This window comes from Molothrus aeneus, chromosome 3, assembly GCF_037042795.1.
Source record: "Molothrus aeneus isolate 106 chromosome 3, BPBGC_Maene_1.0, whole genome shotgun sequence".
Taxonomy (NCBI): domain Eukaryota; kingdom Metazoa; phylum Chordata; class Aves; order Passeriformes; family Icteridae; genus Molothrus; species Molothrus aeneus.
In genome coordinates this window covers 74,891,009-75,035,187 of record NC_089648.1, presented here as the reverse complement: position 1 = coordinate 75,035,187, position 144,179 = coordinate 74,891,009, and the positions used below count along the sequence as shown (strand labels likewise).

The 144,179-nt window shown below is 39.0% G+C and overlaps 1 protein-coding gene and 1 long non-coding RNA gene across 10 annotated transcripts; one reads left to right on the top strand and one right to left on the bottom strand.

Annotated features, from left to right (window-relative positions):
• Positions 1–51,888: 51,888 nt before the first annotated feature.
• On the bottom strand, positions 51,889–108,669 carry CYRIA (CYFIP related Rac1 interactor A). 9 transcript variants are annotated; one of them, XM_066547187.1, is made up of 13 exons: positions 108,545–108,669; positions 92,453–92,503; positions 90,581–90,649; positions 71,499–71,578; positions 63,517–63,638; positions 62,507–62,612; positions 61,352–61,488; positions 61,190–61,267; positions 60,798–60,914; positions 60,625–60,704; positions 58,994–59,120; positions 55,270–55,391; positions 51,889–54,137 (listed from the first exon to the last, which is right to left on the bottom strand). In XM_066547187.1, the coding sequence occupies exons 4-13, from the start codon at positions 71,566–71,568 to the stop codon at positions 54,074–54,076; spliced, it is 1,023 nt and encodes a 340-aa protein (XP_066403284.1). In that variant the 5' UTR covers positions 71,569–71,578; positions 90,581–90,649; positions 92,453–92,503; positions 108,545–108,669; the 3' UTR covers positions 51,889–54,073. The 9 variants fall into 9 exon arrangements, with proteins under 9 accessions (XP_066403284.1, XP_066403280.1, XP_066403286.1 ...); XM_066547183.1 differs by lacking the exon at positions 71,499–71,578 and adding an exon at positions 71,233–71,312; XM_066547189.1 differs by lacking the exon at positions 71,499–71,578 and adding an exon at positions 71,233–71,312 and having other exon boundaries at positions 55,270–55,340; positions 108,545–108,668.
• On the top strand, positions 108,465–112,590 carry LOC136554865 (uncharacterized). Its single transcript, XR_010783388.1, has 3 exons — positions 108,465–108,575; positions 109,153–109,252; positions 112,406–112,590. It is a non-coding gene; the product is annotated as an uncharacterized lncRNA (long non-coding RNA).
• Positions 112,591–144,179: the final 31,589 nt, after the last annotated feature.

The window sequence follows — 144,179 nt, the reverse complement described above, 5'->3', positions numbered from 1 at the left end:
GCAAGAGAATATTTCAGAGAGGAACAGCCCGATTCTATTAATAAAATTGCTGGCAAGATATGAAAAAGCCCAAAGATTACGTGACTGCTCTGGTTAGGTGAGCTAAACAAACACTAGTTTAAGTAATTGCTTTGTATATAGAAAAATTCTCCTGAAAGAACAAGGATTAGCCCATTAAAAAATTAAATAAGCTACACCTAAATGAATGCTCATAAGGTCTACAGCATTGGAAATAAAGACACACTGTATGGGTCCATAGCTCCTACAGAGATGCATGTTAAATACACATTACCCTAAAACTCACAGATCATTCAAACACAGTTAAACTCAGGAAACTGAGGCTGTAGATTTTGAAGTTAATCTTTTGGTGAACACGTCCAATAGGTGCACAGTTCCCCATATGACTGAAATTCTTACGAGCTCTCTGCTGGCACTGCTGGTGGTGTTAAAATTCCTGCGTGGTTTCCATTATAGACTCCTTTTCATCCAAGCACTATTTTCAATTTGACCATCACAATTCACTCCAGAGCTGCAATCAGACAGGAACTACTTACTCATTCTGTATGTCTGTGTTCCTGAAACCATCTTTTATTTTTAGAAAGAAATAGAGTAGTTTTCTGAACTGGGTGTTTTTCCCCCAACAGTAATAGTGAAATCTACCCCCAAGCTAAAGGTATGTACCTCAGTCTCACTTTAGCCCCACTTGGAACAAATCCTACAAACTATTATTCAAGACAGAGATTTCCAAATGTAAGTACTGTCAATGAGATGGATAAGTTTACTGATGCAGAAAAATTTATATTTTCAGGGTCAGACCATAGGCTCAAGACATTTGGATTGTCCTGCCTTTTAACAAAAAAATAAAAAACAGATCTCCACTTATCCAAGGACAAAAATTCCTGAAAATCGAACAGTAAAAAAATTCCAGTTTTAATTTTTTTAACTTTTCCATTGCCATCTAAATAACCTGTCACATTTTGTTTGGTTGGTTGGTTTTGTTTTTTTGGGGGGGGGTTGGTTGGTTGGTTTGGAGGGGGCAGGGATTGGGGGGATTGGTTTGGGGGTGTGGTTTGGTTTGGGTGGGGGGGAGGGGATTGGGTTTTTTTGTTTCTTGGTTGTTTTTTTGTTCTTTTTCTACCCAAGGGAAACATTTTCTCAGATATTGTGTCTTGAGAAGAGGAGGGTATGTACTGGTGGGAGACTAGAGGCCTGAAACAATTTTAGAGGAGATTTTTTTTTCTGTTTTATGAAGAAAATGTAATTAAACAAAGCCACTGCTCATTCAGATCCTGCCTTTGACAGAAAAATACATGCAGTCAGTGAATGATCATGTGTTTTCATCACCACACTCACACAAGGTTCAAGCAATGTCTGGACCGCTGAAAAGCACCAACAGGAGCAAGACAGAGCTCTCTGCATTTCAGGGCTTTCCCCTCCTGTCCAGTGTATGAAGGACACAATTGAATTTTGGAATGAAAATTTTCTTTAGGTGTTATGCAAATGAAATCGTATTTATTGATGGCTTGGGTGTTGTCACATGTTTGATTCAGATTATTTTCTCACATCTCATCACAATAACTAATATTTCTAACCTCATTTAATTGGCTACCTTTCTTGCCAGCCTGAGCTGTTCTGTTGGGGGCATGTACAGAGGCACTCAGTTATGGCTTTAGGCTCCTTATGCTTCCTCTACAGTCACAAGAGAGCAATAAACACCTCAGCAAGGCAATTCAAAGCATCAAAGCAGACCCTTTAGTCAGCTGGGTCTCTCTGTAGACCTACAGGCTTCCTGGGATGAGTCTTTGCTGACTACAGGAAGAGTTTAAACACTTAACTCATGTACAGGCACACAGACTTACATCCATAAGCACAAGTGTCTTCGTGAATCTCCTGCTGAATGAGTGAGGTGAAGCAGCATAGCTGTCTTAGACCCCCTTAAATTTGCAGTGTATTGACATAAGGAAAGATTTTTCTCAGTTTAAGGAAAAAACAAAACCCTACAATGTGTCAATTCTGTAATCTGCTGTTTTATTGTAATCCTTTGCTACATATAGGTTATGGATTTAAAGCTCAAAGAAATCTTGCAAAGCAAAAAAAAATTAAGTAGTGGGGAGAGATCAGTGCACAAGTTCATTTTCTCTTTATTACAAACCTGATTCAGGGCAAAGACACCCTTGTTCGTCAATGCAGAGTGTAAAGGAGTGAAAAGTTTCGTGTGACACATGAAAGAAGAGCTTTTTTCTGGGGAGATGAATGTTTCTTCTCCTTTATTTCTCATTTAATATATCCCTGGACACTTTCTTCAGAAAGCAACTTTTCTAGGTATTACTCAAAATCTGCCTGTTAACATTTTTTAGGCATAATTCCTTCAGCTTCTCTGTTGAAGGCAGTGATCCAAGTCATCATCAGACCCTTGGTGTTCAAACAACAGGGCTGGGAACTCAGGCTGGCAAGTTCCTCAGGGCTTGTGTAGAGATCCATGGAGTGAAGCCTTTCTGCCATGTATTTAAGCATAGATAGCCTCCATCCCAGATGCCACAAAACCAATATTGGGACAGCCTGGGGTTTGAAATACTGAGGCTTGCTGAGAGCTACAGTATGTTAGAATGAGCACAGCATGGTGCAGACATGGCTATATGATTTCTACAGGGGATATTAACTCAAAAGGAGCATTCCATTAATGCAGCTACTTGGCTTCCCAACAGGAGCTTGCCCTCAGATTAATAAATAGGTATAATCTGTATGTGTCACTGGTTTCACAGGACAGTCTGCCTGTGCAAACTACTAGATAAACTCTGCCATGGATGAAGAAAATTTAACAAGTGTTATTAAATGTGCTCAAAAGATTTTTTTTTCTACCCATAATTATTTGAAATGTAAAATTACTGCATGCTTCATGTACAAAGAACATTAAAGAGAATTTTTAATATTCTTCAGGAGCTTTCCAAACTTGTCCACAATCCTTCAGATCTGAGATAAAAGACAGTCTGTACCTGCTGGCTTCACTAATAAATGATCTTCCATCCCATAAACTCAAAATGTTTTGAGGCATTTTACCTTTACACAGAAAATATTAAACCTCATATTTAATGATATTGGCCTCGTTTTCAGTGTCAGATCCTCAGCTAGTATCAGCTGATGCTGGATTCATTAGCTTCTTTGAATGGCTTAAATTTACACCAGCTGAGGATCTGGCTCCTATTCTTGAAAATCCAAGCCAACACAAAAGGACTTTCCTTCCTGCTTCTTATAGGTCTTTCCAGCATTACAGCTACTAATCCCAGATGTAGCTTGTGCTGCTGACAGATGTCCTCAATAATTATATTGTTGGGTCTTCTGCTGACTATGTTTAGCATGATACTGACATATGGCAGGGCTGCGACGATAGTGGGGCACGGAGCCAATGTTGTCATTTCCTATTTACAAAGTAATATGTTTGGGAACCAACACGAATTCAAATAGGAAGGAGCTTTCTGATGAGGACCCCACAGTCAGTGCTGGTTAGTGGGAGGCATAATATGTAAATGGAGAGATTAAGTGCTTTATTTTAATTAATCAATTACTTAATTAAAGGGGCAGGGCTGACAGCTGCATAATCACAGTTGGATCTTTGGAGGTTGAAACATTTTCTTTCTCTTTTCAGGCTTTCAACCTTCATGTCACCTTTCATTTCTTTCACCCCTTTTCCCACCCTAACGTCCTGCTGCTCCTTTTTCCACAGTACCAACAAAATCAGTCTCGCCCTCAACACCCCTGCTGCCCAGACATATTGCCCATTTGGCATAATTTCTCTTCTAGACTATATGACCTCCCTTCTTCCCTTATTTTCTACATAATTTCATATACAGCTGTGGTTGTTTCCTGCTTGTCTTGCCACTGTTGTGGTGGCTTTCCTGCTCTTTCATTTCTCTATTCTGCAGTGCCATGATTTTCCACAGGGAAAATTTAGCTATACCCTTTTCTGTTTGATGCTCAAGGATTTTGTGTCTCTTCTGAATTCCATTCCATAAAGGACTCTCTACAGTTCCTCTTGATATTCCTGGTTAGAAAACAGTTGAGCCTTGAAGCTAGTTTCACTTTACAGGAGGTGTGAGTGCTCCGCTCAGGTGTCTTGCCAGTCTCTTTTATTGACAGATTACACAAATTTCTGTTCAACTGAATTTAGGATGAAGCAAACAAGAGGAGATTTTTTCCTGTTAGAAGAGTTTCATGCCTTTTTCATCTAGCACTTTATCCCCCAGAAAAATCATCTTTGATAAGCTCTCTTTTATTTGTTTTGAGAACCAGGCTCCCAACACTTGTTTAGAGAGTGACTAGTGTTTCTCTCCTAAATCTTGTTTTTTGCACCTCAGTGTCCTGGACATAAATACATCTCTCCTAAGCCAGTATTCCCCCAAATCCTTTGTCAGCCTGAACATCACAAGGGCACTGTTTTTGATGCATGTACTTTACAGGAGGTTTTCTACAGATTTGGCCACCTGTTTGCAAGGTGTTTAACTTCATATTGTCTAAAAAGATCTTATAGGCTTCTGGTTGTGAGGCTCAGCTCAGACAATAGTTCTGAAACAAAATGTCCAAAGGCAAAGATTCTAGTTGGACAGGTCTAAGAGAAGGATCCCTTGCAATCAGATATTGTTCCCCATTGTTTGTGACTCACAACTACTGACAGCGTAGACACTTTTGTGGAACACAATATTCTTACCTGGTATCACCTAGGTTGTTTTATCTCCAGCTCAGGTTTAAAGGCAAACACAACACAGAAGGCTTTCTGGGCCTCAGTTCTTTTCTTGAGGGAACAACACAGAACTTCCCACCAGCCCTTTGTAAGGATGGTGATGCTCAAGTGGAGACAAGGGCATGGTTTGAGTCAGAGATTCTGCAGCCCCCAAACCACTTGCAACCTGTGTTTTATATGCAAAGAGACAGATTAATTCAACGACTTTTGACAGAATAAACCAACCATAAAATCTGTACCAATGCTTTTTCAGTTGTGCTGGTCCCAGCGTGAATAACTGGGCTCTCAGGGCCTGAAGTTGGCAGCCAATTAGAAGATGGAGCAGCCTGTCTTGCTGAGTTATTAACTAAGCTCCCTGGATTTAGTCCAGAAAATCCTACATACCAGACTCCAGCTGGTTCTCTTGAATCCTGTCTCATTCCAACAGCAAATCTGCTGCAAGAGCACCATACCTAGATCAAAGAGTCTGAGTTTCATCCATTTATTTTTCAGGTCAATCAACCACAGCAGTCAAAACTAGAGCATTAAAAGTCTGATAGATCACCCTGGAGAGCACAGGTACCACAGATCCTTCAGTGACAACCTGAAGGAACAGGAGATTATTGCCCTTGTGCTGTCCAGATTTGTGTGCAGACAGATTTGACAAGCCTAGGTATATTACTGGGGCTGTGGTTAGTTGGTGCTTTTGTGGTTAGCAAGGGAGAGAACACCTAAATCAACAGACAAACTTATAGACCTGAAAATGTGAAAAGAGATGCTTTCTGTCACATCCACAGAGTCAAAAAGGCAGTAAAGGACTTGGGACAAGGAGAGGTGGAGGGGCAATGAAAAAGACCACATGGGTTGGGCTGCCACAAACAGCTGTATCAGACTGAACTGGCAAATGTGAGGGCCAAGTGCTGCTCACAGACCTGGGGGTGTGTAGAGTGCAAATCAACGGGTGCAAATCACTGCCGTAATGAAATATGGCTCATATCAGCAGAGATTCACCACTTTCAGTCTGCTGAATTGCCAGTCCTCCCAGTTATTAACGGTTCTCTCCTGGAGTTCATACACTTTGGAGGAATCATACCCCTTGAGTACCCTGTGCCTCTGTGTGTATGTGTGTTCAGGCTGAGAACACAGCTGAAAAAATGGCTCTCTGAGTCCATTGTTCACAATGAATCAACTTTGGAATCAAAACAGTCTCCAAAGTTTGGTAGTGGCAGTCAAGTGTATCCTTCCCGCTCAAACATGAATTTAGCAATGATGGTGATCTTTATCTTACTTGAAATTTTTTACTATGTCAGGTATTTCCAGCTCCGTCTGTTGAACACTCAATAGTGATTTCAATGTACAGTTGAACCTCTATTGCCACAGACACGACTCTTTTATCCCAAAATCCTACCAGCCATGGTCTGTGGACTAAAGGTTGATTGAGGATTTGCATGAATAAAAAACTATAATTGAATGAAACATTGATGTTTTAGGCAGAAAATCAAGAATATCTCAATGACTACTTTGATGTCAGCTCACTTGTTAAGTTCATGATTATGGAGAACCCACACACTATGAATAAGAGGTTTTTTTTAGCTTGCTGTTCTGAAGATGTATTACAAACTGAACTGTGAAGAAATTTTTTGTTTAGGACCTTCTTTTCTCTTGCTTAAGAGAGCAATATATAAGCTGAGGGAGAGTTGACTGAGAGGAGACAATTGGTGCTCAGGGATGGGCTGGGCATTGGTCAGTGGATGGTGTCATGCATCACTTGCTTTTCTTGGATTTTTTCTCTCCATCTCCTTTTTATTAGTAGTAATAGTGTATTTTACTTTGTATCAATTATTACACTGTTCTTATCTCAACCCATGAGTTTTACTTTTTTGTTCCTGATTCTCCTCCTCATCCCGCTGGGGAAGTGGGGAGGACTGAGTGAGTGCCTGCACAGTGCCTAGCTTGCTGGCTGGGGTGAACCCATTATACCCTATCTTGTGATCCCTAGCAAGGCACTTCCTCCAGTTTAATGGCTCCTTCGAGCTTCTTGAAACATATCTCCAGTGGTTCCATATCACTAGGGGAGCCAAAGTAACTACAGCCTTTGAAACAATCAGGTTAACATGAAATGTGCAGAGAAAAGTCATGCAAATGTGTCTGTCTTTTTATCTCTGTAATATGAGAGGGATGCCAAAAATTGAGGGGCCTTTTCTTCATCCTCCCATGCCCTTTATTCTTATGCCCTCTTACTCTGTGGGTCTAAAGTTCACAATGTCTTTACAGCAAAGTTCCTTTCTGACAGAACAGGCAGGGGGCTTGGTGAGACCTGCCCTCTGTGATGGAGGCAAACTTCCCTCTGCAGGCTGCACCAGGACAAACTGCTTGGGAAGAACTGGAATCCCCTTTGCCAATGATGTAACCCCCTTGACTTCAGTGACAGTAAAGATTTTGGCTACAGCATCATTTTTATGATGTAGTGGTTAAAAACCCTGTTATTATCATATAAAGAAATCAATTTAAATCACTCTGTTTCTTTGGCAAAGTCCTGAGCCCTCTGGATCTGATATTTCTAGGGCTTAGTATGTAGGCTGGTTACCATGCAACTGGAGCTTTTGTTTGTTTTGGAAATACAAGATTTCTTTTTTTCAGTGCACAGATTGGATGAAATTGCCAAGTGCAATAAAGGAAATCTGACACAATAAACAAAAAAATTATCCCATCACATATTTTCCTTTTATGAACCTGAAATAAAGGTATAAAGTGGGAAATGTCTGTGGACACTACTGCCCTAGGATAATCTCCCTACTTTCTTATCCTTTTCAGAGATCACAAATTAATAGATTAAATGTGCTATTATTGTAACCTCTAAAGTATTTTTTCTTTCAAAACTGTAATTTTCAGAAAAATTCTGTTTTTCCTGTCTAGAAACAGATTGATAGTGGACTGTTGCTTCTTCCTCTAGTATGCAGAGGAAGGCATTAGGCAATCATTGAAATTTTAACATAGCATATGCGTGAAATACATTGGTAGATAGCACATCCTGCTGACCCCATTGCCAGAAAGTCCTATGATGCAACAGTCTAAAATCTAGACAATCTGGAGAAGGGGTGGAAAACACACATGGGAGAGGAAAGTGCTGACAGCAGCTGGCTGATTCTTCCAGATGGAAATAGAAATGTATCTGAAAAATGTTCATCTCTCTTTGTCTCAAATTTTGCCATCCAATGTTTTCATCTAATTGATGTTTGCTTCTCAGTTAAGCCAGAAGGCAGATCTTTGCTATCCTGTTTGTGAGCAGCTACAAAATCAGGTGTTTTGCTACCAATAACCAGAACAGAAGAAAGCCCTTCTTAGCTTAAGGGAACAGAATTCATATCTCTACTCTAAGAGGATAAACACAAGCTTATAGGTAAATTCACCACTCTTCAAGCAGTTCACATGGTAACCACAGTGTGGGACCAAAAATACAGCAACTGAGACAAGGTGTAATATCATTTTATATTCTGCTGCTGAGGATTGCTTCTGCATTTCCGTTGAAACAGACAAACACACATAAAATAAAAATATGTACAGAGCAGAACCAGCTCTGTTCTCTTCCAACAATGCTTAAATCACTGGGCTATAAAATTATGCTTTCTCTTGCCTGTTCTTTCTTTGATCTCACACCTTTTACATCCTTTGCTGCAGAGTTGCCCATTTCCAACAGCAAAGAAAAAAAAAAAGATGCAGTTTGAAGTATGATATTTTAAATTAAATATACAAGTCAATTAATGCTCTGGAACCGCTTTTTGTTGTGTTTCACTGTGAAACTCATTGTTACTTTTATTTTATTTTGCACTTGGTGCTCTCAGCATGTGTTAAATCTGACTTAAGGGGTAGAACATACCCCTTAAGAAACATATACATAAGAAACTGAATACATTAAGAAACTACCAATGTCTAAACAGATTCAGGGCTTTAGATTAGACTGATGTCTTGAATTTAGAGGTCTATACTCTGTTTCAGAAACGTAAGTGGTATTTTGGGATTTTCACAATAAACTCATTTTCAAACTGTGGCAAGTATGAAATGTTATTTCATACATATTGCATGTTATTTATGGTCTTAAATATGATATCTTGGTTTTAGCAGAGCTCAGGATCTTCTCCTGGGTGTCATTAGAATTTTCTGTCACATTGCATGTCAGAAGAATAATTTTTTTTAATTTAGTTCTTAAATGAACTTTCAGGATTTTTAATGCTCAGAATAAAAATGGACATTTTGTCCTCAAAGCCCCTAGCTCCCAAATGCTGAGGAAGTGTCAGTGATGTTTTACACCCACTGACACTCTGACTCCAGATAGCCAGCTCACTCCTTTCAGAGCTTAAAATGACCATTTAGGCATTTAACCTTAGACATGCAACTTCAGGTCTTAACTGCTCAGTACTCATCTCCATAAGAGAAACACCTCCCTCAGGAAGATTTCACATGTTATCAGGTCTGGTTTTCATTTAATCAACAAGTAGCATAGCAACTGCCTTGTCTCTTATTAGCTGTGAGAGCCTAAGTAGATACTTCAAAGCCCCTCTTGAAATTATAATGAAAAACAATTTCTGGCTGAGAACAGTAGAATCATTTGCTTTATGTTCCCACGGCACCAGCAAAGACAGAAGAGCACAATGAAGCTGAAGAGTAATGTGTTGACAGAGAGAGAGGCTGAAGGCTATAAAGACATGTAAAACAATAAACAGTATATGTCATGCCAACAAAATATTTTACAGAGAAAAGCAGCTCAGGAAAACAATCTGCTTTGCAGCCTTACAGTTTGCTTTTTTCAAATTCTATTTATTGCAGTAAAACTATACTGGATGTCCCTTAAATTTCCATTGTAGGAAATGGCCAGCAATCAAATTATGTTGTTACTGAAAAGGCTACCAGAAATAGTTATTTAAATTTTGAAACATATTTTGCAGAACAGCCTTTATTACTGCAGGTGTTTAAGTCCTTTTTTTTTTTTTTGCTTACACATTCATATTTTATGCATTCTGCAAGAATTGGTTTGGTTTTGTGCTGAGAATTTTCATATTTTCTTCTCATTAGTCCTGTTTATGTTTATTGTGATATTGCAGAAACCCAGAGGGAAAAGATAGCCTAAAACCAAGCTAGAGAGTCCATCTCTCTAAAGCTGAGAATGCAGCTCAGTTCTCCTCTCCTCCCTGCATCTCTCTCCTGAGAATGCAGGGAGGAGAGGAGAATAAGGTCCCAAACATGAAATCCAACTTCTTACTTTGCTGTGCCAGACATATGGCTGGGTCTGTGATGCCATTGCTCACAGATAAATCAGGTTTATGCTCCATCCTCTAACCTGGATTCACCAGGTGCCAAAACAGGCCTTTGCAGAACTGACCGCAGCACTTGAGGAAGCAAATGCTGCGAAAACTTCAGGAGAATTGGGGTGACACAAAAGAAGACCTGGAGACACCAACACTGTCTGAAAAGGCTGAGGAAACCTCATCCAGGAGCCATTTACTGAGTACATCAATCCTGCATCTTACTACTGAATGGAACACTGAGGTTGTAGCAATAGCCAACCCACATCCATGAGACCTCCACTCACTAACAAACTGGTGTTTAGTCCTCCCTGTGCCCACAGAATTGGAATATTTTGCCTTTTTTATATTCCTGTCATATTCAGACTTTCAGCATTATTCATTACTGAGTCTACACTTCACTTTTCTCCCGTATTCTTCACTTATCCAAACAGCTGAGAAACATTCTGCATTATTGTATTTCTCAACAGTTAATTTTTCAGCAACTCAAGCAATGGAGGAAAAAGGAGCTTCTATAGATTTTTACACAGCTAATAAAGATGTACATACTGTGTGTAGAAATAAGCACACCTATGCCTTTTCTCTCAGTCTTTGAGCACACGGTGCACAAACTGATGCTCCACCTTTATTCAATGGCTAATTACTCCTCACATAATGAACTCATTTACTTATGTCATGAACAGATGTATTTGCGCAGTTGCAGACTTAGGCTACTCCTCTGCATGGGCTGCATGTTCCCCTGGTGGCTATGCCACTTTATTCAAATTTAGAATGAGATTCTGCATTTCCACAATAAACAGATCTAAACAGGCCACTAGGTAGTTAGGAAGTATGTTTAATAATTACTAACACTCTTTTTAGTACCCTTGGTAATATAAGTCGACAAAGTTTATTCATTTATGTGGGCCTCATTATTTATTTATCCAATATCTGCTACTTTTTAAGTTCTTAAATTTATCCCTTTACAAACCCAGAAAAAAATTCTTCTTTTTTCCCCCTCCCAAGCACTATCCATTTTGATGTGATATTTCATTATTTCTATATTTCACTCACAAAATTCTATATAAAATCTCATTAGCATTTTCTTTTCTTTCTCACATTTGTATTTGACATGCTCAGTTGCTGAAGCATTTGTTTCTGGGCTGATAACTGGTCAAGCTGTTCCCAGGTCTGGAGCCAATCTGTAGGTCAGCCAGCTGGAGCAATGACAGAAACACTAAACTGTGTTTCATCCTTCAGAGGCCAGCCGCTGTCCTCTCAAAACGTGTTAATTCTTTTCTCATGTTCTGCTGGACAGTGGCCCTTTACTTGACATCCACTCCTTCACCTTCTGAGCTGGCAGTTCTTTTTTGGTTCTGCAGTAGCTACATCTGAGTAGCAAAGCCCATAATAGGAATGTTCTATGACAAAGTATTATTACAGTGTTTAAATAAATATTAAATGAATCCAACGTGTCGTGTTGGGTAAAGTTTATGCATTCAGGACAGCTGAAGTCTGCACATGTATGAAAAATCACAGCTGAAGCCTCTAGTCTTTGTACTTGTGCATTGCACCAAAGAGAACTCGTAAGTTCAAAGAGTTCTGCAAAGCTGAGTGCAATGAGGCAGTTGGGGGTACAGAGGAAAAGCTGCCATTCTGCAGCTATACCACCTTTGGCATTTAATGGTTCAAGTTAAAAATGCAGGGTTAATTCCTGCCCCAGGCGAGAAAGACAACAGTACAGTACAGCACACAGTGCTTTATTGAGCACAGAAATCTACAGTTTCAGGCAATGAAGAAGTGCTGTATGGAGGTGTTCAGATGAAGGTAGCCAGCAAAGACAGAATATGCTGCTATTGTTCACTCCTGTAAATGAATCTGCATGTGAGTTTTTGCCAGAGTAACTCTTTAGAAAGTTACAGCAATATAAGCCTGTGCTTATAGTAAAACATGAGTAGTGTTACAACAGTAGTGTTCCAATTATTAAGGACTCCATTTTAGAAAACCTCTGAGACAAGAAGCAGAGCAGTTAATCCAATCCACACTGCAGAAACTAAGAAACACATTTGCTGAACAGAACTTGAGGCAGCTTAAAGGTTTTTCTTTAAGGTCTGTCATAATGAGCCAACACATTCTCTTCCTTAAAGCAAAGAGAAATTCAGTGTCCACATCAGTAACACAGTGTAACAAGGAACCTTACACACAGTGTAACTTAGAACCTAAGTCTATCGGAATGCTTCAATCTTCTTCATGAAATCTTTTGTATATTCCTCTCCTCTGATGCATGAGGTTCTAGAGTTTAGCTTACTTGAGCAAATCAAAGGAGGATCTGACCTCCTTTAGAGAGACTATATAAATACCTCTAATTTGTCTTTATCAATTTCATTTCATAAATTCAGACTCATAGAATCATAGACTCATAGAATTATAGAATGGTTGGGTCTGGAAGGGACTTTAAAGATCATCCAGTTCCAACCTCCCCATCATGGGCAGGGACAATTTCCACTAGATGAGATTGATCAGGACCCCTTCCAGCCTGGCCTTAAACACTTCCAGGGATGGAGTATTGCAGGTGTCTCTTCCACCTGTGTTTACTAACCTGAGGAAGACAGACTGGTAAACCCACAAAGAAGCAGAAGTAATCCCCCACTGTCATGGGAGAGGCTATTTTGGCTGCTCTCCATCCTCCTGATCAGCAAGCCTTGGAATTTGGATAGTAAACATATAATCCCCTTGGTATTTCTCATCAAGCAGTGCCTCCAGCCTATGACCACAGAATTGAGCGTATTGGCTGAGATTGGCACTGCAAAGCCAACATTATCCCAAAGGAGATTACTTGTGATGACCCTTAGAGGAAGAAGCACTAGGAGACACAAGCTGCTGCTGTACTGACTTTGGTGTTGGGAGAAACTGGCAATGTCATCTCTGTGATCTGAGTTTGAGCAGAGGTCTACATGCCACGTGTTGACTGTTAAAGCTACATTCCCACCTTGTATATAAATATCTGCTAATGGAAGGACAACTGATCTGGTGTTCCACTGGTAATTCCCACACATATCCCTCTGCTGCATCTGTTGGTTTCTGCCAACTTTCACTTTGGGCTCAACTTTTTAGATATTTTAAAACTGAGTCAGGCACATCTTTTCATTGTGTGTGCATCACACACAGCATAAGAGAGTCTGTGAAGCACTGTGATGATGTCTGTAACGCTTGCTTGAGCAGTGTCACATCAAGCCAGGGCCTGAGCCAACCCTGCTGCACAGATGCATGGCCAGAGCTCCTATGTGAAACAGGATCCCCTGCCTGCAGACCTCTCCACCTGCCCTGGATAAGAGCTGGTCCATCAGGGACTTGGGGATTCAAGCTAACTTGACAAAAGAGACTTCAAGTGTGGTTTCACAGCTGCCTTGAGCTCACCTACCCTTCTGCTGACAGGCTAATCCTGCTCTCTCCTTACCCCAATGTCTTCCCAATTAATACAGGTTCTCATACAGGTGCAAGTGCTTTAAGATGGAATCTACACTCCTTTTCTCAAAATTTGTTCTCCCTTAAAACAAATAAAGAATGTAAAAATTAATTTCAATTTCTTAGTCCTTGTAAACTCAAAACCATAAGTTTCTGTGCTGACTGGTGAAAGGATCCAAGGGAATGGCCTGAAGTTGTGTCAAGAGAGGTTTAGGCTGGATATTATAAAAAGGTTCTTTATTCAGAGGGTGGTTGGGCACTGGAACAGGCTTCCCAGGGAAGTGGTCACAGCACCAGCCTGACAGAGCTCAAGGAGCATTTGGACAGTGCTCTCAGGCATGTGGTGTCCTGAGCAGGGCTAGGAGTTGGAGTCAATGATCCTTGTGGGTTCCTTCCAAGTCAGCACATTCTGTGATTCTGTAAAATATATTATGCTTGACAGACACCACTGTGATAGTGAGTGGGAGCAGAAAGAGCCCATGGAATTCATAGGATCATAGAATGGTTTTGGCTGGAAGGGACTTAAAAGATCATTCAGTTCCAGCCCCACTGCCATGATTAGGGACACCTTACAGTGACCATGTTGCTCAAAGCCTCCTCCAAACTGTTCTCAAAACTTCCCGGGATAGGGCATTCACAACTACTCTGGGCAACCTGTTCCAGTGTCACACAGCTCTCACAGGAAAGAAATTTTCCTTAATACCTCATCTAAATGTGTCCCCTTTCAGTTTGAAGCCATTCCCCCTATTGCAATGCACACTTGTCAAAAGTCCCTCTCCAGCTCTCTTGCAGCCCCTTTGGGTGCTGGAAGGTGCAATTGGACCTCCCCACAACCTTCTCTTCTCCAGGCCAAACAGCCCCAGCCCTCTCCATCTGTCTTCACAGGAGAGGTACTACAGTCTTCTGAGCCTCTTTGTGGTCTCCTCTGGACTATCTTTAGGTCAATCCTTGCTTATTAAAATTGATGCAGGGCTATCAATTCTACATTTCTTTATCTCTTTGTCCGGGATTTGTAAGATATAATTTGAGTAGATTGTGTCAATCACACACAAGTGACAGTTCAGATGTTCCCAAAGCAGCTGTATCAGTGCTTTTTTATTTCTTACATTATTTTGTCTAGAAGGAAGGAGGATACCTCTTTCAATATTGTGGTCAATTGTTGTTGTTCTATTTCTAGAGTCCCATACTGTTGTTATCAGATGTCTAAAGGCCCATACCTCCCCAGTGCGCTCTCGTGGCTGCAGATCTTCACAGCACAGACTCCTTCTTCTGCATGTTGTTCTTTCTCAGCTCAGGGCTCCTTCAAGTCTCTCCCTAACTGGCTAACCCACTCCCTTTTATCCCAGTTATCCTCATTGGTCACAGCTGCAGCCCAATTAAGGACATCACAGCTGCAGCCCATCAAGGACAACTAGGACCTCCTGGGGCAAAGCCTATATACAGGTATTCAAGTACAATACATTTCCTCTACTATATTTCCCCCTTTTCTTTTACTTACAGAACCAGATTTTACATATAATACTTCAAGTACAACACACATATTTCTCCATGACTCAAAGGCCATGTACAACACACATAGCTCCTTGCTCAGAGGCCATACTCTTTCACAGCTCCTTGACCCAAAGGCTATGTTCTCTTGCAGCTCTTGGCTGTCTTATCTTCTACCAACTATCACATCAGGATCACCAATGGTCACTGTTCTATTTCTAGAGTCCCATACTGTTGTTATCAGATTTCTAAAGTCCATACTCTCCTCGGTGCGTTCTCATGGCTGCAGATCTTCACAGCACAGACTCCTTCTTCTACATATTGCTCTTTCTCAGCTCAGGGCTCCTTCAAGGCTCTCCCTGACTGGTTAACCTGCCCCCTTTTATCCCAGTTAGCTTCATTGGTCACAGCTGCAGCCCATCAAGGACAACCAGGACCTCCTGGGGCAAAGCCTCTATACAGATATTCAAATACAATACTTCTATTTTGCTAGGACTCAAAGGCCACCTCTACTATAGTCAATATTTAAATATTTGTATTCAAATCTTTAATGGGAGAGGATCTACATCCCCAAATAATTCACGGTGGAAAACGAACACTACCAGCAGCATGCTCCCCCAGTCAGCCCATCTTACAGCAACATTCCCTAAATGAAATTGTACTGAAGATGTACAACTATACACCATCTAAAAAATACGGAATAAGCTGTGATTTTTAAGGTCATTTTACCAAGAAAATATTTCAATATCACTCTTTCACTGCAAAGTACTGTCATTTTCCAAATCAATAATGTTTAATTTAAAGATCCCTGACAATTTTTTTGTCAGTCAGGATAAGTGATTCTACAGGAACTGAACTCCAGAAGGATTAGTTTCAGCCATGGGCAGAAGAAGAGTTACAAGCAAGTTAGGGTATTGACTACAGAATCTTTCTATGAAATTGAATTTAAAACAGGGAGTCTTTTCTATTTTGAGAAGTTTCGTCACTTGGAACAGTAGTTGATCTCACTGTTCCTATTTTGCTGTTGAAATACAACTTTTCACACTACCTGGACTTACTCAGGGTCAGGGCACTCTTTAATCTTTGACTCAAACTATTTACAATACACAGATTTGAAGCCTGGAGTCTCTGAGAGAACAACACTTTTGGGGAATTTTATTTGGGGAATTTTAAGGATTCTTCTGGAAGAGTCCAAACATTCACAGGTTTTATGAGAAGCTGCTGTTATTTCCTTGCAATGCCTGGGATAGGGGGACCTCAGTTGGATTGGAAGTCATTTATGTTGTTGCTGGAAGGGCATTTTTTTATACCTGTAAGTTTAACATTACTGGCATTTCATTTTTCTCTTAATCAGCTTTCAGTGGAGTTGATCTTGACTTAAGATAGGGGATGACCTCTGAAGGTCATACCCTTTCTGTCATCTGAAAAGCATTAAGCATGAGCAATCCAAGACTTTTTTCAATTGGCAGGCTTGTTGCCTGAGAGCAGAGCTTCAGATTTAACTTTTAGTGTATTATATGATTAACTTCCTTTTTCTTTACAGATTCTTCTGTACATATTATGTACTTTGCCTGTAAATATAAGATTTCAGCCCTTTCCCCTCCAAAATCAGTGTCAGCAAGCTACCTGTTCTGAGCAAGAAACAGAACTTGCCACCAGGTCTCTGTTTTTAAAAAACAATAATGAGAAAGTTACACAGTCCTTTTTTCACCTAGGTTTCATGGATTGCCACCCCCTTTCACAAAATTACATGCTTCCAAAGGCACAGGCTTGACTAAAGCTGGACATTCCCCTGATAATTTCTTCCAGTGATGTGTATATAGGAACAATAATACATTTTAACTCAAATGAGCATGTCTTCAACTCCCAGACATTGGTTCTTGTTACTTCCTTCCTCTTAGATTGAAGGGTTATTTAATACCCATTACATTCTTCCTATGAAAGTAGTGTGATTGTGATCAAGGGCAAAATTACATCATGCTGGCAGAGGCATCCAAGGCATCTGAGCTGCTCAGTTCATAGAAACCAGCACAAGAGGAAGGGCAGAGAAGCGCAGCACAGACACCCCAGTGCTGATTGCACACTCAAGAGCCAGGAGCCAGAGAACAGCAGAGCTGCATTTGCAGGTAGACTGCAATTACAGATAATTACCAGCACTTTTGCCATGCTGGGACCTTCATTTTGATCCCTAGGTCTTTTTCAGGCTCCTGTTTATGAAAAGATCATCTTCTCTCATTGCCTTATCCTTGTGTACTATTTTACCAACTTGCTTTTCTTTTCTCAGTTTTAATTACAAATGTTATCATAAGTGATTAATTATTTACTTTCAAAAATAATTAGTGAAGTCGTTGAATGGTATCAGATCTGCTACTGATCCCCATGAAACTCCATTATAAGTATGTTCAGCTGTTGATAATTTCCTGGAGACAATCTCTTTCTAAGATCTATCACTTAACCAGTTCTTAATTCATAAAACATTTGCTTTATTAATAGTATATGATGCCAATGTTTAAATCAGAACATGCTGTGCTGCCAAATTCAAATACTTTACAAAAATCAGATTATTCAAACAAGCTTGCAATTTCATCAAAGAATAAAGTGAGATTTCTTTGACATGATCTGCTTTTCATAAAACCATGTTGTCTGGAAATAATTTTATTTCTATCCTTTAATTATTTCTCAGCTGATCCTCTTCCCAGCTTTTCTGTTATATTTTCTGGAACAGATGTCAGACTAATTGACCTACACTGAACTCCAGTCATCTTGTCAGATTTTTTTTAAGTATTGGCTCACTCCAAACTCAATTTCAGTCTTCTGGAATTTTCCTGGTGTTCCAGAATTTGTTAAAAATGAGGATTAGAGATTAAAGATTTCCTAGAGCAATTTGTGTGCAAAACATCTGTTTCCAGTGAATTAGAATGTTTAATTCTACTTAAAGTTGTTTTGTATTTTCCTTAGACCATGACAAGCCGCAAAGAAATTTGTTGTTCTTGTATGGTAGAAGTACAGCATCTGTATTTTATTTCTAGGAATCCAGCTATTTTTATAGAATTTTAGAATATAATTTTAACTATTCTATGTCTTCTAAAAATAATTTGATTATTTGTTTCCAACATCATGACACTGATATTTTCCAACATCACTCAATCTTCAGATATAGTTTTATACCAGCATGCATTACAAACCTACATTTTACCATGCTAACATTTTCCTCCCTATTTTTAGTTTCTCACATTATTTTTTTCAGTATTTTTTAGCATGCAATTTACATATTGTATATTGTGTTTGGGGTTTTTTTCCTAACTGCTTACTTCTTAATGTAATCAAGTTTTATTTATTTATAAACAAATGAGAGACTTGGATGTGCATCATTAGAAGGTTTAGATATGTAGCAAACATGCATTAAAGCAAAATGCATTATCAGACTAAATTTCCAATCCAATCCGTCCTCACCATCAAGCTGGTTTTGCTTTTATAAACTGAACCCTTCTGAAGACACTTTGAAGAAAATACTAAATAATATTTGAGATATATATTCTTCACCTTAAATATTGCAATCACTGGTTTTTAAGCAGCATGTTTCCAGTCCAACACCATTCTTATCTTTATTGATCACTTAACACATCCTATTACACCACTATGAAAGCTTGAAAATGTAGAAAGAAGCTTCACTTGTTTCTGAAGAAATTTATCAGCAAAACTGACTTTTATGATTACATTAGTTTCTGTCCTGAAGACTAAAATGAAATTGTTCCCACTCCACTGAAGTGCCCCTCCTCATTTCTTCACTAATTGTTCTAAACATGAACTCTTTTTGCAGACGTGTTTGCCATGACTGACCATACAGCTAAAAAAAAAGGGCAAATTTGGAAAAAATATAGCAACTTCACAGGTAAAGAGCCATTGAAAAGTGTCACAGAAAAAGAACATCAAGCCTGCCTGCAAAGGCTTCAGGTTTCAGCCAAAGCTGAGTTGGGTAATTTGCAAAATATTACAGTTGTTCATAAGATGTTTAAATGAACTTGTTTTCTGAGCATGTCATGACCTTTGCAACACTCCTGCAGGACAGAATTGTTTCCATATCTAAGTGCCATTTTTAGCTAATAGGAAATTTCAAGTGAATTATTGAAGATCAAAAAATGAGGGGGAGGGAAGAGAGATCAAAAAAAGAAGAGGAGGGATTTGAATCCTCTTCTCCAAAAACTTATGAGACATTAACTTATGGACTGAGCTTCCTTTCTGAAAAAAACTACAGCTCTTCTTTGGCTGAATGTACTTCTTGTGCAGTCAATTCACCCCCCAGCATCTCTCAGATTTACTTTCCCAGTTCTCTTATGCAGCTTTTTTGCTCCTAAACCCAAACAGCAGATAGAGAAATGGGCAGGTCTGGAAGGAACTTTGCGATGAAATGAATAATATAAATGTCAGCTAGCTAACTAAACTTTCATCAGTCTACAATGACAATAAGCTCACAATAATCTATATTCCCATCTTCATCTTTCATTGTTCTAGTTAGGTTGTTTGTTTAAGCCTCTTAACCTAATTACTGAGATTCATTGTTCTCATTAGTGCCATTTGTTGCCAAACAAGAAAACAAAAGAGTTTTCTGACAGAGCTGGAAAACTCCCAAAGTATGTGGCTGGCTCCAGCACTTCTCTCATTCTCTCAAGCTTAGGCCAGCACAGAACATCTTTGTTTTGCAGTTGTCAAGGCTCTAACCAGTTGTTGGGATCTTTGCACACTTGTCATCATTTAAGGACAATGTAAAATATATTGACAGCAACATGGGTATAATTCCCATAAGGAATTACTGAAGGTAATCCTTCAGGAAATGGAAATACTGTGAACTGGTGCTAGTGTAAAGATTTACAAGAAGAGAACACAAAAAAAGACTTCACTGTGTCAAATATCATTCTTGTATTGTGATAAACCTAACTAGATGTTGCCAGAGGACTTTGCAAGAATTACAGCTTGCATTCCTGTCCATCTCATTCCAGTTCATTGGCCAGACTCATTTTCCCACAGTATATCTATACTCATGACTGTCTTTTTGTACAAAATTAGGTTCATCTAAGAAGCTCATCCTCTACTTAATTGAAAACATGGGAAAAGTGAGGGTCTGTGAAAGCATTTCTTCAAGTCCCATCCTCAGGCTCTTGTGTTTCACTTTTCAGTTGCAAGCCAGCTTTTAGTACAGAATGTGGACATGGTATAAAATTTCAGTTGGCAGTGCAATTTTCATTCATGTAACAGGTGCACTGGAAATATGTGGTGTAAACCCTTGGCAATTATATTGGAGTGAGTGTCATTTTTTTGCATGTGACACAACTGAAAAAATGTGTACTTGTTCTTGTATACATTTTGAGAACTCCCTTGTAAAAAAATCTGACTTTTCAGGATGACATCACAATTTTCTAAACTTGTTGGATTTCAAGAGCTCTAGGACATGTTCATTTAGGCATCCACACCATATGTGAAAACCTGTTTCTAAAATACAGAATTGCTATGTTCTCTGTGTTTGAACACAGAAATGTGTTGCACCTCTATTTAGCAAGTCTGTGTTCTTTAAATTCTTTTTCTGAAACTACACTTTTGGACTCTTAGTTTTGAATCTATATTAATAAACACATTGCAACTTATTCACAAACAGAAATAACTGATCAAAAATTATCTGACACAAAATCATATCCTCATTATTCAAAGTTATTTTAATGAGGTTTAAGGAAACAGTTTAGCTAGGAAGTAATGTTTTAAGTAAAAGCTTTACCTTAAGTCATGAGAGAGGGAAGGGAAGGGAAGGGAAGGGAAGGGAAGGGAAGGGAAGGGAAGGGAAGGGAAGGGAAGGGAAGGGAAGGGAAGGGAAGGGAAGGGAAGGGAAAAGAGAGAGAGGAGTTTGTTGCAAGTTCTGTTTTGTTTTACATTTCTGCCTGTTATCACTCAGCAAGCAGGGCATAGGTTTAAGAGTTAGAAAATCAGGTTTAACCTCCAGTCCTGCCAGCCTGTTGTGTGTCCATAGACAAGTTACTTCAACTCCAGATGTTTCTTCCCCTGATATTTGTTCATCTAAATTATAGATACTGCTCTCTCCAGCAGTGCTTGACACAGAAATAGTGCCAAGTCCCACCAATAGAATCATGTCATCCAGTGGGCCATGTGCACACTATTTAATGTAAAATTACACCTTGGTCCTGCTTGAAAATGGAAAGGTGCTTGTGCCACACTGGTAGAATGTACCTAAAACACCATTGCTCATGAGATGTCCAGCACCAAAGCATCTTGCAATGTAAATATGGACTAAAAAAATACAGTAGAGTTCCTTTTTTACCTCTCCTTCTCTTTCTCCCTTCCCTTTACCTCATCTTGAGCTTAGTAGTAGACACAATCTCTTCCTTTCTACCTTTCAAAGCTTCTATTATTCAGATCACAGGTCATAACCACACATTTCTTTCCTGAATTTTTTTCTTCTGTTGTAGTGAACAACCTGATCAGTTCTCACAGAAACATTCCTTCCTGACACCATGATGGATCACAAATCCTTTAGATACAAAGGAGACTGAGTCAATTTCAGGGAGAGAATCCAGAGACTCTAACACTTCATCTTGTGAACAAGACCAGTCCTTCTAGTGTTTAAACCAAATATATTAGAAAAAATAAATTAGGAACCAGTTTAAATTAACTATACCTATAGAATATTCTTTTATTTCCTTTGTAAGAAAAAAAAGCATTGACTACACTGAATCATGATCCTGAACTATTGTTATTTCAAAGTGTTAAAGCTAAGAGATAAGGAGATAGAATTCTTCAATATGATGAACTTAAATCCTAACTTCAGTGGATCAAGGGGATGGCAGCATTTATTTCAATGGCTGAGATTTCACCTTCTGTAGCAAACTCAGCAATTCTCTTTGCTTGCAAAGTGCTTGGATCTGGCCTCTAGGACATTGCAAAGACCAAAGCATTTTCCTCTTCAGAAGCTTTTCAGAAAGCCCTAGAAAGAAAAGGTATCTTTTGATTTGGATGGATCTGTAGGGTGGACTCCACTGGAGCAGGAAGGTCACCCCTTCTTCCTTCCTGCAGCTCAGGGGAATGGGAAAGAGAGGATCCCCAGAGCACATGTAAGTCTCCCTCAGTAATGAACCACTAGCTTGTCACTAAGCAAGCATAGTAATTATATTATATCCATCTGCAGCTTTTCATATTTGAATTAACTGACTTTTATTAGCACATTATTTGATTAATTTTGCAGTATATATAAATAAACCTCATTTTTTTCAGGCTAGTTTTCCCAAGTTTTAGTATTTTATTTTGAACATTTATTTATTGCAGCATAGAAACAATGTTTGCACCAGTAAATTAAATTTGAGCCAAATTTAATTTGGCTGCCACTGAGGTCAAAGGGCAAAGTAAAACCTGAATTGAGAACATTGCACCCAGCATGAATACACAAATGGAAGCCATTCACCCAAAGGGTCTCCTGGAATTGGTATTTGCCCTGTGATGGCTTCTGAGGCATTTGAGATAGGGAGGATGGCTCTAGCTAAAGCTGTGCCAGGGATCTTCCTGAGTTCAATACCACAGGTGATGAAGTTCCAGTCTCTGGAACATCCAGTGGAGCTTTTCAATGTACATTAATACAAGACACAACCAAACAGCAGCAGGACTGAGCAGATCCATCTGAGACCACACAGCAACACACTCTGCCACTTTTCTCTGCCTTCTCCTGCAGGATTTGAAGGTGCTACCAAGTGTGGAGGAGGATGATGGCAGAGGACATAAGATAGATGCCCCACGAGAGCCAGCCAAATGACTAATTGAAGTGGTTCTGTGATTAAACACGGAGTTGACAGCTGATCTCCGACTGCAGGATGGGATGAGGTGTATTTAGCACTCTGAGCTAATTTCACCAAGTAGGTGCAAATCCTCTGCAGTTTTCTCTTCTGAGCTAATTCCCTGACCCTTGATTAATAAGACTTGGTGGAAATTAGACAAGCTTAGAGCATCAACACAAACTGAAAATGCATTCTAGCCTCAAATCAATTGAATCAGCATCTTATCTACATTTCCTGCCTTTTACAAGTGCCAGTATTTAGCTCACCACAGTGACTTCAGAGTGTCAGTATATTTCACAATTCAATTAGTCATTCCCAAGTGAAGTATTGTAATTGATTCTTTTTTGGTCTCCACGGGTGATAAAGGTAATGGATGTTTTCGTGAAGCAAATGGACTTCCTCTATATATCTGCTTCTCCATGTCACTGCTCTGAAGTAAATGATGAGATGTATTTCTATAAATAGGCAAGTAGCTGGCAAATGGGGGGAAAAAAAAGAAAAGGGGAAAAAAGCATAGAGAACCATATATTTCCTGACACTGCACTTCCAGGATGGTTTAATTACCACAAACGTACATTCTTGAACCACTCTTATCTTAGGGAGCATGGCAGGAAGCAGAGAATAATATGAATGCTAACAGTTATTGCTTAAAAAAAAAAAGAAAATGAATCAAATGTGTCTTTACAGTGTCCAAGGTTTCAGTCTGGGGGAACTCATGCTCCCAGAAAAGGCTGAAGTAGCACCTTAGACTAAGAGCTGTGCCTTAGAGCAAGAATTAATGTAACATCTTCCAACAGCTGGTCTGCACTTGGAAAACAGAGCAAGCAATGCCTGAGAAAAGCAATTAATCAGCTGCATTTGCCACAGCTCTCTGAAGTCCCCAGCTATGGATATCATTAACTGAACAGAGTTTCCCTGCATGCAGTGAAGGGCAGTGTGCCAAGAGCAGGGGTAGGGTTACCTCCAGAAACACCCTGACTGCCAGGTTTTAGGGCTTTCCTCCTCAAAACCCTTCCTTTCACCACACAGAAAATACTTACAGACCTCAGAAACATCCTGAATCACATCAAAACCCCATCACATAGAAACTCACTGGGAAGAATTTTTTCCTCATGGAAACCAAATCTGCTGATTCCTTGGCTTGGTGCCAGTGCTGCAATGTAACCAAACAGGAATACCTGGCATCTTGCCAGGAATATGCACATCTGTCAGTAGTGGCCATCTCTTTCCTGATATTCACATGAAGATATTAAAGTAAGAAATTATGGTATTCTATGGTTTCAAAAAATTCAAAGGTAATAGGAGTACTGTGGTCCCATCTTTCCATTTAGCTGATTTTATGAAAGAATATCATGCATCACACATAATGGAATATGCTCCACTGTAGTCATCAAACCTGTCAGATCTAACATAAATCAAGGACTTGTAGAACTGTACCTAGAGATGAAATATTTCAGAAAATTCTGATGATATTTTCCCTAAATTCTGTTGAAGCCCTCTATGCTTGTCACATGTTGCCCCTGTGTGACATAAAAAATGTCATGGAAGCTTTTGCATATTGCAGGGCCTGTTTTCCAAGGCAAAAAGATATTAATCTGCAGCCAAACTTGTTTGGGGATAGGCATTTTTCTCAGTTTTTTCAGCTACTTCAGAAAGTTTCAGCTGTTCTCCTCTAGCCTGTCCTAAAATCTGGAGTGGTACTGTCATGTACTTCCAATATACTGTAGGATTTTACATTAAAAATGCATAAAGAAATTAGTATTTTTTATAATTTTAAGAGCTATATATTACTGAAGGCAACTGTAGTACTGAAAGTAATAAAGTATAGTACTGAAAGTAATCTGAATCAAAAATCCTTATATGTTAATATAAAACAGGATTTATTATAATTAAAGATGTAAAGAATTGATTAGATCCCATAAGGGTAAGATATAATTTTGAAAAAACATTATCTGTTGCTTTTCTTTGTAACCTGTATAAAGGGCCTGAGCATTTAGAGGACTTTGAGGGCTCATCTGATTTGAACCTGAGGATGACAGCTTAAGGGTTTTCCTCCTTTCATAGGTAAAGAGCACTACAAATAAAACATGACGTGGCCCCTCATGCTAACATCTGTATGAGTCCATTGTCATCATGGGGGATTGTGTCTTGTTGTCCTCTCTGGGGTGGAAATAGACTGACTTCACTGGCCTCTTGTCCATTTGAGTTGTCACTTTCTTGTGTGTCAGCATTTCTTCCCTGCTGATAGAGATGGGCATAGAGAAAGTATGGCTTTGCTTGGCTCTTCTCAAGGCCACAGCTGCCTCCCAAGGGTTTTCTATCTAGTGAAAATAAAATACTGTTAAGTCCACATCCTTAGTTGCTGTTTTATTACATGATCTTATTGATTTTGATGGCTGCTGATGTCAGTTTATTTCAAATGAGGATTGGGCTGTCACCAAAAAAATCACTTAATTTCCAATTGAGAAAGGAGGCTTGAAAATTATGTTCTGCTTTATGTTATGTGTGTGACAGGTTATAGTCCGTATATTTGGAGTAATATTTTGTGACATTTTCAACCCTGTTCAAGTTTAGATACCCAATCAAAGCTACTCATCAAGAAACTCCCCTCCTGCACATTAGAAATATGCACAGGCACTGTGAAGAAGTGCCTACAATATGTCCTAAAAACAGCTGGCCTGAATGTCCGCCTGCAGAGTTGCCTGCCTTTCTCTGTAGAGAGCAATCCTTTAAGCAATTCACACAGAGACGAAAATCTGCAGCTTACAGAGACAGGAAAAAACACTTTATTGATAAAAGGAGGTCTTACCAAGCTTGCTCAGACAACTGGATTTAGTTTAGGGATGAAGTACATATGCTCCAAAACCAACTCACTGTCTCCATTAGCAAACATTGGCATACTGGAGGTGGTCTTTTTGGAAAAAGAAGACAAATAATGGAGTTGCAGACATTTTTTTCCCCTGTAAACATAAGAGGGCTCTCTGTTAAACCTTCACTGATCCACAGCTGCCCTGTGATATAGCTCAAAGTGCTCAGAGATCAGAAAGGGAGCAGATGTGGCAGAATCACTGAAATGGCACAAGCCAGGTTTGCCAAGCAGCAGTCAGGGACCACATACATCCGTTCCTCAGAGCTCAGCAGGCCAGCTGTGATGGAGAGAGATTAGCTCAAATGAAATGGAACATGAAAAGTCTGATGAAATTGCCACAAATAAAGTAAAGGGTGGTTCCTGGAGAGACAAGCAGCTCCATCTGCAACAGATCTAATGAAGCTTGGGGTTTTTTAATGGATTTGTGCCTTGTGGTTGGATTCTTTGGTGTGAGTACCAATTAAAACTCTTCCTGTGGTTGGGGTAGTCATAATAGTTGTCTTCTGTGTGAATTCTGCAGTGGGTGGAGAGCACACTGCAACCTCACAATCAGGGAAGGTCTGACTTGATTAGACCACTAATAACACCTCTTTTTCCTGCTCTGCCACCTGTTCCTACAAAACTGGATACTTAATTCCTGCTCACTACTGCTATCCTGGGTTGAAACTAGTTAAGTGATTCAGAGTTTTTGGGATTAGATGAGCAGTATGGCAGAGCCACATGCACAGATTCCTGTATGTGCACAAGTGGTGTGTAATCTCACACTGCTTACTGCAGGAACCATCACATGGGCCTAGGATATTATCTTCTGGGTAATGCTGACTTGTGATTTAAATTACAAAAGCTGAAACATGCCTGTGTCAAGGTGATGATGTCTGCTGAGATGACAGTGAGTACAGATGTGTTCTTGAAGATAAACACCTTTTGGCTTGAGTCAGTCCAGGCTTGTGGGTAGAGCGCTATGTGGGACAAAGGGAACATGAAATCTAACTTCATGCTTTGTTTGGAAAAGCAGCTACAGCTCCTGTTTGTAACAGAAAATATTAATTCCTTCCATCCACATTGTTAGCCTCTTAATTACTTTCACATCACATTTTAACTGTCCCTGCAAGCTGAGGAGTTCTCACCTTATACGATGATGATGATGATGGCCATGACTGTTGATTGCTGGTTATCCCACTTATGTGACTGTGGAGCAGATATTTCAGGTGACAGTCCTTTCATTTTTGGGAAGCAGAAGTCCCCTTTAAGAGAAAGTCCACAGCTCTAATGTAAAGGTCTGCAAAATTAAAATTAATTTTCTTTGCCCTCAGTTCTTCTTGGCAGTGGGACAAGTGGATCAGTTTCTTGAGCTACTTACTTAACTCTTATTTTTAGTAGTCATTAAAGAGTGACAAGAAAATAGAAAAGATGGTGTTATATTTGGCACTACCCTAACTTAATTTCCTGACTTGGTCACAGTCTTTCTTTGTGACTTGAAATCTTGTACCATTTTTTACCCTAAAAAATGGTCCTTCCTCTTTTTAGGTATAATGGTACAAAAGCATAAAAGTCCATATACACTCATGTAAACCTTCAGTCAAGATTAATATAATTCCAGAGCTATTTAGTCACTCACAGAGATGGGATAAACAACTGAGTTCAGAAAGAAGGCTAACTTTTTATAGACCACAGGAAACTATTTGCAGAATTCTTATTTTGTTCCATTACTTTAAAACAACAAAACAAATAAAAAACCTTCCCTCAGCTAGAGATTTAAACATTAAACAGAACATTTTTGTCAGGACAATTATTTCACATTGTTTCCAATTATTATTTTAATTATAATGCATTGCTCCAGAACTATGGCTGTGGATTTTGTTATAATAAGACTCTAAGAACAAGACCATTTCTTAGATCTAGTCAAAGTGGTGTTCTGGTTGCTGTCAGAGCTGGAACATAGACTAGAACCAACTCTTCTCAGGTGGCAGCAGAGAATTTTTATATATTAGTGGATTGTACTCTTGAGAAATATGCCAAGAACACCCCCACTTGGTCAAGGAAAGAAATGGAGTCAGAGAAAGACTGCCACATCTGAAATATATTGTACAAAAACCTGTACTATTCTGTGCTTATTTTTTGAAAGCTGCTGCCCATGAATGTCAGCATGAATGAAATTCTACAGGTCAATGAGAGAAAAAATAAAGGTATAAATGAGTTATAAATGTTTTTAGTGTTTTGGTATTGTTCATTGAAAATTTCTCACACAAACTACATATGTCTGTAGTGTAAATACTCAAGCCAACTTGCCTGGCATCAGCACCCAGGCTTCTACAACATCATCCTAAGTACAAACTAATTTCTTTTGTTGTTACCAGAGAACACTTTTTCTAAAATAATCTCAACTCTACATGAATTCTTGTGTCCACAGGAACTATATCCTACTGTTCACAGCCCAGACACAGTCATTAAAAGAATGCTGTGAATGTTAGCACCTTTTAAAAATTTTATTATCATTTTTTTCTTTCTTTTAGCATGAAGTTTTCAGCAGTGTTGAAGAGTCACAAGGAGAAGACACCTACATACAGCCACATGTAAAGCACAACACCAACACAAACATTTTTTCTGCAGCCACTCTCAGCTTTCCCAGAAGAGTAGAAAAGAAAGTCAAGAATGCCTATTTTATTTTCTGTAGACAATCAACTTTGAATCATCCCTAATTAGCTTCCAACAAGATGTCTGGTTCCAGTCCAGAAGTTCTTAATTAGTCTCTATAGCCATTGATTTCAGGGAGTTTTACCTGAGTGAGGATTTTGAATGAGGTCATGAGGTGTAAGTGAGCCCTGAGGAAGAGAATGGAGCCTCACCCTTGTGCAGGTGTGCAGGTGAAATTTCAAGGAGCTTCACCACTCCTTCTAATATTTTTAGTTCCCTATAGGGAAAGGCTGCTGTTTTAGCATGGCACTACAGGAATTTAGAAGCATCCAGACAGGGTCAAATATGCCTCAGAAAAGGAAAAGATCCCAGAAAAACTGAAGGAAACAAATGTAGGGAAAAGGAATCCACAATAAAGTTCACAAACAGCAAAGCTTTAGGAATATGAACTGAGGGTTTGAACTTGGCACTGTGTTTCTGTGAGAAAAAAAAAAAACCCAAACAACAAAACAACCCAATAATAATAATAAAAATAACAATAATAATAAAGCAGTTTGTGGCAGGAGACGGGGAGGAAATTGTGAACAGGATGTGAGGAGCTGAGGCTGGGCAGAGAAACAGAGGTCAAAGCAACTTCCTGGGCTGGGCCTTTGGGAGGTCTCTGCCCAAGCTCCCACTCATGCACAAAAAAAGCCTTGGCCTGAGAACATGTGGGTCTGTAAAAGTGCAGACAATGAAATGAGAAAAGGAATGACTTTACAGGAAAAATGTGGTGAGACATGCTGCTGCAGGGGGAAGATGAAGACCAAAATGTTGTAAAATGCACAGTCTCCCCCTTTTCCATATTTAAAGTCTCATTCATGTGGGTATCTCAATCACTTAAAGTAAATCACCTCTCTGTAACAGCTATAAAAACATATTTTTCTTAAAACTCATGTATTAGTTTTTAGAAACAGCTGAAGAATTTTCAATAAAAACTTCCGTGCATATGCACTGAATCCCATACAAGACAGACTCTTGAATTTAAAAAAAATAGCCAAGAAAATAGGAAAACTTCTAAACAACTGAAATTCGTTTCCTGTATGCAGAAATTCCTCTAGCCTTAATACCTAGTAACCTTAACAATATCCTTAAATTGGTCCTCCTCTAAGACTGAAAAAGGAAAGATCTGGCAGACTTGTGTGTGCATGTAAGAGTAGATAGATGATGAAGGTCAGTAAACACAATTGCAGCAATCAATAGATATGTATTGGCTTTGTAATTATCTTGCTATTAATGCTAAATTAGCTAAGGTATATTTCAGGCATCTGTTATAATTTAAAGGATTGCCAATAATTCTTATCTTATTGAAAAATAGATTACTCCTTATTGGAAAGACCATAAAGCAAACCTGAAAATCTTTATTTATGGAGTTTGTCTCACAGTGTGTGGTGTCATCAATAAAACATCTCATGGTCCACTCACTACTGCTGTGCAGACTGAGGACCATTAAAAGTACGAGGTGTTGATAATTTTCTGTCCTGACATAGCCTAACACATGTTTTAATGGTGGTATTGCTCTTGCATCCTATCTCACTCCTTTAGGACATGTCAGTTCATCAGCCAGCCGACCTATCCAGCATTCCTGGCATACCTTCAGTCAAGTGCCATGACCTGATATCCATAAAAATCCACTTTAGCTGACAGGTGAATAATATCCTGAGTTTAATAGCCTGTTTTTAAAAATATGCTTAGTAAAACTTATTTTTGACTGCCTCCCCACCTTACCCCCAGCTCAGGGTGTTTTTGATACTTCAGGCAGCTGCTTGTATCTTCCCCTCTAGCCCTTACTAAACAATCTGAGGAGGACAAGGCGTTGGTTAAATATCTCACAACCCAAATGTTAACTCTCACAAATCACCTGTGGGGGGAAGAGTCTGCCTTTCCACACACTCTTACATATTCTGTGCATGATGCAGTTTCTCTCCTCTGCAGCCCTGGCAGCTTTCTCAGGATTATGTGATTTACATTCTGCACAGGCCTATGTGGATCCATACAGCTCAGCAGGAGTGATTTTTACAGATTTACTGCAGCAACCACAGGCCAGGGTAGGATTTGAATTTTTTTCTGACTTAGATGTGATTCACAGCAAAATCTCAAGAGCAGAACACCCTCCAGCTGCTGCAGGCTTAAACTCCTGGGAAAACCATACCTGTCCAAGGTGGAAGGTACTTCCCAAGGTACAATCCTTGCCTAAGACTTTTTAAAGGAGCTAAAGAAAATAGAAGGCTCTGACACATGATCAAGTTACTGAATATTAATGAATTACCTTGCATCAGCTGAACCACAGCAGCTCCTGTGTACTTAATCACAGCCCATTGCTGCCACCAAGGATAACACACAAGTATTACTTTTTTCACTGAGGTCCAGTGAGACTCCTTTTACACTTGGTACAAACTAAATGCACACACAAAATATGAGCTATTGATACTCAGCTGGCAGGCACTAAGCCATGAAACTCTGGTCACAGGGGATACATGGAAATCAGGAGTCAGGTTCATCAAAGTTGCTCATACACTTCTGAAATGCAATGTCAATTGTCAGTTTCATAGAAAAAGCACTAGCAAATATCTCCTGAGTTAAAAAAGATATCCTTCAGCTGTCAAGAGAACAGCCTCTTGATGCTGAGCATTACTTTCTCAGCATTTCTTAATGCTGAGCATTACTTTCAGCGGCTCTGTTTCTAAGCTCTACCTCCACCTAAGTAGCTTGTATATCACACCAAAAGACCTTGTTTCTCACCAGAACATCTGTTCTTCTCCTATTCAATATGCAGCACAACAAAGGTTTTACACAATAGCAAGTTTATGCACACAAAGAAGTCTTGAAAAGTGGCTCTTCTGGGTTTGGGTGGATTAAATTTTTTCTTTTTTTTTTTTTTCTTTTTTACTACTGCAGAAAATGGTACATAGAGTCTATCTACAAGAAATATTTTGATTTTAGATAACACCAGCCAGCTGGGAGCAGGGAGTGGGAATACTACCAGGTAATTGGCATTTTGTGTGATCTCAGGGGGCAGAAGCCACTGAACACTCTTAAAATGGTATTGCTAAGGAGGAAAAATATGCTCTGCTACAGTGATCATCAAAAGTTTATGAACACACAAATGCTAGGAGAGGAGAAGTTTCTATGGGCCACCAGGTGTAAGAAATACTGGATCCTTGCTTTCAAAATTCCTTCCCTGAAATACGTTTAATGGGTGGCACTATAATGAGACTTGGAGCTGTTCATATTTGTTCTTATTTTGGTATTTTGCAGTTGCAATTCAGCCTCACTGTTCTAAGGAACTGAGTCTTCTTATGGGCCAAGAGAAGCAAAAGCTCACCTTGAGCTAAATTTAAGCTAGCAGCATACAAACACAAGAGTACAGCACATGTGTTTGTGACACCTGTGCATCCAGACCTCCTGTGCATTAATGACAAAAATTACCTTTGGTTGGGTTAGTTGCACTGAGCAAACCTGCAGTGTAGAAATCTGTTTGCAAGTCCGTTTTTCCCTGGTTCTTGTAAAAACTGATTGAAAATGCATCATATTCCCTTATTATATATGCATTACTTGCATTCTGTCAACCTTATTGATTGTTTCCCACTAAAATCTGATTTTTCCAACAGCTTCTAAATGAAAACTCTACGGTGGGATTTCAAAAAGCATGTCATTAAGTGAATATTGCACAAACTAAAGTCACTGGAAAAATTCCAGAAAGAGGAATGTCAAAGGTAGCAGGTTTCTAGAGAAAAAAAAAAACAAAACAACAACAAAACAATCCAAAGAATCATTAACCAATAACTCCTTTGCCCATTACTGCAAAATGACTTAAAGTGAGACAGAACCCCCCAGTTTTGACTGGTGACGAAATAATAGTAAGAGGCTAATGTTAACATGAAAAAGACATTTCTTGCTTTACATAGCGTTTAAATTCCAGTTTGGTTACCATACCATGTTGGTGATATGGAGGTGTAACATTGATTGAAAACATGATTGTATTTTATTTCCAGAACTCTTAGCCCTCTCCTAGAAATTTATGCTTTTCCATACAAGATAGTTCAAGACCTTATAAGAAGACATGAATTTTGCAAATAGCCTTTGCTTTTTGTACATTGTTATATCAATGGACTTTTGCAGCCTCACTTTCTCCTCTTCACGTGAGCTCCTTGGAGACTTGAATCCCGGGAACATGAAAGAGGTGAAGTCCTGTCCTGGGCTCCCAGGTCAATCAGCATGAGCTGACTGTATCCACAATATTGAGCTCTTAGCACCATTGAATAGTTTGGGTTGGAAGGTGTCTTTAAAGGTAATCTAGTCCAACCCCCCCTGCAAAAGGGCATCTTCCACTAGATCAGGTAGCTCAGGACCCTGTCCAACAGGACCTTAAATGCTTCCAGGGATGAGGCATCTAGAACCTCTGTGGGTAACCTGCTTCATTGTTCCACCATCCTCATCCTTCCAGCCTGACTATACACTCAATTTTAAAGTTTAAAATCATTACCCCTTGTTCTGTTACTACAAATCCTACTAAAAAGTCGTGTTCCCATCTTTCTTATCAGCTCCCTTTATGTGTTGAAAGGCCGTATTAAGGTCTTCCCAAAGCCTTCTCCTCTCCAGACTGAACAACCCAATGCTCTTAGCCTGTCCTTACAGGGGAGGTATTCCATCCCTCTGATCATCTTGGTGGCCTCCTCTGAAAGTGCTCCGAGAGGCCCATGTCCTTCCCATGCTGGGGACCCAGGGCTGGGTGCAGCACTGCAGGTGGGGTCTCACCAGGGCAGAGCAGAGCAGAGGGGCAGAATCCCCTCCCTCCCCTGCTGCCCACGCTGCTTTGGATGCAGCCCAGGACACATTTGTCTTTCTGGGCTGCAGGAGCGCATGGCGGGGTCATGTCCAGCCTCTCACCCACAGCACCCCCAAGTCCTTCTCAGCCAGGCTGCTCTCAATGAGTTCTTCTCACAGTCTCCACTTGATCCTAGTGTTCCATTGTACCAATGAAGATATTAAACAGCAGGGGTCCCAATACAGACTCTGAGGGACATCACTCATCACCACTCTTGATGCTTCCAGAACAGGCTGTCCTTGTTCAGATTGCTACTGGGACAAGGTGCTCCTTGCAGTATGGTAGATGCAGACTCTTGTTCCTGTAGTGCTGAGGCACCACTCCTTACACTCCACTAGCACACGTTTAATAGATAATTTAAAAATTCATTCTGTGCTGAACGGATAACTAAAGCTTGCAGGGAGTTGTGTGTGGCTTTGCAGAGTCCATGCTGTCAGTGATCCCACTGCCGGGGCAGGGGACTGCAGGCACAGCCGAGCCAGACACAGAGCCCTGGCCACGATGGGGAAATGCTCAGTGCCTGTGGCAAAGCTCCAAAGCCACATGGCAGTGAGGGAATTGCAGGGTAGGAAATGTAGGGAGATAGAACATAAGTAAATAAAGGGAGTATAGAAAGTAATCTTACCCCCTAAGGAGTTGCAGCTGGGTTAATTATAAAAGACTAGGAGCAGGCCTGATGTTAACAGGCCACAGCTGTAGCCAATCAGAAGAGTGTTATAAAAGAGTGGATTGGTTGGTTGAGGGGAGCTGGAGTCAGGTGGCTGCTGTAAGGACAAGGAAGAGTCAGTGCCTGGAGGAGCTGCCTACAAGAAACATCAAGGAGGTATGAAACTCTAGCAATATGGAACCCTTGCACTATAACAGCAACAAGGAAATGTAACAGAATCTGCCCCAAAGCAATGGGTGTGTGACACTGCTGGGAAGTGTGATGCTGCTGTCTGGGTGTCACAGTGTTCTGTGTATCTGCTGAGGGCACCCAAACCTGTGGAAATGTTGTTGGTCCACGTCCCTGGGTGTTGGCTGCCATCAGCCCCTCACACTTTTAGTCCCTGCTGGCACTGGATGGCCTTCTCATCCATCATGTACTCTTGTGTGGCTGTAATTGCCAGCAGATGTGACTGCTGCACAAATGTTATGGACTGTACTCCTCAAGGCTCCTGAAGGGCGACACTTGGAGAGGAACAGGAGAACAAGAGGTGGATTACTCCTGCTCCGTCTTTCACTGGACCGTAGAATCCAGTCTTTTGCAAGTCCCAGCTCAAGAAGATTTTAGTCTGTGAACATATATGGTTCTTGTCCAAGAGACAGAAACCATCTAACCTCCTTGGCAGGTCAAGACTTTCTGGTTCAGTTCATATCCATACCTCTACAGCAGCTTGTTTAGCTCTCCAGTGACAGAAACATTTAACTCTGTGATTCAATCACTTTCCTCAAAACTGTCTAAGATCACAGAATCACAGAATAGTTAAGGCTGAAAGGGACCATTGGAGGTCGTGTCCTCCAACCTCTCTGCTCAAGCATGGTTCCCTGGAGCACATCATTCAGAGTTCTGCTCAAGTAGCTTTGAACACCTCCAGTGAGGGATATCCACAGCCTCTCTGGACAATCTGTTCCAGTGTGTGGTCACCTGCACAGTAAAGAATTTTTCCTTTTGTTCAGGTGAAACTTCCTGTACCTCAGTTGTCTCTCATTACTCGGTAATACCAAGGAAAGCCTGGTCCATCCTCTTGATATCCTCCTCTCAGATAATTACAGACATTGAGAAGATCTCCTCTCAGTGTTCTCTAGGCTGAACAGGCCCAGCTCCCTCAGCTGTCCCTTTAAGAGAGATGCTCCCCTCCCCTGATCATCTTTGTAGCCCTATTGATGTTCTGAAGTATCTAAAGTTCTCTTGGATATGTACTTCAAACTCATACTTACTAAGAAAAAAAACAAAACCTAAAGCTTTAAAAATTCTGTTAGCACAGCAGTAGTGCCACTTTTAAGCTAAAAAAGATCTCTAATTAGAAGGCAGGAGCTACCCTGCGGTTTAATCTGAGTTTTTTCACTCACTTTCTATTCTATTTCAGTTAATGAGACAAGAAGGGTTATGAATGATTAAGTACAAATATTTTAAAGGAGATAATGCAATTAATTAGCCTTGGTACCAGATAAGGACAGAATAGAGAAGAATTGATCTTTAAAAAGAGTTGAGCTTAATGGAGAGTTATGTGTGCAAAACTGAGAATCTTTCTGGCTGTTGTCATTAAAACAAGTCTAGAAATACCATATCCATGGCCTTTTTAATGCACCAGCATAAGGGTGTGCTTTCTCTGCAAACAGAGTTATTGAGCACAGCTGATTTGGCAGGAGGAGGACTGGGCTTTAGGGAGAGGACTAAATGCTCATCTTCGATGTGCACATAGGGTGGAGTAGTTGCACCTGTAGATGATGATTCAGAGACATAAAAAACTTGAGGAAGCAACAAGAAATGGTCTGAGCTTTCTCCTGATAGACCTTGCCCAATGTAGCCAGTATTGCCCAAGTAGCAGTCAGTACCCAAAAACACTTCAGTGAAACACAGGAACACTGACTGACAGAGGTCTCTCAGACTGCAGTGTTACCCAGCTCACACACTCAAACTCCAGGTGAGCAATGAGGAATGCAGGCTGCTACATGGGTAATAACACTGAGACACTGAGCAAGAAAGCTCCAGTGAGCAACAGCTACTGGACTGAAAAAACAACAAGATTGAAAGCTGAGGTGAGCTGCTCGGCTTCTAAAGGTGAAAGGGAAACCTGGTGTCAACTTTTAGCTCCTAAGTCTGGCAATTTCCTCACCTCACAAAACACACAGACCTGCTCTTGCTAATTTCATTAAGCATTTCATATTGTTGATGGTCAGGTTTTATTTAAATTTTGTCAGCATATAAACAGGCCATTTAAAAGCAGTGCAGTAAAGTCATTTTAGGCAGTGATACTTTAAATTTTAAAAATATTGAATTCAATACGGTATTAGAGAGACTTTCAAAAAAAAAATCAAGTTATGATTGGCATTGAATACCAAATGCTACACTTCTTGTTGAATAAATCAGCTGCAAGCTGTATGGATTTACATTAAAAAAATAAACCCCCTAATTCTTTTATTTCTATAACTTGCAAAGGATTATTTTAGACTGCTTGTTCTCAAACCATTGCTGGCATTTCCATGCTGTTCAATGAATTTGATGCAAACACTCTTCTGTGCTCAGTTTAAGGCATGAACTGGTGATATCTATGAATAATTTTCTGTGATACTTTGCAGAAAGTGAGAGTGGTTCTAATTAATTTATAAATGGTTTAAACAATTTGTATTTTACTGATTAGCTAATAGAGATAGTTTTGGGACACTGGTGAAGTTTCTTAACTGCTGCCTTACAGGTTCCTCCTGCACCTCCCTTTAACTTGCTCACTTTCTGATGCTGGATTTCTGCATTCCTGAGATCAGCTTTAATGAGGCTGTTGGGGTGCTGGAGCACAACTGTTTGCAGGCACATAAGATTTTCTTTGAAATCACAGGTGATCTTGACATTTCCAGCAGGCAGAACTTGCACTGGTGTAAAGTTGCTGGATCCAGTCCAAAGGATTTGACTTGGATGAGTGAATAGAGCTGGACAGAAACCCTGGGAATACCTCTCCTCACTATGACTCAGAGAAGCAGTGCTGAGCATAGTCAGAATATTAAATTACAATAAAACCCCACTTGCTTTGTCATTCATGTGTTCCTCATGGCTTTAATGAAACTATGCACATGGTGGAATTGTGAAACATTTATCCCATTTTCTGAGGAATACTACCATATGGTATAACATCATGCCATTAATGTTTGGCTACCTGCATAATAAAGTTATTTATTTTTAATTGCCCTGATAATATGCTCCCATAAATCATAGTACCTGATCCTTCTGTGCACAGCCCCTGTCCATGTGTTAAAACTCCAACTTGTTCCTTACCGTTCTTACTGATGAAAAACTTTGCTATGAGTAATTTTCTATGCATATATATTAGTTTTAGATAACAGAGATTGCCTAATGAGATTACAATCAGCTGTTAAATATTTCTGACAGAAAATATACAGCACGGAATTTGGAAAACATCTGTACCTCATGATGAAATCAACTTCTAGAAGTTTTTTTTAGAAATATAAGCCTTTATACTTTGGCAAGAAATTATCCTGCACAATGCTAATAAAGCAGAATTAGTTCAGGTTGCTGCTGACAGCAAAAGGTTCTCCATTATTTCACCCCATCAGGCACACTTGGAAATTATTACAAGCAACTGCTAGAAACAAGAAGATGAACGTGAGAAAAAGTAGAGAGAGAATTTGGGTTTTGGCCCCTTGGGATGATCATCCTAAATAGGATCCCAGCTCAGTCAGCTGGGTGAATTTGCCTCCAGTGAAGCACACTTCAAGACATGGGAAAAAATTCAGACTGGTTTCCTAGGAATTCTAGGTTTTACAGAATGGTGGGACTATATTACTCAACACTGCAACAACAGAATTTTAAAGGGAAGTTCATTTTTATGAAAATAATTTGGAAGTAAGCTGCTGAATAGTAGCATGCTTTACTCACTGACATTCACAGGCAGGAGTTCACCTGGTTGTAGGCAACTGGACTTTGCTAGTTTTTGGTATAATTCTCTGTTACATCTTCCTGTGATTGCTGAGAGATCAGACAATTGGCTGAGCATTTTACCACCATGTCCAGTTGATTGTGGTAAAAAGCATTGTAATAAGTGTATACTAAAGCTCTGTTCAGTGTTAAATAATAATGGATTTGGCCCAATTTTCTTTTGGGGCTGAAAAGGAGTGAAACTGTAAAGCAAAATTCATGGTGCTGACATGACGTCCCTGTATGCACATTTTGGAGGTTTTACATAAGACCAGATCTATTATGGTGACATGAAATGAATGCTCACGAGAAGCCAGAGTTGTGAAGCAAACTTTTGGAGCACATCACCTGGTTTGTTATCAGGGCAAAGTAGTTTTTTTGTGTACTCCAAGACTTCCACCATATGGGTCAGAGACCTGCTTCAAAGACTCCAATCCCCTGATATAAATTTAAAAAATTAAGGCAGATACACCCAAATATGTTGCTTAACTATTACCATGGGCCTGCTGTATATGGATGCAAACTCTGCCATGTCACTCTCCCTCTTCTCAGAGCCAGCCATGCAAAATGCTACATTATCTTGCCTATGCAAAATAAGCCACAACAGTCCTACCCCCACCACACATATTTCATTTGATGGAGAAGAAGGGGTAAATGCAACTCACATTTCTTCAACTTGATCTGCAGATTGGACATTAAAGAAGTGGGAAATATGTGTCTGATGACCTCAGGCTATGTCTGTGCTTGTAAATAAACCATGCCAAAGATCACAGCTTGGCTCACACCCATACATGTAAGACCTCTCTCCTCCAAAACCAGGGTCTTCTCAGGTAAAAGCCTTGTTTTCTTGTAGTGAAATTGCACATACCTCTTACCCATCTCCTGATTTTTCTTGTTTAATTTTTTTGAGAGTTGAATAAAAAGTTTCCTCAGAGTCAGATAAATCTCTCTCTTCAAAAGAGTGGCACTGCAGCTTTTTTTCATGGCAATGATAAAGCCTTCTGGATTTGTTGTCCACTCCAGCAGAGACTGGTGAAAGACGATGTGATGATGACATTTCTATTTCTGTTTGGGAAGTCAGCATGTTGTACCCATCCCTTACCATCTCCAAGAAGCAGAAAGCAGAGTGCATGAGCACACTTAAGGTCTGCAGCACCTCCCACCTGACCTCAGAGACCAATGCATCCAAAATCCTCCATGCTTTGCACAAAACTAGTACAGCTAAAACCCATTCTGCAGGTTCTGTGTGTGTAGCATTCCTGGCATTGATGAAGGTGCTGCTGATATCCAGGGGTCCCAGTCATTATCACTTCTAGAGCTGGCAGTTCTGTAGGTGCTGTGGAGTATTGGGTAAAACATTTTATCCTCAGCTCACACTGAAATCTTCCCTGTCTTCTATTTTTGCCTTTTTTATATAGTTATATAACTGAAGACCAAAAATGGGAGCCTGTATTTCTACAGACAACATAGTTCCACAGGGTTCAAGCATAAACTGTCCATATTTTGCCTCAGAATGCAGTGCTAGGTAAGTTCACATCCTGTACTTTGATTAATTAGAGACACTCATTAAATAGAGCTATTCTGACTTGTGCCAAATTAGGAGATGTTTTGATATGGAGAAAAAGTTCCTAAAAATTAGACACAGCATCCTTGAAGACTGATGAAGGAATATATTCCTCGCAGTTAGCAGGGACAGTTTTTTGATTTAACATCTCTGCACATATAAAACTCCTGTCCAAGGATACCCTAAAAGTGCAAAACAATACTTGTCCTTGGAAATTACCAACTTAGCATGAACATTGTTGCAGGCATATCTGCCTATAAAAATAAAAAAAACCTCAACAAAATAAACAAAAAAATCCATATTAATCCAAAATAATTAGCTAAAATGAATCTCTTAATGGAAAAATCAGTAATCAGTAGTTCACTGCCTGAAGGAAGGTGTGTAACAAAAGATTTGTAGGTGTCAATTTCTTCTCCTGAGGGAAAAAAGTCATGGCAAGTGGACTAGAGAATACTTCCAATGCATTTGTAGGTAATAGCAATGTAGGAATGACTGACAATGCAACAAAAAGGTTCAGGTACATCTTGTTACTAAAAATGGTGCTGTTTTCCCCTGTTTTCTCTCAGACACATTCATGCTGGTGTTGACATTGCACATGGTATATGGAGAAGTGACATGACACCTGGCTCAGAACAGTGAGTCACTTCAGCCACAGACTTTGTAAAGGCACCTTGCAACTGCACCCCAAAAAACACTGAGAAACAGAAACAGAGTTAAAAATCTTGACAAGTGGGATATTCACTGGAAATAGGATTAAACAGGATAGGAGTAAAGTACTGTACTTAAGAAATACAGATGTCCATTGTAGATGACTTACAAGATATTCACCCTTTGAAGTTGGGTTTTTGTTTTGGGATTTTGTTGTTTTGTTTTGGGGGTTTTTTGTGGGTTTTTTTGTGTTTTTTTTTTTCTTTTTTTCTGTTTTGTTGTTGCTGTTTTTGGGGGTTTTTTTGTTAGAGTTTTTTTTGGGGGGGGGTTGGTTTTTTGGTTTTTTTTTTATGCCCACGGTGACTTCTGATTGCACCATCTTGATCCTGTACTTCTGTGCTAGCTGTGTGGTTTTGGGTTGTCTTTCCATTTTGGTTATGATTAAGTAGTAAGGCAAAGCAGAGAGAAGGCTGTCCCACAAGTCAGTGAGCCGATACTAAACCTGCTGCCAATGCTTACTGCACATAACACCTGTAGCAGTCCCTGTGTTCTATATAATTGTTTCACCTACAGCCTCCAGCTTCTGCCTTTTCAAACAAGGCAGGAGACAAAACAAGCAAAAAATCTGCTCTCCCAAGCAAAAATCACAACCTAAATGACATGGTTGGGTGGTTTCACATCTCTCCTGCTGTTTATCCAGACTTAAAGCTGACACTGATCTCTCCTCAGTTTTCAAGGAGACCTTACTCAGGTGTAAACCTTGTGGAAGGGTTCAATTCAGCAGACATCTCAGCTGCCTTGTCTAGATATCATTCTATCTTTATATGAATTTGCTTTCATAGACAGACACTCAAAAACTGCACCTGCACCCTTCTATGCTTCAACAGGATACAAGGAATATATAATTTCCATACTGCACTGCCTTTGTTACCTTCCCACTATCAATGGAGCAATATTATGTGTATCTAACAGGTGAGATTTCTCTTCTTAGGCTTTTACCAGAGGGATAATTTATTTTCCTAACTTTTAGATGAAAGAAAATGCTTGTTTTTTTTTTTTTTTGTTTGTTTGTTTGGTTTTTTTTTGGGAATTGCCTTCTGATGGGATTTAAACTAGAATTACATAAAAACATAAACAATATGCAAAAGAAGAGACTTGGGCTCCTCAGCCATGTTCACACAGGCGTCTGAGCAAGGAAACCCTTGTTCTGAGCCACACACACATCATTCTCCATGGACTGTGGTTTGTAAAAAGCTGTATTTTTCCCTCTTCCAACTTACTCTGAGGTCTTTCTGTGTTTTTGTCTGCTTTCCTCTCCTCCAGTTCTGTACACAGCCCATTTTTCTCCTTTTATTCTTTACTGCTGCTGTGTTCTGCTTCTTTCTTTGGCCTCTTTGCAGGATGTATGAGAGCTCGGATTCCTGCCTTCCAGCAGGAAGGCCAGCCTGCAGAGCAGAGGAACACACTGCAGGGTGTGCCCTGCCAGGGACAGAGAGCTCCTCCAAGCAGATCCTGAGACCTTTGGCTGCTGGCAGCAAAGGGAGCCACAGGGTGGGGAACTCCACGGCTCAGCATTTAGCCAGGGTCAGCTGTAACTCACACGCCCCTGGTTTTACTCACATCCATACTGAGAAAAAAACGAAAAAAAAGCCCAACAAACCAAACCTAACCAAAGAAAAAAAAAGAAAAAAAAAAAAAAGGAAGAGATCATAAAATGTGTTACTACTTAAGTTTGCTGCCAAAACATTGTCCTCAACAGTTTATGCTGAAAAGAGAGGAGTCTTTTCATCCCCAGGTAAGATCAAGCACTGATGGAAGTGAGATAAAGAATGGGTCACAAAATTTTGCTGTTTTTTGGCATCTATGTTTATTAAATCTGTCATTATAACAATTAGATTTTCATTTGTTCTTGTCTTACCTATTTTGTCTATCTGCTGATAAATATTATACAGCAGGAATATAGGAATGTGAGTAACATTTTACCCATATTCAATTATGCTACACTTCACCTTTCTCAGATTATATTTAATTAAAATTAATGGCTTTCACAAACCACTCATAGTTAAAGGGCAGTCAAATAAGGAAGAAAAACAAATGTAATCTCTGACTCCAGGGTATTCATGCAAGCCCTGTTAACCCACTGATTAAATTATCCAGCCTTGCATAATTATTCCTGTTCTATGAACTTGTAAATAAAGGCAAAATGGTGGCTTTCCTCGTGAGTCCCAGCACAAGGAGATCTTATCCATTAATTTCTACTGAAGCTTTAAAAATATTATTGTTAGAATGTTAGTATTTTGCCTTAACATTCATAAAGTTCAGTCAGGACTATTACATTTTAAATCAATTATGGTGTTCTGGCAGGGTACAAGGTACAAGAGATGACATCTAAGTGCTTCACATTTTAGACTCCATGGGAGCACCTGTATTTCATCAGCTAGCTACATTTTTATTTAATATCACCTAATAATTAACCACTTAATTGGACATTTTTCTTGATACATATGAACAGATTTTGGTGTTTGTTTAAAGGAATAACTACAGAAAAAGTATAATGGAATACAAAACCTGTTGGATGAACAATCTTTTCCCCCACCCAACAGCTCTGTCTCCTTGAACCACAGTTACATGGAGTAAGATCCAAAGTGTCTACATGAAAAGGCTACATCACTACTAATAAATTGAACATGCGCAGTCTCTGGCCAGTGGGCTGACTTGCATGATGCGGCTACAGCCATGTCCTTGCTCCACCTCTGCCTCCAGAACAACCCAGTCCCAACTGGCAGAGCAAAGGCTCAAGCTGTACATAGACCTTGGTGGGTTCTCAGGTCACAGGTTGGGAGCATGGCTGAAGAGGCTCTCAGTCCTCACCCTGTGTCCTGTAGGGCTGGAATGTCTGCATTCCAGAAAGGCTGTTTGTTTATCCTGTCTAGATTTATCTAGACCACATTCCTCTAGCTGCTTACAGGCCATCAGTGTGGGGTAGTATCAAAAGCCTCATGGAGGCAAATGAACTTGATATTGCTGCTTCTTCTGTGCTTCTTCCTTCTGTTAAGGAAACTACTGCTTGGACATGGTCTGGCACAGTCTGTTATCTATGCAGGCTTGTTTTCACACTCCTACCTGACTTCTGAGGAAGGGCAGGCACATGACACCTCCCCTTTGGAAGTAACTACACACTGTGCTAACCCAGTTCATCAGATTCCTTACAATGAAATTTATCAGGCCCAATCCACCTGAAGATATTGCAATTAGCTAAGGCTGGGAAGCATGGAATCAATATTTAAGGATATTACTTGCAGTGTATGAGATCAGCTCAGCTGGTCAGTGCAGGGTGTTAATAATACCACAATTGTGGGTTTGATGCCCATATGGGCCTTTCACTTAAGAGCTGGACTTGATGATCCTTGTGGGGCCCTTCCAACTCCAAATATTCTGTGATTCTGTGATATCTCCTACTTGCTGTGGGATAACAGTGAATAAACCCTAGCTAATGGACTGAGCAGCAAGTAGCACTACAAAGCTCTTCTGATACCAGGGTTCTGTTTTCTCATCTCAGTATTGTGCCACTGGAAGCATAATTCCTTTCCTTTCTCCATCCATTTTAATGCTTCCACATTTTTAATATTTTATGTTGAGAAAGTTTATTTCTCTATAAATATCTCCACTACTATCAATGTAGAAGTAGAGTATCTCTAGCAAGTCAATGCTTATAGGAAACAGTCTCTGTTTTTAAGCATTCCAAAGAGCTGAACTGCTCTGCAATGTCTCAAGTTCACTGCCTAGTTCTAGAGGCTTTTTGTGGATTTTAAATATTTCCAGGTCTCCCTGTCTCTGGTTGTTTGCATTCACCTCTCACATTCTGATTTCACTGTTTAAAGGGCAAGGAAAGTTTACCGAATGGAAAGACCTTGGAGTCTACAATATCAAACAGCAGAGTGACCTCAAAGGAAAACATATTTCATTAAAAAGAAAAAAGAGTTTCCTTGCAAATCCAGCTTGTTTTAGCCACCCAGATCTGCCTTTTTGCTGCCTCTGTGGTGACACATGTTTTATATGAATCTATATTAAGATGAATTTTAACCTACAAATAACTAGATACAGCTATGCAGTAGGAGGGAATTCCTACAAGATGATGTAAGGTTTTTTAAGCAGTAAAATTAAAAATAGCACGTAAAACCTGACCAGTAGATTTGGATTTGAACCAAGGCAACACATTTGGGAAACATTATCAAGTTTATCAGGGGTAACATATCACAGAAAATCTGCTTCTGTTTATATGCCATTTATTATTCATTTTTGACATTTCCCTTTTTTCCTCAACCTTTTTTACCCCTAAGCAAATATATGTTAGACTTAACTGAAATGTGAGATAACAGACCAGTCTCTTAGTCTTCTTTCTCTATAAGACAAAAGCAGATCTGAGTAGAAGTAAAATAAAAAAAGTTCTATGAAATATAAGTACAGGGGGAAAAAAGTTGCCAGAGTAGGTCTGGTAATAAGGGAGAAATCTGTCTCACAATGAAACCCCAGAAAAGATAATTGCCTAATAAGATTAAACTCAGGGCCAAACTGTCCTTCCCTATGCTGTCTTGCATTTCATAATGTATAAATAGCACATGAAAGCCTTTGCTTCATGTAACACACCACATGTGTGATAAAGGCTGTTTTTTATGTCTAGGACACTTATATTAATGGGATTATGCCAGCAGAGAGTTCTTTGCCCAGGGTTGGCAGAATGTTTGCAGTTTATAGTAATCGAGTCCAACCCAGGGAAAAATACAAGCAATAAAAGCAATTTCACTCTTATGAAACAATCCAGTCCCCCAACTTTAGTTAAAAAAATTCTCACACCATCACAATAAATTTTGAGAATGAGCTGTACGTTTAGCTGCACCTGATCTGATCAAAACAAAGGTAATCATTACAAGTCAGCTTAAAGCTGGTCCAAAGTCAGACAAGATTCATGCAGTCTTTCTACTGAATGCAAGTTGAAGCTCAATTTTGAATTCTTTTGTAATATTTTTCCCATCAGTCATAGTGTGTAAATTTCTTGGATTCCAATGCAAAATATCAATATTTTTGAAAGCTGTTATTGAACAGTGGTTTGTTTCAATGCTGAAATCTCCAGCTGAGCTGAATGTTTACTATTCTTTGTTATGATGAGGAAAAGTTTTGGAGTGGTTCAGGAGCAAATCTTTTCTCTGTGTTCTCTAGAATTCACACTTAGACTTTGCTCTATCAGCAAACACTCCTTACATCTCAAAGAAAACAAACACAGTAATGGGCATAAAATGGGGAATATATTTGTTTTAAAATGCAAGCAAATCCCCAGAATATAATAATATAAATAGATGTTATTTATATTTGTTGTTTAGTTTTATTTTAGTAAGTGCTGTTGTTTCTAGAATCTATGTGATAAAAAAGCTCTGCGATTTTATGAGTTGCTGCACACTGTGGCTGATGTAAATGCTTTGATTATCTATTGAATAGTTCCATTTGAACAATTATTTGTAATTAGAATTAAAAATTACTTGTAATTACAATTAAGATTCTTGTTATTAAGACGTACAATGAGAGCAGAATTGCACCCAGACTTTACTAAAGAAATGCTGGGTAACTCTCCACTACTGCAGCAGAGCAAAAAACTTGTGTTTTGGCAAATGTAAGGTAACATGTCTTAAAACGTGGTATTTAGAGGACATTTATTCTAAGTGGATACAGATGGAAGTGACCAGAGAGAGTAAGTCAAAGGAGTTCCTAGTAACCCAGTAAGGTTGAACTGCTGACCCCTGTTGAGGAAATTAGCATTGCTGGTGATGCTGTCAGGTAGCTGAGTGCTACTAGACAGAGAAGATGATTTATAAGCACACATGAAGAAAAAGGTACAACTTTTAAGAGTGAAGAAGTTTTGCTTGACCTTTTTAAGGTTTATTTTCAGCTTGGCAATTTGAAAGCTAATGACTCAAACAGACTTTGAATCAGATCCTCAAAGATAAACTAAATTAGAATGAAAACCATGTCATTTATTTTATAATGCTGCTTGTGTTGCCTCCCTCTTGCAGAAATCCCAGAACAGGATAGCAACAGATACTGGTCAAAGCAAAAAAACTTTCAGATACTGAGAACACTTAGATGCTTTGATGCCCCTCTTGAAGATGAGTGTAAGAGCTGGTATTTCATTTAAGGTAATAACCCAGGTTCTCCACAGGCAACAGTGGAGAGACAGAGAATGGGGCTCATGCGAATCTCATGAGCTGCAACAAGAGCAAGTGCTGGTGCTGCACAAGGGTTGGGGCAACCCCTGGTGTCACTCCAGGCTGGAGGATGAACAGATCCAGAGCAGCCTGGCTGAGAAGGACTCGGGGGTGCTGTGGGTGAGAGGCTGGACCCAGCCATGTGCCCTTGCAGCCCAGAAAGACAAATGTGTCCTGGGCTGCATCCAAAGCAGCGTGGGCAGCAGGGGAGGGAGGGGATTCTGCCCCTCTGCTCTGCTCTGCCCTGGTGAGACCCCACCTGCAGTGCTGCACCCAGCCCTGGGGTTCCCAGCACAGGAAGGACATGACCCAATTGGAGTGAGTCCAGAGGAGGCCACTGAGATGATTTGAGGGATGGAGTGTCTCTTGTGTGAGGAAAAGCTGAGAGAGTTAGGATTGTTCAGCCTGGAAAAGAGAAGGCTCTGGGATGATCTAAATGTGGCCTTCCAGCACCTGAAGGGAGCCACCAAAGAAGATGGAGTTTTTACAAGAGCCTGAAGTGACAGGACAGGCAGGAATGGCTTCAAACAGAGTAGGTTCAGTTTAGGTATTAGGAAGAAATTCTTTAATGTGAAGGTGGTGAGACAGTGGAACAGGCTGTCCAAAGAAGCTGTAGATGCCCCATCCCAAGTGTTCAGGGCCAGGCTGGATGAGGCTCTTGAGCAGCCTGGTCTAGCAGGAGGTGTCCCTGAGCACTGCAGGGTGGTCAGAACTGGATGAACCTTAATGTCCCTTCCAACTCAAACCATTCTAAGATTTCTAGGGACAAATTAGTCTACCCTAACACAAAGAACAAGGGTCTTTAGAGGTCTTTCTCTCCATACCCTTTGGAGGACTGCAAATGCGGTATAATTTGCTACCTCAAGCATTTAAAACCTATGGGTGTTCCAAGTGCTCTGCCTTGAAATATCACATGAGTAAGTTTGTAACACCTATCACCTGTATTTTCAAGATTGTGTCAGGCAGGATAAAAAAATCCGTGCTTCAAACAGCGCATCAGGTTAGTATCTATATAAGCAAAGCTGTGAAAGAACTGATCTATTTCAAATGGAGGCAAAAATCCATTTTCTAATTTTGAAAAGAGAATTCAAAAAAAAAAATACTGCCATTAAAAAGAAGGTGAGAGGATGACATTTTAGGAACTCTGATACCAGTATTATGACCATGAATTAGTTTCACTTTGCTCTTAAGATCAGGGAGGTAAATGACCTGACACTGCCATGTCTAGAACACTATCTTTCATTTTTATGCTTTTTGACCCATAAAGTCAATAGAAGATGTCCCAGAATTATTCCAGCAGAAGTTTCCAATACAGTTGTGATACAATTGAATGAAAGCCCCAGGAGAATTGAACTTTTCACATACATGCAAAACCCCACGCTGACTTTGGCAAGGCCAAATTTCTGCTGTTTCCTGGGCCTTTTGTTTCATGTGGTAATGTTCTCACTAGTACCTGGCATGAAAATAATCTGAGTTAAATGGAAGCCAGTGCCTTTCAAAGCTAAACCCCACAATGTTTACTTGTTAGACTGGCTAAATTTTATTAAGTATGGCATTTCAAATTGTACTTGGGGTCAAAGACAAATGAAATTTTTTTTCTTCTAATTTAATCAGTATGAAAGAACTAAGAAATCTCTAACTTTCCAACATGAACAGAGATCAGTTTCTTGGACACCTGTATCAAACTCTAACAAAATTGTTGTCTTCTCAGCTCAGTTACACTGCACCTCTTGATTTAAACTACTCACATACTCAGGCAATATCTGTAACAGTAAACCCTCAGTTTCTATTTGAAAAAAACAAAATACAAAAATACTGTTACTTGTTTATAAAATAATCTTGTCTCAGAAGTAATATTTTTCAACAAAATAATTTAAAGTAATTTTCATGTAGCATGCATTTACTTTTGCTGATTCTATTTAACCTAAACATGTATCATTTTAAACTCTGGTCAATTATATAGTAAATGACAAGAATAAAGAAAAAAATTTGGTCTTATCTGTGTATCTAAATTAATTACAATTGTACAACATATAATCAGAACAGTGGGTCTCAATGTGAATCTGAAATCACTGAACAAAAGGAATCTTAAGCTTCAAATTAAATAAAGCAAATGCCAATCTGACAGGCTGTGTAAAACAAATGTGGCATTCACTCTGTAGTTTCAAAACACAGCTGCAAACAGGCTAAGTCAGTGGTTACAAAAAATCCCTCATTGTATAAGTATCATAGACATTACTATGAATGTATACCTGAATATGGGGAATTCAAAATTAATCAGAACAAATATGTTCATTTAATTTGATACACAAAAAAATCTCCACAAAATCCTTTAATTAGGTTGGTTATATACCACAACTTTTCTTTCCCCAAACTAAAAATTTTCCCAGAGATGTAATACCTCCTTCAGTCTTATATTGATATAATTCAGTATCTCAGCAACTAGAACCACACTTACCTGTTCAGTAAATGAATCTTAGACACCTAATTCAAGTCCCCTGGAAGGCATCTTATTTGGGAAGGTTTCTATTAAAGAGCATTTGAGCTCTGCTGCTGCACATTATTTAAGCCTGAGTTTAATAGTCAAAGTGCCTGTAGTTAAACACAGCCTCGTATGCAATACAAAAAAAAAAAATTGCCTAAACAAAACCAAAACCAAACAAAAAGAAAACAAAACCAAAACAATCTCCACCTTACATGAAATGGATCCTCACAGGATGAGAATTATCACAAGCTGTAATAGCACTTTTGATTCAAGCCACATACAAATAGTCTAGCCTTAAAGTTCTGGGAGCAATTTTAAAATGTCAAAAGGTATGTCAAATTCTTAATAACCAAGTCTACATACTTAATTGTCAACAGCCAAAATACGCAAGACAAGAGGGTTATATTAATTCCAGCTCGAACCCAAATTAATATGTGCTGGAAAATAATGTTTCTTCCTCCTTAACTAGGGAACAGTGCTTGGTTGGCCTGTATTTTAACTATATACTTATTTTCTAGAACACCTACTACATTGTTCATTTTAGCTTTATTTTCAAAGCAGTTCAGCACAGGAGATCTCTGCAAGACTATCATGTTACGCCATTGATCCTCACAAGGAGAAGACTCAATTTGCTCAGTAATAAGCAACCTGGGTCAAAGGCCACGACTGAGAAAAGACAAAGGGCATTGTTTACACCTGTGTCAATCAGAAAAAGCTCTACTGAAGTCCATTGAGTTATATTTGACTCAAATCCATATGAAAAACTTCTGTGTTTGCTGAATCTGAATTATGTGGCAGCCAGGAATTCACATTTATTAGTCTGTACCAGGAAGCATCACAGACTGCTACATTAAAATACTAGTTTGCTACACTGGCTTTTTAATCAAAACTGGGTTTTATTCTCTTATTGGCAATTCAAATTCATGTCACTGCTTCAGCCTGCTCACTTGCACTGTGTTACCTAGTGTGCTGCACAGTACGAAGTAATAGATTCTGTAATTTTGGATAAGAGAATTCATCTTAGGGAAGGAAACAGTAATTAGTGTCCTACATTTTAAAGAAAAAGAACCGAAATTCTACCTCCTCCAACTATTTGCAACTACAAGCAAACTTTTGGATATGCAAGACTGTGTATTTCTTGACCTTTGATGTTCAAAGAACACTTCTAACAACTAAAAGCATATTTCTGACTACACAGCCACAAGATGATTTACAAAAAAGGCTTGGGAATTTCAATTTAGCTTGTTCAGGGAGCTGGCTGGAAGCATTGCATGGAATACAACCCCAGAGATTTGTCCAGGAGAACTGGCTTCCTTTCAAGGACCATCTCCTCCAACTTCAAGAAAGGTCTTTCCTGACAAGCTTGAAACCAAGTAAAGATGGCATGGTTGGACTTAGGAAAGCTAAGGCCCTTCTGAAGCGAAATTTGGTGAAGGACATGAATGTCAATAAAAAAGGGATTCTATAGATATATTGGCATCAACAGGAAAGCTACAGAAGATGTCTGCCTGCTGCTAAATGAGCTATGGGATCAGTGACAAAGAATACAGAAAAGATCAAGGAATTCAGTGTCCACTCTGCCTCAGTCTTTTAATGGTAGGATTTGCCTTCAGGAATCCCAGGCCTCTGAAACCAGGAGGTCTGAAGCAAGAGAGACTTAATTCTGGGCAGATCATGGATCAGGGTGGGAACACTTAAACAAGCCAGACCTACACAATCAGTGAGACCTGATGGGATGCACCGTAAATGTGGAGTGAGCTGGCCAATGTCTTGTTTGTCTTGACTTTAAGGCTTCTGGCCCTTTACCTTTCTCATAGGCAAACTGGTGAACTCTGGATGAGATGAACTGGGGTGTACTGAGAACTGGCTGCACCCTAAGCTCAAAGGAGATGTCATCAGCAGCACAAAATGCATCTTGACAGTCACTAATGGTGCTCCCCTGTGCTTGGTACTGGGATCAATACTATTTAACAGCTTCACAAATGAGCCAGAGGATGGGGCAGAATGACTCTCAGGAATTTTGCAGCTGATACAAGACTGGGAGGAGCTGTTGAGACACCAGATGGTTGTGCTGCCATTCAGAGGGACCTTGACAGACTGAGAAATGGACATCTGTACTGCTTTGGTTCAGATGTGGCATGAAAATGTGATGAGCCATTTCCCAAATGGGGATCTACTGAACTGACACTGTATTGTCATAGGAATATATTGATTACACCGAACTGATCAAGAAATAAATGGAGGAGGGTGAGGACAGATTATTTAATATGAAGAATTTATGTCCAACATTGTTTAATTCAGTACCAATGTAAGAATGCAAGCAACACAGAGAGGACTTCTTGTTGGTTTGTAAATTTTAGTAGACATGGAAAATGTAAGACAATTTATCTGAGTGACGTGGTCTACCAGAGACCTGTAAATGCAATTTCAGAAGCTATCTTTCATGACAGCCACTCAGTAGCAGCAGAAAGTTTAGAAGTCATATATCATGTTTCAAACACATTCTATTGTTCAAAGTGACAAATCATAGTCTTTCAAATTTATACAACCTTAAAATAGTATTTTCTTCCACCACAAGACCAGCAAAATTTTTAGGGCTCTTCTGAATCAAACTATTCACACTTATTTATGAGCATTTTGAAGTTTGAATATTATGAGGCTTAAATATTTTTCATACCACAAACATTTACTCTTACATAACAATGAGACAAAATAAGAAGAAGCATTGACAAAATGGAGATCAATAACTTTGATCTCCATTAGTCTATATGGAACTTCTTCCAAAAGGTATTCATTTGAATTTATCTTACAATTAAATGAATAATCCTCTGGTAACCTTATTGATTATAAACACAACCTGAGCTGGCCCCCACAGGTCAGGATGACTAATGTGAAGATATAAAAGTCAGAGAAGGGATTCATGCCCTCAGCAGTATCAACAATTCCCCTTGGCCATGATGACAAACAAGTGCTAATATATGTCAGAAAAACACAGGATTTTTTAAGTGATGTGAGGTTATATTGCTGTAGCACACAAGTGAAACAAGTGCTTTTAGGACACATAAAGGTGAACCTACTATATACTATATGATCCAAAACTTTAAATGAGGTATTTCTCAACCTATTTATGTTGTCACTAAATATAGGGAGTCCCAAAGCTTGCTGTACCAAATTTTTTATTATTTCAAACAAACTTCTGTACAAAAACATCAAAGCAGGCCAAGAAATCCCGTGACTTCACAAACAGCACATGACAACTCACAGTATGCTTTAAGGTTTACATTTTTATTATACAAGTGACAAATAGTTTTTCTCTGGGCTACTTAAAGATAAGACTTCATTGTTTGACAAAAAATTGCAGGTAAGCATATATTAACTTCAGTTACCAAAGCTCAACAGAATGGCCTGTCATCCACCTAATTTACCTAACTGGAAGTGACTATGAACAAAGCAGGATTTTCCCTAATGTACATTTTTTTTTAAATGTCCCCCCATTAAAAATGGAGCCTGTAAACAGTGGATTTGTTACTGTGAAAAAAAGTGTGGTCATTGCTTTCAGAAAAAGATCTAATGTGAGTGAGTTCTACCTCTCTCCCCAGAAAAAGAAAAAGATCTAATGTGAGTGAGTTCTACCTCTCTCCCCAGAAAAAGATCTAATGTGAGTGAGTTCTACCTCTCTCCCCAACAACATCATAGCAACCAGCTGCTGCACCTGCAGGGGTGTGACATGAATGCTGGAGTTGTGGTGCTGTCCAGCATCAGGACATGCATGACATTGGCACCTGTGGGTTCTGATCAGGTCTGAGAAACCTCACAGGGGTTGCTCTGCTCAGAAATAAACTCTCAAGTTAATCCCTACTCCAGAGAACTTGTGACATTAATACTGTTTAAGGACTGAGTTCAATGACACAGTTTGTCACAGTGCAGCCGAGTTCCAGCAGACTAAATGCATCTTCAAAGTCTTAAGGTAATTTTTTAGAAGAGATGTGCATGAAAATTCCAGTGAAAGCACACAAACCCTGATTTATCTATAGGGGGATAAGCAAATGCAAATCTGAATCTGTGCACAAGCACTGGAGTTTCCACACATACATGCAAGCAAAGTACACAAAATCAAACACATTTTCTGAACGTGACCTCTGCAAGAATATGTACAGCAACTGCAGACCACCCAGTAGACACACATAACAGAGCATGAGCACTTTGCTGCTTTTGGCAAAGTATTTCTATTCCATTAACTGGAAAATTTACCAGAAAGTAAGAACAAACAACTCAGCAAGGAACTTAACTTTTTGAAGTATCAATCACATCTCAAAAGCCAGTGAAGAGCAGTCAGCTGATAAATATTTCTGTGTTGATTCTGAGTCATCTAATGAATAACACTACCAGGAACATAACGGAGTTCCAAGAAAAGATCAGCTCTTAATTTTAAACCATCCCTAGTCTGATGCAGCTGATATGACACCAGGGAAGTTTGCTACAGAAGAGTGTACTAGTTTAGATCAGCCAAAAAATTACTGGCTAAAGCTGTCTGGTAGTTAATGTTCAGTGTGATATATTTACACTGACAAACCTTTTCCAGTTAAGTCAAGGCATTAGTATTTTCCCTTTCCTTTCTAAATCTAATAAAATTATACAGAGTTTTCAAAATCTATCAATGATCTTTAGGCATATTTTCTCTTCATTTATACTGCATCTGAAAAAGGATATTAATTTCCTAGGCTGTTGAAAGGTATGGGTTGTACTTAATTAAAAAGGTAAAATTACCTGTTTGAAATACATTTTTGGATGCCAGACAGCACATAATCCATAAAATCAGGTGGATCTCCACTTATTACAGGAAAGACAATGCATTTTATGAGTAATGAACATTCAGGTATTCTCCTATTCATACTAGTTTGACAAGATCCTAAAACTGACCAAAAAACTGTGCACATGTTCTTCAAAACATACCAAATGAATTTTGCTTTCTCTTATAGTAACTTTCTTCTTCTTTAAAGTTCCTTTTCTGTGGTACCTTTGACATTTCAGTTTGATTTCCATTTTGTCTTCACTACTACTTCTCTGATAGAGAAGGTGTTTAAGGATTAAAATGCACAGATAAACTGTCTTAACTGAAGTATCTAAGTAAAAAAGTATTTTAAAAGTCAAAAGATAAAGGCTGGAATAAGAACTTAGGTTGCACTATATAAAGTCAGTCAGGTTATGAACAGATTTATATATTTTAGCAATGTGAAGAAAATGGTTATGTAAATACACACAAGTATTAACATCAAACTGTATTAAATTATGTAAACATACACATCTTCTGTGATCAATACAAACATCTACTTGTCTGTGGGTACTACTGCAGCATAGCTCGAATTTGTTTTGAAGTAGATTCATCATTCAGGTGTTTTGTAGTGAACCTAGAAATTGTAAGTTAAAACAATAATTTATAAAATGAACAGAGACAGGAAAAGTCTGAACACTTGAGCCTGTTTTTGAAATCAGCACAGTTCAGTTACACAAAGAAGGAATTTACATGTTCCTCTACTGATCACTGGAATTTAACTGGCAAGAATCTGGTGCTCTTTATCTTCTAAATACCCTATGCAATAAATTATTCCCTGCTAAAAGGTGGAGAACTGTGGCTAAATCCTGTCTGGTATCTGCCTATGACATTGTCATAATCTTGGGTCAAAATTATCTCTTATTTTTTCTAGTTAAAAGCCTCAAAATAAGCAAAATAATGAAAAGACATAAGAAATATGGTAAATACTAAAATCACTTAGGAATTTAGACTGAATTTTGGCATAATCTATGACTTTAAGCAGTTTTCTTAAATATTCTGAGAGGACTGAAGAGCCTTAGTGTGTTTTTTTCCATTTAAATCCAAGCATTCTCCACTGTTTATGCTAATAGGGAGACTGATTATAACATAAGCTTGAAACACACTTGATACCTGTACATTTAACTCCACATCAAAAGATATGATAAGCAAGTGTGGAAGTGCAGCTCTCCCTTATACAAGCATTCAACAGCTACAGAACTCAAAACAGCTCTGAAAAACTTGGGTTTGACAACATTCTCAGCTTCAGAGAAGTATCAGACCCCTCTGTGTCTTCCTTCCCAAGTCAGCACCATGAACAGGATTGGGATTTAGGATGCTGTTTTCTTGAAGCTGAGTAATTTAGCAAGATTAAAAAAAAAAAAAAAAAAGTCTTACTAAGATGGAAAGGGAGAGGGAGAAGGGAAGTACTTAGGGTTTGAGAAATAGAAATCTGACAATCTGACACTTCATTTCTAAAATGTTCTATAGATTCTGGGGTATTTTATATAGTAAATCTTAGCTAGGATATACTGTTTAAAATATTAACATTTATTGTTTATTCAAATGAAATGAAATGGGAAGAAATTAATATTTAAAAAACCCAGGTGATGAAGAGGAAACCTGAGATGATAATCTTATTAAAGCAATGTTCTAAAGTGAAGAATCTTAAATATAAGGAGATTGGGAGAAAAACAAAGAGGAATTTTCTACGGCTGAATCACACATACCTGAGAGCATTCAGAAGTCCTTCCACAGAGTCAGGTGGTTGTTCCTTTAAAACTTTTATGCATCCCTTCATCTGGGAACAGAAGCATGCCACTATTGAACAATAATATATGAATTGCACTAGCTGAAAACAAGGAAAAAATTCACCATATACCGGTAGGTTTCTTTTCTTACTGAGTTTTAATGCTGCTTTACATGACACAATAAAAGCATTACAACTTATTAAAATTATCTCCAAGTTAAAAACTTAACTTTGGAGAAAACATCTACTTTAATAAGTGTTTGTAGAGAGTAAATTATATATCAAGTGTCTATATTTTAACTTGCACACATAAAGTAAAAAGCCAAGTAAAAATTACAAAAATCAAAACTATCTGATACAAGCTGAAAAAAAAGAGATTTTGTGAGTTCTGTGTCATTGCTGTTAACTCTAAGAAGAGATGTTTCAACTCTGACTTATTTTTATGTTTGCATACAAGGAAGTAATTTTCAGTACTCAGTTTTTAGTTGTAAACCTAACCAGTGACAACTTATTCTTTGTTTCATAACTAGTGGTTAAAAATTTAATCTAAGAAGTCCATGGTTCCATGGTGTTGATTTTAACACCACACTGAATGAACATCTTTGTGGAGACTGTAAAAAATAGGCTGAAACTCTGTCCAAATTTACAAAAGGGGAAATGAAGCAGAGAAAGCAGGAGTAGAACTTATTTGACCCATTGTACAGACTCCCTAGCTAGTCAATAGAAAAATAAGGAATTCTTCTAACCTTTTCAGAATATATCTTCCCCACTAGTACTTTTTTCTTCCCACTGCTATGAAGACATTGAATCTAGCTATTCAGAAATTAACCTAGATTAATTCCATCTTATTCAAAATGACAAAGACACAGCTGAGTCAAGATTTGAATCCTTTAATTTTCCAAGTCACATTGGAGAGCTAAATCTACATGTAGAAATTTCTTTGCAGCTGAAGAGCACCTCTGCCTTATTAAGGAAGCAGATGACGAAACAATTTAAGTCAGGGTCCCAGCAAAAATTAGTCAGAAAATGTAGCTCAGCATTCCTGACAGGGAGCAGCCCAACAAACACTGCTCACTGCTCAACTACACTTTCATTTCTACCTGGAAAGTGTAACTAGCTTTGCAAATACCAGATCAGATGAGATTGTCAGGCTAGCACAGTTACTTTTCCTAAATTTGAGAAGCTCAAGTCTATGTGCACATCACTCAGTACCGGTTTACATGCCTCAGCAGGTCTGATCAGACCAAACCAAGCCAAAGGGCATAAAAATTCAAACAACTATTTTTCATTTCTGTTAGAATCGGAATACCTAAACCAAGTAGGATAATGTTGGGGTTTAGGATTCTTCCTTTTGTTTCTTTCTCTCAAGGAATTTTTCTCCCATATGTGTTGCTAGGAGACAATAACGACTGCATACTCAAGAGAGACAAAAGTTGCCACAGCTAAGGGGAGGAGAGCAGCTGGCTACCCTCTCTTTTTACTGGGTGTTTCTCTGGGAAGAGCAGAGACACAACGAAAATTGGATTGGGAAAAAGGGGTTGGGTGCAGCCCCCAGCTCTCGTGTACTCTGGGCATTCAGAGGGGAGAGAGGCTGCAGTCGCTCTGAGAATTCATCACCATTGCAAGGCTCCATCTCATGCTGCCTTTCTTCTACCGGGAGCGGCTGTTGCACTGGGACCTTATCAACACCGCACCTTATTAACACCCCACCTAAGCAAAAAAAGTACTCTTCCCATCTGCTGGGGTGCCTCAGGACAAACCCCAGCATGCCAAGCCTGCCTTTCCCCTGCCCTACTCGGAGCCAGGCTGTGGCTGCCCAGCCCCTCTGTTCTTTCGGCTGCACTATAGCCCTGCACGCCCTGCCTATCGGGGTGCAGGGCGGTTCCAGCTACAGCTGCAGAGTTTCTGATACAACTCCTCCCTCCACCACCCCAGGACTTGCGCTCCTTCCTGCCATTCCAACCTGCCGCTCCCGAGGAGCCACTGGGGCAGTGGGATCGCTGTCCCTGGGGCTTTGTACAGATCGCTTTTTACCCTCCCGCCATTGCCGTGTGCTCCCGAGCCCGCGCCACAGCGCCCCCTGCAGCCGCGGGGGAATCACCGCACCCGCCCTGCCTGCCGGGAGCCAGCAGTGCCCCTGCCGGCTGTGCCCGGAACTGCACCCAAGGGAACAGCGCTTGGAAAGCGGGAACTGTTTGTTGGGTTTTCTGGGATTTTTCTTTTGTTTGTTTTTGCTGCCATTGTTGTTGTTTGCTTGCCTTGTTATACACATATACACTAGTAAAGAACTGTTATTGCTTTCCCCGTATCTTTGCCTTGCACTTAGTTTCAAAGTTATAATAATTCAGAGCGAAGGGGTCATATTTTCCATTCCAAGGGAGGTTCCTGCCTTCCTTGGCAGACACCTGTCTTTCAAACCAAGACAGATGTCTAAGCTAGGAGACTGCCATTGAGAGCTTAAAATACAGACTCCAGTCTTGAAAGAGTAAGGAAAGGCTAATATACTCCACTGTCCCTGAAATTATCTTGAAATGGCTTGAATGGCTGAAGTGAATAATTTGGAGAAAAGAATTGTTTACCACAGTAAAACAAACTCATAATCTGAAATGTTAGGAGATTTTTTGAATTAAAAAAAAATCATGGAGCTAATCACACAAATCAAGATTTGGGACCATGTACTCATTTTTTAAAACTGAGTCGTACATCCCCTGCCTCCCATTTACACCTACGTAACTTTCCTGCATGATGACAGGGCTTTAGGATAAATGTGAGAAACAAAGTACACACAATGTACATTTGATCCTATCAGAATTTCATTTGTGTTGCCTCTGTAGGCAAGAGACTGAACCACCATTCAAGAAATCTGCATTCAAGTCCCAGGCTCTATCTGTTTCATGACCTTGAGCAAATCTATTCACCTCTGTGAAAAATCTTTCCCTCTGTAGAGAGTCAAAGAGGAGACGTGGCAAAATTCTGGTATCTACAGATGCAAAATGCTAAGGAGGACCCAGTGTCATGGAGAGCAATAATATATGGTTTTTTTCTTCTCTTTTGAAGAAGTCTCTCATGTAAATCGAAAGACTTGGCATCTTTTTCATTATTAAAAGCTTATTTCTGCTGAAAGAAGTGGTGTGTGAGATTTAGGTTTGTAAAAACATGTAGAAAAGACAAGAGTACTCTTTTCATGTGTGCCTGCAATTTCTCAAATGGAAAAATAAGACTGATTTCTCTGTGACTGGCCATGCCAAAGATAAAACTGAAGGGTCATTATCAACATTGCAACAGTAACATTTCAGTTCTGTTACTTCAAATCTCAGACAAAGCAGAGACAACATTGAATATCTACTTATTTACAAGAGAACTACTGCCAAAGATGAGCATTTCAGCATCGATTTACTACATGATTTAAAAAAAAATTATGGCCACAGAACATATTCCAGGCTAAGTGTAATTATACAGTTGGCAAAAAAGCAGAGGTAACTAAGAAAAATTATTATGTGTCTGTAAAAAAATAAAAAGGAAAAAAGCTGGTCCTTATTTTATTTTCAAACAAACTGATGTATTCAAGAGCACAGGTGAAGACAAATTCTAAATTGCCATTCAAAAGTAATTAAAATTATTTCTACCAAGCATAAGCTTGTGCTGAAAAAGAGCTGCAGACTAGTACTCAAACCTACAGAGTATTAAAGAAAGGCTTCTCTTACATCAATCTTTGATGTCTTTGAGAAAGCTCCCACAGGATGAACGTGGTCGTACAGGATAATAACTCCCACCATCACTCGCATGCAGAACATAAGGGTCTCTTCACTGGTGAATCTACTCCTGTACTCTCTGGAAGACAGAACAAAAGAAATAGACATTCCAGACCTTTTACTAGACAATTTTAAAAACTATACTGGGAGTGCGTGAAATCTGAACCAGAAGTAGAGTATATTTTAGGGTTGCAGATGCACATTAGTAAGACTCTGAATATCAGTGAATTCTGTAAGCCCGTGCCAATTTACAAGAATGGTTAGAGAGCAGATAGATGTAAACCTCTCATCATACCCATGCACAGCTGAGATCCTCAAAATATATGTGATGATGGCTACATAGAAAACTTAATGAAATATAATGGAGACTGATCTGAAACACTTCAGTTTAATCTCAGAAACACCACATGCCAGGACCTCAAAGGAAAGCCACTGCTTTTGCTTAAATTCCTACTTTGGAATAGTCCAGTGGGACTCAAGTTCAGCAGCTGGGAAGTTCAGGGCTTCACCAAGATTGATTGCAACAGTCATGCTCTCTCTCTCTCTCTCTCTCTCTCTCTCTGTGTATTGGAGTACCTCTCAGTCTACAATGACTTCAACTTTTATTCTTCCACAGCATTGTAACATGAACAGACTTAAAGGTGACAGAAGTTTTGATGTGAAAATGCCTGATTAACCCACAATTAGAATTAAATATCAGATAATCTTCTAGATGACTCACAACTTTTTTCTCTCCTCTTGCCAAAAAAAGAGCTGACTCGTAAGGCTACTTTTCAATTACCACGTCTATGATGTCTCAGGATTGTGAGATGAGTCCTACCCCTACAGACACTCCTCCAGAATCTTCATGAACAAGCACAAACCTCAGGAGTTCTACCCTTTACATGGCTCCATGAACAAATGACTCATAGGCAGAAAGACTACCTTGACTCTATCTTATATGTGTTTTCCAGTTGAAGAGACATCTAACCTAAAATATACTCCACTAAATGCATAGCAAAATAAAGAAACCTACTGGCTATTATTGCCTACACTAGCAGATATGAACACAATTGTACAGCTGAATACATTTATATGAATGAAAATTCATACAGCTGATTTTTTTCCTATCTAGAATAAGACGGCTGCATCCAAAAAAAAAGATCTATTTAAATGATCCTTGAAATAGCCCCTGTGTATTTGCTAAAGTACTGCCTGGAAGAGCCAAAATCTTGCCCTCTGTGTGTTAATAATTGAGCAGCATGGGCAAGCAGGAGGCCTTTTGCCTGGTTAGACAAGACACAGACACTGAAGCCTGCGAGTGCATAAGATTATTCCACTGTATTTTAACCTTTTGTGAAATGCAGGCTGACCATGTAAGCTCTCCTCAACAGAACTCAACACTGACTAATGAAATATGTCATAAGGTGATAAGAACAGGAGGCATGGCTTTCTAACACCAGGCCATGCTTTTTATACAAAAGAAGTAACAACTTAAGGCAAAGATACAGGAATTCACCTGGAAAAGAATGTATTATCCCAAGTGGCTAATTAAAATATAAGTTCTGTCATACAAACCCCCCAAGATTTAAGATAAAACTTACGGCGTTTCCAACATGACTTTACATACACTGGCCATAGTACTAAGACAGTCCGTTGTATTTTCAATTGGTAATGTTTTGTTCTGGAAGGGTAAGAAAAAGGCAGTGTTCAGTAAACTATCTTGTAAAATTAAAATCAAGAATGTCTGTGTTAGACCTTTTCCCCCTTTACATACTTCTGATACAAAATGTGTTGTTGCATTACTGAGGGTTTTCAGCATTGGTGTGGCCTCTGCATAGAACAGGGACATCCTATTGGCCATTTCATTGTTCACTTCATTCTCAATGTCTAGCTGATAAAAACAGGAGAAAAAATAGTCAGTAAAGCTCTTTAAAATCTTGCCAGTAGCAAGAAAAAGATGCAGTACATGCTCATGTCAGAAAGCAGATTGTTACTTGAATAGTCCTCTCTAATCACTTCATCCGGACTGCTGATTAACACTCAGTGTGAAGGAAAGAACATGACAGCTACTGAATCAAAAGCAAAAACTTTACCAAAAATGGCATAAACGCATCCTGATAAATAAATACCTCACTGCATGCAGCACATCAGAGTTTATTTACTTACATGCATGTTGTTTATTCTGTTGCGACTTATTGTCCGCCTGTAATAACTGAAGTCATTCTGAATTGCTGGGTTTCTCATCTTCCAGGAAGAGAAACAGGAAATAATCAGTTTTGGTTCAAAATACACAGCAACAATCAACATATACTGAAAGACTTTATTAACCTTAAGTTCATCAAAACGAAGAGTAAAATGTAAGATTTCTGCAAACTCTTTTGCTAGAGCCTGTTCCCGTTCCAGGTGCTGAGTTGGAGTGTAGGGAGGGCATGTCAAGGATTCCAGTAAACTCTGCAGGGCTTTCTCTGAATAAAAATCAGAAGCATAAATTGTAGTCAGTCCACACCAAGTTTTAGCTACATATCTAAAAATACTGCATTTGAAGGAAAGAAACCCTCCAAACATGCCAAGCCCTAAAGATGTTTTTTCTTACTATTCTGAAGTGAGAAACATTAATTAAAGACACCTGCCTCTTCAGGCACTGCCATTTTCTCTCCATTTTGTATCATTGAATTATTTTCCATTTTTGTCAGCCTTTATCTGGGATCCTTATCAAAAATTCTAGAGGAGGCATTTTTCTTGCATTCAGATATTCAACACTTTCATCCTCCTCAATTAGCCATTAGCTCAGTATAAAGATTATTCTGGCATCTCTGTTACTAAAAGTGTACTCTTAGGCACTGATAGCAATATAAATCAGCTTCTGTGCCTGTAATTACTAGCATAACTCAAAAAGTGAAAGATATAGTTAGAGGATGTTGTAGAAGAAACCCCTTGCACTAGGAGCCCTCTCACTTCATACATGTATTTTCATTCCAGTGTCCTAATTCAAAGAGTAATTACATCACCTGTGTTTGTTGGGATGAAAAGTGAGTGTACAACACATCCAACTTTGGATTTTCACCCTGTAAGAGAGTTTATTGATACACTTTCCCCATTATCCCTGCTTTTAAAAAGTCTCAAAATATGACTGGCTTACATTCCTTTAAAGCTCCAGGTGATCCAAATTACAAAAAATAAATTGCATTAATCCAACATGGACCAGAGAAGTGCAGAAATGTGACAGGAAATAGAGAAAAACAGTGTAGTTTTATAATGTTTTTTGCTTGTATGCTATTTAGGTAATATAGACAAACTAACAAAGTATGAAATTAAGATTGAAGAGATGCCTTGATAAATGCAATTACTGTTAAATGTCCATTGATATCAAACAGAAATAATATTAACTCTAAAAGTCTTTTAAAAAGTTTGTGGAAAGACAAAATTTCCTCTTTCATTATATAGAAGAAACATATAAAATGGAGATACTAAAACAGGGCTCACCTAATCTGAGTGAAAACTCATAAAAGCGCTTTAGCCTTACAACCAGGGGGCAGACTGAATTCCATGCTTTTTCTTGCAGCTGGATATCATTGGGATTTTGTATTGCCTGAAATGAAAATATTACTGTAAAGATCTGTGATAAATAAATAACAAGCAGGGGATGGTTTGGAATTTTCCTATATTATTTTAAAAAGTATTGTAAAACACAGAAGAATTCTGAAAAATTACATTGCATAGGATTCAAAAAAATACCATGTTTTTCACCTTCCCTTTTCCCCTGTAACATACTAGTTCAAAATAATTCATTACAGTGAACCACTGACATATAGAATTATGTTCTAGCATATTCTTTTGGGAGCAAAACTACTGTAAAAGCAGCAGGTAAAACCTTTTGTGTAACTAGTGGTTGCAAAAGTAGCTTTTTTCAGGTTTTAATGCTTTTGAAAACTTCAACATGTTGAGGTTTTTAAGTAACCAGCACCTCTCACTAAGTGTATCTACAAATCTGATGCAGGAAAAGTTTTGATCACCTGAGAAAAATTTTAAGTCACAGTTCAGAAGTGTACTTCAGGACCAGTTTCAGAGAATAAGATGCCTCTAAAGTGGATGTGAAGTTATAATTTACTGAGGTTCATTATTCCACTTACAGAATAGAACTATCTGTATCATGTATATCTGACACCTGAGTATTACTTTTTCCATGTCCTCAAATTTGACTTCTACCATGAGATACGTGAAACAAGGTATCTGAAATGGTGTTTCTTGAAGTGAAAAATAGTAACTAATTACTAACAGAAAACCTGAAAGAAGTTCCAACAGCTATCATTCAATGATTTCAAGCTAGAGCTTTATACTGAATGTTATGTATAACCTGGCATGTATTTTATAAATACATTTTAAGGAGATTTTCACTTCAGCTCATAGAATGTGCTTGGACAGAGAACAGAAGCAAGGAACACATCGAGTTTTGCCTGATTTTGCTTCTAAAGAACTGTCATTAACAAACATACATCTCTAATTTCTTGTCCAGCTCCTTTGTAAGCCTGAAGGTCTGCAAGCATGCTTTCTGAGTCCTGTAAAACTGCACTGATCTGGTTCCAGACCTCCCTTTCTCCATCCGTGGGCTGTGCATCTAAAAAAGAGAAAAGCAAAACGCACAAAGTCAAAAGGAAGCTGCAGTACAAATGGCAAGATTACACAGTTCTACTTAACAATACCATATGCAGCTTGAGTATGTGTAACTCCATTCTGATGTAGCTTTTTTCCAAATATACAATTATACAGCCATTCTGCTAACATCCAAGCTTCTGCTTTTTATAGCAAGGAAGGAAGAACAGTACAGTTTTTGTATGCTCTGGCTCATAATGCCTCTTCTCATAATGCAGCATTTTAAAGAGCAGCAGTATCATAAAGCAATGTTATTAGAAAATAGGATAATGCATCAGTCCCTCTCTTTCATGAGCTCCATGGCTCAATTACAAAGAATTGCTCACTTTTCTTGCAGCTTGGGGATAAAATCAGGCCTTTCAATGGATAGAGCAGTAGGATATTGCTCCACTTTGACTTCCCTCCAGGCTTCCTCAACCAGGGTAATTTATTTCTCCTTTTGTAAAACAGATACAGTACTATTAAAAATAATTTTTTTCTTATGTATGTCAGGGATCATTCCTGTCACTAAAATAAATCCAGCTCTGCCAGTTTTCAGGGTGTGAGTGACCTGTAGACCTTTACTGTTGAGAGAAATGACATTTGAAATTAGATCAATTTTCCTATTCAAATCTCTTCCTATGGGATTTACACAGCAATGTGACACCAGGGAGTGATGTTATCCCCAGAACACTGACACATTAGACAAGGTAGAGATCTTCTGTCTACTTTTGCTTTAAAACATAAAGATGACAGGCACTGACCAAAGACTGGATGACCTACATATGGGATTGCAGTCTATATGTGAAGGAACAATGAGATCTCTACGGAGACACAACTATTTCTTCCCTTAGATTCTTTTTAGCTTCTAAAGGTAGAATGTTAATTTTTATGAAAGAAAAAAATCACCTTGAAGTTGAATCTTAGAACTTAAAGACGATTTGTTTGAATTAAAAGCAGTGAGGTAAGTTCAGTTCAAAACTCACCAATTAGGATGAGCTACTGTATTCATGTCTACATTAACAGACAAGAAATAGTAAAAACACCTATTCTATTTAGGTTGCCTCACTCTCCTTAAGAAAACTGACAGAAGTTTTCTACCCATGTATCAGTATGGGATTAATTTATCCAGTCCCCATTAGAAACAAATGAACTGGTTCACACTGGAGTATATGGGAAACAGGCATTCTCTCCATGATGTTTCAGGTTAGGATAATTTGTTTAAATGTATGAAGTTACCTATGGACCTTGCACAAACAGGATACAAATGTAAATTAGATTTAAATGTCTGTAGCTTCAAAGCAACTCATACTTAAAAGCCTTCCCATATTCCTATGGTACCCTGAGTTCCATGAGACTGGGCACATAATACTGATTGGACTTTCCTTTTGTTCTGGAAGTTTTCCTTTCTCTTATTTAAAAAGTTAAAATAAATATAAACTGGGCTTACATAGCTGGGTTTTATAATCAAAATATTTCACCTAACTAAAAAATTCCACTATTCTTCAAAAAGTGAGGGAAAGGAGCACCGAAGGGAAAAACTCCCCACAGGAAAATCCCATCTGGGACGTGGCTGTTGAACTGACCCATCAGTGACTTTAAATTTACAGTGTTCCAGACTGGTTCTTTCCTCAAGCTGCAAGAAATTCTCAGGTACACACTGTAAGGGGTTTGCCATCTTGTGATAAAGAAGCAAAACAGAAAACTCCTCTGACTTTAACAAGGAAAGCAGTGATCCTGAGAAACAATTACACACCATACAACAACAGAGCAGGGGAAGGTGGGAGTCACATAAAAATCAGTATCCATATTTTATTAGTTAAGATAATGAAAATAATATTTCAGTGAATACTAACACAAAAGAGAATAAATAACTTGTTAGTGCAGTTCATGAATGTCAAATTTGCATGTGCAGGTAACCTGAAGCATCTTGTTTAACCTTGTTGGTTAACAAGATACTTCCATGTTAATTTTTACAATTTATTTGCTTTAAAAGTACTAGTGCTTAAGGGGGATGCAAATGCCATAGAATGCCCAGCACTTTGGGACTTCAAAAAGGCCTTTAGTAACATCCTTTATTGTAAGTCTTTTTCACAAGTTCCAAATCTATCTTTTGGAAGTTGGTGGAAAGAGGAATATTTGAAACTCATTGAGCTTTCTGTAGTATCCCAGCACCTGGAGAAAGAGTAGGAGCAAGAGCCAGGTAGGTGTGTGGAAGAGGGAAAGAAAGGGAAGGGAGAGGAAGAGGGGTGCAAAGGCTCCAGAGCAGCAGGCTTAGCTTGCACTTGCAGAAGCAGTTTATATTTATGTTGGAAGTGTTTAGCTTAAAAAGAAAGGTAGGGAGGATGATTCAGGCTTCTTTTTTTTAAAAAAACATGCATTTATTTATGAAATAGAAGCTGTGCAAACAGATGTTCTGATAAGACCATGGCCATTTTTCAAAAGGGATTTTACAAGAAGATCCTGCCAAAAATGGTCAGCTAAAATAACTGAAATGGATCACTTTGAAAACAATTTCACCTTACTGTCAACAACAATAATAATAATAGCAGCAGCAACAACTAAAAGGAATTGAGACTTCTTCATGACATATTTTGACTTTTAGAACTGGCTTGCTATTTCAATGAAACCAAAGCTTGTTTCTCTGCTCTGAATTAAACAAAGCCAGTCCTGAACCATGGTGTGGAATCACTGGTTGGCCGTACTCACCTCTTATCCCCACACTGCCAGAGAACCAGCACGAGCTTCAGAAACCTGAGCCCATTTTTATAAATGAAACCACCTCCAATGGCCAACCCATGTGAATGCAAACCCCCTCAGTAGCAAGTTACCATAATGGCCAGACTCACTGCATTTCAAGGCTGAGTTTTTAGGATGCTCAGGATTAGCAACCAGAGCTGTCTTTAGACAAAACAGAAAACCCTTTTACCTCCCTCTGGACAAATGTTTCTGATGTGAACCCTAAACCAAACAACTACATGAATCCTGTATCAAATTAATGCAAGAGTCAGATGAGGCCTGAATCTCACATATACAGATTCTACTGGCAAAATGTGAAAATTTTAGATCTGGCAAGAAATATACTTCCACTGGCTCCATCAGAAATAACCAGGACATGATAATTCATCCATTCCAATGAACACATGCTCTTTTTCACATTTACACATGGCCTATGCCATGTTTTGGATGGAACTTCAGATTTCACAAAGAACAAGAGGATACCTGGACTCAATACTGTTCATTTGTGGATGGATTAAGAATTTCAGGTGAATGCTGGGGCATGAAAGTGGGGTCATGATTATTTTCTTAGCAAAATACCTGTCATTTGTTTCAGAAAACCCTCCTAACAGAGTTAGTTAGGGTTAGTTATCTACCTCATCCTTCACCAAATATGCATTAGAAACAGAGAAACTTCTAGATAGGTAAAACATTAGTATTCATAGGATAAGACTAAATATAGAAAGGATGTGATGCCATTACCAATACCAAATGAAGTACAAAAATACTTCCGTAATCAATTTTAATGAAGAAAGAACAGTACTATGAAGAGTACTAACAACAGGACTACAAGAAGCACTTCCAACTCACACACCCTTTCTGATCTGAAATGCAGAACAAAAGCTGAGAACTTTATTCCACCCTTTGGTGGTTAAGAAGATTCCTACTGAGGCTGGTTAGTTCTTCCATTTCAGTGAATGTAGAATCGTATTTGTTGTAAAAATACCATGCCCTTCTGGCCTCCACAGCATAGCAAAAGAAAGTGAGTAAAACAAGAGCTTTCATGGGTTCTGCTTTCAGCTTTTCTTGTCCTGCCCACTGCTGAACATGGCAAATAATTCCTCAGTCAGCAAGTTAGAGAGCAGTATACATATTTGACTGCATAAAGCTAAAGTCCTATTTCAGATTTGTCACCATGACAATGATTTTTTTCCATGCCAATCTGGGACAAAATTAAAAGAAAAGCTCAGAAATGAGCAAAGGCATTATAATTACAGCAAGTAATGCACTTTTGAGGATACCAGAACCTGCTCCACTCCATACATTAACGAATCCCCAGTATTTGTTCATGTATGGAGTGGAGCAGGTTCTGGTACCCTCAAAAGTGCTGGATAGAAACAGTACCCTATCCAGGCTACATGAGATTTTTAAGTTTCATTCTGTCTGAACTAGCTAAAATGAAGTGTAGCTCCCAAAATTGTTAATACTGGCTCCAGGCAGGGTGCTGTGCCAGGGAGATCAGTGCCCAGCTTCAGCTCTGTGGTGGATGGGGGATGGACACACAGCACCTCTCTGACTGAGCTGCAGTTTCTGCCTCCAGGCATTCCACAGCTCGGGAATTGAGTGCAACCTCCCACAGGCTGGACCCAGATTATATCCTCAGCCTTGCTGCCTGTGCAACAAGAGTATTAATTAATAGCCTATTATGTGAAAATGGGCAGTTGCTCTGCTGCCAGACACATTCTAATAATATACCCTTTTAATGGTACATGAATAATAACTGAAAATTTCATTAATCTTGCTGGGGATGTGGGGAATCCTAGAAAATAAGATTCTTGGAGGGGATGAGAGAGATTTAACTAGGTTCAAGTGAAATCCACCTAGCTAACAGTAAAAAAAAAAAAAAAAAAAAGAACAAAAGAACCTGCTCACATTAAGGTTAAAAACATCTTATAAAAAGTATTTGAGGAGAGGATGGGACTGTAGGTGTCACTTAAGGACATCTTCAAATAATCTATAAGCTTTAGTCTTTTAGATTCAAGGTAAATTGTTGCTTCAACTTTCAAATAATTTCCAAGAATTCACGTGGAATTATTTGTTTACTTTGCCTGAAAAAGGCAGCTGTGATTTGACAGTAGATTTTCTGCGAAAAAGAGCAATTTTAAGATGGTATAGGAAGAGCTCAAACACCCAGAATTAATTTATCTGCAACTAATTTAAATAAGGTCAACATTTAAAGTACAAAACAGTTCTTGAACTGACAAATCCATTTCAAGAGAATTTGATGTGAAATCCTGAAAGCCAAAGACTCTCAAGACTTGCCACTCTTAACACTTGCCAGGCACTCTCACTTTTCCTAACACTATTTTCAAGATGAGCACCAAGAAGGAATTAAAGTAAATGATATATAACCAAACCAAGAGGTAGTAGCTTGATTAAAAATACTCCCATCAAGATCCAAGTGTAAAAAGCAAAATGGTGCACTTTCTAATAAGGATGAAGTTATTTTTCTCTATTTAAACCTTTCAGTAGACCTTAAAAAAGAGTAATTTGGCTGAATGCATTAAGTCTGCAATACCCCTTTAAGAAAAGGCCTTTCTACCTACATGGAGAATGTTATTCTCCACACAGACCCAGCATAACTGCCCAACTTTAAAATGAGTACTGGGGAGCAAACAGAACTGCTTTTGCTATACAACATTAAGTGAAATTAATGCTGGATTCAAGTTTTTTCAAGTATGACCATGGAGTTGCAAAACTTGATTTCCAGTTTGGATTGAAGAATAATGTTAGGTGTCAAAAAGAATTGCAAGTGGACAATGTGGACACCTCCATGAAAGTAGGGGAAAAGAGATGATGAAAAACTTTTTTTTCTTTTTTTCTGGTTTTTTTTTTAGTAGCCAGCTAATGAAAAAGCCCACAGAAACTAAAAAGCAAGATGCTGATGCAAATAATGAATACAGTAAACACATCAGCACACCTGTCATCCTCTGAATGGCCAAGTGTAGTGACCATGTTCACCCATGAACTCAAACTGACAGCTCAGGCCACACAAAGCCACATGTCCAGCAAGGCCACACCAGACTCTGACCCATGTCCACTCAAGAGTGTCCTTTTCTACTGTACAATAGCCAGTTACAGGAGACCAAAGCACAAAACCACAGCCCTTTTTTTAGTCACATCCCTTTGAGCCAATACAGATTTTGTGCCACTAAAAACCTCTGGGACTTACAAGCATGAAATTCTCTGAAATTTGGAGATGACAGTTTTGTTCCTCCAGGTAGGTGTGCCTGACTAGTGTGCCCCTAAGCACTGGCACCTCCTGTGGGAGAGGGTACTTCATTCAGAGTTCTTGGCCATGTGCTTTTGGAACGAAAAACAACCTTCACTGCCAAGGCAACAAATTTGGTATTTCCCCTCTCACCACCACCTCTACCAAGGCTCCCCACTGCCAGAGCAGCTGTTTCCTGCCAAGCCTGCAGCCTGGGTCAGGAACACTTTCCTGCCAACAAGGACACAATGGGGCTGATTAAACCTGTAAGCTCAGAGCAGCTGAAAGCTTTCACAATAGCTTGACAAAGTCACAGAGCACTGCCAAGGCCCTCAAAAGTTTGGTAGAAAAAAATTAAGTGGTGGTTTGGATAGAGGTTTGACATCCTGGGGTGACAGCAAAGTTTTCAAATTATATACACAGAGAAGAAGGGACAGGGCTCCTCCTAAACCCAAACTAACCAATTAACCTTTTTTTCATATTTTAAAACTATTTTTTCATAATGAGGTAATTAAGCTCTAGATGCGAAGATTAAGGTTTGTGCACAGTTCTAGTCATACATTCTAGCTCTCATCTAAGAATGCATGTTTGAACAATTTCATCAGATTTAAATATGTATTTAAATGACTTTTTGAAGTAGTGCTTCTGAATGCACACAGACATACATGCTTATAACATGCCAGTTACTTCTTTCAGAAAATAATTCAGGAATAAATTATTAAAGAACAAAACTATTTCAAGATGACAAAATATGTGTCTCATCACCTGAAATGCTCTTTTAAACCATGCTACAAAAGGAAAATATTTTAAAACCACTAGATTTTCTCAAAACTTTTTGGTTGGCTTATTTTTTTTTTCTTTTTAGAACAGAGGTATTAAGAGAGAAAACGTCACACACTGTTTCTGTTTCAAATAAAATACATTTCATGTATGTGGTGAAGACAGATTTAACCCATATTAAAGGATTTGGTGACAGTGTCTAGAAGTAGATGCAGGGAAACTGTAGTCAGCAAAAGTGAAAACGGCTTTGGATCAAATATAGATGTGACAAGAGAACTGGAATGGGAAACACTGTTCTGCAACTGATAACCATGACTGATAACTGATAATCATTTAGAGAGATGCAATCAAGCACACACACTTTGACCATTTCACTACTTTTTAGAAACTATGAACCCAGCTAAATCATCACCGAACCAAGCAAAAATAGTTCCACCTCCACTGCTTTTTTCCCAGCTTTTTATTTCCACATGTATTTCCATTCAAGAAAGAATCATAATTTTTTAACCCTGATTTGTTAAAGAAAGCTGAGGTTGAGTTCATTCATATGCAAGTTTAACAACGGCTCATAAATGTTTTGAATTTAATTCAAGATAGGGTTTTACTCTCATATCTGCCTCTCTGCCCTTTTCTCTGCTCAGAATGAAGTAATTTTTTATGGATTTATAAATATCAGAAAGTAATGTTCTACTGAAGTGTAATTTGATTTGTTTGCAAATCCCTTTTGAATTGCTTTATGATGCATAAGCACATGCAGTTTATTAGGAAATAATAAGCAAAGAAGGCAAGCCAGGCAAGAAGCTTTGCTCACTTTCAAAGTCAAGGAAAAAATTTGGCCCCTGATCAAGCTCTGTGCAAGTGAGAACTTTTAAAAGATTTCCCATTTGGTTCCTGAAAAATAGAAAAGGAAGAGAAAAGGAGTCCTGAGTGAACAAATTATTTTAGAGACAAGGACTTGGACAGATTGGTTGTGCTGGAAAATACACACTGCAAGCAATCAGATTTTAAGTTTTTCCTCAGTTTGCTGCTAAGTCAAGGAAAAAATTTTCTCATTGTCTTGTAATTGTTTGAACTTACTTTCAAAATCCAGGAAAAAATGTGGATAGTTTTCAATTTCCCTGGTAAGGACCTTAAGAAGATTACCCATCCCAGCAAACCTAGTAAATGCAACAAAATCATAAACAGTTATACATGTAAACTCAGAATACTACAGCTAAGAGCTTGACACAGTCTGCATCATAAATTCAACATTTTGGCAAGTTCTGGACCATGAGAAACATTTTGATGGTCAATTCTGTGATATTTATGTAGGAAGAGGAAGACCTCAGATAAACACAGAAATAATTCTGTTCAACAAATTGGAATTTAAACATCAGGATAACATCCTAGTGTATAAACAGATATTTATGAATTTATTTACTTAGCAAGAGAAATAAACTCAGAGCTATATCTCTATTTGTTAATTCACTAAATTGCTGGACTCCAGATTACTTAATACCATTTCAAATGAAAAACTGACATCTTAACACAAAAATCCATGTCATTTTAAGAAAATAACTCACTATAAGGAAAAAAAATCTAGTTGTTTCTAGTCAGTAAGATTTATAACAAGATTACTACAAAAATCTATCAAAAAGGACAGCTAAAAAGCTTTTTAGCTTTTAAAACTGTATGTATGCATTTTAAAAAAAGAAAGAGAGTAAAAATGGGAGGTTTGAACCCTATTTTTTATCTGTTATTCCTATATTTTATCATCTTGGAATTCTTTGCATTTCAAGTTATGAACAACTTCCAAAAGGAAATGTGACCAGTTCTTAAAAAAGCAAGTCTCTACAAAAGATAAAAAGGAAAGAGATTTGAAAAAAGGTTCTTTTGCCAGTACAGTCTTTAGGAAGGTAAGTTATTCTAACACCGTGTAGAAGAAGAACTTTCTTGGTCAAACTTAAACTTTCTCTCAGAAGACAGAAAAATTAAACCATGAAAAGCACGTATCAGGATAAAGACATCTGCCTGGAGGGATGTAGAGAAATGTAATTTTAGATTTAAAACACAGATTGAAAACTGGTTTTTGCCTCGAAGAGAAATATTCTCATTGCTTTAAACCATGGCTCTTGGGGATCACATCTGATGTTCATCTGTGATTCAGTTTAACTCTTTTCCCACTTAAGAAATCAGACCACAAAAAATTATTCTAAGCATGTACATGGCTGATACTCCACATAAGGAGACAAAGCTTTTCTCAAGTTTTCCCACAAGCATTACAGTAGGAAAAGAATCATCAACCCCAATTTCTATGTGCATATAAAGGATGTATTTCTGCATCAGTAAAACCTAGGAAAGTAATGTGAGGCTTGGAGATTTCAAAGCAGCCACAGTCATAACATAAAATGATACAAATTTAATCAATAGTCTGTTCAGAACATGCAGTTTCATGTAGGCAAGGCTTTTGTTAAATAAATGCCTTTGTTTTGCATTAAATACTTCTTCAAAGTTTTCTCTCCAGAACAAATCCAGTGAGCAGACTGTCAAGCCCTTCGTAATTAGCAACATCTTGCATATACAAAATTGAAACACAAAGAAACATTTTCCATTATTCATAAAGTTACATTCATTACATGCAGGAAAAATATTTACACTTTTACTTTCAGAACAAAATCAGCACCTTATACACTGAGTTTGACTTTCTGATTAGCCTACAAAGGAGAAAAACATGCAAACAGAGCAAAATAGATTTTATACAGTGTTAAAACTTATATCTTCAATAATTTAATACTTTCATCACACTGGTATAGTACATTTTATCAGCATCAGCTAGGAGAAACACGATAAAGTACACACATTTATTTTCCTTTTCATAACCTTGAAAAAAAAATATTATATTATGTAATACTATCACAATCGACACGACTGACTCAGCTTGGATTCTTCACTTTCAACTCTTTTAAAGCCATAACTTACCTCATCGCCTTCAATCTTCAGAGAGTACCCAAGCATTTCTTCTGCTGCCAAAGCTTGCACTGCATCCAGAACTGGTTTAGCTGATAGCATGCTTCGAACAGCGAGGAACCCTTTGTGCCAAAAACCTGAGGATACGCTCCCTCATTTGCATTGAGTCGCTTGGGGTCATGTGCCCAAGCTCTGCCTCTGATCCTTCTTAAACAAGTACAGCACATCTCGGCTTGGGAGATTTCTGAGTGTTTTTCCAGAACTTTTGTTACATTTCCTAGCTTGTTTTTCACTTTATTCCCTCTCCTTCAATCCCTGTGTAGAAACTGATCCAGCTATTCAGGTCACAAGTATGGAACAGAAGCCTACCACAAACTTATTATACACACACATGTTCATGCAGGTGACATTTTCCAATGATCCTGGAGGCTCTGGTTTGACGCTACCCATTTTCAAAGCACACCAACCCCAAAAATAGTCATATTCAACATCAACATCCAGAAAAATATGGTTGAGGCAGCTGCTAAACATGTTTTAATTATTTTTTATAAAATTTCTTAATGGTTTCCTAAAAAACAAAACTAAAAGCAACATCTGGTTCCATGAAACTTTCCCTTTCAAGTGTAATTCATCATTCAACACTAAATTTTAGCTTCAAATTAAAAGGCAAAACTTAAAGGAAGTGCTAATAAAATGCAAATCTTTGCCTCAAACTGTATTATTTTATTCTGCATAGCCTGCTGCTTCCCAGTACTTGGCTCTTTCAAACTGTCTTTCCTCAAAAACTCTAATAACATATTCCAAACCTCAGGAACTGAAAGTCACCTCCAGGATAATTTTAATGAGATTTCAAAGTAACTAACAGCACACATTCTGAGCAGGTCTATATATATAACCTGTGATTGCAAAAGAAATGCAAATAACAGCTGATGTACAGAAGCAAATCATAAAGGTTTAATGTAGGAGCATAAAACTCTATTTCATTAAACCGGAAAACATTTTGTTTTACTTACTGTAAAATCAGTTTAAATGTTGAACTGAGACTCAATGCATACATAAAAATATTGCTGATGCTGCACTACTAGATGCTAGCAGCTTCTCTTTAGTGTTTTAATCCCTTAAAATTCCAACTTGTAACTATGCTTTAAAAACTATGACATGTTGACAACGATGTCTGCATTTTTCCCTATTGTTTTCCAAACCATTAGAGCTTACCCTAAGATATTATGTAAGCACAAAGAAAATAGTTTTTAAGCTATTGTTGACATTTTAAAGCTCATTGCTTAATTTTTGATGCTCAACATTTAATTAGTAGCACAGAGACATAAATAAAACCTAACCCAGCAATGAACAGGAAGGTACATTTAGCATTTTGCATTTTATTTACCATTATCCAATAGCAGGTTTTAAACTTGAGCTTTGAACAAAATATCACAGGCTGGTTTTGCAACAAATAACTGTGTTCCTAAAATTCTACTGATTTAGTTTCAACATTCTAGAGGTATTACCTTGTATGGGAAAATAAATTCCTTCTACCCTACTAAAGAAATCAGTTTATTTCTGAATTGTGATATATAAAATACTATCCCCCCCAAAAAAAATCAGAATTCAACCCCACAAATCTGCCGTGGATTTTACATACATATACTGAAAGTATACTGAAATATATCTATTATATGCTTGAATCCACTTTCGAAAATATAGTGTTCCCAAACTGCGTATTACTGACTGAAGACTGAATATCGTGTTATTCAACACTTCTTGAAAATTTTGGTTTACACACTGTTTTAAGCAACTACCCAATTCTCAAGTGTGGAGTTTTGCACCCCTTTCAAGTCACAGCTTCAGTACTATACAAACTGCTGGAGAAGTACTGATTGATTTCTTCTCTTATAGGACTAATTTAATCAGTACCAATTCAACATCAGCAGCAGCACTGCATTACACTGAAGATGTAACAAAGAGACAAAGCTCTAAAACTTTGTGTTAGTGAAAAAGGACACATTCACCAGCTCAAGCCTTTGCAGCGCATCAGTGCTCCTTTGCCAGATAATATTTCCTAAATCTGTCTGCTCAGATAAACATGGTCTGAAAGGCTTTTGTCAAAATGAGCTGGATCAGCAAATACCTACTGCTTAACCCCATTTAGAACATCCTAACGAAAGCAGGGCTTGTGCATGTTTTCATGAGCAGCTCCACTAGGAGTTTCAGGAGAAAGGCTCCCAAGCTCAGGAGTGGCAATGGATGATTCAGAATGATGACTTCTAGTGGCACACCTAAGTGGGCAAAGACAGGAGGCATCCACTCCACAGTCTGAGGGAAATGTACTAAGCACATCAGCATCATTAAGATACTGGAACTGACCTTACTGCATGAATAATTAATCGTGGCTTCAAAAATATACCAGAATCTGAACAAACTCAAGACCTCTCAGATCAAAAGCATGATTCCAAATCACTGTGATATTCACTCATACAGTTTGTCGAAGTGCTTGTAAGGAAACAGCAGAAGTGCAAAATTCAAAAAATTATCTTGGGGAAACTGGCTGCTAATGGCCTGGACAGGTACACAGGGTAAAAAACAGTGGTGGTGAATGGAGTTAGATCCAAATGGTGGCTAGACACCAATGGTGTTCCCCAGGGCTCAGTACTGGGGCCAGTCCCAGTTAATATATTTACATGGGATCTGGACAAGGGGATTTGTAGTCGTGAGGCCACACCTCAAGTGCTGTGTCCAGTTTTGAGCCCTCACTACAAGAAAGGCATTGAGCGTGTCCAGAGAAGGACAGGGAGCTGGGGAAGGGTCTGGGCACAAATCTGATGAGGAGCAGCTGGGGGAGCTGGGGGTGTTTGCCTGGAGAAAAGGAGCCTCAGAGGAGACCTTAACACTCTGAACAACCACCTGAAAGGCGGCTGGAGCCAGGGGGGTTTGGTCTCTTCTCCCAGGCAACTGGCGTTAGGATGCGAGGACATGGCCTCAAGCTGCATCAGTGGAGGCCCAGGTTGGATACCAGGAAGGATTTCTTCACGGAAAGAGTGGTTAAACACAGGAACAGACTGGTCAGGGAGGTGGTGGAGTCACCACTCCAAAAGTGCTCAAGAAACAGCTGGACATGGCACTTGGCTCTAGCTGCCATAATGGTGTCAATAAGAGGTTGGACTCGATAATCTTGGAGCTCTTTTCCAACCTCAATGATTCTGTGATCGACTGCACTCTCAGTCAGTTCACAGATGACACCAAGTTGGGCAGGAGTGCTGACCTGCTGGAGGGCAGGAAGGCTCTGCAGGGGGATCTGGACAGGCTGGACTGATGTGGAGGCCAGTGTGTGAGGTTCAACAAGGCCAAGTGCTGGGTCCTGCCCTTGGGTCACAACAACCCCTGCAGTGCTACAGGCTGGGGAAGAGCAGCTGGAAAGTGGCCAAGAGGAAAACAACCTGGGGGTGCTGGTCAGCAGCAGCTGAACATGAGCCAGGCTGGGCCCAGCGTGGCCGGCAGGACCAGCAAAGTGGTGATGAGCAATACGACATGAGAAATGGCCTCAGGTTGCACCAGGGAGGTTTAGATTGGATATTAGGAAAAATTTCTTTTCTGAGAGGGCAGTCAAGCACTGGCACAAGCTGCCTGGGGAAGTGGGTGAGCCAACATCTCTGGAGGTATTTAAAAGACTTGTAGATGTCGTGCTTAGGGACATGGTGGATTTGGCAGGATCAGGTCAACATCTGGACTCAATGCACTCAAAGATCTTTTCCAACCTAAATGATTCTGTGTTTCTATTACTTATCATCAAATTCCACAGTAGGTTTCTTTTTAATAATCCCTTCAATTTTCTTATAGTTGAGAATATTTGCATGATGGTATTATTACTGTCTTCAGCTGTTTTACTGCTAAGTGTTTAAACCTTATAAACGGCACTTGCATTGATGAAGAAAAATATTACACCTGATATTTAATATTTAATATTTAATAGTCTCAGTTGTGCAAATACTGTTAATTTTCAAAAATGGTATTGCTTCTCTATGGACTTGATTCTAAAAATAAGTTTAAAATTACTTTATTCTAAAAATAAGTTTAAAATGTATAATTATACTAAGAAAAAAGTAAAAATAGCATACATTTGTGTTGAGGTGATAATTGCACAAAACCTCCAAAGATATTTGATAATGAAGTATGTACTGTATTGTCTTGAAAGGCATAGTAAGACAAAAACATAACCAAACTCTTTTCAGAAAGCAAGCCATATTCGTTTTCCAAAAGAAAGAAATTATCCCCAATGCTGGCCTCTAAACACTGGATTTTTAAGGTTTTCATAATACAAATAACATACATAAAGAGCACTAAGTGGCAACCTATACACAAGCAAAGAAAAATCAGTGCCACACATTCCTTGGGAGGTAAGTATAAACAGACAAAAAGAAACCCCAACAAAACTCAAAGCCAGAAAATAGCTATAAAGAAGTGAAAAGTAGAATAAGAGTAGAAAGTTGCTCAAGGTGAAAGGAACTGAAGATAAAAGAATCATTCTCTCTTTGAACAACCATTTTATTAAAATCCCTGGTTAAGGAGCACTTCCAGCCAAGAGCTTTTGCTGCTAACTGATATGCAGATTGCAGGACACAATTAAAACCTAAAAAAAAAGTGATGCAAGTCAAAGGGATTTAATAAATGGGTTGTAATGACAAATATGTTTTTCAGTAATCATAAAATGTTTAAGAGTTGGCCAACATTAATACCTGTAGCCTCGAGGATTACAGAGCTTGGCTTGTGGTTTCTCTAAAATTAAAAGTAAAAAAAGAAAAATTTACCTTAGATGAACCTAAAACTTATCCAGCAGGGGGATTTTTCTATATGCCAACCCTCACACCTGAACTTACTTTGAACAGAACTCCTGTATATTTTCAGAGTCTATAATGTCAGAGCAGCCATCATGAAAGAATGAAAACCAGGCATCCAAAATATCTGGATTTTGACATATGTCATAATAAAAAACAAAACAAAACACGAACCAGACAAACAAAAAAACACCAACAAAAACATAGAATGGAATCCAATTAAGCAATTAGATTAAAATTGTATTTGAATTTAAGAAAGCTGCACTTTGATCCTTCTGCCTGAGCAGAGAGTAACTAGAGTAACCTAGTCTGAACAGATGCTTTACAGAAACCAGGGACACAATTCCTCTGTACACAACAAATGGAGCCTCTATCAATTTTCACAGCACAGAGACACCTTTAGAAGACACAGGACAGGTTTGGATAGTTTTTGTGTTTCTTCCTTCAGAATAAAATCACTATGTTTTCTTCCAAGTGGAGTTTTACTCAGTTCCTCCAATATCTTGTAAGAGAGCCACACTAAAATTTTCCTCTTAAAAGTTTTCTTGTCCTCATCATCTCCCACCAAATTCATAGTGGGAAAAGAAATAAGCCATCTTAGAATCCATTCAATTTTGGAAATCTAATGATTTGAACATTTGAGGAGGTATCTGGTTTCAATATTTGTGAATATAATGAGTGAAAAATCTATGCTAGATCTAAGAATTAGAATCAGAAACAGGACTTTCGGGTGAAAATTCAGAAACAGAAAAAAAAAAAAGTTTCTGGTCCTTTCCACCTATAAATGACTGCTGATCATTCAGTCTTTTGACTATGCTACACAGAGTATTTTTATTATACACAGAAAATCCAATGCAAGTGTCTGAGAGACAAGATGAAAACCATCATATTCTAGTTCTCTGGGCAACTATGGTAAAAACTTTCCTCAAAGTGATTTTATGTTACAGTTATTTCTTGTGCCAGTTGATAATAGGAGTAAGTCTTTGCATGCTAGCTTTCTTTTTCTATTTTACTTCTCATTTTAACACATAAATGCCAAAACAGCACATCTAATCTCAGTAAGTCAAACATAAATCCTACAGGGACTGGATTTCTTAGTGAATACTTCCTAGTGATCTGCTCTGAATGTGTCACTATGTAGGATATAATGCATTTTACCATTTTGTATTTATGGTTTGGAGGGTAATAATTTAGAAGATCTGGATCAGAGCAGTCTTTACAAGTATGGTTTCCTAGGAAAGGGAAAAGAAGTTAAAGAATATCTTAAAATACTAAAAGGACAATTAATTCAATCAAAGATATCGACCTTAGTGGAATTAAGACAGCTACAGCTGGCAATAGCTACCAAGATTTGAGGAATTAGAGATGAAATCTGGATCTTTCTAGGGATTTCCTGCTTTTAGTTTAAAACTTTGTCATAGTGGTCCTATTTAATATCTCCTTACAAAAATAAGAAAACTTGCTGACCTATTACAAGGCTGTTACAAGGCTGCTGATGGATAACAAGAGTTCCGCTAGAAAAAAAAAATCAAAATCCACTTTAAATAAACTGGAGGATAATGTATACTTTTAAAATGTACTTAAAATTTCAGGCAAAGGTAAAAGAAAAACTTCTATGTGTGTCTGGGTGAGGGGAAAAAAAGAAACAACAGGTAACATCCCAAAACAATAACTTGAGAGACCACATAACCCAGAGAAGTGTTTAAGAAGGTTCTGCTGAAGTATGGAGGCATACAAGTAACAGAATGGGGCCAGAAGCTTCAGGAGGATTAACCATGCATCTCCACAGGCTTCTGGAGTAATAAATGTCCTTTTGAGAGGCTGTTATTGACTTTTATGGTAGTTATGGGGAGAATTAATTGAATATAAGGATGGAAACATGAGAAATTAAAAATAGAGGAGGTTACTAAACAAGGAGAAAAACCAGCAAATTAAACTGATTTCACAAAAGCAGTTTCAGTACTCTCAGGTACTGAAGGACAGTTCTCTTGGAAAGTTGATTTAACGGATAAGGGAGTGCAAGAAACTTAGCAGAAAAGAAAATACACAGCAGGTTATTTGGATGGACAAGAAAGACAAAACGGAGGCTCAGGAATCAATACACCTGCATAAGCATAGGGCAGAATTGAAGAAATATACAGAGGGAACTTGGACAAAGCACTGGAGATGAGGAAAATGTTATTTACTACCATAAATTTGCTAGAACACTGAAAATCTGAAAAAGTAGCTGTCAGCAGTTCACTGGCAAAAAAAAGGTGATGGTATTTTTAAACAGTATTTGTTGTATAGATCTGGTTTTGTTCAATACTTTTTAATTAGTGATAGGCAGAGAAGAAGAGAATACCCTTTTAAAATATGCACTAAGCTAGAAGGGAATTAAAATATTCTGGAAAATAGTATTGTAATTCAAAATACTTTAATAAACTAGAGATACTATCCAGAAGACATTCCATAAATACAAATGTAAATTATTCCACTCAATGATAAAACCAAATCAATCCCACAGAGACAGACAGACTGGTAAGCAGACAGACCAAGGAAAAATATTTAATCATTATACTGGACTATAAATTAAACATAAGGCAGGTTAGAAAGGTGCTAAACTCTGGAATTTTTCAATGACTCCTCTCACAGTCAAGTTAAGGGAGGAGGAGACTGACTATTAAACAGTAAAAGGTTTTCTCCAAAACATTAGTCTAACCTGTAAGTATGCAGGAGCTACTGAAAAGTATAAATTTCAATAAAACGCCTCCTTTCTTTCTTAATTAATTCTGTGTCATTTTTTTAAACCCTCCTGATATTATTTTGTTAGTGCACATACTTTCAAATTAAAGACTCAATTCATTAAGGCATACAGAGCAGAATGGGTGTGTGACATTTTTCTGCAAAAGAGCCTGCCTTGAAAATTGTGTTAATAGACAAGCACATTAGCCCTCTTAATGATGCAAACACAAAGAGATTCTTAATTTTGCATTGTGCCTAATACTTTAAGAAGCACATTCCCAAGTAAATCTATTTTCAAATAATGTGTTTTACTTACACTGATTGGCAAACAAGCCTTGTGCCTCAACAAGAGCTGCTAAAACCACTGTAACTTTTCTGAGTATATTAACAATTCTGTTATTTGCCTGAAATGACAAACAGGGAAGGACTAGTATGGATGGTGCAGAATTAAAACCATCCTTTTAATTAAAAATTAGATTTCTTGTAAGCGTAAATGAAAACTGAAAGCATGTACTGACCCTGGCAGGCTCTGCAGTAATTAATTCCAATCACTCCTGGAAGCCATTCCTAGTATAGTAATGAAATCCGCACAATAACTTTTTATTAAGACATTAAAATTGATGCACAGTAGTAGTGACTTTATACCCTCCTCTCACTTTCCTGTAGGTATGTATGTACTGCTGACTGACCAGTACAGTATGGCGGCTGGTCCCAGACCCATCCATGCCCATCGGTTCCCCACCCTGGGAGGCGCACAGGCCTGCAGAGGCTCATTTTTCCTTAGCCATTACCCACTATCCATTATCCTTTATCCACTATCCATTATCCATGGAACGCGGAGCGCGGCCGTGACGGCGTGGGAGCGCCCCCTGCTGCCGCACGGCCGCCACCGCACCGCCCCAGGCTTTGGAACCGCTCCGGCCAGGCAGATCAACCCCACAGCCCCTCCGGGCCATCCACAGCCCCTCCGGCCGATCCACAGCCCCTCCGGGAGATTCACAGCCCCTCGGGACAATCCATAACCCCCGTGGGTGATCCACAGTCCCCCTGGGCGATCCACAGCCCCTGTGGGCTATCCACAGCCCCTCCAGGCGATCCACAGTCCCCCTGGGCAATCCACAGCCCCTCTGGGCGATCCACAGCTCCCCTTGGCAATCCATAGCCCCTCTGGGCGATCCACAGCTCCCCTTGGCAATCCATAGCCCCTGTGGGTGATCCACAGCCCCTGTGGGCTATCCACAGCCCCTCAGGGCAATCCATCGCCCCTGTGGGCCATCCACAGCCCCTCAGGGCAATCCATAGCCCCTGTGGGTGATCCACAGCCCCTGTGGGCTATCCACAGCCCCTCAGGGCAATCCATCGCCCCTGTGGGCCATCCACAGCCCCTCAGGGCAATCCATCGCCCCTGTGGGTGATCCACAGCCCCTGTGGGCTATCCACAGTCCCCCTGGGCAATCCATAGCCCCTGTGGGTGATCCACAGCCCCTGTGGGCCATCCACAGCCCCTCAGGGCAATCCATCGCCCCTGTGGGCCATCCACAGCCCCTCAGGGCAATCCATCGCCCCTGTGGGTGATCCACAGCCCTTCAGAGCAATCCACAGCTCCCCAGGGTGATCCACAGCCCCTCAGGGCAATCTGCTCCCGCACAGAGAAGTTCTTCTCATGTTTAGGTGGAACTTCCTGTGCATCAGTTTCTGCCCATTGCCTCTTGTCCTACTGCTGGGCACCACCAGAGAGCCTGGTTCATCCTCCTGACACCCTCCCTTTCACACACATTGATGGGGTCTACTCTCACTTTTCTCCTCTCCAGGTTAAACAGCCCCAGCTCCCTCAGGCTTTCCTTATAAATGAGGTGCATCAGTTCCCTGACTGTCCCCATAGCTCACCTTCCCACCTAAAGAAAGGCCATGGAGCCCTCACAGCAGTTGGAATCAGCCCAACAGTACCACCCTGCCTCTGCACGATCAGCCAGCAGTTCTGCATGGGCTCCAGGGCATGACCTTCTCCTCTCCTCTTGCAGCTTAAACAAAACCCAAACTAATCCAGACAATATAATAACCACATTTCAGAACTAATACCTGTATTAGAAACCAAATCATACTGTTTTCCTTTTATTCCTGCTGAAACTCAGAATTTAGCTTAAAAGTAACTGTGACTGCATCTGAAATTATCAGAACTGTCATTTCCATTCAAAGGCTGAGTGGAACACACATGGGGGCTGCTCAGGCTTAGCACAGTGAGATCCCGAGGCTGGTGAGGGTTCTCAGCGGGGCATCTCTGCCTGGCATCTGCCATGTGCCACATCAGCTCTGGCACCAGTACAATTGGTACAGAAACACTGGCTTTATTTACACTTTCTCAAGAAGTATGGATTAACATTATTTCTTTTGAATTCAAGAAGCAGCTTAGAAGCTGAGAATGAAGAAATGGTTTTGTAGTCTGAATAAAAGAGATACAAATTATGAGATCTCTAATTTTAAAACGCCAGTTACCTGCTACCAAAAAAGGAGGGAAGCACTCACATCCAAGACTTTCTTACGGTGTTTGCTGAATCCCATTTCAAAGACAAATCATGCCTTCTAGAACTAGGAACTATACAAGATATACTATATTTAGAGCAAAATTTAAAATTTTACTTTTGCATAACCCTGTCTCATTTTCACTTGTAACTAACTTGCCATCACACTTAGAGATGACAGAAGTCACATCTAAAATAATGACATCCTTGAAAAGGTATCATCCATTAGTTTCTGAGAACATTTCAAATTATAAATAACTATTTAAATAGGAAATGTAAAAACATTTTAAAACTTTGTTGAAAAACTTATATTTTGTAAAAAGTAAACATGCAGACATGCAAACACCTACTGTGTGCATGTACACAAGGACTTGCAAATGAGCTTGCTTAACCAAGAACTCAAAACTGGCTTCTTATTACAGAAAAAAAAGTTAGATATATCCAGATGACAACTGTAACCAAATCAAAAGATTAAACCCATTGACTTAACCAAAGCTTTCTGTTTGGTGACTGAGAGCCATCTATGGGCAGGAGGAATGCCTGGATGACTTCAGCTGCATTAAAAAGAATCCTAAAGCTCAGGCTCCTCTTACCTCATGACTTATGATGATATGAGTTCTCTGGAGGATGGCAGAAGGCAGATAAACCCCTGCAATTATTCCTAATTTCATTGTAAACAAATGGAAGATAAGAAATTTTCTAAAAAACATTGTTACTCACAACACCAAAAGTCTTTGTATTGTCTTTCAATCTTCATCGTTAATTTAACCAGCCCGTAATACAGCAGTATATACGTCTGGAAATTGAATTGTGGTTTATTTTCCTCTGAGCCAATTACTATTTTAGTTGCAAAATATTCAACTGATTTACTAATAAAAAAGAGCATACAGAAAAGCCTGAGAGATAGGTAAAAAATACATAGTGATTGAAAATTATCAGGGTTGATAGAAAATAATGGAAATTTACTGAAGTAAAAAAAAAAATTCAAAGAACAGAGATTTCAGAGTTTTCAGCTTTCACAGACTAAAAAGAAATTGAAAGACCTAAATCAATACACATTTCAGAAGTCAAAAATTTTTTTCCATAAAAAACAGCCTTTAAATTGCAAAAAGGATATCTTTTTTGTATAGACTAGATTTTTTTTTAAACACTAACATTAGAAAAAAAATTATACAATATAGATTATGTATGTATATACGTATTGGTATCAGACAAAAGATGAAATTTTATACATTAACATTTTGTATCAAATATACCAAGTTATTAATATTACCATCCAAACTACTTAGCAAAAAAAGAATTTATATTAAAAATATATTCAGGAAATGATAACTTTCACTGACAGTGGTGGAACAGACATGTGGTATCTATCTCACCTTTCAGATCTTCCAAAGGAGAATTACAGAATCACAGAATATTAGGAGTTGGAAGGAACCCACGAGGACCAGAGAGTCCTGCTCTGACGTGAATGTCCCATGTGATTCACTCTGATGTAATGGCCCACCCAACCTGGGCATTATCAGCACCCTGCTCTCACCAGTTATTTGAAGTGTGAAGAAGTCCAATTACAGCAGAGCCTATCCCACTCCCATTTTGGATACATCAAACAAAAGGTACTCACTATCTTCGAATCAGTTCTTGAACTATCAGCTTGTTCCAGGTCAGTATTTGCTCAGTTACCAACCAAAAGGGCTAAACAAAGCATTTCCTACACCACCAAAATTATCACCTTACTATCAATTAATATTTCATTAACCTAAAGAATCAGTGCAAAGTGACCAAGACTGTTTGTTTAATGTTTCAAATCACATTAAATATGCAATTAAGATCCTTATTTTTCCTCTAAGTTCAAAATTCTGTAATAAGTAATTCCTACATTTTAATAAATTTAATTTAAAAAATGAACTAGCAGTAAGAAACTTCCTAAAATGTACCTGATAATTAAGTTTCTTGAAAATATGCTATAGTCAACATATTCTAGGCAGGAGGAATACTCCAATATACAAATTAAGAGAGCTATCTGGCACCTGATTTGGCTTTGGAACAGGCTGCAGTTAAGGCAGATATCCACTAAGTGGCATTAGCAACCCAAACACCTAATTTTGACAAAAAAATAATACAGAACACTTTATCTCCCACAAAACAAATCGATGGAAAACATTTCCTTTGAACGATTCATTTTATTCAATTTTTTCATAAGCTTTGGCATAATTCCAAACAGCAGTGACAATTTCCTTTTCAGATCAAGACATCTGCAAATATTTAACAGGATGGTCTGATTAAAAATAAAACTATAATGACAAATGAATTAAACAAAGCAACCAAAATATGGGAGCTATGTGACTTCAAATTAAGACACATAAAACTACAGCAAGATATTTTAAAAGTAGTTGGGGATTCAGAAGTGCTGTAAATCAACAAGCCTGTTGTGAAGTGCAAAAGTACAAAAGTCACACCAAATATATACTTTACATAAACCTTTAAAAAAAAATTATAATAATTTAGATATACTAATGCTACCTGATTCTAGGGAGTATAAAAGATTATGACAACTGGGAAAGTAAGAAAACAACTACACTAATTATTTAAGGATTTGTTTTCAAGATATTAATTAATGGTTAACAACTGTAAATATAGGGTTCTGAAAACTGTTTATTGGAAAAACGCCTTAAGGAACAATATAAACACCAGAGAAAAGTATTAGAACAGAATACTCATTTTAAAATAGCTTTCCTCTATTCCTATTGTTTGTCCCTGGTCTTTTATCACTGTCAGTTTGTTCATACATAAACAGCTCATGAATATAAAGGGGGTGGAAAAATCAGTACTACTCTATACAAGATTACAGAAAAATTAAATGAGCAAGTACTTCCAATCTCTCTGCCTCATCAAAGTATATATTTTAAGCTTGTGAAATATCCTATATATGCACTCAAAATTCTCAGCATACTTCAATGCTACAAGGCGTAAGACATTCCTTTTCCTTTTTTTTTTAAGTGATTTTTAAGTGATTTTTTTCTCCTCACTGGCCACAGAGGAATTGCATTAGGACATGGTATTAAAAAAAATAAAAAGGACATGGTCCTTTTTCCCTACATCCGCCTACGACAAACATTTGCTGCAAGTCAGCGACTCCAAAACCAAATTGTTTACAATTAACTCAAAAAGCCATTAAAAAATTGTTTCTTTGTTCCAGTTGGAAAGAGAGAGAGCCAGATGTGTGGCTTGTTGATCTTGCTCTTTGCTGACCTCTGAGTGTAGGAAGAACTGCAGCTGAGGAAGGAAGTCAGCAAGTTGTGTTAATGAAGGTGAACACTGCAAAAAAGGGCTTGTAATTTTTTTCATTAAAAAAATGTATTTGAAAGACTTTTTATCAAAAAAGAGATAATACAAGGCCTTATTTTTTCCTGTGGATGAAGAATTTCAGCCTTTGTTTCAGAAGAATTAACTGAGTTTGTGTCTTTTGCTACTTTTGAAAAATGTTGCCCTTAATTTCAAAAGCTTCATGAAGTTTCACTGAGGTGCCTGTAAATTAGCAGACAACTCATAATTAACACCTGCTGGAAAACCATCATTCTTTGAGAATGTAAAACTCAGGAAAAGCCTTTTAATTTTACGTTCTGAGTCACAGTCTAGCACTACCGACCAAAATCTGGCATAAAACTGAATTCCAGATTGAGAGTGTGCCCAGTTCTTGGGAAAGCACATCTGCCCAACAATACAAGGCAATCCCGACAATTACCACAGTGCTTTTCTTCACAGTCCTCCCTGAAACACATTTATGCATTATATCTGTAAAATACTTGGCAATGAATTAACTAGAGGTCTGTGTTAAAAACTTCATTACGTGGTACTCCTCATAACCGTACAGAACATGTCTGTACAAGATACTCTGTGAGATAAAAACAGGCTCGAAAACTGAACAGCAACAGGTGTGAAACGTTATCAACTTGTTTACAAACTTTTAATTACTTTCTAAAATACTGTTTGAAATGCATTCTGAAATTCTACAACCACAGTGCTTGTCATTTTATCAAGATACCTGAGATGTTAGTAAGTTATCATGGCCTAAGGTAAACTAAGGACACATTTGTGTGTGAAGTACAAATTCACTTCAGAGATTCAACTTCAGATATTAATTCTGGCACTCAACATCAATCCTTAAGCAGTTAGTGAAGACTGCTTCAGACATCCAACTTAATTGTCTGGATTAGGCTAAATGTTTGATCTTGTTCTCCCTGCATCGCTAACTTGATCTTAAACACTTCACACTACTTTTGGTGGAAAATGATGCCTAATTCTTGTCAAGCAGTTACTGCTTTAAGAACATACTTACCATGTAAAGACCTGAATATAATCACAGTTCATCTTCCAACTGTCTATTATGATATTATTTAATTAAGAAACTTTCCAAAGTATTCTTAGAAAACAGGAAATTGAAAATGAAAAACAGTTTACTCCCTTCCCACCCCATATTCTCCTGCTCCCAAGGTCATTTAAAAAAAACCAACAGTAATAGATCACCATATTCATGTATACACAAAACAATTCTGAAAACAGTTATGCTATTATTTAATCTGATAGGGATATTCAAACTCTGGAGAACTAAAGCAATAATTCATGTCACATTTTTCAAAAGTAAGGAATACTGGCCATTTTAAAACCAGTCTACAAGATTCAGTTTTCCTCTTTGTACTGACAGAAATTAAAACCTTATCATGTAAAGTTCCCAGCACAGCTCAAACAGCTCACACTTGAGAACACAAAAAATTGCTTCTGCTGCATTAGTATTTAGAATTTAGTATTGTCTTTTCACTTTTATATTAAGATTTGATTTTCAGAACTTTTCCTTTTAGAAACAAAAAAAAAATCTTGTATTTAGTTAGTCTGAAAAAAAAAATTAAGATCAGTAAAGTCATATTTGAAGGTTTCATTTTGAAAAAAAGTCTTAACTGTAAAAGGTCTAACAGCCAACAGTTAGGACTTCAAAATACATCAGGTAAAAAAGAAACAAACTAATTTTCTTACCAGGTGTAATTCCAACCAGTTTATTACTTTCTACCAGTAAACTTAATAAAAACAGTCAATCATGCTATAGTAGTATTAGCTTTATATGGAATAATATTAAGTAGTCCATAATTTACCAAATCTTTATTTCTTCCTTTCTCTCCCTTTTTTTTTCCTCTCCATTTCCTGTTTTCTTCTGTCTCATCAAGAGTATTCATCTTCACTCCTACCATTTTTCTTTTTATTTTTCCTTTTCCTTCTACTTGTCCTGTCTCTAAGATTTCCCTTCAACTCCTCTCAGTCCCAGACACTGGAGTGGATAAGTCCATGCTGAACACCTGGATTTGAGATTCTCTCCTCTCTGGATCAGGATCATCCTGGGCCATTAATCTTAGCTGAAATGCTATTATAAAATTTAATAGGTATGTCATTTGCATAATTCCTATTTCAACTCCCATATGACGGTAACCAAATAGGAGATTGGAAGCTCTTTTAACGGAGAAAGTAAAACCTAAAAATAAAATATGCAAAATAGGTTTGCTGGTTGTGTATACAGTCCTTACAAGTTCACATCAGTAGTTTAAAACACAGAGAATAATTTTCTACCCTGTAGAAATTGTCAAAGCTCTGATTGCAGTCTTTCATCTTAAGTCTCTCCTGCCACCCCTCCCATCCACCTCCTCCCTTGGACCTGGGTTTGTTGACCCATCCACTGAAATAAAACAGGAATATTGCTGTCTTTCAGCTATGCTGGTTCCACTCCTTTGTAACCTTAAAGTGATGAATCTCTACACCTTCCACCTCTGCAGGTGGCTTTATTTCTTTTGAACAAACCTCCACATGATCAGCAAACACCTTTATTTTGACAGACTGCCCAGACTCCACCTGGGTACTGTGAACCTGCTTTGACAGAAACCCAGTCAGGCTGCTGCTGTGTTGGGCTTGTTTTCACCTGCAAATGGAAGTTTTTGTGGTCTTTTGCCCACAGCACCACTTGCTGGATGCCCCTCACACAAGCTGAATTAATGACAGCATTCACTGTTACTTAAGCAGGGTTAACTTAGAGAATCCTTTCCATACTCAGTGGCTTCCATCTCTCAGAGAAACCACTGGATCAAAGCTACCATCTCGCACAGCCTTACTACCAACAGTACAGTTAAGATGCCACTGCCTTTCAGATTTTAGGTGTTACATGCTGCAAGCACTCCAGGTCAAATGTCCTGTCTGCTTCACACTTCCCAGGAATCCAGGAAGGGCTGGCAAACAGCACTGTTTGGGTCACAACCAGAACCAATGTCCGTGACTCTCAGGCCTGCAGCCCAGGTGCAGTGCTGACCACAACTCAGCTGCATGTGAAATGTGACAAAGATGTCCCTTCTGGTCCCTATAATCTTTGTAGAAAGCACAAGAAGCTGGACTGGCACAACCTCTAGTATTTCACTTAGAAGTAGTTTGTTTCCAGTGACAAATTTTCTTTTAATTACATCTACAGATCAAAACCTTCTAGTTCATTTCTATCACTCCGCTGCTTCCCCCTCAGCTATTGAAGTTTGCAGCTGTTCACAACCTCTTCATAGTCCTTCTCATGTATCCTTTTCTTGGAGCAGAGAGAAATAAGAAGTTTAAAGCCAAAAAACGATTTGTTACTGCAGGTACTGGCACTGATTCCCTTGTGTTGATACCAGTACTTGTGTGAATCTGCAGTGAGCTGATGCAGAGGCCTAAACTGACAGAAGAGTAATCCTCTGGGAAGCCTTTGCAATCCCACAGATTTTCTGCAGCAAATTCCCTTAACCACTACGTCCTGCTGAGTGAAGGTGTTGATGCAAGAGAAGGGGCAGACAGCACTCAGCTAACTCCTCAAGATGGCAATGAGCTAATAACAACTATACACCTGATCACAAAATAAACTCCTGTACATATATTGACCATACAGAGTGGCTGGTGTGGTCTCTCTCAGGGAACATAGACATTTCGGACAAATGAACACTTATCTCAAGTTACATTGGACTCATTCAACAAACACAGAAACACTGCATAAGGCAAAGTCCAGCATACTGCACTCTTTAGCTTTCTCACAACTCACATATAAAAGGAAGAGGGTACTTAACACAATCCCACAGTTATGTCTTACCTAGAAATAAAGTGGTTCCAATTCACATGCAAAAATCCAAAGAGGCGATGCTAAACATTCAACGTCTGTCTGTCATGAAAAACATTCAAGATTACACTTGGGGTCAGTTTTGCTCTTCCCTATCTCAATTTTGCAATAAAACTTTCTAGTTTAAAAAAGAAATTTCCATTAGAAATGGAGGTTATTCTATTGAAAGTGAGATTTGTAACATCCAAAAATTTTTGTAGTCAAACCATTAAAAAATGTAGCTGGGTTGAAATGATCAGGTATTCAAACTAAATTTTATATCATATAATTCTGCTGAATAGATGCAGCAGATAAGCTAGATTTTTTAACGAGCTGTTGCCAAGACTGGTACAGCCCAAGGAAAATAATGTGCACTGATAGTGGTATGCATTATATTAAGAATTAAAAGATATAATCATGAAATCATGGAAATGGAATACACTTCCAAAACATTTAGCAATTTAGTATAAAGGCTATATTTATTTAAAGCAATATTTATAATGAAAAAAGTCCAGTTCTAAGCAGTTCTAAGTTCAGAAATTAATTTTCCAATCTTTTGAAACTACTGAAATAAAGATTGTAATTTAAATGATTTTAGTGATCATTTCATTTTCCAAGTGTTGGGGCAGGGGACGTCACTAGAAAAACAAGGAGACCAGGTGCTTCATAAGGTTCTAGACAGACAACTATTTTAATGTTACTTTTTCAACTCTCTAAATAAAATAACTTAAGAGATATGCAAGCTTGCTCCTGGAATAAAAGTGAAACTAATAAGGAAAATAAGTCCACTACAGAAAAGCTTGTAAGTGAACTTCAATTTCAACCATAACCTTAATAATGGTAATATAGCTCCCCAAACACTTTTCCCAAATATTGAGTTTCACTATCCTCATAGCCTCAGAGGTGAAGCCATCCAGTTCATAAATCAGCTTAATTCAGCTTCATTAGGTTTTGGCTTTGAAAAACACATGGTTGTGTTTCTGCAGCTATATTTATAAATATGTGACTAAAAACTTGGTTTAGTCTAATTATAGACTTTTATTCATTTAATTTCAAAACAGTAACCTTGATTGCTGCCTAAAGAGGAATTATCTCTTGAAACTCACGCGGTACAGTGCAGATTGGGTTTTTTTCCCTAAAAACACGTTCCTTACTGCAAATTGTAACAATTCATTATAAAAGAAGATTATATCAAAATGTAACACTAATTTCACAAGTAGAACACCCACACAGGGAACTAATTAGGACTTGCTCCTCTGTGTAAACAAATCTTTGTACCAATTAGTAGCTGGTCAAGTCAGGGAACTCCCTCTCTCTAGGGGAAAAACAATTTTTTTTCAGCATTGATTTATTTTGCTTCTGGCTGCAAATTCTCTCCAGTTCTGCAGCAATGCATGGTATTTGCAACTTGTATTTCAGACACTTTGATGGGAACTCAGTCAAGATCTGGGAAAAAAAAAGGTAGTAGAAGACCCATAAAAATCACAGAACCAGGACTTCAAACGGGATGTGAACAAATCCTGCTCTCTGCCTAAGCCAATTCTGTCCCAAGGGTTTAGACAGACCAGAACAATAACAGTGAAATGACTCAAAACAAACAGTGGAGTAAATGAAAAAAGTACATGGGAAGAAGAATTCTCAATTGTTGTCCTATAACAAGTAAAGCAAACAAATAAAAACCTCAAGGCGAGAATATTATGCCCAGATAGCATTGTGAAAGCATCAGTGAGGTGCAACAGTAAAACTGCATAAAGGATGGTATTCAATGAGGGCTGAGCATTCATTTATCATTGATGATGATCAAATCTGCTCCACAGCTGTTCTGTGCAAGTCTGAAAGGATGAAAGGACTAGAGTTGACTCTTACCTTGTTGAAGATGATCCAGAGCCTTCCCAATACTTAAACAGAGGCTGCAATCTGTGGATTTTAAAATTTATTTAAAAGGATCGTTATTAATGAAACTGTTTTAATTAACGAGTAAAAATCAGAAAGTTACTTAAATGCCTTCAATAGAGAATAACTTCGATTTTTTCAAAAGCAAAGAGTACTCTGCAAGGTGTCTTCTACGGTGCATTACTCCCAGAGCCAAAGTTCAATTAATCTCATACTAATGCACACCAGGGTAGTGAGGGACTGTTGCAGAAACACCTCAGGGCAGTGAAAGGACTGGCAGCACTGCACAGAACCCAGAACCCAGCCTTTCCCACAGAGCAGTGATGGAGTACAAGACAACTCCTGACCCTCCAGTGCTACAGGGCTGCAAAAATCAGGTCTAAATACCACTGTTTAGTACACCATTTACTGCTTGAAGATGTAAGAAAACATGTCCCCTTCCCTCTTGACCCAACAACAAAAATCACAGGTTTGAAAGACTCTGGAATTCCAGAACTAATTACATTTATACAGAAAAACTAAAATTTTGGAAAGAAAACCCCAGCAACTACCAAGGAGAACCTCCTGTTCATCTGAATTATAAAACTACAAAACCTTTGCAACTTATACAGAATAGCTATCCCTCTCAGCACAACTCAAGTAGTAGTTAGGACTGAACTAGATTTTCAATCAAATACAAAATTCTGGAAGTCTGCTTTTTAATATTTTAAAAAAATATCTCAGATATCTAAATTTTGTTCAGTATAAAACAAAATGAAACAAAAATCAAATGGGATATAAAAACGTCAGTGTAATTTACAGGGTTAATATTATTAGCAGGTATGAAATGGTCATTAAAAAAAGACAACAAACAGATGCCAGGAATCATTTATTGTCTGTGAGCAATAACTGCATGGAATGGGCTGCAAGGCAAGTTCACTGAGGTATCACATTTGGATTGAGAGAGATGCCATTGAGTGAGAAAGCCAACGCCAATGCCATGGGTGGGAAGGAGGATAAACTACTGTGAAAAGTTTAGTTTCCAGTTTGGTATCTTTAAAATATTCCTTTAAAAGTGGAGATAAACATACCAAGATTGGTATGAAAGTTTTCCACAGGAAAGCTGAGGGAGGGAAGAGGAACAACACTTTAATGACTTCAGAAAATAACTATCCAGACACTTTATTACAACACTGTGACTTAACCACAGTGTGAAGAAATGTATTTATGAGCAACCACTCTTGTTCTTGGGAGAATTGGGAGTCAGAAAGAAAGGAAAGTGATCATTTCTTAAACACCAGCCTGACAAAATGGACTGAAGTAAAATAAGGCACCCTGAAACTTAGTAAAATGCTACTCGAAGGGAAGGACATTAGCAAGGAGGCAAACCATCATATACTAACACAGAAGAGAAAATTCTCTTTTACTATTTTGGGAAGCTACAGCAAGTCAGTTTATCTCTAGTTAAAATGCATTTATACAATGAAACACGGGAGTCAGTTCAGTTCCCTTAGCGCAGTAGTCTGGGGGACCTGCTGGGAGTAAAGCTTATTATCCTCCCAGGGATTTGAGCAGTCATAGTTCACAACCAATTTGACTTAAGGAAAAACACAGCTGCTATTTTGAAGGTTTCCTGCTGTGTAAGAAATAATTAAGGCTGTACGATCAGTATTCAACAAAGCATAAATAGCAGAGATGCTAAATTAATTCTATTTGGAAATAAGGAGTTAAATGAAGCTACATTACAGACTGGACTACATAATGTTCAAAGGCAAAAGAGGAGAGTTAAATGAGAGGAAGTGTGTGTCAGCGGCCAAACCCTCTATCCTAACTATGCAACCACAACATTATTTCATGTTTTAGAAGTCCTTTACTCAGAAGTAGAAAGTACAATTCCAAAATGAAGCAATGAGTTTTATTCCGATTTAAAATACAAAACCAAAAAAAGGAGCAGCAACTGAACACACTTATCAATGTAAAAACTGAAAAAAGCACAGACTCATTAAAAACTCTACTACAATCCTGGTACTATTTATATCTCATGCAGAAAAATGCAAGAGATGGCAATGGCAATCCCACTAATTCAGGGCAGTTCATCCTTAGAACAGCCTGACCTGAGCTTTGATGCTCTCCCCACACAACCCTCAAAGCACAAACTGCAGCAGAATTCCCAGCCCAGGAATGGCACTGTCCATGTGGGGACTGGGAGGTCAGTTTCTGATTGCTGGACCACAGCCAGCTGGAGGAACTCACGACAAGAAGCCTATGCCATCCCAACAGCTATTCCTCATGTCCTGTAGAAGCGAGGTGGTGAGACAGATGGCTGAGCCCCACGGACTAGAGTCAACCCCTGAGTTGTCTGTCGGACCAGACACTGTTAAGTCATTAGGATGCTAATAGCTTTAACACTGCTTAAAGAAAAAAAAAACACCCCCACACAAAACTTCACACCCTACAGTTTTTGCTAAATATAAGGTTAGACTTGCATCTCCTAGACAGGAGGCAAACAGATAATTAGAAGAGGGCTGAGACATCTGCTGAAGACAGGAATTCTCCAGGGAAAAGCTAAGGATCATGACAACTCAGGTTTGCACTAGCACTGCTCCTTTAGCTAACAGAAAGCAAAGCTTAGGTTAGGGATAAGTTTTACTCTACTGCCAGGATTTACATCCTCTGGTTGAGGACATTGTAGATGCCATCTGCTTAATACTCAGGTTATTAATTTTGATTTAAAATGCCAGGCCATAATTCTTCAAATATATATATATATATTTAAACAAGTGCTTTCAAAATGGCTGATTATACTTGTGTATTCTCTGGGGCTTGTCTTATAAAACAAATATGAAACTTAATTATTCCATGATTTTAAGTTGCTCTGGCTCATTTTTCCAGCTTCCCAGACAGCTTCTAACTTCCAGGCTTGAAAGAATTGTTCTTCTACCTTCCTAAGCACACATTGACAATGCTGCTACTGCCTCCCTAAAGAAGCTGCTGAATCCCAGCTTCCTGGAAAGCAGGATCTGTGGCCACATATATGTCAAAAAATAAAACAGACCAGGGCACACAGCCACGTTCTGGGCTTGGAACCAGCAAACACATTACAGCTTGTAGCTGGACAACTAAAATCCTGCTCCTCCATACAGCCCAGCCAGATACAAACAGACTTTTGGAAACAGTCCACCGTCTCTCCCAACCCCAGAACTATGCTTGGGCATTATCTGGGAGAGTGTAAGTTGGCATAGAACAAAACTGTGTCATGAGCAGGACTAAAAATGTAACAGTAGAGTGGCATGCCATACCCACTCCTTATTTAGTTCCTGCTATGAACATGCATCACAAATACAGTACTCAGTTGCTTCTGGAGAACATCATTTTTATTAGTTAATATGGAAGTTCATTCCATAACTGGTCAAATGTGTTTCAGAATTAACAGATCACCTTGCCTAGGTGGCTGTTGCTTTCAAATCAGGGAAACAGAACCACAAAATCATGTAATATCTGAGCATTTGTGTTTCCATGAGTATCATATGCAGCACATGAGAAAATCTGCACTCTCTAGGTTTTGGAGCTTTTTAATGTGTTCAGATGGACTGAACATGAGCATCTGATTTCTTAATTTTGGCAAGCCTGGACTGCTGCCAGTACAACATTAGTCCTGATTGTCAGCTGGTATAAAATGGGCATAGCTCTATCAACTGCATTCCAATGCATAGCTGAGATTCTGCTTCTCCAACTTCACCCACATAGGAGTAATGGGCAAGGAAGAAATTCATCTTACAAGATTAGCATTTTAGGAACAAATCTGTGGGTTTATTTCAATAATTCATAAAGTTATATATGTCTTCATAAATTTGTTTTTTTATGTCTAAGTCAGAATTCCCAAATTAATTACTTTTTAAAAATTCATGCAAACCTGAATTGAAAGCATTTACCCTTATTTTGCACAAAAAGGAACACAAGCAAGAAGTTGTTGTAAAGACAAGAGAGGCACATAAAACTTTCCAAAGGAAAACACAACTACCTTGGTGCAAATATGGATGTAAATATTGTACTTGGCAAGAATTACTATATGTAAAACTTTGTATAGATGTGACTGTGTAGTGTCATAGGGGACTGAAAAATCATTCTGACAATACAAAAACATACAACACTTTCACAACTGCTGACCCACAGATCATCATCTTCAGTGCCAACTCCTCACCTTGGAGTCTTAAGTGCAGTGGCACTGTGTATTGGGTTTCCATGGCCAGGTTTTGGTAGTGGGGAGGGCAGTGAAGGGGGACAGGACGGGATGATACAACTTGCCACAGGCCAAGGCCGAGCCATCAGTGACGGTGGCAGCACCTCTGGCATAACTGAGTTAAAAGGGGGAAAAATCTGCTGCAGAAGAGCAGCTGAAGAGAAAGTGAGAGCATGAGCACAACAGCCTTGCAGACCCAAGGTCAGGGCAGAAGGAGGGGCAGGAGGTACTCCAGGTGCTGGAGCAGAGATTCCCTTACAGCCCCTGGTGCAGCCCATGGAGAGGCAGCTGTGCCCACAGAGCCCATGAAGGACCACAGGGGAGCAGAGATCCACCTGCAGCCCAGGGAGAGGCAGCTGTGCCCCTGCAGCTCATGAAGGACCACAGGGGAGCAGAGATCCACCTGCAGCCCAGGGAGAGGCAGCTGTGCCCCTGCAGCCCATGGAGGACCACAGGGGAGCAGAGATCCACCTGCAGCCCAGGGAGAGGCAGCTGTGCCCACAGAGCCCATGGAGGACCACAGGGGAGCAGAGATCCACCTGCAGCCCAGGGAGAGGCAGCTGTGCCCCTGCAGCCCATGGAGGACCCCACAGTGGAGCAGTGGGTGCCTGAAGGAGGCTGTGACCCTGTGGGAAGCCTACCCTGGAACAGGCTCCAGGCAGGACCTGTGGCCTATGGAGAGAGGAGCCCACACTGGAGGAGGTTTGTGACCCCATAGGGGACCCACAGTGGAGCAACCTGTTCCTGAGGGCCTGCATCCCTTGGGAGGGTTCACACTAGAACGAACACTTCATGAAAAACTGCAGGCCATGGGAAGGACTCAAATTAGAAAAGTTTATGAAGAACTGTCTCCTGTGAGAGGGGGCCCATGCTGGAGAAGAGAAAGAATGTCAGGAGGAAGGAGTTGCAGAGGTGGGCTGAACTGACTGCAACCTCCATTCTCTTTATTCTCTCATTTTTGAGGGAAAGAAGTAGAAAAATTGACAGTGAACTTGAGCACAGGAAGAAGAGTGGGGTGGGAAGAAGGTGTTTTAAGATTTGGGTTTTTTTCTCAATATCCTACTCTGATATGACTGGTAGTAAGTTAAACTGATTTCCCCAGGTGGAATCTGTTTTGCCCATGACAGTCACTGGTGAAGGATCTCTCTCTCTGCCCTTATCTCAAGCCACAAGCTTTTCATTATGTTTTCTGCTCTCTGCCAGCTGAGGAGGGCAGTGACGGAGCAGCTTTGGTGGGCACCTGCCATCCAACCAGGGTCAACCCACGACAATATTGACAAAACTGCTTATTACTCTGTAAAATCTTGAGCACCCATTTATAACTGTTGCAATACCAGCTGCCAATCTGGTCCAGTGAGTCCACCTAATAATCTACCTAATAACCATCTGCTCCAACCTAATAGTCCCAGATGAACTCCCACACTCTGATTTACCCGTGAATACTTTAACTGTAGTGCCTTCAACCACAGGTACAATTTCAGTCTTCCAAAGAGATGAAAAGCTGACAAATACATCTCAACAATGACATCAACACTCAACTAAAGACCATCACTCCAATAAACCACAAAACTGTCAGATCTTTCAAGAAAAACAACCAGAAGTCTACAACACAATAAAAACCCACCCATATACGTGAACTAACAAATTTATTAAATCCCAGTGATGATAACACTGCAGGCATGAGACAGACATCTGTTTTGCACAGATCCTGGCCTATATCCTAGTTCTGATGTAAAAAAAAAAAAAAAAAAAAAAAAAAGCCAAAACCCAACAGCTAGAGAAAAAGAGATTACTTTAGATCCATAATTAGTATGGTTCTTTTGCTCTCTCCCCTACCTATACCTATAGTGATAGTAGAAAAGGGTGATGTTAGGAAATGTAGGAAATGACTGTTCATTAGTAAGATCTCAATTTTCTCCAGATCCCTTTGGACTCCTTGACAAAATGCTTCACTTTGTATGAAAGTAAATGTTTGGGTCGAAGATCTCCGTAATTGTCAAAGAAAAAAGTCTGGTTTGCACAGATATTCTGCTGTGATTTCTAAAACTTTTTGTTTTGGACTGAGCAAGAAGAGAGCCAGCTGATTTGTATGTTCCCATGTCAAATCACTTCACAGCATCAGTAAATAAAGGGAACAGCAAGGCTGACTAAACCCAAGCTGATCAATATACTGTGAATCATTGACTGAGAGATGGCTTTGAACACACACAGGACTTTAGCTGGCAGCATGGTTGGGAGTTGACCATCCTGGTGCTTGCTGTGCACTCTGATGCAGAATCAGTAGCCGATCTAGTAACCCATGCCAGAAAATGGGTGGAACTTATTCAAAACTGCTAATTGCCTTCGCTCTGTGGAGAAACTGTGACCCTCATAGTGGGAGGGCTGTGCTTTTTGTCAGAATATGTCAAAGGAAGGCAGGCAATTCTTGCTTTATTGTAAAAGAGAGTCACTGAGAGACTGCAGAGTAAGAGAGCTCAAGGACTTTGTGAAAAGGCACAGAGTTGTCCAGATTTGATCTCTGAGCAAATCTTCAGAGAATCACCTAATTAGTCTGCTTTCTGGAAAAACTGGAGAAGAACCTTTTTAACAGTGCAAAATTAGGCAATGAATTCAGGCATGCCTACCTACAGTCACTGGCACAAGATGGGAGAATACCACATACAGTCATTCCTTAACAACCAGCAGGAAACTGTCTGCAAGTTTGGAGGACAGCCTAATCCCTAAGAAGTTATCTCCTTCCAAACTCATTTATATCCCTTCCCTTCAGAATCTCTCATCCATGGAAAAGCAAAAGAAAAAAAAAAAGAAGTTATTATAAGAATTAAATATCTGATTGCAATGTCAGTTGAAGGAAATACTACAACATACTTTGCTAGTAATACCACAGAAATAAACACAGAAAGCAGAATGTTTTGTATCATGTACAAGAAACAAACTACCTGAATAACTTCCCCCCCACCACTCCCTCCCTCTGGCCCCAACCTCATCTTGTGATTCTCTCTAAAGAGAGTCATATGGCAGCACTTTTCTCCTTTTATGGGCAAAAAAAAAGGATAAAGGAAGTCAGCAGCTGAGCGGGACTGCAGTGCCACATGAATTAAGCAGATCAGAGCTGGGCTGCTCCTCTTGCATCCCTACCTCAGTGCATTATGGATAGGTACTCTCAGAGAGGGACACCATGAATCAACATCCACTTGATGCATATATAATTACATGTCACTGAGTGTTTCACACTGAACTCGTCACCACAGCATGTATTAAAAACCAAAGGATAGAAGGCATGTAATATATTTGCATTTGCTTATCTACCATCTCCTTTCTTTGTATGAATGTCCTGTCAATAGCAGGCAAACCTCTTCTTTGGGAAACAGCTGTAGTGATAGTATGACACTGAGCAGCAATTAAAATTATAGTACTTTCTGCTGCAAGAATTTCTACATGTTCCACACTGCCCCAGTGCCTACCAGCCACACCCACCTTGGTGCTTTTCACCAGCAGCTCTACAAGATGGAATCAGGGAAAGTTATTAATAATCCAGTTTAGCCAATTTGGTGCTTTTTTTGAGAGTGAGAACTGTGTAAATTTCATTAGCTCAATGTAGGGAAAGGTAAATGACACACAAAATTCCCTATGTATCAAGAATAAAAGCCTTACTGTTATTTTGTCAATGGAAAGAAAAGAATCATTGTTTCTGCCTCAATAACCAATACTAGACAATATGAGGACTCACATCCATAACAGCTACAGTATTGAGAAATTATATAGAAACCCACCTCCTCTCCATGAACAGGTGATGGGATCAAAAACTTGTAAGTACTCCCATCTCCCACCCAAGCACAGGCAGCAGGATCCATCAGCCAGAGATCCACAGTGTGCACATGGCCACGGACAGAATACCTGCTGTGGGTCTTGGAACACACCTGTCAGCCTTACAGGTACCACCACTGAGTCAGAGCCACCCTGCCTTCCTCCAGCTTTTTATGCATGCTCATTCTGACTTATATGTGACTATTACAACTTAATTTGACGACTAGAACTCGACTACTTTGTTTGGAAGTGATGCTGAAAACAACTGAATTTAATTACATGAGCTAGGCTTGCTGGGTCACAACCCACACACTTCAAAGCTAAAATGTAGATAAGCATTTCCAGGGTCACAGGCCCTGTCCTTAAGACTTTTTTTGTGTTTTTGGTTTTTTATTTTTGGGGGGGGGGGGGGGGGTTATTTGTTTGTGGTGGGGTTTTGTTTTTGTTTGTTTTTGTTTTTTTTTTTTTAGGGAGGAAGCAGTCTCCCTGGTTATCAGGTCATTATCAGGTCAGATCAGAGGGCCAAAACAACAGAGTTCAGTAAGGAGTTTAAAATAATCCCATCATTTTTTGAAGTCTAGCACTGCTCTTGCATGGAACATGGAATTTGTTAAATACATGCATATATATATATATTTCTTATTGTTAAAGATTAACTATTTACTCCTTAGAAGTTTTCAAGTGTTAACTACAATGTATTTAATTCTCTATTGACAAATGTTATTTCTTTATAAACACTGACTATTTCTTTAAAAAGTAGTATTTAAAATCTGTAGGTGTCCCTTTGCCTTATGAATAAATTAGAAGACACTGAATAACAGCAACCGACAAAGTACAAACACTTTATTACAATTGTGGTGACTCAGACTGTCAGGATTTGGCAGCCCACAGTGTTCCTCAGCAGCAGAACAAAAGGGGATTTTTTTTGGCAGTTTTACTTCTAGTTCAGTAAAGGACAACATGATACTGTCTGTGCCTTAATGAATCAAAACCTCTGCAAAACAAAGGCATAAGTAGTCAGACCCCAATCATTTTCGGTCTCACAGTATAAAACTGGACAAACATATTACCTATACATCTAGGACCTCTACTATGCGTGCTATGACCTTGTTTTTCTGGGAAAAAATAAAATAAATAAAAGCAAGAAGATTATCTAGCTACAGAAATACAAATCAGTTCTACAGGCAACACAGTCCCAAAATACTTCAAGATCAGAAAATATTTTCTGTTTTCCTGTTGAATACAAGAGACATTGATAAAAAATTCTAAGTGGATTTTTTAACACCTTCACTAACTAAAAACATAAACCCCAAAGACCTAAGTATTGCACTACTATAACACAATCTGTAATGTATTCAGAGCATAAAATACATTTTAAGGGAGACTCATTTTCCAGCACCCCCATCATGATCTCATCTGCAGTAATTGGTATTACAGAGCCCTGCTGCAGCACAGCCTTGGGAGAGGGAAGCATTCCAGTCAGTCCTACAGGGCTTTTATGCTTTAATAATAAAAAAAAAATAAGGAAAAGAGTTACAAGATATCAGAACCCATTTCCTCTGCCACCATCCCATTCTTAGGGAGAGGATAACAGACTTATTTCCAGAAGCTTCTAAAGATGCCAACGTCCATCATGAAATCTGTATTTGAAGAAGTCACCAACTGCCTACAGATGATCCTTGAAGCAAAATAGTGTAATTACAGAGCAATACAGTACAGACTGTGTGTATGTGGGTGGGACAAAGTACAACTGAGACAAAATTAGACTGTTCCTGGAAATAAAACATAACAAATTTAACAATCTAGCCTTCTCAAATCTAAACAGATCTCAACAACTCTGAGAAACGTTATCGAATTTTCCCCTTGCCATTACTTCCCCCCCAGTTTCCACAGTATTATAGCAATCTCCTCTGAAAAATTAGGACCAAGAGATCACCCATACCAAATAAATATTCCTGTATGTCTCCCATGGAGGCTATTTAAATACAATTCTGGAATCAATTTACTGGAGATAGAATCATAAGGACCAGTTACCAGAGAGAATTTTTCTTCTTCTCCAAAACCAATTCTGCTCTGTAAGTGGCACTATCACTCAGCATTCTGATAACAGCTAAAAAAACCAGTAATGAATTTTTGCCCCACAGCTCCACACCATTATTAACATGCACGAGAGAAACCAGAAGATGAACTTTCTCCCCTCTTTCCAGAAAGCCATTAACTCAAGCTAACCTTCCAGATTTTATCTGGGGCAGCTGCAAAATGAAAATTATAATGATCAAGCTAGGTATTAAATACACTCACAATAAAGAAAATAAAACAGAAACCATGTTTGCTCTGAAATATCTTTGAAAAACATGAAAACAACCCTTTCCTCCCACTTCTCAGAATAACCACATACAGCTTAGGCAACAATAGTCTTAGGACACTACTGGGCTCAGTTCAGTTGCAGAGGCAAATAATACTGAGCTGTTTTGAAATATCCCAGTAGGTGCTCCAGGACATGGGTCTAATATACAGGACATGGCTCTTCTGGCCTCCTTGTGCCTGCTAACCAAGTACAGATGCAACAGTTGTTGCAAAGCATTTCATCCAGGACAAAACATTTACACTGGACAACTGAATCAAACCAGACTCAAACTGCATCCTAAAACCAAAAGACTTTCTCCAAAAGTCCTCAGTCTTGCCAAAGTCTGGCCTTCATCCCTTCAAAATCTACACTCTTCCTAGATTTACTTATCCATATAAGTCTAGAAACCAAATTGGACTCACAAGAGAATTTTGAGCATGGCTGCAACAAATTTGGTTATAGAAGGGAAAGTAAGAGAACTGGGATAGCAAGCAGGAAGCCACCTAACCTAATAGGTAAGAAAGTTGTGAAGGCTGCACCTTAAACTGATGTCACCTATTCCTGGAAGCTCAAGAGGTACCTGTGTTATTAAAAAGGGTTGTAAAACCCTCAGGCCTCTCTAGAAGCAAGATACATTCCTTTCACAAGCTCCTGAGGAAAGGAGTCATGCAATTTTGAAGTTTCGGATGAGAGGGCAGGAGCATGCCCTCAAGCACCACGGAGCTATTTAAAAGCATCAGGAAAGCAACCACAGAGGAAGTGGAAATGGGTGGCAGGCTCCTCTCAGGTTAAGAGACTGCCTCCCAACCACATCCCTGCACACCACGGTAGAGCCCTAAACCACAGGCTATTGTCTGTCCTAAGACTATTCCTGCAGAAGTTTTGAAATGGAAAAATATTTACTGGATTAAAGAATGAAACACCTATAGAAACCAGATTTCCCTCACCTGAATGCCTTAATCACAGGGCAGGAGTTTAGGCCTCTGGCCTAATTACTGTTGGTTTTTTTTTTTTTCCCAGAGGTTGCAGGTGAAATAAAGGACAGCTTATGACACTCTGCTTGTTTCAGTCTCTTGGGAAGGGGGTGATGTGAGCTCAAGGTACTTAAAGCTAAAAAGGACAGAGAATAAAGTGTCCCACTTAATGAATGTGTGATACAACTAATGCACCATAAAACATGAAGAGAAGAGAGATTAACATAATTGCAAATGCTTTTACTCAAGTTTGAGTAAATAGATTACACTTATTTCTTAACAAAACAAGCTTTTCTAATCCTGAGGGAACATTCCTATCTCTGGATGCCAAAGGCAGTGAGGCAGGAGAGAGATTCCACTCTCCAGAACAGTCTCAGTGGTTAACAGCTATGGATGGATGCAGAACTGTGCATCTCATCTTCTTCACAGTAAAAAAAATGTAGAAAAGTGTGCTTTCAGACATGGGTTTTAGGACCACCAACCTCAGCTTTGAGGCATCTAGTTGTAAAATAGGCCACTCAAATAATTTATGAACTCAGGCAGTAATACAGCAGAGAGAAGAATTTCCCCCCCTCAACAAATCCCATAAATTATATATAAGAAAGCTTCTAACAACTATTTAAACTTTAAGTTAAACCTATGTGTATCAGAGAGATACAGGACAGTACAGAATGACTTTTATCTAAAATGTCAGTTTAAGTCTACCCATTCCCTTAAAAACACCAAACCACTTCCACAGTGCTTTTATATTGTGAGAACTTGCACTCTGTCATCCTGAGCTCATCACAGACAAATGGGATCAAACTGAACATTTCAGTATGCTCCATGCCATATTCTAGTCACGACAACTCCCATGCTGAATGGATGTTATGGAGGCTCTTCACCAGGCCTGAGGTTCATTAATCACATTTAATAACCCAAGACTTGAACCAAACCAGACTAGCATTTTTGATAGGCACACTTAACACCACAATCTGCACTGCTACTGGAACCTCAAAATTAATGTCTCACACATTATAAACATTGCAAATTCCTTACACAGATTTACTCAAAGATAAAATTAGTGCATTAGCTTCACCTTTTGCACTGCTGGTCATCCAAACCATGTTAAAATCTGTCAACCTGTCCACAATGGAAAGCACTACAGAAGTACTGTCATGGACAGGGATAAAAAAAAGGTAATATGCACAAAGGAAAAAAAGGTAAAGGTAATATGCACAAAGGGAAAAAAAAAGGTAATATGCACAAAGAAGCCCCTCAAAGCACTGGTTTTCTAGTCTATTGACAAGTTCATAAATTAGACAAGAGTGTTTCAGTTGTTAGCACGCCAAAGTAACCATTCCTGAGTTAAGGCTGAGTGATGTTTAACTAAATCTCATGGCTGGTACCTTCATGTTGGCATCATTTCTAAACATTTTAAACCTACAATACTAAATAAAAATCTTTCAAGCACTTGTGTGTCAATGCTGCACTGGGTCAGTCCTGAAAGGTTATGTCCTATACCTATTACTGTTATTTTTTTCTGTAGGATCAGCTACTGCTACCAGTTTAAATCAAGAACTTGTACTGAGCAGTATGTAAAGATAGAAAATAAGACACATTTTTCATTTTAATTGGAAGCAGGAATTGGAATTCTGTCTAAGTAGAAGAATGGCAAATTCCTCGTACTCCATAACAATTAGGACCTGTACAGCTCAAATCATTCAGATTGCTCTTGTCATCATTCACACGAGTGCAGAGCAGCTTCTATTACAATTTTAATTTAAACAATAAAATTCAAATTTATGACTGCATTTTTTTGCAGCTCTCAAACTGCCCCATATATTAAATATTTTAATTCATGCCTCTCAAACTGTTTTCTCTGATTTAGTGTTACTCTTTTGCATTCCTAGATAACATGAGTAGAAAGCACTGCTAAAAGAATGATTGATAATACTGAAATGGATCCAAATACAAACTGAATTCAGTACAGAGGAAACACTAAGATGTTTGGCTGCTTCAAATTAACATATATTGTTAGCATTCATACACCCCTATCCACTGACATTATAGGTCCCAATAAAATACCCTGTTTGTCTCCAGGGATTTTAGCGGGAGACTTAATGATGTCTGGATCATATACAGGGCTTAGACATAGAATAGCATTTTTCTAGTTTGTATAAAATGTGAATTGAATTATTAACTTCATGTGCTACTGCATGTAATATACATCTAGTGCTCAAGAATGCCAGTAATTCCACAAAAAATATTCTACAGTTTCTCCAAAAACTCTAATTAGAATAGCATTTGGAAGTAGATAAAAATATGATAAATAGATCTTACTTATAGTACCTGTACACCTACAAAATATTATTTCTGTCAAAGTACAGAAATGGTTATTCATCTACATAACATATAGCATTTAAGCTCGTTTTGTATATCACACAATGTGGAAATCTGCAACATACTGCACATGGAAATCCTCAATGCCTTTGTAAGGCTGCCATACTGCTGAGGACCAGATATTTCAGCCTGACAAAACAGCGTCAAAAGTGATGTCATGAGGACAAGCTAAGCACACTAACAATGAATTATCTTCTCAGCACTGTAAAATTCAGTATAGACTCACTGTCATGGCAAAATGACATCTGACGACAGTAATTATGCAATAGTATCCAAGATGATCACCATTTTTCCTTTCTGACTTAACCAAGGGGGTTTTATTCTAATTACTGGTATACACTGTCTTTTCAATCACTTGTGGTTTGTTTATTTTCAATTTTTAAGAGCAGAAGTTCTTGGGGGAAAAAAAAAAGCATCACTGCAAAAGCAGCACAGGAGGGTACTGAAAAAGTACAGAACAGGATACAGTAAAATATTGCACAGTCTTTGAGAAACCATATAAGTAACTCAGAGAGCCTTGCTTATACTTGCCATGGTTTACATTGAGTGAAACTTTAAAGACCAGCAGTTAAACTATACTACAGCAGTTTAAGTTGAAGAATAAAATTCTTAGAATTTTATTCATGGTTGCTACTCCATGCTCTTTATAAAATTCAGTCAAACCTTTCATGATATTCCCATAATCTTTAATTTATTTTCATTAAAACATTTATTTTAAAGTGTACCATAGGAAACAGTAGGAGTTTAATTTTTAATTTGGGCCTGGTGAGATGGAGGATTGGGGGTATTACAGAAGAGTAGAAAAGAGACTTAAATTTACAAGGTTTATTTTTAAAATTACTTTTAAAAAGTATATTGCTGATGTAACACTCTTCCTTACATGTTACAGAAATATGAAAGTTACCATAACAGAGAAAAAGGAAGTATCAGCTCAGTTCTTCCCTGTGTAATAGGAGTTGGGGTATTTTTGTAGAGCTGTGCTGAGCACGTGAAAATCTTTGCCCACAAGGCAACTGCATGTCATGACAGCATTTCATTCCAAATCTCCCCCACTGCCAAAGTAATTTTGAATTTTTTATGGCCTTGCAGATGATCAAAACAGAAGAAGCAAAGCAAAGATATCTCTGTCCCCCTTAACCCACCCTTTCCCCAAACATATATAAACTGACTTTAGAACTGGTAAAAAAAAGCAGTGTAAAGATGTTCTGTATGGCAATTAGAGACCAGGAACAGGCTGGAAATCAACTCACATCACCACCCTCGGCAAGTTATTAGCAGCACCACTGAAAGCCTGTGCAGTTAAGAGCCTCGCTGTGTTGCCAGCGAATAACGGAGCATTCGATTTTACACAGTAGCACAATGTATTACTGAGACCTTAGCAAAACAAACCCCAGATAAAGATAAATAAAACTAAACGGTCTTGGAATCAAAGGACAAGAAAAATAGTAATAGGAATAATAGATACAAGCGTGCTATCTGTTCGCTGTAATACCTCCCAACATGGACAGCGATTTAAACGAGATGAATGCAGCATTACAGAGCCTGTCTTTCATCTCCTGTCTAGGTACATCCCTCTGGAAACACCACGCTTATGGCACCCTGCAATCACCAGCAGCTGGAATAGAAAGTTTTCCGTATAATCAAAGTTTGAAGCTTAATCTCCCTTTAACCCCCCCGCCCGCCCCGCCCCCCGCACTCAGTGCAGGCAGGCACAGCGACGCGCTGTCTGTCTGAACGACACCCCGGGCCAGCGCAGGGCTCCGCCGGGCTCCCCGGGCCCAGCCGCGGGCACGGCCGGCTCCGCCAAGGCGCTGCTCGTCCCTGCAGCCGCGGCGGCTCCGGCACCCACCGGCCGGCAGCGAAAACCCGCGGACTTCCACCCGGGAGAGCCCAGGGGCCGGGGAAGCGTCTCCCCGGCTCGGCGAGGCCAATCGGGAACCTCCGCTCGGGCTCGCACAGCACCCGATGCCTCTCCAAGCGGGGCTGGGGGCGAAGCCAGCCCATGGCGCTCCCCGCCCCGGGGACGCCGGCAGCGCTCCGGGGCCGGCGCTTCCCAGGCAACAGTTGGCCGTGTCCCTCCGGGTCCCTCCCGCCATCGCCGCAGCCCCCCCGGTGCGAGGGGCAGGGGCACCTCGGGAAGGGCGCCTCGGGGCCGGGGAGCGGGCACAAAGGCGGCTGAGGAGGCTCAGAGGGCGAGGGGAGCGGGGAGACTCCGGGGCTGCAGAGCGCCGTCCCCGCCCCGCCGCGATGCGGGGGCGCCGAGAGAAGGAGAAGCAGAGGCGGCTCAGCCCCCACCCCGCGCAGCCCCGGGCTCCGCCGTGCCTCCGCGCTCTTACCTGGGCCGCCCGTCGCCGCTGGCCGCCGCAGGTACCCTCGTCCATCCCCCGCCGCTGCCTCCGAATCAGCCGCTGGCGCTGCGGCGCGGCCCAGCCCGCCCGGCCCAGCGCGACGCTGGCAGAGCCGCCCCGCCCCGCGGTGGCTGCGTGCGGCTCCCGCCGGCGGCCGCCCCGGGCGCGGCTCCCCCGGACCCGCCTCCCGCCGCCGCGGGGCGAGGCGCCCTTCGATGGGGATGGGGATGGGGATGGGGATGGCGATGGGGACGGGGATGGGGATGGGGACAGGGACAGCGATGGGTCTCCCACCCCGTGCGGCCCGTACACGGGCACCCCCTGGCTCCCCAGCCGGCGGGTCGGGGCGCTGGGCTGTCCGCTCGGCGGAATCAGGGCAGGGTGCGTGTGACTGTCACCCGCGCTGCGCCCCGCCCGGGGACATCGGCGCTGCCCCAAACCCTCCCCGTTTCGCAGTGATCCCATTCCCCTCTCTCCGGTGGCCTCTGTTGTGGAGTGGGGGGAAGTGGGACGGGAAGGTTTCTGTGCGATTCTGCGACTCTGAACCCAGGAGTTCGGAACTTCACATACATTTTTTTGTGTTTCTGGCTTTGCAGAAGGCAGCGCTTCCTCAAGACGTCAAAACCAGATCTGAGCCCATTCACAGCTCGTGAAAATACTTGGTACTTCCTCTTGCTGTGCTGAGGGTTAAATGAGGTTAGAGTCGCCAGAATGGCTGTGCAGCACTTGGTTTCCCCCTTCCCTAAAAGCCTGTCTGTGCGTCATTAGGGTGCGAAAGCAAGAAAAGAAAAACAAAACAAAAAGTGGCAATATTAGAAGAACAGTCTAGAAATACCTGCTCAATTGTTCAAAGGGCTTTGCTTGCTGAGCTCTTTAAATGTGAGAAATGCTGTGATGCTGACCACAAAGCCATCACAGCTCTGTGCCAGTGAACCCGAGAGTTCACAGCTGCGTTCTGCCTCGGGCAAATATGTTGAGGAGAGCTGTGTGCTCAGAGAGGTGTGATTCTCATGAATAAGGCAAGTTTTGGAGCGCTGCGAAGTGGAGTGGTTTGGTGGAGCTGTGAACATGTAGGACCTGCTGCTGCTGCTTTGACCTTCTGGCCTGCCACTCCCTCTGAGCAAGCAGTCCAAAGCAGCATCACTTTCATGATTTAACTTCTTCCCTTTACCCAGGCTTGATCCACATGTCCTTGAATTGTTCTTTTTTTAGTCTGAAAATTCCAAATTGTCTAGTTAGAAAATAATTCAAGTGACATACTTAGTCTATTAAAAGACTGTGTCTCTGTTGCTGTAGCACACTTTGGATAGCTACCCTTACAGCACCCAGCTTAGTAGAACACTGAGCTGCTGGCTTGCACTTTTTACCCACAAGTCTCAAAGTACCTTTTAAAAGAAGTAAATAGCATTGCTCCACTTTCAAGCGGGAAGAACAGTCACGTGGAAAACTTGAACCAGGAGAAAGAACTGAACCTCAGATTCCCAGCTAGCAACGTAATGTCCCCTTTTAATTATTTTTCTGGGGCATGCATTCTGACTGCTTTTATAATGGTTCTGTCTTGAACTAGATGCTTTTAAAAAAGGAGAGGCAGCTGTCACCCATCTTTTGGAAATATCCTAACTCTATGACTGCATGCTATGTATGCTCTCAAGTTGTCTGTACTGAATACATCAAGGACTTAGCCAGAAGAATATTTTTATTCTGCATACAGGTAATATTTAGGAGTTAGAAAAATCCAACTTTTAAGTCCTGCCAAAATAAAGGGACTGCTAGATATTGATGAAATGAACTGTAGAACATCTACATGTAGTGTCACATACTACCATAAGACTGAAGTTGATCAGCCTGTAGGGGAAATGGCAGACAAGTGATAGATTTCAGATTCTCAGCTTTGGACAATGACATTAGAGACCAGGAAACAATTATTTAACTGCCTACTGGCATAGTAGCCAAGCCACAGCTGTCTGTGTGAAACTGTTATCTTAGTGCTTGTGTGAGACAAAATCAGTTTGCAGCACATTGGGTAGGGATCAGATTCCTCAGTCAAGTGATTTCTTATCACATAGACTCTGTGAGTGATCTCACATATCAGCCAGTTTTTCCTTGAAAATATTCAGGATACCCATGATTTTCTGTCTTATCTCTGCTAGCCCCATCCCAATACCTCAAGCACCCTAAACTTTCTCAGGTTAAAGGATGTGCTTGCATTTACACTGGCAAATTGTACCTCTAAATTTGGGTATACAGACACCTCTATTTCTCAGACATTATTTAGGTGTCTAATCTCCCATTACAGGCAGTACTAAAGTCCAGGTCTGGTGCTTTCATGAAGTAGTTTCACACATCATAAGAAGCAGGTAGGCATCTAAAATCAGTTCTCTGGTAAGCAATGCAATGGGCCAGCCAGAACAGTCTGGTTATCACAGCTTAAAGCTACCCCTGATCCATGGATGGGATAAACACAAACATCCAGAGATTTTGAAGTTACCCTTTGGTATCTTGCCTTATTTTCTACTCATCTTTCAGAAGCAACTGTAGGTCCTGTGACCTGTAGATGTAGGTCAGAATGCCCATTGCTACCTGAGTGAATCTGTCATCACTGCAGTGGAAATTTAAGTCACTTAGCTAAAGACACCTGCTGACAGACATCAAAAACTTACCAGTCTGAATCTCACACTGAATCCCATCCAAATTGATTTGCAGTCTGAAATCTGAGGGGATTTTTACACATTTTATTTCATGGTTATGACAATGTATACACAACCAGTTGCCATGGCTCAACTGGGACATAGGAGCATAGCAGCAATCTCTGGATTTTTTTAGGTGCTGGTCTTATAACATCTGCTGAAATTTGAATGATGACATAGATTCTTTTTTTAAACAGGAATGATTCATAAAAGTCATCTGCAATACTGGTAAATACTTGTGTTTTTATCTACCTAGAACAGTGTTGTTTAGTCTTTTGTAGAGTATGGTGCCTTTCAAGTCCTGAAACTCATTGCTTTATGCAGAATTGCATTCAAAATCACCTGGATGCAACCAGCAGTCTCCGAACAGATGGGCAGACGACTTTTCAGCTTTTGATGTTTAACTTGCCAAGTACAACTAATGTATTTATCTAGCACTTTTCTCCAGTATAACATGTGGGAGTTTATTTGTAGAATAAAGGGAAATCTTCCTTAATGCTCATTTTAGCTCTGTGCAGACTGAAAGGAAACAGGTTATTACAAAGAGCATTTTGAGAAAAAGAAAGATTTAGAGCTCTGTTTAGAAATTACCAAATTCAAAGGAGAGGGTCTTTAATTTCAGTGCCCATTCCATCAGCCCCTTAATCATTTCCTCAGTCTGGAAGCCCTTTATTTTTGTGGTTAACAGAGAAAAAAAGGATAATTATATATTCTATGAGATAAATTATATGAATATTCAATACGGTCCTGTCATCACTTGTATAATTCACAGTACCACTGATATTGTTTGCAATGCCAACTTGTGAAGAGGAACCTCAGTGCTATTTTATAATTTAGGGACATGATCTTCTTTTTCAGTTATGTGACTGAAAATTAGGAATGAAGCCAGTAGCTTCCAAGACACAACAAATCAAAAGAAGAGAGGACGGAGTTAATCTATAATTTTACAACTCCGAATTGTGTCTGAAATTGTTTCGTATGAAAGAACAGTGCTGCTGTGGTTTTGTCAGTATTTTTCTCTCATATCAAAGAATCAGCCATTAGTAAGGGGGTAAACTTCCTCATCTCAATTGTCTCAGGTATCTTCAGCATGAAGAGTTTTTTTTCTCAGAGCACACTGAGCCTTGACTATAGTAACCCCCAATTTCTCTCTTGTATCAAGTGGTGTGTGACATTGGCAGAGGCATGGGCAGCCAGCCCTTTGCTGACAAGGAACACAAGGAACCAGCCATGGCAGGTCAGAGCAGCTACATCATTCACCAAAAAATACTGGAGTCTCATCTGAATGCAGCTGGAAGTCTGATCCCTGTTTATCTACCTGTTTGGAAGTCAATATAAGGATATATAATCTGCTTTTAAAGACATGTATACAACTTGAATGGCAAACAATAAAAATATAATTATTTTATGCATTAAGTATCTTCATTAGGCATTCACTGCAAATTAAACAAATTTACTCAAGAAAGTGATATAGTTTAACTTCTGGTACATGCTTTTAAAAATATTGATATGCATGCGTACAGCTTAAAAATTGGGATGTATAAAATATAATGCTTCAAATAAAAATAAATTATATTTTTGTCATTTTTAGCAAGTCAGAATAATATACATTAAATAAGAGTTTGTCAGTGTCATTGTATAGAAATGTGGTTAGATCCTAGGACTTTTTTTTTGTTATGGTTGTCAACTATGACTACGCACATATTAGGCATGGACAAAGCATAATAATAGTGTTTGTATACACTGATAGATGCTTGTTGTTAAGGCTGTAGCACTGAAAATCATAAAAACAATTAAGAAGAAACTTACCATTTAAATTCAAAAGTTTATAAAGAAGCAGGCATGGAATATTTACTTTGAATGCTGCTTCTACAGTAAAACCTCAGGGTATTTTAGTAGAATTACATTGTACAACCATTCGGTCAGATTTGCTCGAAGTAAAATTCCTTTTGCCAAACAAATATTAATAATTTCAATAGCTCACTGGATATGTAATATTTCATTTATCACTATTAATGTTAATAAGAAAATGTCTAAGTTCCAAACTACTTTAAGCTGGTCGGCACAAACCCATTTTCATTTGCATCGAGCAAGATGTATCCTGGCAACCGTATATTTTTGGATTCGTAACAATTTATTCTATTCATTTTATGTAAATGAGGTAACCAATACTGCAGGAATCATGAGAATACAAGACGGATAACTTCCATCGTTCAGAGCTAGAGATAGATGGTTAGGAACTTATGTGAGTTAGATTTTTTAAAAATAATCTGTAAGACATTTTCTTCAGTGTATTTATCTAGCTTAAATATGTATCTGGCATGATTCACATGTTTTTTTGCTCAAACATGGAAAGCAAGCAGCAAACCCACCTGAGTCCTATGCCATCATGATTATTCCAAACCACAGCCCTGCTTCTCTGCTATTTTCTGTGTTCAAAATCCTGTATTTTTCACCAAACTCACATAGAACTTAAGCAGAGAAGCAGAGGAGCAAAGGCTCTCAACATTCCCACACCTAGGAATGCTGACTTGAAAGCTTGAGAAGCTAACACAGCATCTACAGCAACATGAAGTGCTATATATATATGTGTTATATCGTGTGTGAATGTCATTGAAAGGACGTTTTTCAGAGAGCTGTCTTCTGGTTTTGGTGGCTATGTGTCAGTTATTTTTTTACATTTGATATAGAAGGCAGTTTACAGAAATCTGTGTATCTTTGGTATATTACAGTATTTCAAAAAAATTTTTAAATTTCTGGTAAGATCTATGGAGTTCATCAGGGACAAAACTTGTTTATAGAAATGTACAATGTATAATACCCTATAAATGCAGAATATTTATAAAAATTGATTATTCTTTCCTGTTTTTTATAAATTAGTGTTCCTCAAGAGCTCTCAGCCTGGATCAAAATCTCAGAGTCTGAATACTCTGACAGCTGGGCCTATGTGGTTCCTTTCAAAGCAGCAACAATAAATGAAGCTTTTTCTAGCAGCATGGCTGATAAGCTGAACCACAACCCTGCAGCTACTCCTCAGTGAACATGATAGCTATTGTTGTTCTACTCCTAAAATTATTTTCCTCAGCTGACCAGGACTCTGTTATACCCAGAATAAATTCAAGTTAGACAACTGAAATGGTCCTCAGTCACTTTTCCTGTGCTCATGTCAGAGTTAAATGTACATATAGCAAGAGAACTGTTTCTGAAGCAACTCCTGAGCCACTGAACTCTTGGTGGCCTAGGACCCTTTCAATTTACATTCATATAGCAACTGACCAACACAATATTCGGAATATGCTTCAGAAAATAAGCAGTAGAGTTTTTCTTGAGTACAGCAGGCTCTTTCAAAGGAGAGGAGGACAGAGCTGATGGAAATAGAAGTTTCAGCCATTTAATTTTGCTCCATTGCTGCGTGGCAGTCACCAAACTTCAATTGAGCTGAAATCTTTGTAGGTAATTTAAAAGGCCAGGACTCCAATTTGAAGATGTATGAAGTGATGAGTAGTTGTTATAGGAAATTACACAAGTGTTTTGAAGTAACAGTTGGGTTGCTAAATTAGTCTTTTGTAATAGGAAAAGCCAGGCTTTGAATTTCCCATATTATATCAGTGTGGATCCAACTTTTGCAAAATACATATACATGAATGCCCGTTGTTTTTAAACCAATTCTCCAAGCCTCTGCTTTTCAGCCAGAAAGAAGGGTAGGTGTCCAACTGGACTATGCCCAACTGGAAATGTACATGAAAATCTTGATTCTGATATTTCTTAATTCCTAAAATCTTAACTTTGCAGCTTTAAATATAGTTTTAGCAAATGCTTTATGTATGTAGCACCACTGTTCAAAGAATATATCAAACCAAATATGATCTAATACCCTGTTTTGCATTAACTATTTGGAAAGGATTTGCAGGATCCAGACCCTCCGTAGCAGGAGCATTAAAGTGTGAATGGATGTCATCTTCTCAGTTCCATTATATTGGTACTATCACATCACCACTCACAGCTTGCCTCTGTTTATTGTCCCCAAAGATTTGTGGGGGTGATTTACTATTGTAGTCAAAATTAGACAGGTTGGATGAAACAGTTTAAGTAGTAGTTCTCTCCTGGGTCACTCAATTTTGACTGAGCCATATTACGATGTGCTCACCCTGTTAGCTGTAGAAGAAGATATGAGTAGATGTAACAGCCTCCAGCACAGTTTGGAGAGAGATGAGCTGATTTTTCCTGGGGTGGGCATCTGCTTAGTGCCCAGCAAACTCAAGGAACTTAAAAACTTGAGTTCTCCTACAATTCTTTGGCTCTTCTCCTATAGCAAATAACTTAAAGCACATGCTATAGCTCTTATCAAAGTCTTATCAAACTTGGATTTGTCTGTTCTTTGCTGTATCAGGATGTATAAAAATCACTGGGTGTAAATCTAGTAAGTTTTTTTCTGCAGGGCCCTTTGTTCTCTTTGTCCATGTTTCCCAAAATGTAGAACATCTATACTACATGCAAGCCAGTAGGAGACTGACATTTCTCTTTTTTCTTCTTTTTATTTATCTGAGAACAAGGAAGATAAGTTTAAAACCGTGTCTTACGTGTCATTTGACAAAATAATCCTCACATTCCTATAATTATTTTTTTCAACTAAAATCTGAAGAATCAGGAATGCCACCTCTTTAAAAATGAGTGAAAAAATTCAAAGAAAATATAAGTGCATCAGTACTGTTAGATTCCATTTGAGATGGTGCCAACATGAAAACAATTTAAGCCCTCTACAATTTAGACTTTCCAAGCCTAGACTTATCATTTGTCTAGCACATAATACAAACAGCAGAGCAATAGAAGTGTTAGGGACATTGAAATAATGCTTTCCTCACTTCCAAAAAGTTCATTATTCTTTTTTCGGTCTTATTAGAATTAGAATGATTATAGCTCATATACTATCCTTTGGCTAGATGATGTTAAAACTACCTAAAAATCCTTATTCTTAGTAAAGTATTTTGGCCTTTTCTGTTATCTGAACTAGAAAAGTTGAACATGCTCTTCTGTGTTCTCTTCTTACAAGCACTGAGTCTATATGTAAATGAAATAAAATCTCAGTAAACTGAAAGGTAAATACAGCAGTAATTATGGAAAGTCAATAGTCAGCAGTCAAACAGATGTTTATAAAGAACAGTAGTGAATTCTGAGTCAATCATAAGGATAAATGGAAGGTTCATTTATTTATATGTGTGGAAAAAGACCTGTCCACAAAAAATAGAAAAATCTTAGGCTCACAGGATCATAAAATAATTCCTGTTGGAAGGGATCTCAGGGAGTTTCTAGCCCAATATCCTGTTCCAAGTAGGGTCAACTCAGACCATGTTGCTCTGGTGTTTATCCAGTTGGATCTTGCAAACCCTCAAGGAAGTAAAGTGCCCAGACTCTTTACTCAGTGTGAAAGCTGTTCTGCCCCTGACTGTCCTCATGTTGAGGACACTGCCTTCACTGTTTTCAGCGTACGTGTTTTGAAACTCCTCCACCTGCCACGTACCACTCAGGAGAGCCTGTCCCTCTCTTGGAATCAGTCACAGAGTGGTTTGGGTTGGAAGGGACCTTACAAAACATCTAATTCCACAAGGCCATATTGCTCAGGACTCCATACAATTTGGCCTTGAAAAATTCCAGGGATGCAGAAGGGATGGTTCTTCTTGATAACCTTCTCAAGGTCATTAGAGAGCTGCTATTAGTTCCCACCTAATAGAGTTAAGCAACACAGTAAAACGTTGCCTCATTTTCCCCATCAAATGCTATGATTAACAAATAAATATCTTATGCCATTTCACTTTCTTCTGTTTACCCAATAACATCACCTTTCCTAATCTCATCCCCCTCCCTGTTTTACCATTGGAGATCCATTCATCCCAAAGCCCACAAAGCCATCTTCCATGATGATGTTGCCTTGAGCTTTCATTCTGGGGAGAGGAACTTCTCACCTCTGGTGACAAGAACTCAGAGGGTCTCATTGCATTTGCACTGCTCTTGCAGTGGTCCCAGTTAGACATGTTGCAGTTCTACCTTGTAGAGTGATTTCAGTTTGTCACTTCATTGCAAAATAAAGTGTTTTTCAGACAACAGGTTATGCAAACAGTCTGTTCTAGCTCCCTAATAGGTGGCAATAGAAAACTATCTCTCCCATGACAAAAATTCTGTTCATTCAGTTGTTAGAGGAGCAACTGAGCACTGAATTATAGAACAATTGATTTTGCATAAAACAAATGAAACTTAAAAATGGAATGAAGCATATTCTTTAAGTCTTTCAGTGTATTTTCTGCATGTCTTTGCGTAAAATAAGTGGTTACTGTTGCTGGTATCCCTTTAAGAAGGATCTATTAGAACCATAGAACCAAGAGCTCTGTCTCAGTGCAGCCTTAACAAGAAAATGCTTAACTGCATCCCAGCTTCCATCAGGATGAAAATTGAAAAAGGATTAAAAAATTTCCTAGAGAAGACAGCTTCTCTGTCTCAAGGATGGCACAGAAGAAGTCAAGTAAAATAGCTTTTCTTGTCATCATTACTAGATCAAATCCCAGGCATATCTATCTGCATCACAGAGTTTGAAATTCAGTCAAAATCTGGGGGGAAAATGTGATTTAGTTGCATGCTAGTCTTCCTAGTAACACATGCAGAGCAGAAAAGAGCCCTGCCTTTTTCTGAGGTTTAAGATGAGGGAATGAATTTCTTTTCTGTGTGTTCTATTTGTGCAGCCATGATTACAGATGGTATTTTCTTTATCTTGAAAGCTCAGCAATAATAGAGAAAGCCATGCAATTGACAACACTTAATGTGCCATTAGAGTTTTTTTCCTTCCCAAGCATTAGTTTGTACCACATTTTGTGCTGAATTGTACCAACTCCTTCCCACCAAGTAAAGCACAGCAAAAAGAGAAGGCTTAATGCAAAAGAGTCAGTGAGGTAATTAGTATTTTATTCAACAAGCAGGTTCAATTCATGCAGTACCAAATAAGCATTTCCAGCACTGCTTCCCTGACAATCTTCACTATTAATTGAGCACATCTAGCTTGCAGTTTGCTGAATAGCACAAAGATGACGCCATGGGCCACGCTGCTGCACATGGCCTGCACTCCATTGATTATCCTACAGCAAACAGAGGGAAAAAAAGGAGAAGGTTAAAAGTTGTATTTTAACCTCTTAATGGCCATGAAACCTACAGAGTTTGGTGTTTGTTACAGGGTTTCAGTATCTGGCAGTGGCAGCTTTCAGATCTCTAAAGGGTTCCTCTCCCTTGGAGGGGAGCTGCCCTGTGAAGCTCGGGGAGAAGCACAGATATGCATATTCAGTCCTGGGCACAATAGCTCCATTCTCACTGTCAGGTCAGCAGTCAAGTTCAGTGTAACTCCTCCTTCTGTTTCTGAATCAGGACTTTATGGAAATGCTGAGGATTTTTAATAAAGCAACTCTGCTGTGAAACAAATCTGCCCTTCGTGACAGCTCTTTGCTAAGCAGCGCCACTGCAAAGCTTATTAAGTCAAAATTTTAAAGTTCAAAGGCAGCATCAGGTTTCAGTAGGCGTCTCTCCTCATCTGCTCTTCACAGCAATATAATTTGCTACCACCCATATTTTTATTACACAAGTAACGTCTACAAGCTCTTGCTGTTGTAACACTTGGTCTATTTTAGTAACTAGTGAACCATTCACACTTTTTTTTTTCCGAAGCTAGAACTTCACATCTTTATGCTGATTCTCAGCCTTTTTGTTCCTAAATTCAGGTGCACTCAATGGTTTCTAATTGGTGGCAAGCTCTTCCATAACCCTGGAAATGGTCATTTTCAGTGATCCGTACCACTGCACAAAATTAAATTCATGCATCACAGAGCAGAGAAGAATATTATTCCATGATTCTAAATTCAGTCATTCATATGAGCTGACTTATGGTCAAATCTTGCCTCACAGGATATAATTTATCATGTGGGTAAATGACATCCTTTTAAATTTTAGTGTTATAGCCTTTGCAAAAGAATGGTTGCAGGTGATTCTGGGATGAAATCCGCATCCAGAATTTTCATTTTTAAAACAAAGATGCAAGCTTTCCATTTCTTGCAGCACTCAAATTAATAATTATTTTCTTCTTGTTTTTTAGAAAGCCTAAAAATATTTTACAAAAAGTAGTTTTTGCACCAATTCATGGGAATTTCTCCTGGTTTTATATTAATTTCAGTGTTTTGAGTTGCAATCACATTGAGCCCAGTTTTTTAGCGCAGAGGACTTGTAGGAGAGTTAAGTGCATGGAAAATTATTTCCCTTAAATTTCCAGTTCCTGTGGTGCCCATCTGTAGGCAGGGTAACTGTGAGCCCTGCAGTTCCCCCATTGTTATGAATCCAGCCACTGGTTTGCATGTGGTGTCTCCAACACAGTGATTGTGTCCCTGGGTCCATTTTATGAGGATTTATGAATGCAAACTTACTGCTGTCCTTCTTTATCCCACAGTAATCCTATAGATAGCTGCTGAAAATCATTGTCCAATGCCACTGGATGTTACTTCTCTGTCCAGGAATTCTTCCTCAGCCACTGCCAGAAAAATTAATCTTAAGTCATAATTGAAAGGTTTTGGAAAAGTATTTTGAAGACAGCCAGTCTTCTCAGTGAGTAGAATGCAGTGGGTTTAAAAAAAAAAGCGGGCTTTTTTTAATTACACCAAATAATTCTTCATAATCCTCTGTGATCAAGTTCATATGTTATCAGTGGGCTCAGTAGAAGCTGGGTGGGTAGATCTGAGGAAAGATCTCACTGGTACATTTTTTTCCCAGGGTAAACTCAGCCTTTTTTTTTTTTTTTTTTCGGTCAAAGTTTCCATTTTCTGTGCAGGAAGTTTTCACTAAAAGAGCTTTGGTGTCTGAAATGGCATGTGGCATATCATGGGAGGTGACAGTAGAGTAAATAGGATGCCTGCTAACGAAAGTGAGTTTCCTTCTACACAGTCATTACTTTTGTCATGCTAACTTTCCATATCCTGTAAATATGAATCTCACCTCGAGCAGGAAACACATGTGCACACGTTCTTGTCATAGAAAAGTGATAGAAGCAAAGTTAGCTGGCACTGAACTTTTAGTCTGCAGTGTTTAGAAAGGTCACAAATATACCACGAGATTTTATTTAGAAAACATGAAGCATGAAGTTGTTAAGTAAAAACTGAAAATAAGCTACAACATAAATTAGATTTTCTTAAATAAACCTGAGCATTCTGATTCCCTTTCCTTCTGGTTGTAACCATTTCTTGTGCATATAACAGAACCTCCAAAACCCTCTAATAGCGAGAATTCATCTTTGAAGTCTTAAAATGTTATGATACTGTATCTACATAGAAACATAACTGTCAAGGGTATGTTTATGTTAGTGCAGGCTGATAAAACCCAAACTGCAAACAAAGTACTTGCATGTGTACAGTGACGTGTGTTTCTGTATATACAGAAATATTAAAACTACTTTAAAGCACAGTAAAAGCCCATCACTACACAAACAATTGTTCTCAAGGGAACTTTATACCTTGCACAGAAAAACATTGCACAGATTGTTTTTTAATAAAGTTTGGGAGTGGAACTTCAAGGAGCCATGGGAGAATCCAATGAAGAAAATCTCTGGTAGCTTTAATTACTACCTGCATGCAGTAAGGAAAAATGCGACTCCATCCCTGATTTCCCATTCACAGCTGGAGCATTAGTACTGTGATGTGCTATGTGCAACTCAGCAAGTCATAATGGCTATCGTGGCATGCATAAGTTGCTAAGAACAGCAATAAAGGGCTGGGATAATTGACATAGCTATAGCAGTGATAGGTGCCATGAAGGAAAGAAAAAGAATAAATTTCACAATGTATTTCACAAAATCGTATTGGGATTATAGAAATCCTTTTTTTTTCTGTAGCAGCTGTCACCTCAAAACATATAGGTGATGCTCATAGTGATAAGTGCAAGTTTTATTTGTGGCTGAGGCTGAAATTAGACATCTTAATCTGGAAAGTAGTTCTCAAAATCCCCACTTTATTTCACAGATACCACAATATTTCATCAGTTGTGCTTCCTACGGCCTTGATTTAAACCTTTCCTTAAAATTACTATAATTTTAGAGCAAGCATCTACAAATCAAGCCCATTCTAGGAACCAGGAAGAGGCTCTCTGCTTCAGCCTGGTGATGAGCACAAACTGTCAGCACCTTCCTGGTGCACACAGAGGGTGGGAGCAGAGCTCTGCCTGCCAGCCCAGCCTCTCCTTGGGATCAAAGCTGCCCTTGGAGGTCCCCTGCAAAGGACACGGCATATTGAGCTTCTTCCTTTCATTTTCTGCAGAAGGCACCTTGGGGAGGGCTGGGGGTCTCTGTATTTCAAATGAAGTGTCATGGAGCAGCAGGGTGCAGGCAGCAGGGGGTGGTTTGAGGAGCACCGAGGGTGCCCTTGCTCTGCCAGCGCCACTCCCCAGTGCCAGAGCCCACGACAGGGGAACAGGGTCAGTCATGGCCCCTGCCATGGTGCCACAAGGCCAAGGCCAGAAAAAAGCAGTCCTATTATAATTATTTAACAGTATATTTCTGTTAGAAATATGAATTTTAATGGAATTTAATGTCTCTTAGGCTCAAGCAAAAAGTTTTCTAAGAAAAGCAAAGCTCCTAAATTCTGTCTTCCCACTGGTCAGAAAGTAGTAATTATTTTTCTTAACAGTTAAAAATCCAGTGGCTCTTTTTTGTATATGTCTGTTTTAAGTCTTCATCAAAGGCCAGTGTTTCTGTCAGACCTGCAAATGCCTGCAGGAGCATTTCATCACTTTTTGCCTCAGAGATCCATATGTGGCACTACAGATATTCAAATGTAGTGTGAGGTCTGTCACAAGTCAAATGTTTGTAGGCAGTTGTAAAGGCACAGATTGGTTCTTGATCAAACCTTGTTTGGCTTTTCTTCTTTATAGATACACACTTGCAGTTACTCTTGTTTATAAGCATACTAAAAGAAAAGGAACAGAGTGTAGGGCTGGTGGCCCAACTGCGACCAGAGAGGTCACTTGAGAGAAGGCTTAACTGTTCAAAGAACTGGCAAATATGGGTCTTGGCAGCTTCTGTGCAACCAGTTCTAAAAAGCCCTTACAAAAGATCTAGTGAAATAGGATCTCCTTAAAAAAAAAATAAAAAATTACTGCACATACTAAAGTGCTGATTGTAGAAAGTGACACGAGGAACATTAGATGTTTGTGCCATAGTCAATGAGGACAGCCCTTAAGAGTCATCGCACGTTGTTAAAATGTCGCTACTTTTTTTTCCTTTTTTTTTTCCCCCTTTGGGATGCCTTGTTACAGAGTCAGACCAGTTATGGTAGCAGGCTTAGACTGCAGGAGGTATTCATTCCAACTGTGACAATATTTGTAATAGAACATTCCTGGGAGGTCTACTGGCTTATTTCAAGATGATCTTTTTTATAGATACTGTCTTTCATATGAATTCATGTTCAAAGCTTTTTTTACCTTTGTTCCCTTTATTTTTTTATGAAAAAATCTAGGATGCAAAACTCAAGACAGCAAAATAAATTCAATATTCACAACTTTCCCAGAGACACAATAGTTATAGATAATATATAATGCATGGAGATGCAACAAAAAATGCCATGTTACAATATTCATCAATGTGCTTTAAAGGTAGAGACAAAAAGAATTCCTAGGGCACATAACATCCCTTTTAAGAAAGACTCACATCTCTCTGACTACTGCAAACCACAGGTTATTTTTGCTATCTCTTTTTCCTGTCTATGAAGCTTTTTTTTTCTGGGTCTCTCAGTTTTCCATTGTGAAAGAAATAGCATGGTGTTAAACATAACTTAACTTTAATCCATTACTGTGGTGTCCAACTCTTGCAAGTTCCTGGCTTTGGGGATGTAGAACCAGGTTATCCAACTGGGAGTTGCTAAAGTGAGCAGCCTTCTTATTAAGAAGGCATATAAGCCTTCTTACAAGTAAACAATAATGCCATAGAGGCTTAGAAAACGCAGTTTTCATGTAAATACTGGTAACATTTATGTAACATTTATGCAATATTTAGATTCTAAAGGTTTCTCTCATCCTTTGTCTGACTAATAGATACTTCACAGTCCTCTGGCTAAGGATATGTGTATACCTCCTTCAGTATTAAATCTCCATGCTGCACAAGAGCTGGCACAAATCTGAACTCATGAAGTTCTTCTGAACTGCCTTTGAAGGACATTCAGGATTAGCCCTCCATGTCTTTTCCTCCTTTAAGGATTTCTTGGTCCTCAACTCCATCAGGAAGGTATTTTCAACTTTCCTGTCACTTTGTGGTTGTTCAGCCCCTTGAGCCTTAGCAACTTGCATATGCATATGTCATGGCCATATGCAGTAATTTATTGCCTAGCAGTAAACATGTGGCATTTTCTTGACGCCAAAGCCAGTTTGACAGTGAAGCTTCTTCATTCCCTTCATCTCTGCTTTCTACTCTTTCTTCTGCTCCTGTTTGCTGAACTTTTAGATGCTGCTAATTATTTTTAACTTCCATAATTTCACTGATCTGTTTACAATCCAGTTTCAATAGGAATTGTATTTGCATAAAGGAAGATTTGATGAATTGGATCAAAAGTGAAGAGGATTATTCTATGCTGAACAGAACACTTGCTAAAATATTCATCACAGCAAAGCCTCATTCAACTCTGAGTCTTTGTTTAGAGGACAGAGTAAATTTAGGTCTAGGACTCCTAGTACCAGAACAAAATAATCACATGATAATCATAATTATTCTGGTATAAACCAGCTGTGTAAATTCAAGCCTTTTTAAATGATTAATTTATGTGAGGCATGGACCTTGCACTGCTAGGTTTTATGCATAGTAAGTAATTGTCTATCTGGTCCCCCTTGTGCTGCATTAAATGCTTGCTCTTCTCCTGTGTTCCGAATGGCAGAAAGACATAAAGCCAACAATTTTTGTGCCATATGTTTGAGAAACATAATGCTGTGAAAGCATGATTATCTGCTTCTTTTTAAACCAAATAATTTTAAAATGCTCAGTTGAATATTGATGATGATATACCTATTTTCCCACAGTAAAACTTTTCACTTATTGAGACTTACAAACAATAACATCCAAAATGACGATCACACTTCATACAAATATGCAAGTGAAATTAATCTTTCTGACTTCTGACAACACTGTGGTAACAAGTCGCTTTGGAAGGAATGCAGCTCCTCCCTCCAATTCTGTCTTGAGGGATACCACACTGCATGATTCATCTGACCTGACTTTAGATGTGTACACCTGACTTAGCCATACTGTATAAACAATCAGGAGAAATGGGCATGTGATTCATCTGACCTATTTTGACCACGTACTTTAGGACACATTTAATTGCAGTCTAAAAATGTGTCGTAGCTTCCTTGACTAGAAAATTATTCTATGAGATCAGATCATATAAAAGTGTGTAAAATAGGACAGATGAATGCCATTTGAACTATCTGAAAGCAGAGACCAGACTATGTAAGACATAGTCTTGCACAGGGGGAAAAAGGATACTAAAGCTACTCGGTGCCAGGAAAATTATAGATGTTGGGTGCTTGCTGAGCCCTTTTTGTTCTGTAAAGGGATACTGAAACTCAAAATGTCCTATGTTCACTTGCTCACTTATAAATATCCACTGTTTTTTTGGATGCCTTGCATATTTAAAAGCCTTGAAGAGATGTGTCAAATACAAAGTGATCCAGGCCATTCTGCAGTGGCAGGTAAGGACCAAATCAACACTAACCCCTGTCTAACAATCCCAGAAGTCAAGGTGTGGACAATCACATCAGCTCTCTAATGGTCTTCTAGAAATACATCTGGGGTGGAATTCAGCTTGAGATGGAGGCACCTATGCTTCTGTAGGAGTCTGCAAGTGTGCTTGGTGTTTATTATTGCTTGACAAGACTATCCAGTCCAGAGAATGTTATCAATGAAAGAGACTTTATCAAGTGAGGTACAGATGCTGAGCCCTCCCCAGGGTCCTGTCCAGCTGAGCTAATTTGTATTGTTCTATATAGAGTTATATAGCAAATTGTATTGACTATACATTGACCTCCAGTGTTCCCAGTCAGAATGTTGTTGCTAAACACCTACCTTGGCATATTTAATGAATAAATAAAACTCTCATATCTTCAATAACACCAACTTTATCATGATGGCAAAGTTCACACATTTTACTATGTCATTTGAACTGTTACTATCTTCTCTCTATCCAGTGCTATAGAATACTGTTTCTGTGCTGTAAAAGTCAATCAATTATAGTAGACTTATTCAGTCATATTGAAATGTTACCAGTTACCTTAATGCAGGTGCAAAAAAAGAAAAAAGTCCAATTTTCAAGTCCAATAAATACTGGTTTATTCCTAATCTTCAGAACATTGGTTTTCCATTTAAAAATATTATTTTGTTTCTTGTACCGTTTTTAATGAATGTTGTAAATTACCAGAAAGATTTAAATCTAATTTGTGACATTTTTTATAAAAAAATAAATATAATTATGTAAATATATAAATATACATGGAATAGGCATAACATACTTCATATTTGCATGTGGCAATTTAGAAGTGTACTTCTAACAGAATTATGAAATGGGTTTTTTCCATAATTCAACTCAATTTATTTCTAGATTTAGAGTATGCATTTATTATCGTGTCATTTAAATCACAAGCACTGGAAAAAACATGTATTTTACATAAAGGTATAAAACAAATGAATATTCCATAATCCAGATATTTCTACATTCTGCCAGCACTATCCTCTGAAAAATATCAAGAGGTGAATTTTTCAGGTAAAGGGCATTGCCCACAATTTTGAGCATTACTCAGAACTCTGAATATGAATACTTCTAGATTATATGAATATTGAAAAATAATAAGCTTTATGAAGGTCTTAAAGCCATGACAATATTTATTCCCCTACTTACTGTGACAAGAAGGCAATCATTAAATAAGGATTCAGATCTGGCTTAAAATTTATGCACATTTGAGGCAATTTACTCTCTATTACTGCAAGGGCATTTTATAGATCTTGTTGCTTAGAGACATGACAAGGCTGGACTATCTGCAGAATACTCTCTACAAACACATATTTCAGGGTCCTGAGCCAATCTTCCAAACACTCTCTGTTTTTCCCCCCTCCTGTCTCTCCTCCCTTCCCAGCAAACACATAAAGATCTGAGCTGAGAAATCCTTTGCCAAGATTCACACTTATTATTCTCTTTCTGTCTTTAATGGATTTAAGTATTCCAAACCCCTGATGCTACTCCCCCTTTTTTGGTTTTTTCTTTTTTTTTTTGCTTTCCTTCTCCGTGAAGGCTGCTAAAATAATGCCTGAATCTTTTTTCCCCAATAGTAGAGAGGAATGGACTTTGATCAATGAAGTCATAGCTTTTCCAGACAGATTGTGCCAGTGCACTTCACCACGGTGGGTGTTGGTGCAGGTGTCACTCTCTTTTCCCAAGTAACAAGCAACAGGGCGATAGGAAATGGCCTCAGGTTGCAGCAGGGTAGGTTTAGATTGGATATTAGGAAAAATCTATTCACTAGAAGAGTTGTCAAACGTTGGGACAGGGAAGTGAGTCACCATCCCTGCAGGCATGTAGATGTGGTGCTTAGGGACATGGTGTAGTGCTGGCCTTGGCAGTTCTGGGTTGATGGTTGAACTCAATCTTAAGGTCTTTTCCAACCTAAATGGTTCTACTATTAAGAAAGGGCTGGGAAATGTTTTAGAATAGCAAATTAATACTTTTTAGAAAGGCTTCTAGCAATGCTTAACAAATTTGATGCTTCATACTTGAGGTAATATTGTTGTACACAGACATGCACATTTTGTAGCTAAATTATTTTCCTGTATGTTCCAAATACAGAGGTAGAAAAAAAAATATGGGTAATATTTAAATAATCCAAAAAGGAAAAAAATTCAGACATCGCTTTAAATACAGCTTAGATTTTCCTTTTATCTTTGGCTTTATTTGAAGACACAGCTCTACTTGTGATGAATTGCAACTCAAAACTCAGTCAAAGGTCTTAGGCATATTTTTTTAAGACATGCCTGAAAAATATTGTAAATTGACATTTTCCCACAAGAGACAAAGTTGCCCTCCCCTGCACTGACATAAAGACAAGCTGTACATTAATTGGGTGACATGCTCCTCAGCAGGACTTAAGACTGCTAACCAGGCAAAGATTTAATGGCCTACATTTTCCCAGTGAAGTCAGTGGGAATGAATGCCTTCATCCATAGGCCTTTGGGAATACAGTGTTCCCAGAGAAATGCAAAGAAGGTCTAGGACAAGACCTTCCAGGTAAAGTTGATCTTGACATTCACGAAGGAATGTGAGTAATAAAGCTACTTGACCTTTATGGAGCTGCCCACTAATAGAAGAGGTGCAACTTTTTAGGTCTGAATAAGCATCAGCTGTTTTAAGTTTCAACCAACAATACCAAACTGAATGTATTGGGTGTGCCCAAGAAGTTCTTTTGATCCACCTTTCTCCCAGCTTGAAACAAATTCCTATTCTCTGGGATAGAAACACGGTGCTCTGAGTCACGCTGTTTTTCTTGGGAGCTTGGGTTCAATTCTTCTTAGGCCTGTCAATAATGTCAATACACACACTCTGCACAAATGTCTAAGTGCCCATACTACAGAATTCCTTTCTTCTGCAAAATGCTTTTTCTAACCAGTGAAAGAGAGAGGTTTTGTAGAGACGCCAGTGTAGATGAATTTTATCTTTCAAAGGAAAGAAAAAGGTTGAGGAATGCTGTAAGGACAAATATTTCCTCAATCTTAAGTCTTACAATGAAAGCTTTAATTCTCAACAATCTTAATGAGTTCTTTACTTCCAGGCCCTCTCCAGCTCTGGGTAATATTGAGGCAAATATGAGGCATTGCTGAATGAGTTCTAGCCTATTTCTGTGGAACCTGCTATTTAGCAAACTTTTAATTTTTTTTTATTTATTACTATAATTTTATATTTATAAACCTATACATGTATCTTTTTGCTGGTTTTATTTTATCATCTCTGTTAATCTAGTAGTAGTTTTAGGACACATAAAATCGAGCCGATGGCATGAAGCAGTGCCATCTTGTGGCACTCATCACTTGTATGGTTATTTCCTGATTTTTCTGTTCTATTACTTTATAAAATGTTGACATTTTTAAGAGTGTTAATTTTTGTTGTGATACAATAAAAACCTCTAATTTTAAGGTCTTTAAGATTATTCTTGAAGTGTTGTCTAAGAAAACAATAAAATAAAATCTCCCTGTTCGCCCAGGAACATTTTTGAGATCTTTTATTTCACTTAAAAAAATTCATATCATTAAATAGAAAGAAAAAGTCCTTACAACTTCTAAAAGATATTTCAGGATTTGAAGATAAGCAAACTGTCTTATCATGCTGTGAAAATATGTGGTTGAGAAGGTAGCTTGACAGGCTGCCCTGATAAAAATGGTGTTCATGAGACATAATTTATTTGCAATGTGTGAAAAATGTTCTGGATACCAATGTATTGTACATAAAAACTAAATATCTGAACTAAAAAATGGTTAAAAACCCCCCTATCTACTATTACACCCATCCACTCTCTAGCTGACTATTTTTATTCCCCAGAATTGTGGAACTAACCAATTTTCCCCTTTTTTTACTCTGTGTTGCTCCCAATGGGAATGTTAGAATCTGGGTAGGAGGAATCTGATTCACTGCTTATGAGTATGATATGCATAAATAAATTAAAGGATTAGGAGTGGAGCTTCCTTTTGACTTCTGTTCTCTGCTTGACCTTGAGTTAGAAAAGGTAGCTTGAGATTTTCAAAAGCATTTAGCCTTGACCCAGTTCTCCTCTAATTAAATCATTCCTAAAACTCCCACTCAGTAAGAGGTCATTTAGGCCATAAATGCGGACTTAAAAATTAGCTCAGTTGCTTATTTATGCTTCAGTTCCTCCCCTCTGCATAATGTAATAATTATCTGCTCTGTAGGAGTTCTACAAACTTCATTAGTGTTGGATAAAACTGACTGCAGCAGTGCAAATGGGTGTGTGCTTCTACTGCAGTTGCATTTGCTGTGTCTTCCACATGGTATTTTGTTGTATAGCTCTTAGGAAGGATTCTCCAGCTTACAGAACTTCATTAAGACATTATCTTTAAAATAGATAACATGGCTTACAAGTTATGTTTATTAATTAAATAACAACTGCAGTTAATGACACATTTTCCTCTGGAAATTCAGTTACAGTCCAGCACAACAACATTACAATTATATTAAGCAACACAATACCCAGCAGTGTTTGGCTTATATGCAGCTGGTTTGTATGTATTGCAGTGAAGCCTAAGAACATCAAAGACTCTTCTAGTAGAGACCACAGGCACAGGAAGAGGGATGTGATTGCTGCTGGCTATTCAGTGTAGCAGTCCCAAGACTGCCTTGAAAGTACTATGTCCAATTTTGTGCTTCTCAGTACAAAGAAGACACTGATTAACTGAGCTGAGTATGGCAGAAGGCCATCAAGATGACCGGGGGACTGGCACATGAGACATGGAGACACTTGTAGAGAGATGGATTTGTCCAGCCCATAGAAGAGTAAACTGCTTTTTTCTCCGACAGTTTAGTGACTGTTCACAGTGATGATGGAGCCAGATTCCTCTTAGAGATTCACAGCCTCCAGTACTGGGGTAAATGGGCACAAGCTGCAGACAGCTAAAATCCCAATTAAGAAGTAAGACAAAGCCAATTACCATAATGAGGGTGATAAATCGCTGGAATGGGTTGCTCAGAGGGACTATGGGATCTTGATCCTTAAATACAAAGTTTAGCTTGACAAAGCCCTGACCACTTTATGGTTTCAAAGTTGGATTCAGCTTTGCAGGTGGCTCTACTTTGAGTGGGGAGCTGGATACATGACTTCTGAAGATCCATTTCAACCTATATTATGGCACAACTCCCTGATTTTATCTCAGTAGATGTGTTTTAATATTGTCAGACATTGCAAGAACATTTTCAGGCAATAAGAACATCAGCTTCCTCGATCTTTCCATAAATCTTAAATATTTTTGTTTCTATTTCAGTTGGATCACAGTGGCAGTAGTGCTGTACCATCTGGAGCAAATTATTAACAATAGTGCTGTTGATTTCATCTTTTGATGGTGGCATAAAATGATTTCTCCTTTTTTTTTTTTATTTTGACCCCCAGCAATCTATTTCTTTGCTTATAAACCCCTGAATATTATCTTTTGTAATGCTAGATCAATCACAAGGACTAAGGAAGGAAAAAAAAAGCAACATTTTCATAATCTTTTTCCTTTCAGAAAAGAAAGTTGCTAAGGAAATTATAAGGGTGTTTTAACATACACAATGATGGTTCTTGATGTACCCTTTGCAGAGACATATTATTACCTAAACTCCCATATTCTTCATATAGTCCCAATAAAATCCATAGTAGAAGAAATTTATTTATTTATTTATTGTAAACGCTGTAGACAGTATATTTGATTTGGCCTATATATCCTGTGCTACCAAAGAAAAACTAACAAGTGGAAATTGTCCTGAAGTGGCTTCTGTTTGGCATGTGCTCTTTGTGGAGTAAATGGCTTGCATTTTAGGGCACATGGATAGAATCCCTCTCAAATATGATTCAAGACATGTTCTGTTTTGCTCCTTCCCTCTGCACTAGTTAGTTTTGCCTTTGCCCTTAGCTACATCTCCATTTGCCACAGTTTTCAGGGAGAAATCAGGGGGTTTGTGGCAAAAAATAGAGGACATTTCTGGAAGAGAGGGTTCCTTCTTTAGTTCATTCCCTCTTCAAAGCATAGCTCTGTCAAGGATACTTTTCTGCTCAAAAGTGTTTTGTTCTCTTCATAGCTGTATCAGGTCCACACAGATAATGATTGTATTTTAGTGACTCAGCACAGATAACAATGTACCATATTGCTATATTTCCCCTAAGATTTTCATGAACACTTGCCAAAACCCCTAAAGTTTGCAAAACTAATGTAAAAAAAAATTAGGCAGCAGCTAATAAAGACCAGTGTGGACACTTTAATATCATGGCTTACATATACATAGTTTGAAAAGCTTCTAAAGTAGGTGTCTTGAGGATTACAAATGAGATCAGATTGTGTTTTCCTTATACAAGTCTAATAGGCTCTAATGGGGTGGTACTAGAGTCAGTGAAATTCTGGAGAAACCTTTTGGAGAAATTCCGTTGGGATTTTCCAAGGAGCAAACACATCAGATTGTGGTCACAAGGCAGGGTAGTAAGCCTAAAACAAAAGTGGAAGGTTAAACTCCTCTTTTTACATCTTTTAGCACCAAGTAAACATGAGTCTGATAATTAGGATTAGAGCTTGTTTTTGTCCAGGCACACTCTGTGCCCGTCTGGAGGTAAGAGCAGATTAGTGCCTGACACAGGAGCACTCAGCTGTACCACTGACCACTGATTTGTTTTAGCACTTCCAACACTAAGGCAATCCATGACCTACTGCGTGCCTCTCCTGTGTTTAAAAATAAATTATAAAACATATGTCAGTTGCCTATGTTATATGAGGATTGGGAGGATATTTATATGAAAGGTGGTGTCTGTATGTGACAGCAGGGTCTACCTCACTCAGCTTGTCTGTGTGTGAATAAACTGTTCTCACTCCAGGGAGGGATGTTAGTGCAAGCTGGCAACATCCAGCAGATGGTGCTCAGAACAAACAAAATGAAATATATTAGGGGAAAAGAAGAAGAAGAAGAAGAAAAGGAAGAAGAAGAAGAAGAAGAAGGGAAAGCTTGTTGTTTATATTTCCCTGTGACTAACAACTACTTTGGTGGGTTTTATGGGGCTTTTTTGGTGTTTTTTTTTTGTTGTTGTTGTTTTGTTTTGGAACTTTTTACATTTGTTTTGGTTTGGTTTTTTATGTTTTTGTTTGTTTGTTTCTTTTGTGATTTATCATCCTGCAGCAAATATTATGATTTCACTGACATTTGTTCATGATTAGTTTAATTAGTTTTAGGTGGTGGATGGGTGAGAGCACTGACCAGTTGTTGACAGGCCTTCTGCAGGCTCCTTAATGGCATCCTCTGGGGTCCAGACTGCTTTGAAATTCCTATAAATTCCTATAGGGTTCATCATAAAATGAGTGGAAAGGATTGTTAACTGCTGTGGAAAAGCACCAGATTTTTAAGGAGAATTTCTGCACATCCTTTAGAGATCTAGTCCTAGTACAGATTGTTAACTATATTATCCTAATTAACATTTGGCAGAAGAATTACATCTGTTAATTGCTTAAAGTCATTATTAACAAAACCCCTTGGGAATATTCCTTGAGACATTGATTAAAATAAAAATTAATTCAAATATTGTCCATATTTACAAGTGACATGTTTCCAGCCATATTATATATTTTAAAGTAAAATCAGGGATATATCAGATATTTGTTTTGTTTTCATACAAGAAAGAAGAGCCTTGAGGTCTGTTGTCAATGGGATCTGACAATGGCTAGGAAACTGCCTAGTAGATTTTCAAGAGGCTGAAGCTGTGACATCTCCATGCCTCAGGGACAGTGCAGAGCCACTGGCAGCTGGGCAGAGTTGTGGAGTCCATGTAGAGTTCAGAGAATGGCTTTTCATGTCCCTGATGCCACTGTGGAGGGAGCTGTGCCCTTGCTGGCAAACCCAGTGAAAACTCCTGGCTGTTGCCCTGGTGCAGAACTGCCAGGACACTTCCTCAGGGATGGTCATTCCCTTTTTAGTGCACTGCTGTCCTGTCCCATGGCAGATCTAACTTCATGTTTAATTCTGACCTTTTAAACACATCACTGTGTTGACATTTGTTCCTCTTTTTATTTTCATCCTTCATTAATGCAGAAAATAACTGTTATAGTCCCAGGCCTAGGGAAAGATCAGGGGCAGATGTCCAAAGTTACAGTTAAAGATAATAAAACTACAGCTCCTGAACCCTCTCCCTTCAGTGGGAGATCAGATCTCACTACATTTTAAATGCAAGAAATCTTTATGTCAGTTTGTATCCTAACTATGTAAATAGCAGAAGCAGAATAAAAAGTGTGGAACAAAAAATATGATTTCTTTTGCTAAAATCTTTGGAAGCAAGAAGCAGCTGTATCCTCCTCTTGAACTGAATTGGGGCAAAGAGTGAGTGCAGAATCTTCATGACAGCTCCTTGCTTTAAATAATGCTGCTACTGCCTAGGACCCAAGCACTGCATGCAGTGGATACAGTGCTGTGTTCCAAAGCAATCATACAATGTCATAAGGTAATTTAACCTGTGTAAACCCCTAGAATCTATCTACTCTCAGCAAGTGCACTGGTGACATAAAAAAGCTGCTAGAAAAATGTGCCATTGTAAGAGCCTGTAGAAAATTGGGATTGTGACAAATTTTCCATTGACAATATGCTTTTATTTGCTAAGCAGTAGGGTTTCTCAGTTGCAATATATGTATACAAGCACATATGTATTTTTCAAACAAAAAGAAATGATAAAATTTCCAGGACTGGCATCAACAATGTATATAATTGCACTGATGTAATTTTCTGTGTCTTTAAGGCCAATTCTAAGAAGAGTTTCACTGGTAGAAATGGATAATAATAAATTTTTATTTGTTTTGGGGGGAGTGATGGTGAAGGAGTAAGAATATTGAGTAAATTAAACTCATCATTTAAAACAACCCCCAGTTGTGATCTATCTCCCTCTGTGACAGACTGCATGTGACTGTATAGCACAGCACTGAGCCACATGCCCACCTCTGATGACCTTAGGGTCACAAAAACCCATTTTTGCACTTTTCTGTAGGTGTGGTGCAACCTGCCTGCTGCCTCGCATGAGTGAGAGTAAGGGATGCTTGCATTTGGGAAATGGGTAGATTTAATGATATTGCCTCCTAGCAGGTAGCCTGTCCCCCAAGATTGCCCTAGGATTTGTCTTGGAGACATATTGTTGGAGATTTCCAGAAACAGGCAGGGAAAATAACAGTGCTGAGTGTAGGAAAAGGGTCTCAGTGCTGAGCGTCCCCCCAGGACATTTCTCATTCTGCAGTGCAGACATATCAAGACACCATGGAGAAGGAGGAGGAAGAGGAGGACAAGAATGAAGAGGAGGCAGTTGTGGATTCAAGATCCAAATAATAAGGCAATCCACCAGAGCTGAGAAGATGTCCAGATGAGGCAGCCTGCATGATAAAAGAAGTCAGAAATTGAGAGACAAATTTTCCTTATTCAAATCCTCCAGATTCCATCCATAGCCAATGATGTGGGAACCCCCGTGTTAGTGGCTCAAAATGATGAGAGGTACAACAAATAGAAGAAACATAATCAGTTAAAGAGACCATATTAATCAAATTAACAGTATTCACTGTAGAAGATCTTTGGACACTTCTGTATTGCAACGGTCATGCAGAAAGTAGAAGTCTATCAGATAAGAAGTCTTCTATTCCCAGAATCATTCATAGCTTCCAGGAACTATATCAAATATGATTAAAGTAGAATTCAAAAAGACTGCTATGGTAGAACTATGTTATAATTACAAATTACATTATATTATATTATTCATTTAATTATATTTTCAACATCAATCATGGTCTCACTTCACTAGGGAGAGTCTCAGTAGCAATACGCTTTATTTTAAGACCAGAAATAAAATGTTATTTTGGATTAAGGCAGAGAATGATTGTAATCTGCAGTATTTTTTCCTGAATACCAATGTATTTAGAAATCTTCATTAGGGTATTTTATCACCAATTTATATTACTTCAGAAGTTAAATCAGCCTAAAAGTAAGATTTAAAAACAGGAATATTCAAAAGGAGTTGCTAAATTAATTTCATGTGCAGACAAGGTCCCAAGAAACCAGTAAAAAGGCAAAGAGTATCAAAGAGTGTGCTGAAAGGAGGGGAAGAAAATATTAAATAGAAATACAAGTGGAATCTGACAGGAGGTTGAGTCTGAGTATTTATAGGTGACAGGGTGTTAATGTATTATGCAAAAGGAAATACAAAGCTGGTTTCTTTTTCCAGATATTACACACAGAAAGCAGTTTAGTAGGAGCATATTCTATTGACAATGCCATGTTCCTTCTACAGCTAAAACGGAGCAGTCTGAAGGATGTTTAAATGATCTTTATTATCCTGCATAATTCCTCAGGTGGGTGGGAAAAGGCTGGTGTATGCATTTCCAGAGAAGATGCCTGAAACAGCATGACCATTGTAATGCTTTGTGCCATTCCAGTGTTGACTTTTGCTAGTCCATCTTCAAAAATCAGTGGGCCTATTTGCTAACAAAGGTGAGTCATTCAGATAGTGTTGAGGGATTAATGCTTTATGACACACAACTGCAGGCTTAACTTTAGAGCTGCTTAGTGGAAGAGAAATAGATGTTAATGTCTGAAATTGTGTGACCAGTTACTAATGGACCCAATAAGGCATCCCATAAGCAAATCTTCAACATAAAACTAGGGTTCACATGTTGTGATAAATCACTTAAAAATTAAAAGGTCTCAGTGTGAGTCTACCTGATTTATCATGCTCTCTATGCCATATGAAACATGCTGTATTCTCCTGCTCAGCTGTTGCTATGGTTCCCACCATGGTTTTAGGTGTGGGACAGAAAGTCATCCCATCCTTTCTTCAGTGCTCCCTTTCCCTGGTGGCAATTTATGGCAACCACTACATCAGTGCTGGTATGAGACTTGCTCAAGAAAGGATTGCCACAGCTTTTGATGTAGATTCATATTCCAGGTAACCTGAAATAAATTTGACCCAGAAGGATACATTGGAAAAACTATCACATTTGCCCCACTAATAACATACAACTATATTTTTCAAGTTATCCTGTAGAGCTTTTCACTTTCTTTGACTCTAAGGTGAGCATCCTTTTAATGGGAAATACGGATGCTACATCTTTTCAGTATGTTTTCATCCCATTTGATAAGCTATGGGAAAGCATACTACATTTCTACATGAAAACTCTCATTTATACAGAAACAGTCTACCCAACAGAGATCAGACACTGGTGCTTGCTCTGCTTGAACTTCAATATAAGTCGAAGCATAGCAGCCAGTAAATGTATTTATTTTGCTTCCAAGGCAAGCAGTAAAGCCTAAGACAGTTGCCTGTTGGTAACAGACCTGTTAGCATAGCAGTAAGCTGTGTTCCTGGAAGCTGGAGTTCTCAAGGTTACAGGGAAAAGGCAAATAGCTCTATTCCATGTCAGCTGCTATCCAGAAAGATTTCTTAATTTTGCCTGAACATAAGCTCTGCAGGAGATGTGCTAACTCCTGCAGATCCTCTTGTGGGCGTTACTGCTAGAAAAAAAACACAGAAAATTCATTCTACAATGCCATAGCACACTGGGAGTTAGAAGTACAGAAGGAAAGAAAAACAGCTTGTTTTTTTCAGACTGAAAAAATCATATTTTCTAATAAAGTACTTAGCCTTAAACCAAAAATCCTTTCAATGTACAACATTTCATGCCTCATATATTCACTTTTTTTAATGCTCTAGTCTTGTTTGATATCATCATTTTCAGAAACACCTAATTTTCCAGAAAGGAACATTATTACCATCTTCTCCTCAAGTCTCTAATTAAATTGTATATTTGTTACAGTTTAAGCATTAATGTGTATATGAATTGCAGTTCACTAAAAACACCATGGTATGACAGTTTCTTAGACTCTTACCATAATCAAAATATGCTGACCAATATAGAAAACAAATATATAGTTCCTTGCTTCCAAGCACTGCAGGTTTGAGAAATCATGATTATAGGAAACATCTGGCTTTTATAAAAGATGTAAGGAGCCCTCTTGATATTGGAGAAAAGGCCTAAAAATATGATGAGGTGCTACTAAAGCGTGCACAAATTAGACTAAATAAAATGAGGAATGCTGACACTGCATTGAAGGAGCACTACTACCACATACAAACTGTCATATTGAGCTGCTCATTTATGTTGGGGTCATTAGGTTGAATGTTTGAGAATATCCTCTACACAAGTATAATTCTAGGGCCAAGATAGAAAGACTTAAGTCTTTAAAATCCTTTCTGCGGCATGAAGCTTGCAGCCAGCCTCACATGTCAGAATGTGAAGCCTGGAGCTGCAGAAGGTTAACAGCCTCTATGCTCTTTGAGTCTTTGATGTTTATTAAATAGAGTGAGTTTCATAGAATTAGTCCTCTAAAATTGCTGTCTCCTTTAGCTGGTCTCTTTCTCCAGCTTAGTCTTCTGTTCCTTTGCTTTGATAATTCTGCTCACAGAGCAGCCTCATGAAGCATGCAAGAAATATGCATATAATAAAGCTATCTTGAGCAGTTGCTTGGTAACTCTATGTGTTAAAATGCTTCTAATATTCAAGAGATACATGGATTACAATAATAAAAATACAGGGATACAGCAGGGAATCACTAACAGCTGTTTGGGATTTAACACCCACGTCCAGATGCTTGAAAAAAACATGTTGTACTAATAAGCAATGGATTATTAGCTGTTTGAGTAATTGCTTTGGATTCAGCATAACGATGATTTTTCAAAAATCTTTTGCCTTTTTTCATACTACCTAAGATAATAATTATAGGATTTACCTTCAGTTGCTGTACTGGATCCTTGCCTGGCTCTGGAGCTTCTGTGGAAGCAGACACAGTCTGTGATGGAGCACCTGACCAACTCTGCAGGGTGGGGTTAGGACAGACCCCCGAGAAGTCAGGCACTTGCTTTCTAATCCATGCTTCAAAGACGATTAAGGCATGTTTGTACAAACCTGAAAAGATCAGTCAGGAGAGATTAGAAGGATGTTGAAGGATGTTGTACAGCTGTGGCCAAGATATTATTGCAAACTAAAAAAATGAAAAAGCCTAAACTGGAGAGGCCTAACTAACTTTCTAACTTTTGAACTACTCATTTGCTGGGATTTCAGTGCCAACTTCAGTTTTTTATGGAAGATACCATTTTGTGTTGTTTATTAACATATTTGTAAAAATATCCAATAGAGGTTTATTCCCCAAAAGTTCATTATCTTCTTTGTTGACATATCTGACAATTGCAATAACAACAGCAACAAAAAAGTATTCCAGTCCTCTTTTTAAAGACTTTCCCACAGGTCATTACTCCTAATTAGTCTCCAATGGCTATGTCCTAGTAGAAGATTAAGTTTCACAATAGGAGGATAACCTTAATGTCTACTGACACTTTTGGGGAGACTGGGTGGTGGTGGTGCTTTCCAATTTGGGTTCGATTTTTGGATTTGATATTATGAAATATTACTGTTTGAATATTTTTTTTCCATTTTTGTCAGTTATGATGAACACATATTTAGTGGCAAGCATAGCCACAGAAGCCAGCTGAATGAAATCCCTGAACTCTCTCTGCTAAGTGGACAGAAAGGGTAGGTACTTCCTCCTAATGCACTTCATCACTGTGAGGTACACGGCTCAAACAAAGAGGATGAGTTATATTTTGAAAATGTGCATATGTGTGGTCTCAACTCAGACCCCTAAACACGTGGTTTAGGATGTCCCACTCTGCCCAAGCACCTGCATGGTGTTGACAATTGCAACACACATCTTGGCACGTCATGCACCGTTCTGTAGCAGCAGCTGGAGGCATCTCTAGGCTAACTCAAATGGACAGGAATGCTTAGGCTCAGGCAGCTGAATTGTCTGCTGTCTCTCTGTTTTGGATAGAGAGCAAATGTTTTGGGCTTGCGTGGCAGTGTTCATATCGCACAGGTTCGAACAGGGAGGGCTTCTCTGAGAAGCTGCCTGGAGCTTCCTCACATCCAACAGAGCCAAGGTCAGCGGCTCCAAGAGGGACCCACTGCAGGCCAAGGCCAGGGCAGTTAGCAGTGGTGGCAACAGCTCTGTGATATCATATTTTAGAAGGAAAAATAAACTTATTGGGCAGAAGTAATTGTGGACATAGAAGAGTAGAGTGGGGTGAGAACACATGAGAACAACAAGCCTGAAGATCCCAAGGTCAGTGCAGAAGGATGGGTGCTTCAGGCAGAGATTTTCCTGCAGCCCTTGGTGCCGCCCATGGAGAGGCAGCTTTGCCCTGCAGCCCAAGGAGATCCATGGGTGAACAGAGATCCACCTGCAGCCCATGGAGGACCCCACAGTGGAGCAGTGGGTGCCTGAAGGAGGCTGTGACCCTGTGGGAAGCCTACCCTGGAACAGGCTCCAGGCAGGACCTGTGGCCCATGGAGAGAGGAGCCCACACTGGAGGACATTTGCTGGCAGCACATGTGACCCCATGGGGGACCCATGCTGGAACAGCCTGTTCCTGAGGGACTGCATCCCTTGGGAGGATCCACTCTAGGGACCCTCTCACAAGGAGCTGCAGCCCATGGGAAGCTCTCATGTTGCAGAAGTTCTTGGAAGCCTGTCTCCTGTGGGAGGGACCCCATGCTGGAGGAGAGGAAGGACTCCTCTTCCGAGGGGGAAGCAACAGGAGAAACAACATGTGATGAAATGCCATAACCCCCTTTCCACACCTCCCTGAGCTGCTGGGAGGGGGGAAATAAAGAACTGTGAATTAAGTTAAGCTAGAGGGAGGGAGGGGTAAGGGAAAGGTGTCTTAAAATTTGTTTCACTTCTTATTATCCTGCTCTGCTTTTGATTGCTAATAAGTTAAACTAATTTCCCAGGCTCAGTCTGTTTATTATTGCCCATGACAGTCACTGGGGAGTGATCTCTCCCTGCCTTATCTCAATCATAAGCCTTTTTCTTACATTTTCTCTCCCCTTCTCAGGTGAGGAGGGCAGAGATAGAGTGGCTTTGGTGGGCATCCAAAACACCACAGCAAGAGATAGAAGTCAGGAAAAATAAATCAAATTAAATGCATAGAGAATCAAGTGAAATTGGTGTGATGGATGGCAGTGTTGTGTAGATGTGATAAAAGTTTTGTACCATAGACAAAAACTCTCCCTTCTCTCTCATGTACTTTTTCCAGAATTAATTATCTGATTACTTTAGGGTGCTTTCTTGTCTTTTATTACAAAAGAAGTTGTGATAGCACTGGAACCAGTGAATATTAGGAAGAAAAAGAATTTGTTTTCTTAAATTTTTCACAGAAGTGTAATGTCAGTAATATCAGAACTATAGAATGCTTTCACCTGTCCCCTTTTCTGACATTTAGTAATTATTCCCATTTCACTGTTGATATTTTATTCTCTGTTGATAAATAGTACAATAGCGATTCCATCAGCATTAGGCCTTCCATAATGCTGAATAGGGTGTAACATAGTAGACAACAAGAAATAGAGGCCAAATGATGTGGCTGAAGCGTAAAGGAAAGACAGAAATATAAGCAATTGTTACCTATCACGTGTAGTCAACCTTTTAAAGGAGAGGTGCTATGCAAATGCAGAATACTACAGCAAAAAGAAGTAATCTTAGCTGTTTGAACTCTCATAACAATTATAATTTATTTACTCAAGCAAATAAGAAAATCAAGGTTTAGTGAGCGTTTACAGAGGCACAAAAATCTAACTTTTTGTAATATTCTTCTGCATAGTAACAGTTAAAATATTCTACTGCTCCATTTTAATGCTTCTTGGAATGGAGTCCAATAATGTTATGTATACTAGAAGTTATGGACCAGATAATGACACTATATAGAGAAAAACCCAACTTTGTTCTAAGACTACTGAATTTTTATTTGGAGCTGCTAGAGCTCAAAGATATTTAATGAAAGTATTTTCCCTTTATGGATCAAGTGATGAGAAATGCATCCTAGCACAACTTATTTTATGAAAGAGATTGCTTACATTATAATAAATAGACTTGACTGCCACAAATATAGCTTTTATTTGCTGGCCAAAGCTAATTCCCATATAATTGTCATTAGATCAATCATAATATAGTAACAATAATTACATATTTTTTAGTTTTAAAGTTATTCTCAAATAAAAACCCCTACCTTTGGTAACTTTATCAACCAGATAGAATAAAGGAATTCATATTCTACCATAGGTGGTTCTACCTTAATAAAATACTTTGAATGTAGAATCATAAAACTGTAGAATAGATTTCCTTTAAAGGGACAGTGAAGATGATTGAATTCCATCCCCTGCCATGGGCAGAGATGCCTTCCACTTGGCCAGGTTGCTCAAAGCCCCATACAACTGGCCTTGAACACTGACAGGAATGAGGAATTCAAAACTTCTCTGGGCAACCTGTGCCAATGTCTTATCAACCCCATAATGAAGAATTTCTTCCTTGTGACTGATGTAAACCTGCCCTCTTTCAGTTTGAAGCCATTTCCCCTTATCCTATTGTCACATGTCCTTTGAAAAGTCCCTCTCCAGCTCAATAGAATCCCCTTTAGGTACTACTGAAAGGTGCCATAAGGTCTTCCAGAAGCCTTTTATTCTCCAGTCTGAACAACCCCAACTCTCTCAGCCTGTCTTCATTGGAGATGTGCTCAAGCCTTCTGAGCATCTTTGTGACCTCATCTGGACTTGCTCCAACAGATCCATGTCCATGTAATGCTGAGAACTCCAGAGCAGGACACAGTACTCCAGGTGAGGGCTCATGAGAGCCTTGACCCACTGGTCACTGTTCCTCGCAGACTCATGGAGGCTGGAAGAGATATTCAAGATAACGTAGTCCCACTGTCAACCCAGCACCAACAAAATCAACCCTAATCCATATCCCCAAATGTCACATCCAGACACCTCTTGAACACTTCCAGAGATGGTGACTCCCCCATCTTCCTGGGCAGCTTATTCCAGTGTCTAACCCTCTCAGTGATTTTTCCCCCCCATTATCTAATCTGAGTCATATAATCCTTTGATACAGCCCAGGAAGTGGTTGGCTTTCTAGGATGTGAGTGCACATGTCCAGGTTTTCATCCACAAACACTCCAAAGTCCTTTTCCCCAGGGCTGCTCTCAGTCTATTCTCCACCCAGGCTGTACTTGTGCTTGGGATTGCCCTGGGCCAGGTGCAGGACCTTACACTTGGCCTTGTTGATCCATCTTCATGAGGTTTGCACAGGTGTTTGATCACATCACACAGCCGGGTGTCAATGTCATCAGCAAACTGGCTGAGGTTGCACTCAATAGATTTATAAAAGTATTTTCATTACATGATTACAGAAAATGTGAGGACTATTTATTGATTGTATGTTCAATTTTATTTGTGAATAGTTGACAAATATTCTGCTTGTGATTGTCTTTTATTGTCATATTTGCCAAGTTTTGAGTTGAGTTTTTCATCAGTATGCCATGTACAGTCATCAGATAATTATGGCTTGGTTGTATGGATAAATATATTTGTAATGACAGAGAGAAGGGAGATTTAATTAACAGTCCATAAGTCATATCATTTTGCCAATGTGATATAGTTACACTGGAAGGCTGTGAACTAATCCTAATTTCTGTACACACCAAGTCAAATTTCCTTCTCTTTCCTCAATCACCAATTGTTTTGGTACTATGACAGATAATAATAAATTATGTACTTATAGTAAAAGGCTCTGAACAATTTCATTGCTGTTTTCACCTTCACAATTTCACACCTTGATTTTCAACTCAAATTGTCAAGAAATTTCACAGAAAGGTTTCCTTGCAAGTTTTTAGTTGGATGATTCCCACCTGCAACAAATCTGCATGCATAGCAACATGGGAAACTCTTCTGGTTTGTGCATGTTTGTTTATTTGGTACACTTCAGATGACTGCAGACAGAGAAAGAAAGAAAACAGAAAACATAACCCCAAAGAATGGAAAATTCAGTATTATCTTTGAAAGTCATACAGGTTGTCATTTTTATTTCTGCAGTAGAAGCCAAAGAGTTCATTTGGCATTAACTGATTTTTTTCTAATCACCTTCTCTCTTTCACTAAAAAGCCATGTTCATATTTTCTCCAATACTTAGCCTGACTGGGGTCTAACTAAGCTTAGGAAATCTTGAATATTGTTTTAAGCAGAGCATAGAATTCCATAGCCAACCTACAGTATTAACTTTGGTTTTTCTAGTCCTGATTATGTGCATTAATCATAACATTATCACTATTCTTATCAACACTTTTTCAGAATTAGGTCTGTCTGAAAGGTGTCAAAACTGTTAATTAAAACCAGAGATAATCATAACAATCTGGGATCTTTGACAGAACCATCACCCCCTCCCATCACAATACTTTTCAGAGGGAACTGCTGGGAAATGTACTATAGTTCTGCAAGAAACATTTCATCTACAGAGGAAAGAGAAATCATAAATCTTTCTTCATATTTGTCAAGGAGCATAATTGCTTTTTTCTTTTTATTTCTTCTGCTATGGTCTGTATATCCATGGTATCTGACATTGAAGCTATAAGTCATTTATCAAAGACAGAAAGAAATTACAGGAAAGGAAGTAGGACAACATTCTAGCTTTAGAGTGCTAATGGATGGATGCTTTCTGTAGTTTGTGTCAAATTTACTGAATAATAAGGAAAATAATTCATGTTTCCTTGGTTACAAATTTCTCTGCTTAAGGCATTAGAATTTGAAGGCTGAGTGCAGACTGCAAGAATACAGGTTAATATAGTCCAGACTAAATTTCTGGATCTCCTTCCAGAACAGGATAAAAATCTATTTATGTGTTGAATCCCAGTCAGATTCTTCATAAATCAGAGGTCTAATATTTGAGATTGAAAACATGATCATCCCCCTGTCTCAGGCAGCAGGATCATTTTGCTATATACGTGGCAAAACAACTTGTAAATCTTCAAGAAGTCCCACTCATAGTGTCCAGAACAAGCATATCATGAGCACCAGCAATAGTGAACCAAATTAGAAAACAACAAAAAATCAAAACTGAAATGATCTGATCCTCAGCAAGGTTTTCTTTAGCCAGTACTAAAGATAAGGACACTCAAGTGTGTTGGGGTACTGGGATAACAAAAAGTGTCTGAAAAATAGCTCTATGGAGGAAAGTCCCCCAGCCATG

Bases quoted from the DNA above. Each gene is read 5' to 3' on its own strand.
- CYRIA (XM_066547183.1), bottom strand. From the start codon at position 71,305: ATGGGAAATCTTTTAAAAGTTCTCACTTGCACAGAGCTTGATCAGGGG. The intron at 61,268-61,351 runs GTTAATAAAGTC...TCTTCCTGGAAG, and splicing joins TTCGTTTTGATGAACTTAAG to ATGAGAAACCCAGCAATTCA. The intron at 54,138-55,269 runs GTATGTGTGATT...TACAATTTCTAG, and splicing joins GGACTTCTGAATGCTCTCAG to GTTCACTACAAAACACCTGA.